General features: G+C 38.2%; 2 protein-coding genes across 6 annotated transcripts; both read left to right on the top strand.

The window, feature by feature from the left end:
* Positions 1–2,203: 2,203 nt before the first annotated feature.
* Positions 2,204–44,723, top strand: LOC131406990 (zinc finger protein 33B-like). Its single transcript, XM_058542943.1, is given in 6 exon segments — positions 2,204–2,301; positions 3,473–3,528; positions 19,169–19,313; positions 19,592–19,687; positions 39,269–41,340; positions 41,342–44,723. Coding segments are annotated over 5 exon segments (2,430 nt in total). The 5' UTR covers positions 2,204–2,301; positions 3,473–3,513; the 3' UTR covers positions 41,444–44,723.
* Positions 19,668–96,271, top strand: LOC131406991 (zinc finger protein 37A-like). 5 transcript variants are annotated; one of them, XM_058542948.1, is made up of 5 exons: positions 19,668–19,687; positions 67,153–67,209; positions 82,336–82,462; positions 83,011–83,106; positions 94,228–96,271. In XM_058542948.1, exons 2-5 carry the CDS (start codon positions 67,195–67,197, stop codon positions 95,673–95,675), a joined length of 1,686 nt encoding a protein of 561 aa, XP_058398931.1. In that variant the 5' UTR covers positions 19,668–19,687; positions 67,153–67,194; the 3' UTR covers positions 95,676–96,271. The 5 variants fall into 5 exon arrangements, with proteins under 5 accessions (XP_058398931.1, XP_058398930.1, XP_058398929.1 ...); XM_058542947.1 differs by lacking the exon at positions 19,668–19,687 and adding an exon at positions 39,355–39,373; XM_058542946.1 differs by lacking the exon at positions 19,668–19,687 and adding an exon at positions 64,651–64,712.
* The last annotated feature ends 47,908 nt before the right edge of the window (positions 96,272–144,179 follow it).

Consider the following 144,179-nt stretch of genomic DNA (forward strand, 5'->3'; position numbering starts at 1 on the left):
AGTTTACATGATTTAAATTCAGAGTAAAAGTGAGTGGGAATAAACATTTTCTCAAGCTCATACCATAGCTATACATTACTTTTCTATTTAATCTTTTTGAATCTTATATTTCAAAATGGTATTTTATTTATTCATAATTTCCCCAAACTGGAAATAACTCAGATGTTGCTCAACTGGGGAAAAGATAAGTGAACTGTGGTAAATCCATACCATGGAATAGGACTTGGCAATAGAACCCAACAAATTTATTCATACATGAAACAACATGGATGAATCTTAAATGTATTGTGCTAAGTAAAAGATATCAGATTCATAAGACTACATACTGTGTGATTCCATATATATGAATTTCTAGAAAAGGCAAACCTAGCGGCATGAAGAATAGATAGTGGCTGCCAGAGGTTAACAGTGGTGAGAGAGTTTGACTTCAAAAGGATAGCAGGAAGGAATTTTTTGATGAAACAGTCCTGTGTTTTGACCGGGGTGGTGGTTACACAGATCTATGCATTTATCAAATGCATCTATATGCACCATATAGAGTGAACTTTTGTGTATATAACTTTAAAAAATTTAAATCCCAATAAATGATATCTTACATGTTTTTACTTAAACATTTGCATTTCTTTCAATTCTCCCAATGGACTTTTCCATACATATATTATTCATTTGCATTTTCTTTTTTATTATATTATTGTAAAGTTCTGTAGCCCATTAAAATTTTTTCTTCCTATTGATTTAAAGATCTTCTTATTAATACATCTTTTCTTTCAAACAGTAAAAATATAATTTCCTGGTTTATTTGCTTTTAACATATTTTTAAAAACTAGAACTGAGTTGTTATTTTCTATAATAAAATGTATCAGGGGGCCAGGCGGGCAGCGCAGCGGTTAAGTGCACATACTCGGCTGTGCCGCCCAGGGTTCGCAGGTTTGGATTCCAGGCACGCACCGATGTACCGCTTGTCAAGCCATGCTGTGGCGGCATCCAATATAAAGTAGAGGAAGATGGGCACAGATGTTAGCCAAGGGCCAATCTTCCTCAGCAAAAAAGAGGAGGATTGGCATTGTATGTTAGCTCAGGGCTGATCTTCCTCAGAGAAAGAAAAAAAAGTTTCAGATATTAAATTTATGGTTTCTATCTTTGGTGTCACAAATTTTCATCTCAGTTTATTTTTTTTACTAACTTAGTTTACATTAAACATTTCAAGTCTTGAATCTATGTGAATTGTATCATGTATGATCTACGGATATAACCTTTATTCCAAATTGTTGGGAAGGATTTGCTGTTTGGAATACTCCATTCTTTCCCTCATTGTTTTGAAATGCTACATTTACTATAGTACATTTAAAAAATACTCTTAATCATGGCCATTGTGTTTCCATGTAGCAGATGCCAAACTATTATTAATAATAGAGCAATATTATACATATGGGTGTTTTTTAGGCATTTTTTCTCCTTTTTGAAATGTTTTCTGGCTGTTTAGATTTTTACTTATTCCAGAAAACTGGAGAATGCTTTTGTAAAGTGCACAACATATGTAAATTGAAGCGAAAAAGATATATACAAAAATCTTTTGAGATTCTTATTGGAATTTTGTCAAAGAGTACTGAATCTTTCTACCTATGAAAGGGTGTATCTCCATTTATTCACGTAATTTTAATGTCACAGAGGAAAGAGTATGTTTATGTAAATGAGTAAAGATATTTTCTTTTGGATTGCGTCTATTTTCGGATTTATCTACAATTTTCGTTTATTGCGTTCATGATTTTGATAAACTAGCTTTCTTGTCCTCCTCCCCGGCTTTTGTTTTTTCCTGAGAGGGTTGCTGATGGTGTCAGATATTCTTCTTTTATTGTATTGACGGGCTCTATTTCCCAGTATTTTAAAAAAGTGAAATTGACACGCAGGTTCCCTTTCCCTGACAGCTCTGTGTCTATGTACACTGGCTGCACACACAACTCAGCTGTAATCCACCACTTCTGCGGAGCCTCTGACAGGCTCTGAGCTGCGTGGGTCACTATCTCAGACGCCCCAAACTTCCCACGTGCTAGGTAAACCTGCACTCCCAGCCAATCCCGAACAGCTGGCCGCGGAGACTCGAGGGAAAGGTAGTTCTGACGTTCAGCACCGACTGCCCGGCCCTGCCAGCGGGTCTTCTGCGCATGCCTAGTTCCGCCTTCGGCCTCTGTGCACTTCCGCCTTTTCCTTCTGTTTCCCTCGGGCCTCGCGTAGGAGGCGCTTCCGCGGCGCCGAGTCCGACCGCTCTCCTGGGGCCAGTGCTGCGAGACGAGGGAGCGGCGGGTGAGTCCGGGAGAGTTGGACGAGGGCCGAGGACGGGCCACCACGGCCCGGAGGCGGTCGGTGCCGAGTGGTGGGGAGGAGCTCCGCGGACCCCCGGGATGGCGGGAAGGGGGCGTCTCCGTCAGGACGATGGGCCGAAATCCCCACGTGACCAACCTCTGCGTTGAGCGGGCGGTGCCATCTGTGAGGCCCCGTACTTGAGGCCGCAGGAGGGCATATGCGCATGCGTGACGGGTGCCCTGTGCCGGTGGGCAGGGGGCGATGCTACGGGGCGAACGTGTGCGCATGCGTGACGGGTGCTTGTGCGGCGTGATATTGGAAGAAGGGCTCGACAGCTAGGCTGATTGAGTTACCACGAATCTCTACGTGGTCCTCATTCCCTTGGTTCTTCCGTTATGCTTTCTGGGGTCTGAGCTGCTCTCCAATCATGTCCATTACTGCATCTTGCTCTTACTCTGTCCTGACTTGCCCTAGCATTTAGGAAGGATATTCAAGAATTATCTATTTTTGTTTCATTTGATAGAAAAAAACTATTTTTGTTCTTGAAGGTTAGTGACTTTTTCAGGATTACAGTTTGTTAGTGGCGAAGACTAAAAGTCATATCTCCTGATTCTTAAGACAGTACTGTCTACTTTTCCACATAAGTAAAAGTTTCTTATAAAAGAGCTTTTTGAGAAACAGCAACAAAGATAAACAAATTAAAACATAGACCTTTCCTTAAAGCACTGCTTTTTATAGCTTTCTGTGGAGTCACTAACCAAAATTTTAGTAACAGTAGTAGGAAGATTGAGAAACAGCTTAGCCCTAAGGTTTTTTTACAACAGTTTTGGTGAAGAGTTAATGTACATTAGGTGGAGTGTTATTTGTTTTAACCAATTTTGTCATTTAAAATTTTTTGTGAACGCCAAGGGAGATTTAAACGGTTAAAAAAAATCCTTAGGAAGCAAATATTTACATTTCCCCAGTGAAAAAGTTTATGCCCGAGAGCCACATGATTATATTAGAGTCAGATATGTTGTCTTTCAACATCCACCTCTTCCTTCTGAAGGTCAAAGGGACATTGGCGCTCTCCCTGTCTAGTGGGTGTGTGTAGCTTTAGAGGGCGGGAGAATTCAGCAGTTGCCAGCTGGGCCCGATTGGTCATGACTCCATTCCTCTTTTTCTAACCCAGCATCTTCAGAGTTATCTACATTTTTCCAGGAACCGCAGAAAATGAACAAATCCCAGGTGAGTTGTTTGTTTACTCCCTACTTTATTTTATAATGGACTTTGTGAGATTTGTAAGAGTCCATATGTTAAGATGGGAAATTAGTGATAGATAAAAAGCGAACTTCGCAGAAAATATTAAATAGCAGATCAACAGCAGGACTAAGTTGGCTTGTAGATGTATACTGATCGTTATATATCTTAGAGTTTCTAAGTTAACCTGCAAATGTGTCTCTGATGTTTCCGATAACCATGGCAGAAAGGGAGACACTATATTTTGGATCCAGACAAACTGATTCTTTTCAAGACACAGACTTCCTGGAAGATATCTTTTTTTTGTCTTAACATAGGGTCACATAGTGAAGAGCCTTCTAGTGACAGCCCTGAAATGAGTGCCTAAAACTCTTCCTCACTGAGAGTAAGAGAGTCCAAGATATGGTTCAAGCCCTTTGGTATCTGCTGGGAATGGTTCCAAGACCCCCCACCACCACCACCTGGATACCATAATCCCAGGATGCCCATCACTTAGTTGGCCCTCCGTATCCACAGGTTCTATATTCACAGGTACAGAGGGCTGACTGTAGTCAATTTTATGATGGTCTTATTTGATCCTGGTGTGAAACCTAGTATGTTTAGAGGAATGAATGGCCTGCATGCCTGTTAAAAAACTCTCTCTATTTTTTCTTAGCCAGGCTGTGTATACAAGTTGTCCAGCAGATGGTTCAAAGTTAAATTCTCTGGTAAATGTTTCTGAGCTTCTCAGTCAGATTTTATCTCATAGCATTCTGTGTGGGTTCTTCCCCTCCACTTTTCAGACTCTATCCAGGTAAAGATTGCCAATGACTTAATGGTAGTTGCCTTCTTGGGACAGCTGCTACATCACCCTACTGACTTCTCTCTTCTGGAAAGCTTCCTTTGTTGGCTTCTGATACCACTCTTCTCATGGTTCCCTCTTGGAGTCTTCGTTATCATTCCCCCTAGTTTACTTCCAAGTTTTCATCCTTTGTGTGTTAGTCTCGTTTTATCTCTATATGTACATTGAAAAAGTATGGAGATAGTTGAACAATACTGTTTATTGTTTTAGGTGCCTTTAAAAAATATGTAAATTATCTTAATGTATATATGATACACATTTTCCCCCCAATTCCTCAGTAATTTGAGATCTATCCATATGTAGTTTATTCCTTTTAATGTTATATTTTCCCATTGTATGGCTACACTATATTCTAAATACTATATTTTATTGGCAGACATTTAGGTAATTTCCATTTTTCAGTAACAGTGCTATGAATATCCTTGTTATTCTCTCTGCACAAATCCAAGTGTATCTCCAGACTCAAGTTCAGTGCTTCTCAGAGTGAGGTTCTTTGACCAGAAGCAGCAGCATCACCTAGAAACTTGTTTGAAATGCAGATTCTCATAGTCCATCCCAGACCTACTGGAAGAGAAATTCTGGGAGTGAGGCCCAGCAATGTGTGTTTTAAGCAGGTGTCCATGTGATACTGATATTCACTAAGTTTAAGAATCACTGCTCTAGGATCCTATGATTAATATTTTTGAGTTATAGGATATGATGATTTCTATTTGTTCTAGGTTCATTGTTATATATTAGAAAATGACTTTTCCTTCCTCCTCTCCAGATATAAAAATTACTTCTACACTAATGGGTGAAAAACTTGACTGTTCCCTTTTCTTCTGATTATTGAAATTGTGCAGTTTTCATAAATTTATGGCTTTTCAGGTTGTTTTCTTCTACTGAGTTATGAGAATTCCCTGTGTATTTTAAATGGTTATCTTTTGTTATAATTGTTACTAATTCTTCTCTCAGTAGATAGGCTTTTTGTCTTTTAGCTTAATTGTATCCTTTCTGAAACTTTTTATCTTGTGATACAACCCTTTTGTGTCTTCTATTTTTTTGTGTGGTGATGAAGATCAGCCCTGAGCTAACATCCAATACCAATCCTCCTCTTTTTGCTGAGGAAGATTGGCCCTGGGCTAACATCCGTGCCTATCTTGCTCTACTTTATATGGGTTGCCACCACAGCATGGCTCAACAAGCAGTGCGTTGGTGTGCGCCTGGGATCCGAACCTGCGAACCCTGGGCCATCAAAGGGGAGCACATGCACTTAACGGCTGCACCACTGGGCCATCCTCTGTGTCTTCTGTTTTTTATTCTTATTTTCTTTACCTGAGGGGCCTAATGAAATTTGTCTATATTTTGTCTAAAAATATCAAATTTGAAATTTTTTTTTAATATTTAATACCTTAATCTATTGGGAATTTTTTTAATATAATGTGGTGAAAGGATCTAATTTTATATTTGTCCATCTGTAAAAAATAAGCAGCACAATAAAAGGATAATACTTCATGACAAAGGACTAGCAAAGTATATCTGAGTGGGATGCCTGCCGTGTTTCTTCATTATGTGTGCTGCTGGCTTTGGACTGAAATAAATTTTGTCAGGGTCACAAAGTATCCATTGAGTCTTGTTTTGTTAAAAATGAGAGTTTAAGTTTTCCAAATGCCTACTTAACATTTTATGGGGATGATGATAGCATTTTTCTTTTTGGATCTATTGAATTATATTTCCACATTTCTTGATAACTAATCTTTATGTTCCGAAATAAGCCCTACTTGGTTAAAAAGTGTTATTCATTTAATGATCTACATAATTCTGTTTGTCAGTATTTTTTCCATAAACTTGTCCATAGTATTCTTATCATTTTAAAAATGTTTAATCTGTTGCTTTTTATCCCTAACAGTTTTTCATTTGTGCCTTTTTATTTTTTTGGACTAATTTTTATCACTGATACATATTAGTCTTTCAAGGAACCAGCTTTTGGTTTTATTAATTTTCACTATGATTTTCATTAACTTTTACTTTTGCCTTTATTCCTTCCTTCAACTGTTTTTGGTTAGAGGCTGTTTTTTTCTAATTTTTTGTTGAAGATGAGTTTATTTTAAAGCTTTTTAATATGTGCATTTAAGGATATAATATCCCTCTATGTGCCACTTTAGCTGCAAAATCCAAGTATCAATATATAGTGCTTTTTTTTTCTACACAGGTTTCATTTTTCTTTCTGATCCTTCTTTGATCAATAAATTAAAATTTATTTTAATTTTTAATAAATCTTGTTCTATGTGTATAGCAGATATAGAAAAATTCACCAATCTTAAGTATAGAGCTCAATGAATTTACTCCAAATCCACTGCCCATGTAACTAATACATAGGTCAAAACACACATTACTAGCACTCCCGAAGCTTCCCTGGTACCCCTCTCACAGTCCCTGATACCTCCCTGCTGATTCATTTTCATATCATCTGTGGCTTCAGGGGACGAGTTAAATACTGAAGTGGCAGAGACCATCTGGCTCTCAAAGCCTAAAATACTGTCTGGCTCTTTACAAGGAAAAGTTTGCCAATCCCTAGATTAGTTTATTAAATTTGTTAGTGTTCTGTTATTTGTGTCCTGTTTAAAATTAATTTTCCTACAAGGTCATGAAGATAATCTCCTTTGTTATTTTTTAAATATTTATTGTTTTGGCTTTCACATTTATGCCTAATTTATGGAACTGATCTTCACTTTTGTGTGAGGTAGACATCAGGTTACTTTTTTCCCATACAATTTATCTAGAATCATTTTTGAAAAATTATTTTCCCAACTGTTTTTCAGTGTGACAAATGTCGTAATAATGTACACATCTATGACTGGGTCTTTTTTGGACTCTATTCTGTTCCATTGGTTTCTTTTGTCTCTTATGCTAGTACCACATTTGATAAAAAGTATTTATTTTTAGTAGTGTATGTCCTTTCACATTTTTCGTGTTCAGCAGGATCCTGACTTTTCTTGGCCCTTTGCGTTCCCATATAAATGTTGTTAGTATTCGCAAAATAACCTGCTGGGACTTTCTTTGGGGTTGAATTGAATCTATAAATAAATTTGGGGAAAATTGCTAGTTTTTTGATATTGAAGCTTCTAATCCATGAACATGGTATGTTTCTTACATTTATGTAAGTCTTTAGTAATTTTAAAAGTTATTCTGTGTAATTTTTGCACACCTATTGTTAGTTATTTCAATGTATTTAGTGTTTTTATTAATATACGTATATCTTTAACTACACCTTCTAATAATTTTTTCCAATTCTTAAACCTTTTTTTTCTTTATTGCACTGCTAGGTCCTCTAATATATAATACTGAGTAGAAACAAGAGCAGACTTTCTTGTTTTGATTCTCTTCTCGAAGGGAAAGGTTTCCTTTCAATATGTGATTTTTAGCTGTATTTTTTTCTATTATCACATTGAGGATGTCCCCTGCTATTCCTAGTTATCTAAAGTGTTTTTTTTTTTTTTCACGAAGGCTTGTTAAATTTTATCAAATGGTTTTTGGCATCTATTGAAATCATCATATGATTTGTCTCTTTTATTTTCTTCATTGGTGAATTACGTTAATTTTCAAATGTAAAACTAAGTAGATATTCCCGAAATAGACCTAAATGGGTAATGTTATACTTTCTATATATTGCTGGCTTTAGTTGATATTTTATTTAGGATTTTTGCATCTGTGTCCATGAAAGAGATTGACCTATATGTTTTTGGGGGGATATGTTCTTGTTAGGTTTATTATCAAGGTTATGTTGAATTCATAATGTGAATTCTTGAGTATTTCCTCTTGTTGTCACTATCAGATTTTGTTTTTATTTTTGTTGCTATTTCTTCCTTAGGTATTCATTCACCTGTGAGGCCATCTGTGCCTGGAGTTTCCTTCATGGGAAGATTTTAAATTATAGATTAAATTTCCTTAATAAATATGGGACATTAGATTTTCTTTTTTTAAAAAATAAATTTTGATAAGTAGTTTTTTCCTATGAATTTGACCTTCCTAAATTTTCAAATGTATTGGCCCCTAATTTCTTCATTATATTTTCATACACTCTAAGACCTATATAGGAGTGTTCTTTCTTCATGCCAGATATTGGTGAATGGGCCTTTCTTCTTTATATCATCATCAGTCTTGCTATGGCATTGTCAAGTCTTTTTCAAAGAACAGACTTGGCTTTGTCTTTTCTCTCTTTATTGTATGTATATATTTTTTAATTCATATATGTCTGATCTGTAATATGTCCTTCCATGTCCTTACATAGGGTGTAATTTGCTTTTTCTGAAAAAGAAGATGGGTACTTACTGATTTTTTTTTTCTACTCTTCTTTTCTAATATATGCTATTAAGAATATATTTTTTTCTAAGCATGACTTTTTAGCTGTATCTCACAGGTTTTGGTAAGTTGTATTTTTGATAATTCATTTAAAAATATGCTCAAATCTCCGTTTAGAAATGTATCTCTTAATTTGTAAACATTGGGAAATTTTATGGTTAATCTTTTCATTGCTGATTGCTATCTTAAACACTGTGCAAAAAGAACATTCTCTGTGTGATATCAGATCTTTGAAGGTTGTTGAAATCTGCTTTGTGGCCCAGACTGTGGTCGATTTGGGTACAAAAGGTCTGTGTGAATTTGGAAAGTATATATATTCTGTAGTTTGGGCGTACATTTTGTCCTTTGAAGTGATGTTTCATTTATCTCTGGCTATTTTTAAGGTTTTCCATTTATCTTCAGTCTTTCTCACAGTATTCACTTTTCTCATTGAAATTCTCCATCTTGCCATCTTTTTTCCTTCTTCATTTTAATCACAGTTGTTAAATCTGAGTCAGATAATTCCAGTATCTGGAGCTCCCATTTGTCTAACCTAAGCTTGAATTTTTGGAAAAAATATACTTGGTCATTCATCAGCAAATATTTTTTGAACACCTGTTATGGACTGTTTTAAGTGTTTGGAGCACATAACTGTGAACAAAATAATTTACTTTTCTGGAACCTCTTTGGAACCTGGAGTGTTCCAGTTAGACATGCTGAGTTACTCTTTTAATAGATTGTTGTGAGTTGAGTTTGCCAATGTTTTATTTAGAATATTTGTATCAAAATGAAATATGAACTCTTCTTGAACAATATTTTGTTTTGGTATTAAGTTTATGATAGTTAACAAGTATTTTCTTGTGGTCTAGGGTATTTAAATTACATAGATTGTCATTTTATTAAATTACATGGATTGTCATTTTATTAAATTACATGGATTGTCATTTTATTAATGGTGGCTAGACTTCCAATTCTAAAAATATCTGGCACTGGTGATTTTTCCATGGTAGATCTTCAAGATCTTTAGTTAATTATTAAATCATATTTCTGGTTGTTGGTCTTTAGACCAATTTTCTGTCTCTTTCTGAATCAATTTTGATAGTTTCTTAAAGTTTCCAAAGAAAACATCTATTTCCTCTGGGATTTAATATAATATTCTCCTTTGTTTTCCTACCTCCTGTATTTTCATGGATATGTGAGTGTTTTAATCAAAGTGTCTTCATAATAGTAGTTTTTTCCTTATGTGATTGGCTTTTATGGTACTTGGTGCCAAGAAAGATAAATGAATTATTTCACTTCTTGGAGAATCCTCTTTGCTCATTTAATTCTTTTGGCTCTCAGTGCTACCTTATCTGATGTAAATATAGCCAGACCTACTTTTATTTTGCTTTTATTTTCCGTAGCTTATTTGATATTTGCCTATCATTTTGTTTTCAAATTTCTTGATCTTTTCTTGCAAATAACCTATGGCAGGTTTTGTTTTCAAATCAGCTATGTCTGTCATTGATAAGAAATTTAGCACATTCATATGCCATCTTATAGCTTAGGGTTTTTTTGTTTTTCGTTTTTTTAGAATTTACTCTATTATCTTGGGATAACATTGATATTTTGTATGTTCTACTTTATATTATAGTTTTTATCATACTGTTTCTTATTTTTTGCACTGCTGGTCAAATTTATTTTCTTTTTTTTCTAATTTGGTAGATTGCTGCTTTCCAGTTCTGATTACCAGCACATTACTAGCTGTAATAATTGAATCTGTATTTCTTTATTAACATATCTATGTTATAATGTTTTCTCATCAAGATCGTTCGATTGTCCATTTTTCCTCTTTCATCCAATCTAGAAGAGAACTTCAGAAAGATTTTGTATTTCCATGTCACTCCCAAACAAGCTCCTTGCTTTTGTTATGGTATTTTATAATCTTTTGTTTCAGTCTATTAGTTGCATGAACAGTATATGGATTCTATTTCAGGAACTTAGTCAACGTATATTATAAATTCCAAAAAATGTTTGTATTTTTTCTCAGTTCATTGAAGAAAAGTACACGTAACTCAAATGTCCAGCTTGATGAATATTTATGTATGTATATATCTAAGTAATTACCACTCAGTGTCCATAAGGTTCTCTGGTGCTCCAAGTTCATCATTATTCTAGCTTCTGTTATTGTTGATTAGTTTTGCTGGTATGTCTCACTTTCACTCAGTATTGTGTCTATGAGATTGATCCATTTTGCTGAGTGTATCAGTTTTTTTAATTGCTGTATAGTATTCCACTATATGACTATATTACAATTTATTTCTCATTGATGGGCATTTGGACTGTCTCCAGGTTTTGGCTATTGTAAATAAAATATTGTGAACATTTAGACAGGCCTTTTGGTTGACAAAAACACTCATCAATGTTGAGTATATAACTGGGAGAGGAATTACTGCACACAGTCATGCTTTGCTTAATGATGAGGATAAATTCTGAGAAATGCATCATTAGGCGATTTCATCATTGTGTGAACGTCATAGAGTGTACTTACGCAAACCTAGATGTAGGAGAGTAGTTACTCTACTACACACCTGGGCTATATGGTACTAATCTTATGGGACCACCGTGGTATGTGTGATCTATTGTATGTGCGAAACGTTATGTGGCGCATGACAGTATAGCTTTAGTAGAAATTCCCAAATATTTTTCCAAAGTGTATATATTTGCTTATACTTCCACTGGCAAGGTATGAAGGTTCCAGTTGCTTCATATATTTGCCAATATCTCTATTTGGTGTTTTATGACTTTTTCATTTTAGATATATCAGTGTGTATAGTGGTAGTCATTGTGAGAGTAGGATAGAAGGTAGCTGCTAGATAGGGGCATGAAGGAGCTTCTGGGTCTCAGGTAATGTTTTGTTTCTTGATCTGGATGCTGGTTAAATGAGTGTGCTCACTCTGTGAAATTTCATTGAGCCATTTGAGCACTTAAGTACTATGTGCATTGTTTTTTTATATATATCATACTTCAATAAAAATTACAAAAATCACAAAGAAAAAGGTGATGGCAAATTAAATTGTTTATCTGAAGAAGTCTCAAGAATATCATTAAGCTAAAGCCATGAGTCAGAATCAGATTATTTATTTCATACATGGAGATGAGAATTCTGCATGTTTCCTTCCTTAATTTTCTTATATCTGACACTCTTTTCAAACTTAGATAAATTGGTTGACCTTAATTTTTTAACTTTATTGAAAATAATCAACAGATATAATTGTATATATTTAAAATGTCCAGTGTAATGATATGATTTACATATACATTGTGGAATGATTACCAAGATCAAAATAATTGGTGAACTCTTTTTTTTTTTCTGTGATGGTGAGACTGCTTAAGATTTACTGTCAGCATCTTTCAAGTATACAGTAGTGTATTACTAACTGTAGCCACCATACTGTGCATTAGATCCTCAGAACTTATTCTTCTTATAACTAAAAATTTGTACCCTTTGATTTACATCACCTATTTCCCCCTCCTAGCCCCTGGCAACCCCCATTTTATTCTGTTTCTATGAAATTGACCTTTTTTTTTTTTTTTTTAAGATACCACATAGAAGTTATACCTTATAGTATTTGTCTTTCTTTATCTGACTTATTTCATTTAGCATAATGCCCTCAAGGTCCATCCATGTTGTGGCAAATGGCAGGATTGCCTTCATTTTTGTGGCCGAGTAATATTCCACTGTATATATACACACCAGATTTTCTTTATCTATTTATCTGATGAGGGCACTTAGGCTGTTTTCCATGTTGTGGCTATTGTAGATAATGCTGCAATGAACATGGGGGTGCAGATATCTCTTTGGGATAGTGATTTTGTTTCTTTTGGATTTATATACACAAGTGGAATTGCTGGATGATATAGTAGTTCTAGTTTTAATTTTTTGAGGAGCCTTCATAGTGTTTTCCATAGTTGCTGCACCAGTTTACATTCTGAGTTAGCAGTGCACAAGGGTCTCCATTTCTCCATACCTCATCAACACTTGTTCACTGTTGTCTTTTTGATAATATGCCTTCTAACAGGTGTGAGGTGATACCTCATTGTGGTTTTGATTTGCATTTCCCTGATGATTAGTGATGTTAGGCATCTTGTCATATACCTATTGGCCATCTGTTTGTCTTTGGAAAAATGTCTATTCAGATCCTTTGCCCATTTTTTAATTGGATTATTTACTTTTTTGCTTTTGAGTTATATGAGTTCTTTATATATTTTAACTATTAACCCCTTAATAGATATATGGTTTGTGAATATTTTCTCTCATTCTGTACGGTTTCCTTTTCAATTTATTGATTGTTTCCTTTGCTGTGCAGAAGTTCTTAAGTGTGATGTAGTCCTGCATGTTTATTTTAGCTTTTGTTGCCTGTGCTTTTGGTGTTTTAACCAAGAAGTCATTGCCAAGAGTGATATCAAAGAGCTACTTCTCTAGATTTTTTTCTAGGAGTTTTATGGTATCAGGTCTTTCATTTAAGTCTTTGTGCCATTTCGAGTTAATTTTTGTGAGTAGTGTAAAATAGGGGTACAGTTTCATTCTTTTGCATGTGGATATACAGTTTTCCCAGCACCATTTGTTGAAGAGACTATCCTTTCCCCATTGTGTGTTCTTGGTGTCTTGTCAAAAATCAGTTGACCATGTATGTGTGCATTTATGTCTGGCTATCTGTTCTGTTTCACTTGACTGCAACTATTTTTATCATTAAAGTAAGTCTCCCTTTCACTGCAATTGGTATTCTCTATAATGTAACTTAATTAGTCCTTCATTCATTCATTCAGCAACCATTTTTGAATATTATATAGCCTCTTGTGTGCCAGATGCTGAGGATTCTAAGAATGAGACATAGCTCCTGATAAGGAGAAACTCAGAATCGTCTAGGGCCTTCAAACAAACTCACATAATTTTGACATTATTATAAGTCTACAATAGAGATATAAGCATAGTCTTATTTTGTTTTCCTTATGATTTTTTCTGGTTAAAAAGCAGGAGTTTCAAGTTTAAAATAAGATAATTGTTTTTTATATTGCGTTATTTAACCTATGTTCATTTATTATTGTTTGATTTTAGTTCCTCCATCTCACAGTGTAGTTACTCACTATAGTTTTTCTTGTTGGTTGTTCATTCGTGTTTTGTTGGTTTATTTTGTTTTTTTTTTCTTTGATACTGAATCAGTTAACTTAGAATGCAATATTCTGTTGTAACATAAGATCCCTAAATTTATTTTTTGCTTATGTACGTGATCTTACTGGGTAAACTGTGGCTCTGTCCCGTGTACTCTTCATTCTGGGATCAAAGATGAGAGATGATGGCTTCAAAAACTTCTACTGAAGTGACACACTTTGCCTCTATCACCTTTGATTGGCCAAAGCAAGTTATGTGGCCCAGCTTGATGTCGCTGGGTGGGAATTATAGGGACAGGCTGGTGGGATGGGACCTGATTGAGAGGTGAAGCAAATATTTCGTCACTAATATAATTTACCAAGTGACTTTTGATGATTTGCTTTTTGTATTTACTCCTTCTAGTGGTTCAGTATTCTATTTTTGTTCTAGTATTAATTATAATTTAAATTTACACTCAGGTTTAAGCATATAATTTTCTATCAAAATATAAAAGGGTTTTTATTATTACTATAACTCTATATTTTCTTCACATTTACTTCAGTCATCTTCCACTATCCTGTGTTTTGTGGAAGTCATCTCAACTATTTTCTTTTCCTTAATGAAGACTATTTTTAATATTCTTTTAAAGACAGTTTCTTTAGAAATGAGAGCTACTGTGAATTGAATATATCTTTTTTGAGTGGTGAGTTCTAACTATGAGCGTGGGTACTATGTTAAGTAAATTTTCTGGATTAGCTAATGCAATCCTACACTAGCTTTATGTTTTAGGTACTGTTACTATACAACTTAATGAGAGTTTATACTTGGGATCTATATGGAATAGTTCATTTGAAGAATACATAGTTTGACAGTTGACAAATTTGAGATATTTTGAGCCTGAGTCTACTGGAAATTGCCTGTTCTTCTGAGTGAGGTAGAATCTGCTAAGTTGGTACTTGAAGTGTGAGAACTGCTTGCTAGAAATGATACTGGAAGTTTTCTTAGTTGGTCGTTAGGTGCCTACTGCTTTTGAAAATGACTCGAAAAGATCTTTGTGTTCTGTTGCTGATTTTATTATCTTGCTCCACCTAATCTCTTCATAAACTCATCTTACTTTACTTCTCAATCAGTGTATTCTCCCACTTCAGATATTTAAGGAACCTCAGTCTTAGTACTCATGATATGCAGCTGCATCAACAGATACTAAGGTTTTATTTACATGTTCTTTATTAGCAACTTAAGAAAATGTTACAATTTCAAACCTCTTTCCTTTTGGAAGCTATAAATTATCCTGTTGCAAACTCATATAGCTGCTGGCTGTGGATTTACTGGCAGCTAGTTATTGCTGCTTTCATATATTCATTCACTATTTTGTGTATGCCATTTTCCTCCTCATTTGGATTCTGGTTGTTGGTTTTTGTTTTTGCTTTTTTTATTTGCTATATCATACATACAGTAAAGTGTGTAAGGTGCATTCATCATGACTGTATACTGCTCTTTTTTTTTAAACACGCATATACATGCTAGTAACTTTTACCAGACCAAATGTGAGTCCTCTTCTTGACAAGTTAATCAGACTACACCAGAAGTAGTTGTCACACAAAGTGGAAATTTTATCTGCAGCATGCAGCAAATAAAATGGAGACCATAGGGAATAATTTCACAAAGCTATGGCTCCCTGAGCGTGGGGAGTGGGTGCCTTTTATTTGGGGTAGGGGATGAATATGTATAGAGGAGATTTTATCTTGGGGCATGTGCAGGTCTCCCTTCTTGTGTGCAGCATGTTCTGCACACGCCTTCTGTGCACAGCACCCCATCACTGTCTTGGATCTTTCTGATTTGGGCTGGTTTTGTGGTTTGGCCATCTGACAACATTCTGTCTCAATGTGCCACCTTAGTTTCTATAAGCATGCATAACTTCAAAACAAAGTGCTAGGTATGGCAAGTTGTTTTAAGGACTTCCCAGTTATTTTGAGGAGCTGCTAACTGCTGATGGGACTTTTCTTTTTTTTTTTTTTTTTTTGTGAGGAAGATCAGCCCTGATCTAACATCCGTGCTAATCCTCCTCTATTTGCTGAGGAAGACCGGCTCTGAGCTAACATCTATTGCCCATCCTCTTCCTTTTTTTCCCTTTTTCTCCCCAAAGCCCCAGTAGATAGTTGCATGTCATAGTTGCACATCCTTCTAGTTGCTGTATGTGGGACGTGGCCTCAGCATGCCGGAGAAGAGGTGTGTCCGTGCGTGCCCGGGATCTGAACCCGGGCCGCCAGTGGCGGAGCGCGCGCACCGCTAAGCCACAAGGCTGGCCCGGGACTTTTCTTTTTTAAGCAACTAAGCAACTCTTTAAGCCTAAGTAACTCTTTAAGCAACTTGGGCAGGTAGCTGGTGACAAAATCCCTCCTCTAGTTTTATCCTTCTCCTCATTCTTAAGGGGCATGGGGCGAAGTTCTGTCTTCTGTAGTTACTTCCTGCTGAGCATGGGCATTGTTATAGGGATTAGTAGAGGAGCAGAATTTTTCCCCAGCTAGTCAAAGATAGATTTGTGGATGACCAGGCCTGGCTCTGAGCTGTTCATATCCTTGTGTTACAGCCATATGTAATTTTATAGCTTCAGTGTGCTTAGTCATAAGTTGTATCAAACAATTAAGTATGCAGGGTCCAAACAGCAAAAGGAGGAGGATAGCTACCAAGGGACCTAAGAGCTGGAGGAACCAAGTTAGGCTGGGAGGGGCTTGTTTGACTCCATTCCAGATTTGTTCTGTAAGGTCTGGCTGACTCTTTTTTGTTGGCCAGGTGGCTCTTTCCAGTAACCTGTACTTTTTTCTGTAGTGCTTCTAGCATTAACATAGAACCAGTAAGATATATTTGCTAAGGCATAGATTTCACCCTGGTTTGTCAAAAGATCTAAAGAGGTAATGGGCTTTTGTAATATCTTAAAGTCTACACCTGATTTGCTAGCCACCGTGGCCACTGTGGCAGTGACTTCTTGGATAGTGACTGCATTATAAATGGTATCTCCTGCTAATGCACCAGTGACCAGGGCCATTATCCCTGTCATCATTAGGCCCATTGGAATCAGAGAATAGGGTAGCTGGGTTTAGGGTATGACAGAGTTTTAAAGAAATTTGAGTGAAGTATTTCTTCTGGCTTTATTTTTCTTCAAGATTGTCTTGTCTGTTTTTAGCCCTTCACATTTTCATGTATTTTAGAATTAGCTTGTCTAATATCCAAGAAAGTATCTGCTGGGATTTCGTTTGAGATTGCTATGAATTTGTACATCTGCATGGAGAAAATTGATATTTTTATAATATTGAGCCTTCCTATCCAGGAATTTATTATATCCCTTTATTTATTTGGGTCTTCTTTATTTTTCTTCATTATATTTTGTAATTTTATTTATAGGGATTTTCATATTATTCATGCTCTTGTTAATTGTACCTTAAAAAATTTATTTTCTGAAATTTGTTAAATTGAACTTGTATCTAATTTCTAAAACTTTTATTTTAGATACTTTTATTTAGATTTTCTGTGTATATGATTGTTTTCCCATATTACTCTAAGAACTTTCAAAAAATGTTGAATAAAATTGGAGATAGCAGGCATCCTTATTTTGGTCCTAGTTTTAGGTTGAACACTTTCCATGTTTCACCATTAACTGTGATATTTGCTGTGGGTATTTGTAAAAATCCTTTATCACATTGAGAAAATTCTTTTCTATTTCTAGTTTGCCAAGTTTTTTTTAATCATGCTTTTTTGTATCTATTGGGATGATCATATCATCTCTTAGTTTTTAAAACTATTCATTCTTATTTTGATATCCACCTTTCAGAAAATTCCTTCATGGTCTGCATGGCCCATTCCTTCTCTGTAAGCCAGTTAAAAAGTGGTTTTCTCTCAGCTTCCATTCTTGATTATTTTCAGTTTCTTAATTCTTTCAGAGTTTTCTTATTTCTTCTTGATGACTTTGAATACCACCAAATTATTAATGTCTACCGAATCCTTATTTTCATTCTAGACTTCCAGTATTATGCTTTAAGTTTATTATATATAAGACATATCTTGCTGAAATACAGTGCCCAATCTATTTTGTCCTAATTTTCCTGGCTAACTTTGTGACTCTAGTACCTGTACAGCTGTTTATGCATATATCCTGAGGAAACATTTCCTTTCTGCCAATGAATTGGTGACTACGTTCTGTTGCCGTCTATCTCCTTTCATCGGTGCCCTATTTGCATCCCAGTTTCTACTGTAATAGTTTATGTAAATGGTGTTGTTTTGTCCTTTAGCTTTCCCTCCCCTTTTTCAAGAGAATTGGTTCTAGAAACAAAAACTTGGTCCTATAACTTTAGTATATGCTCAAATCACTCCTTTGGCTTCCCTTTCTCCACAACAGTGATCCCTAAAGTAGAGGCATGCACTTTAGGTGATATCAAAAACAACCCAGTTGGATATCTTCTTGTAAATGTTCTACAGACATTTCAAGTACAACAGTTCCAAAATCTTTCCTTCTCATTTTCTATACATCCTAATTATTGTCTCGGAATCGAAAGGTTAGAACCTAGAACATGTATTGCAGTGAAATAAAATATTAGGCTATCTTTCTATGTTTTTAAGTCTAAGTAAGAGTAAAATTAAAGTTGTAATAAATGTATTGATTACTTCTATAATTTATAAATAAAAACTTCTGTAGTGCTAAAAAATATTCTTTAAGGTGGAAAATGATCACATACTATGGAGAATGTTGGTCTACAATTACTGTAATCCATTCCCTGAATACCTCCATGGCCCTGTCTCTTATCACAGCTCCAGGCGATATTCTCAACTCCTGTGCTATGTGCCCTTTTGCTCATTTCCTAAATGTGTTTGAGGCCGCCTGCCTTTGCTTGTGCCGTGGCTGTGTGTTCACGAAGAACACAGTATTACTTTTCATCCAATGATCATTCTTCTTCATTGAAGCTCAAAATAGAACTGATTTTGCTCCTCAGTTATGTTAGCCTGTGTTGTGTGTACTTTTACCATAGCGCTTGTGACATATTACTGCATATGTTTTCTTACCAGGTTGAAAGCTTGTTAAATACAAGAAGATTTTTGTTAATCTTAGTATTTCCAAGAACTAGAATAGTTCCAGATACATTGTGGGGACTTGATAATTTTTGCATGTGAATAATACCTTAATGCAATGGGGGAATATTTCTTTTATGATTTCTCTTTTTCCCCCAAAGTATAATGCAAAACAAACATTCTGCAAACCATTTTGGTAATCCGCAAATAATAATTATGGTGAAGATTAGTTCCCATACAGCTTTTTCCGTGTCACCTAATTCTGAACGTTTCAGATTGAAGAGAAATTCCAGGGATCAGTATCATTTATGGATGTGACTGTGGGCTTCACCCAGGAGGAGTGGCAGCACCTAGACTCAACTCAGAGGTCCCTGTATAGAGATGTGATGCTGGAGAACTACAACAACCTCGTCTCAGTGGGTAAGATCTGTTTATTATGTAATTCTAAATAGCATTTTTAAATTGTTTTAATTATGAAGCATATGGACGCTCTGTAAGAGTTCAAAGATATTTGAGATTGGAATTCAGGAGTCAGTGTTGGTAGATCACTTTTGGGCAGGAGGAAGATATTTTGTTTACCTCTCCAGTGAAATGTTCAATGGCACCTTCATTGAGCACCTCCAGATGCTTCCTGCTCTTTCAGAGGCCCTGAAGTCTAGGCCACCTGGTCCAAGTCCTAAATTATTTCACTTTGACAGGGTATTGTGTTACCAAACCAGAAGTGATCTTCAGGCTGGAGCAAGGAGAGGAGCCATGGATATTAGAGGAAGAATTCCCAAGCCAGACGTTCCCAGGTGAGTTAACGTGTACTGCACAGATGAACATCAGGGGATTTATTATTTTCCCGTGGTTAATCCAGAGGTTGACAACTTTGCAATGTCGTTTGCAAGAATATCTCTTTAGAAATCCTAATCCTTGGAAGTGACTGAGAATACTGATTTTTGAATCAAACCTCCAGATGCCACTCTCACAAAAAATGTTCTTTTTGATTCACTTTTTGAATATTTACCATTCTTACGTGTGTCAACAGTCAGGTCTTTGCACACCTCATCTTTACTGTTTTCTTTCTCGGTTACTCTGTGTTTCTCGAAGCAAGTTCAGTTGCCCACCTTAACTCCATGGCACTGCATTTTTGCTGTTCTGAGGCATTCCTTCATACACCCATTTTTTGATTCAAATAATTTTTTTTTTCTTTTTGTGAGGAGATCAGCCCTGTGCTAACATCTGCCAATCCTCCTCTTTTTTTGCTGAGGAAGACTGGCCCTGGGCTAACATCCATGCCCATCTTCCTCCACTTTATATGGGACGCCGCCACAGCATGGCCCGCCAAGCGGTGCATTGTTGCGCACCCGGGATCCAAACCGGTGAACCCCGGGCCGCCGCAGCGGAGCGCACACACTTAACCGCTTGCGCCACTGGGCTGGCCCCAATTCAAATAATTTTTGAGTACCTGTATATTCTAAGAGTTGAGAGTATTGTGATGAAAAAAATAATGTGTCTTAATGAGTTTATACAGGTAGCACTAATGACCAACCAGTATGTGAAAAGATACTCAGCATCACTAATCATCAGGGAAATGCAAATCAAAATGTAATGAGATATCACGTCACACCATTTAGAATGGCTAGCATCAAGAAGACCAGAGATAGCAAGTATTGGTAAGGATGGGGAGAAAAGGGAACACTTTTGCACTGTTGGTATTGATGTAAATTGGTTCAGCCACTGTGGAAAACAGTCTGGAGGTTCCTCAAAAATTTAAAAATAGAACTACCGTATGATCCATCAATTCCACGTGAGGGTATATACCCAAAATGAAGACAGGATATTGAAGAGATATACGCACTCCCATGTTTATCACAGCGTTGTTCACACTAGCCACGTACAGAAACAGCCTAAGAGCCCATCAATGGGTGAATGGATAAAGAAGATGTGTGTGTGTGTGTGTGTGTGTGTGTGTGTATATATATACATATATAACGTATATTATTCAGCCATGAGAAAGGAGGACACTCTGCCATTTGCAACAACATGGATGGACTTTAAGCACATGTGGAATGCTAAGTGAGATAAGTCAGACAAAGACAAGTACTATATTGTATCTCATATATGTGAAATCTAAAAAAGCCAAAGTCATAAAAACAGAAAGTAACATGGTAGTTAGCAGGGGCTGGTGGGTGAGGGAATAGGACAGTTGTCGTTTAAGCGTATAGACTTGTAGCAAGTAGGAAATAAGCTTTTGAGATCTAATGCTCAGTATAGTGAGTGTGGACAGCTATATGGTATTATAATCATCAAACTTGCTGAGAGACTAGAGCATAATTATTCCAACCACTAATAGGAAATGACAGTATGTATCATGATAGAGGTGTTAATGATCACTGATGGCAATCATAGTACAGTATATAAATGTATCAAATTAACATGCTGTATACCTTAAATTTACACAGTTATATGTCAAATATATTTTAATTTAAAAAGTAGCTAAAGACATAAACAGGTATATATGTGTATTAAATGCTCTGTAGTGGTAAAAACTATCAAAAAAATTAGAGCAGGGTTCAATTGATTGAGTGTGCTTCTTTAAGAGGAGTAGTCAGGGGAAACCTTAAGGAGATTACCATTAGAGTGGAATTTGAGTTCTGCCTCTTCTCAGCAAGAGTAATAGCAACTGCTAAGCCCATGGGTAGGAACGTGCTTGGCATTTTTTAGAAATAGTGAAAAAAAGTCACAGTGGCCAAAGGCGAATGGTTGATGGGAGGAGGGGCAGGAGGTTATGTCAGGCAGCTATGGTCCAAAAGATGAGAGTATTATAAGTCTTATTAAAGATTTCAATTTTATTCCTAATTTATTAGTATATTTTGGCAAATGAGTAACATCTGATTTATATTTGTATAAGATCTTTCTTATCTTTATAGAGAAGATATTGGGAAGAGTATAAGCACTTAGACAGCTCATTAGGGAACTGTTTTAGTTTTCTTTATGAGTGATTATGGTCGCTTAGACAAAATTGGAAGGCATGGAGGTAGCGTGAAGAGATTAAATTCTCTCTGTATTTGGAAAGTGGGGTAATAACAAAACAACTAACATTTGTATCATCAGAGTAACAGAAGGAGAGGAGAGTGGTACTTGAAGTATTTAAAGAAATAATGGTTGAAAACTTCCCAAATTTGGCAAAAGACTTAAAACTACTTATTCAAAAACCTGAGTGAACTCCAAATGAAATAAATCCAAATATATCCATGCTAGAGGCACATCTTAATTAAATTTCTGAAAACTAAATACAAAAAATCTTGAAAGTAGCCAGAGAGAAACAACACATTACCTTTGGGAATGACAGTGGGTTTCTCATCTGAAACCATGGAGACTAGAAGGAAATAGTACATTTTTTTCAAGTACTGAATGAAAAGAACTCTCAAACAAAAATTCTGTTTCTTGTGAAAATATATTCATGAGAGAAGGGAACTAAAGATAGTATACAAAGGAAAACTAAGAGAGAATGTTGTTATCAAACCTACCTTTAAAAAATGGCTAGAGAAAGTTCTCTCAATAGAAAGGAAGTAACACAAGAAAACTTCGAACTTCAGAAAAGAAACAAGATTGAAAGTGGCAAAAATAAAGGGAAATACAATGGAGTTTCCTTCTCATTAGTTTCTGAAATCCTATTTAATAGTTGGAGCAAAATTTATAATATCATGATTTAATGCTCTGTATGTAGAAGAAATACTTAATATAATTATATTTAAAAAGTAGGGACCATAAAAGGACTTAAGTGGGATTAAAATCTTACATTTCATGTGATGTGGTAAAATGTTGATCCTAGAAGACTGTGACAAGTTATATATGTGCACTTTACCTAGAAATGCACTAGAATACCTAGAACAACCACTAAAAAACTATAGAAAGTGGTACACTTAGAAACACTATAAGTAAATCAAGATGGAATCTTTAAAAGTGTTTAAGTAACCAATGGGAAAATAACAAATTAGGAACAGATGAATGAGAAACTGAGAAGACAAACAGAAAACAAATAAAATGGCGGAATATTAGCCTAACATAGTAATGTTTACCTTAAGTATAAATGATCTAAATACACCAATTAAAATGCACATTGGCAGAGTAGATAAAACCAAAAACATGATTCAAAAATATGTTATCTACAAAGAAACATAGGTTGATGAAGAATAGAAAAAGATATGCTGTACAAACATTAACCAAAACAAAAACAAGAGTGGCCCCATTAGTATTAAATAAAGTAGTCTCCAGAACAGAGAAAATTATTAGACAAAAAGAGGAACATTCCAACAAAAAGACAATGGTCCAAAATGTAACCCCACCAAACAACAGAACCTCCAAGTACACAAAGCAAAACTGATTGGTCTGAAAGGAGAAGTAAAGAAATCCTCAATTATACTTGGGGAATTCACCACCTCACTCTCAGCAGTTGGCGGAACTGCCAGACATTAATTCAGCAGCAGATATAGAAGGACTGAACAGCACCATCAACAGAAAGGACTGAAGTAACGTTAATCAAACACTGCCCAACAACAGCAGGTTACACATTCCTCTCAAGTGCTCACGGAACATTCAGAACGATGGAACATATCTTTGGCCATAAACAAACCTAAATAAATTTAACAAAATTGAAATAATGCTGAGTATGTTCTCTGAATATAATGAGATCAGACTATGAATAGATAACAGAAAAGCAATAGAAAAATATCAGAACACTTGGAAATTAAACAAGACATATCTAAGTAATGCATGTATTAAAGAAGAAGGCTTAAAGGAAATTTTAAAAATATATAGAACTAAATGAAGATGAGACCACACCATATCAATATATGTGGGAGACAGCTAAAGCAGTGCTGATAGGGAAATTTATAGTATTAACTGCTAACATTAGATAAGATGAGATGTCTCAAATGCATAATTATCTTTCTATCCCAAGAAACTGGAAAAGAGCAAAGTAAATCCCCAGCAAGTAGAAGGAAGAAAAGAAGTTAAGAGCAGAAGTCAGTGAGATTGAAAATAAGAAAACAATAGAAAAAAGTAATGAAACACAAGGGTGGTTCTTTGGGGAAAAAACCAATAAAATTGATAAACCTCTAGCAATATTGACAAAAATAAAAACGGTAACAAATTTCCAGTATCAGGAAAGAAACTGGGGATATCAGTCCTACATCCATTAACAGGATGATGAGAATGCTGTAAACAACTTTACACTCATAATTGGACAATTTAGAAAAAGTGGATCAATTCCTCAGAAACTCCAAACTACCAAAACTCAATCAAGATGACATAAATAATTTGAATTAAAGAAATTAAATTTTAAATAAAGAGCTCCAAAAAAAAAGGAAATCTGCCATAGATGTCTTCCCTGGAGAAGTCTACTAAACAGTTAAAGAAGCGTTAACAGTAATTTTACACCATATCTTCCAGAAAATAGAAGAGTAGAGAACACTCCTTAAGTTTTTTTATTATTCTGATAATAAATAACCAAAACCATACAAAGATAGTACAAAAAATAGTAATAAAACTACAGAATTTATCTCTCATAAATTTACTAGCAAAAATCCTTAATGAAATATTAGCAAATAGAAACCAGCCATGTATAAAAAGAATTATACACTGTGACCAAGTGGAATATCCAGGTATGCAAGGCTGCTTCAACATTCAAAAATAAATCAGTGTAATCCAGCGTAGGCTAAAGAAGATGCTGTTATACGTAAAATTACTTTCTTAATTTCTTTTTAGATTGCTTGTTGCAGGTATATAGAAACGCAGCTGATTTTTGGATGTTGATCTTGTACCCTGCATCTTTGCTAAATTCATTTATTAGCTATAGTAGCTTTCTTGTAGATTCCTTAGGATCTTCTGTATTTTGAGGGAATCTTCCTTACTTTTTCTTTAAGGCCAATATTTCCCTAATCCCAAAAGCAGATGGTGACTTTATAAGAAAGAAAAACTACAAGAGGAAGATGGGCACAGATGTTAGCTCAGGGCCAATCTTCCTCAGCAAAAAAAAAAAGGGGGGGGGTTTGCATTGGATGTTAGCTCAGGGCTGATCTTCCTCACAAAAAAAAAGAAAGAAAAACTACAGACAAATATCTCCCATGAACGTAGAGCAAAAATCCAAATAGATTCCAACAGCATGTATAAAGAATTATATACCATGACCAAAGAGGATTTATTCCAGACATGTAGGGCGGGTTCATCGTTCAAAAATCAATTAATGTAATCCACCCCATCAACAAACTGCAGAAAGAAAAATCATTTGATTGTATCAATTGATACAGAAGAAGCATTTGACAAAATGCTTTATAATGTTATTCTCATCTTCTTTTTTTTGTTGATATTCTGCCCAGTTGTTTTATCCATTACTGAAAGTTTTATCCTTTAGTTCAAGTTTCCAATTATTATCATTGATGTGTGTATTCTGCCTTTCAATTCTGTATTTGTGTCATCGACTTTGAGACTCTCTTCTTAGCATAGCTGCTTAGATTTATGTCTCCTTTACTGATTGTGTTTTTTCGTTATATAATATCCCTGTTTATCTCTGATAACTTTTTTTGTGTTAGAATGTATTTTGTCTGAGGTTAGTATGGCCACCCCAGCCTTCTTATGGATGCTATGTACTTGATATATCTTTTTCTATTTTAAAATTTTTTCACCTATATGCACGTTTGAATCTAGTATGTCTCTTGTAGGCAGAATGTGTTTGGATTTTGATTTTATACAACCTGAGAATTGCTACCTTTGGATTGGATTTTTAATCCATTCCCAATTTTCTGTTATAATTGATATAGTTGGATGTACACCTGCCATTTTACTTTTTGGTTATCTATCTATCTCATACCTTTTTGATCCTGTATTTCTTTTATTACTGCCTTCTTTTTCATTAGGTGAATATATTTTAGTATAACATTTTAATTCCTTTAATGGTTATTTCACTTAAAGAATTATGTTTCTGCTGGTTGCTACAGGATTTACCTAATAAATCTTACCTTACCAGAATCTACTTCACATTTATACCACCTTACCTTCAGTGAGATATAGAAATGTTACTCGTATATACTTCTATTTCTTCTTCTCTACTTTTGTAGTATTACTTTTGTACAGAATACATCTGTATATGTTGAATCCCAACAATACATTGTTTTAATTATTATTTTATATAATTTCATGTCTTTTAAAGAAACTGAGACAAAAAGGATAGCAAGTATCTATTTGTAGAGTTTGTTATATTAACTTTCTTAGTCACCATTTCTGCCTCATTTCATTTGTTCCTGTGGATTCAAATTACTGTTCATGGTTATTTCCTTATTTCAATGTAACTTTGTTCCTCTCCCTCGTTTTGCTTTATTGTCAAATGTGTTTTATTTCCATATGTTACAGGCCCAATAATGCAGTTTCATACATATTGATTTATGCATTGCCTTGGCAAAATACTTAGGAGAAGAAATATACCTTTATACTGTCTTTTAATATTACATAATTACTTTTACCCACAATCTTTGTGAATTTGAACTAGTGGCTGGGATCACTTGCCTTCAGTGTGAAAAATTTCTTTTATTTTTTGTAAGGTTGGTCTGCTAGCAATGGATTCTTGTTTTTTTGGCTTTCTTTTGGGTTTTTAATCTGTGGATTTATTTATTTTACCCTCAGTATTGAAAAATACTTCTGTTGTTTTGGTTGACGGTTTTTCTTTTTTTTTCCCAGCACACTGAATGTATCATCCCACCTCCTTGGCTTGATTGTTTTTAATGAGAAGTCAGGTGTTAATCTTACTGGAGTTCCCTTTTATATGATGAATTCTATTTCTCTTGATGCTTAAAAAGTTTTCTTAAGAAGTCTTTGTTTTTTAATATTTTTACCGTGATACATCTTTGTGTGGATCTCTGTGATTGTCCCACCTGGAGTTTATCTTTTTAATTTGCAGATTAATGTTTTTCTTTAAATTTGCAAGATTTTTGCCATCATTTCTTTGAATGTTTTTTCTGCTCCTTGCTCTTTCTCCTCTCCTTCTGTACCTGTCGTTATGAATAAGTTGGTGCAGTTAATGGTGTCCTTCATTTATTTGATGCTTTATTCAGTTTTCTCTTATTTCTCTCTGTTATTTAGATTGCATTATGTCTATTGATGTATTTTCAGGTTCACTAATTTTTTCTCCTACAAGCTGCAATCTACTGTTGAGCCTTTCTAATGAATTTCCATTGTAATTGTTGTAATTTTCAAATCTAGGATTTTTATTTCATTCTCTTCTTGCTCTTTATTGATATTCTCTATGTGATGAAGTGACATACCTCCCTTTACTTCCTTAAGCATAGTTTCCTTTTGAACATATTAATAGCTGTTTTGAGGTCTGCTAGGTCCAATATCTGGACCCACTCAAGGACAGTTTCTTTTGCCTGCTATTTCTCCTATATATGTGAAATTTTCCTGTTTCTTTGTATGTCTTGTAACTTTTTTTTGGACAATGGATATTTTAGATAATATTTTGTACGTCCCCTGATACTGATTCTTTTTCTCTCTCCAGGGCTTCTTGTTATTTTTGCTTGCTAATTTATTTGTTTGGTGACTTGGCTGGACTATTTGAGTGATGTCTTTTCCTCCCATAGTGTACTGTCTCTGATGTTGCTTCTCAGAGAGCTCTGCCTTGAGCATTCACACTGTTCTTAGAATGACAATTGTGTTAACAGGATGCTCTTTGAGTGTCTCTGTGATGGCTAATTTTATGTGTTAACTTGACTGGCATAAGGGATGCCCAGATAGCTGGTAAAATGTCATTTCTGGGTGTGTCTTGGGGGTGTTTGGATGTGATTAGCATTTGATTCAACAGACTGAGTAAAGTGATCCACCCTCACCAATGTGGGCGGGCATCATCCAATTTGTTGGGAGCCCGAATGGAACAGAAAAGTGAAGGAAGGGCAAATTCTCTCTGTTCTGGAGCTGGAATGTCCATTTTCTGCTCTCAGACATCAAAGCTCCTGGTTCTTCAGACTTCAAGACTTACCCCAGCAGCCCTCTGGTTTTCAGGCCTTTGACCATGACTAGGAGTTATACCATTGAATCTAGTTCTCAGGCCTTTGGAGTTGGACTGAATTATGCCACTGGCTTTCCTGGTTCTCTAGCTTGCACATGGCAGCTTATGGGACTTGGCCTCGATAACTGCATAAGGCAATTTCTTTAATAAATCTCTTTCTTGGACATATATAGGATATCTCTATATCCTGTTGGTTCTGTTTCTCTGGAGAGCCCTGATAAATACAATCTCTTTCTCTGATCTCTATGTTATCTGCCTCTGTTGCTATCACACTCTGCTTTTAGTCTCTACTAATTGATTGTCTGATTGTTTCCAACAGTGTACTGGGTCATATATTGCTCTACTGATTGGTCCAGTTAAATTTGAACCCCTTTCAGAGGGGTAGTCTTTGAGGCCAGTCTTTGGCATTGCCCCTCATGCTGCCATTTTGGAAATCGTCTGTTAGACATAATTTAAGAAAATCATTACTATAGAAAATCTGTGTCTTTGAGTGTATTTGAGTGAATGTTTCTGGCAGATAGGAACAAACTAATAGGCTAGGATGCCTCTTCTTACTTATTTCTTTCCTTTGTTCCTTCTTGTATATTTTTAGTTGGCCTGTGGTTTAGCTTGTTGTTCTCATGGAGCTACCAGCCTCTTCCTAATTGCTTATCACTGAAATTCCATTGTTTTTGAGGGTAACCTTACCCACACTCTGTTACACACAAAGTGGACTTTCTTGAGAAGAGCTTCAGAGCTCTCTGTTCTTATGACCTGCCTCTATCTCTGGGTAAAAGCACTGCACCATTGCTCTGGAGCCAGGAGCCAGAACAGTGTCCTGCTTCTCTCAAAGTGACACCATACATTATGCTCAGTAGGAAATGTGTGTGTTTCTGTCTGACTGTTTCTGATAGCTAGATATAAACATATGCAATACCTTTGTATAAGAAGTGTAAAACATTATTGAAAAACTTAAAAGAAGTTTTATATATATGAATAGATGTATCTTGTTGATCATTGGAAGGGCCAGCATCATAAAGATGCTTTCCTCCCTAAATTCACATGTAGATTCAATTCAATTAATTCTAATTAGACTTCCTACGAGCTTTGATGTTGTGTTTTTGTTTTCGAGAAGTTAAGTTACCCCTTAATAGCTTAAACCCAGAAAATGATGGAGATGTGTAAGCCTGTGGCAGTTAGGTTTGTTGGTTTAATTCAAGAAGAGGCTGGAGGATGACTTTTTTATGTATGGAAACTTGATATTTGGATAGATCTGCCACTGCAAATCACTGGCAAAAGATGAGAGTTTTCTGAATTGCACTTAATGCACATAACATTATTACTTATATGTATTTTTACTGTCTCTCTCCACTGGAATCCAAGCTCCATGAAAGCAGACATTTTGCCTGGTTCCTTTACTGTTGTATCTCCACTTCATAGAACAATGCTTGGCACATAGTAAATACTCAAAAATATGATGAATATTGGCCTCTCATAAATTAATACAAAAAACATAGCCCCATTAAAAAATGGTCAGAAGGCAAAAATGCAAAGTGTCATTGATAATAATGAAATGCATGATAAGATTAGAGTTAAATACCACTTTATACCTATTTAAATGAAAAGAACTAAGGAGCCCAGCACAACCAAATATTGGTTATAATGCAGAGCAATGGATATTTTTATACAATGCTATGGTCAAACCACTTTGGAAAATAGTTTTTTATTATCTTGTGTGGTCGAACATAATATCTTTGATCTAGTTTCATACCTTATATCTTTGAGATACACTTTTAAGTCTCAAACTGTGATGAGGAACTGGTTTTTTTGTTTTGCTTTAAATATTTTTTTTTTTTTTTTTTTTTTTTTTTTTTTTTTTTTTGTGAGGAGATCAGCCCTGTGCTAACATCCGCCAATCCTCCTCTTTTTTTGCTGAGGAAGACGGCCCTGGGCTAACATCTGTGCCCATCTTCCTCCACTTTATATGGGACGCCGCCACAGCATGGCTTGCCAAGCAGTGCGTCGGTGCGCGCCCGGGATCCGAACCAGCGAACCCCGGGCCGCCGCAGCGGAGCGCGCGCACTTAACCGCTTGCGCCACCGGACCGGCCCCTTTAAATATTTTTAATACATCATTGACAAATACTTTTATAAAATATAATAAAAAGATACAAAGCAAAGACATAGAAAATAGAAGCCTCACTTTTTTGTTATTATATTCAAAGGTAAAATTACACTTGAAAGTTTCTGTTAAAAAATCGTCTTCCACACCCAGCCAAGATGGACTAATAGGAGCTGGGTTTATCCTCTTTTCTGAAACAACCAAAACAATAAGACAAAATATATGGAACAGTGAATTGCAAGACAGTCGTCATTAGCCAACCAAGGACTGAAAGTACTTAGAGCCAAGAAACATAGGACTTGAGCCCTATGGTAGCCCTGCCAGAGCAGTGAACTCTGGTAGAGCCCTGCACACTCACTAAATTTAGGATTTGGAGTTGACAGTCCAGGGATATTAAGGCTGCTTACCATTCACAGGACAGAGTACCAGACAGGGGATTACTGCATAGAGAGAAAAGCTGGAAATCTGCAATGGGTCCTTCTTGAGTATTCAGCAGAATATTAATCAGCCCGTATGTGAGGAAATTAAAGACCTTTTGAAAATAATTAGAGGGAACAGTGTGCAGCACTCACAGATGGCCTGAAAAAGGACTGTTCCCACTAGCCAGAGTGGAAAAACTCATAATTCACAGAGTACTGGGTAGAATACTCAGAAAAGTCTTGTCTCAGTAGTGAGGAGTAATGCACCTTAGAGTGAATACTGCTCCAGATATGTGTAACAATTCATAAAAGCAAGACCTAAAAGTATCAAACTATTTTAAGTGACTTGAATGTATTATAGAACAAAGCACAAAAATACTTACAGGAATTCAAAAGTACCCAGCATCCGATAATGTAATATTCACAGTGGCATCCATCCATTGAAAGATTACCAGATATACAAACAAGTGGGAAAACATGGGCCTCATTGAGGAGACTAATGTGTAAATCAAAATGGACTCAGAATTGACATAGATGTTAGAATTATCCAACAAATTCATTAAAAGTTATTGTAATGGGATTCCATGTGTTCTAAAACTTAAGTAGAAACATGGAAGATAGAAAACCAACACAAATGAAAGTTCACTATTAAAAACAATCAAATTTCTGGAGATGTTTGAGATGAAAAATGAGAAGAATTATTGGCAGATTAGACATTGCAGAAGAAAAAAATTAGTAAACTTGAACACGTAGTGATGGAAGCCACACAAAATGAAACAGAGAAAAGGATTTTGAAAAGATGAAAAGAGCACCTGTGAGCTGTATGATAATTTCAGGTATTCTAATACGTGTGTTATTGGGGTCCTTGAACAGAAGGGAGCGGGGAACAAAAAATAATACTTACAGAATTAATGATTAAAAATTTCCAAATCTGGTCAGACCCACCAATCCAAGACACCCAACAAACTTCAAGCAAAGGTGCATGAGAAGAAAACTACACCAACACAATTACATCATAATCAGAATGCTGTAAAACCACTGTTGAAGAGAAAATCTTTAAAGCAGCTAGCAACAAAAGACATAAGGATGACAGCAAATTTTTCATTAAATGATGCAAGAGAGAATATAGTGGAGCATTAAGTTAATAGTTTAGAAAACAAAAAACTATGAAGTAGGAAATTTATACTCAGCAGTAATAGCTGTCAGAAACAGTGAAAATAAAAGGAAGTTTTCAGATACATGAAAGCTGAAAGAGTTCATCACCAGCTGACCTACACTACAAGAAATATTTTGATACCTCATGGGAATCTAGATCTACCCCAAAGAATGAAGACCAGGAAATGGTTACTACATGGATATATATATGACATTTTTCTTTAAGTCTCTGAAAATATATTTACTTTAAACAAAAACAATAACAAATGTATTGCGAGGTTTGTAACATCGTAGTAAAATATATGACAATTATAGCCTAAAGGCTTGGAGGAGAGAAGTGAAAGTAGACTATTGTAAGATTCTTATACTATATGTGATGTCAATAATATCACTTAAAGATACACTAATTAAAGAAGTGACCATATTGATTGATAATCACAGAAAATGTAAATGGTATAATACCCCTATATAAAAGGCAGAGATTGCCAGGTGAGATAAATAAAAAAAGATAAGATCCAATTTTATGCCGCCTATAAGAGAGACATATTAGATTCAAAGACTCAGATTGAACATAAAATGGATGGAAAAAGAAAGATACACAAAGGTAAAATTATTCAAAAGGCTGCAGTGTTGTGTCAATATCAGATGGAATTGATTTCAAAGCCAAGAATATTGCTAATGAAAGAGAAGATTTTTTCTTATTGATAGAGATAAATTTATAAAGAGAACTTAATAATCTAGACTTTTATGCTTGCTAATAACTGTTTTTCAAAGTATATAAAACAAAAACTGATAAACTTGAAGGAGAAATAGGCTCACAATTATAGTCAGGTGTTTCAGCATCCTTCTCCCAATAATTAATAGAAGAAAATGGAAAATGAGCAAAGATATAGTAGACTTGAATAACACTAAGTAACCAAATTGAGCTAATTGACATTTATAAAATACTCTGCTCCTCCCATCCCACTACTTCTCCCACATACTTACAAACCAGTGAAATATTTCAAAGCCATGTGAACATTTACCAAGATAGATCACATTCCTGGACATGAAAACAAGTCTCAATAAATTTAAAGGGATTCAGATCATGTACAATATTTTCTCTTACCACAATGGAGTTAAATTAAAAATCAGTAACAGGGGCTGGCCCGGTGGCATAGCGGGTAAGTGCGTGCACTCCTATTTCAATTGCCCTGGGTTCGCAGGTTTGGATCCCGGGCACAGACCTATGCGCTGCTTATCGAGCCATGCTGTTGAGGTGTCCCATATAAAGTAGAGGAAGATGGGCATCGATGTTAGCCCAGGGCCAATCTTCCTCAGCAAAAAGAGGAGGATTGGCAACAGATGTTAGTTCAGGGCTAATCTTCCTCACCAAAAAAAAAAATCAGTAACACAAAGGAATCTCTAAAATCCCTAAATAGTTAGGAATTTACTAACACACTTTTACATAACTTATATTTCAAAGAAGAATTCAAAGGGGAAATTATAAACTATTTTGAACTCAGTGTTAATGAAAACAGAATTTGTGGGAAATTTACATGTAGGAAATTTTTATGTAGGAAACGTATGTATAATACTTCATTCCTTTTATTATTTTCCATTTTGTTCTTTATTACTCCCTTTCTTCTGCTTGCTTTTGGATTAATTTGCTCTTTTCTAATTTTTTAAGGTGGAAGCATCTGAGGTAATTGATTTGCAACCATTCTTCATATGAAACACAAATAAGATACTGTGTGTGTGTGTATCTCCAACACACACAAATACATGTATGAAATTTATTATCTATGGAAATGTATAATATATAATATATACTTAATATATGATATATAAATATCATACATATGGGATTTCATATGTCTTTGTGTGTGCACACACATATATATCCAACACACATGTATGAAATTTGTGTTAGGTAAGAAGGAAAGTCAAATCAGTGGCTTTAGCTGCTTCCACCTTAGGAATCTAGAAAAAAAAGAGCAAATTACTACCCATAGTAAGTAGAAAAAAATGAAATAATAAAGAATAAAATGATAAACAGTGTAGTCAAAAACCGTTGAGATGGGCCGGCCCTGTGGGTTAGTGGTTAAGTACGCGCGCTCTGCTGCTGGCAGCCAGAGTTCGGATCCCAGGTGCGCACCGACGCACCGCTTCTCTGGCCATGCTGAGACCGCGTCCCACATACAGCAACTAGAAGGATGTGCAGCTATGACATACAACTATCTTCTGGGGCCTTGGGGAGAAAAAATAAATAAAATTATTTAAAAAAAAAAAAAATGGAGAAAATTAGTAAAACTGAAAGCTGGTTCTTCGAAAAGATCAATAAAATTGACAAACTTCTACATGAATCATTTTTGATAGTAAGAATAAGAATGTGATATCGCTAAAGATTCTACAGATGTTATAAGGAAAATAAAGGCATATTGTGCCTGTAACTTTATAAATTCAACAATTTAGATGAAATGGACAATTTCCTTCAAAGAAACAACTACCAAAGCTTATTCCAGAAGAAATAGATAACCTTTCCACAAAGAAGACCCTAGATCCAGATGGCTTCATTAATGAATTCTACCAAACACGAAATAATACGAATTCTACCCAAACTTCTTCTGGAAAACTCAAAAGGAAGAAATACTTCCTAATTCATTCTTTGAGGCCAGCATTGCCCTAATACCAAAACTAGACAAAGACATTATAAGAAAAGAAAGCTACAGACCAGTGTCCATCATGAATATGAATGCAAAAACTCTAAACAAAATTTTAGTGGTTAAAAACCAACAATATATAAACACTTGAGATTGCTCAAAAAATTAAGAATAGAACTACCATGTGTTCCAGTTATTCCACTTCTGTGTATTTATCCAAAGAACACAAAAACGCTAATTCGAAAAGAAATTTGCTCCCCTGTTTTATTGCAGCATTATTCACAATAGCGAAGACTTGGAAACAACCTAAGTGCCCATCAATGGATGAATGGATAAAGAAGATGTGGTGTACGTATATGCAATGGAATACTGCTCCTCCATAAAAAGATGAAATCTTGCCATTTGTGACAACCTGGATGGCCCTTGAGAATATTATGCTAAGCAAAATAAGTCAGAGAAAGCCAAATACCATATGAGTTCATTCATGTGGAAGATAAAAACAACAACAAATAAACCACATTGGCATAGAGATTAGGTTGGTGGTTACCAGAGGGGCAGAGGGAAAGGGGAAAGGGGAAAGGTGTAAAAGGGCACATGTGTACAGTGATGGATGGTTTTAATCTTTGGGCGGTGAACATGATGTAGTCTACACAGAAATCAAAATAAAATGGTATACAATGGAAATTTATATAATGTTATAAACCAGTGTTACCTCAATTAAAAAATAAACTTAAAAAAAAAGGCTAATATATCATGACCAAGTGGAGTTAATCCCAGAGAGGGCTTTCTCAACATTTGGAAAGCAATCAGTGTAATTCTCTGTTTCAGGGCCAGTTTCTTGGAAATGCAACCTGTGTAGTCACACAGTACCGTGTTCTCCGAAGGAGCCCTGGACTTGGTTTAACTCTCTACTGTTGCCATCTTGAAATTCCTAACAATTTTGCCTTTGAACTTGTGATTAATATAAGAAAAGTAAAGTCTGATGAGACCATGGAATATGTGTGTGAGCCCAACAGGATACATTGAGTGGCAGTGTGCTCACTAAGTTTTTCGTGTGGCTGCTTGGCACAATCTGGTGTCCTGTAGTCCTGAATAGGTGAGACTCATGTCTGTATGGTTTGCAGCAGCAGCAAAACCAGTGTCAGAAGCATGGTGGTTGCAGCCCCAAAAGAGAAGCAACAGTGGGAGGCTGGCTTGCTTGTCTCTCCTTTGAGCCTGTCCTTTTGGCACCTGCACAAAATATTAACTTTCTGGTCTGAGTACTGGGACAGTAACCTCCAGTACTCGGGCAGTAATCATAGTCAGTAAAGTATTACGTAATAAAAGTATACTCATTGACATTGTGTTAAGGCCTACCAGGCAGTTGCTAGAATTCTTCAGAGTGTAGCCTTTCTGGTCTTGAAAACTGCTACAGCATTGCCAAGCAGGTGTTCACAGGCTTAGAAAAAGAAATTAAACTTGATGGAAGAGAACATTATTTTCATATGTAATTCTGGGTGAACGAAGGAACCAAGGAAGTCAATTTTGAAATTAAGTTTTCCTTGTATTTGAAGATATAGCAATAGCTGCATAAATAGGCATTTTGAATTATATACATGATTATATACAAATGATATATTATCATATATATTCATGATTATATACAAATCATGAAGCCGTTTTTGGCCTCTTGTACAAGTTACAGGAAATGGCAGAGGAAACATTAAAATGCCATTGTATAAATTTACATTTGAAATTAAGATTTACACAAAACTATTTTATGAAAAGTTAGTTTTAGAAAAATGTTCCTCAAGAATAATCTCTAGGTATACTAAAATTTATGCTGTGAAATAATGTATCAGAAATTTAGCTCGTGTTGTCACAACCTATGAACAACTTTTAACATCTCCAGTAGCAGTTGTACCATCTGCAAAAGTACCTTCTCAAAATTAACAGAAAAAATTATCTTGCATTTGCCAAGAATAATTAATGTTACTTTCAATTACATCTATTGAAAATGAAGTTTCTAAAAGTATGAATTTTGATGACTTGTGTATTTGCAGAAGGAAATGCCAGAAAAACCTTATGATCAATCAAATCGTATGATCAATCAAGAGATTATATTAATAAAGTATTAGTAATTATTATATGAAATTTTTGTACCAGAAATATTGTCTTGCATTTGTAAGTTCATGCTGTTACTCATCTATCACTTTTATACCTAAGTTTTGTATGTATTCTTTTTTAAGGGAAAGCATAATTTTATTACCTTTAACTATACTTTTGGGTGTGATTTTTGAGTCAATGGCCCCACATTTTCGTTTTTCACTGGCCCCCATCAATTATGCATTCACCCCTGACCTGTATTTCAAAACAAAAGAAAAACCTATGTGATCATTTCAGTAGATGCAGGGAAAGCATTTGACAAAATCCAGCATCCATTCCTGATTAAAACTCTCAAATGAAGAATAGAAAGGGCCTTTCTTAACCTGATAAAGGGCATCTATAGAAAACCTGCAATTAATGTCATGCTTAATGGTAAAAAACTGAATAGTTTCTTTCCAATATCAGGAACAAGACAAGGATTCCACTAACACTCAGTAATGTAATATAATCTAGCTAGTGTAATCAGGAAAGAAAAAGGCAGAAAAGGAGATCAGAGTGGAAAAGAAGAAGTAGAACTGTCTTTATTCATAAAAAAATATGGTTATGTGCAAAATCCAGTAGAATCTCTGGACAAATGACTAGAGCTGTTAAGTAAGTGTAGGTTGGAGGACAAAAATCAATATACAAAAATCAATTTTATTTCTATATAGTTTCCAATGATAAATTGGAAATTAAAATTTTAAACAGCAATATTTGCAATAGCATGAAAAATATTTTTTGCAGATATTTCTGGCAAAAGATATGAAAGACCTCACTGAAAACTGTAAACCATTGTGGAGAGAAACTGAAGACTTAAATAAACGGAGAGAGAGAACCGTGTTCATGTATCAGAATGCTCAATATTGTTAACGTTTTACTCCTTAAAAGTTGGATCTATAAATTCAGAATAATCCCAATCTAATTCCCAGTAGGCTTTCTTATAGCAATTGACTAGCTCATTCTAAGCTTTACATTAAAGTGCAAACGAGCTAGAGTAATTAAAACAACTTGGAAATATAAAAGTTAAGTTGTAGGGGTAACACTAATTTGAAGACCTATTATAAAGTTACACTAAACAAGACAGTGTGGTGTTAACATCAAGACAGACACGTAGATCAGTGGATCAGAATACAGAGCCCAGAAGTAAATCCATTCATATAAATCATAATGTCAAAACTTATCAAATTATATGGTTTAAATATATTCAGTTGATTCATCAACTATACCTCACTGAAGCTATTTTGAAATTGCCATGGAAGTTTCCAAATAGTTGCTCTCAGTTTCTCTATTTATCTCGTCATATACCTGTTAAATACATTATGTTTATTGGCCGTGATATACGAACCCCACTTTTGAGTACCACTGCTTTAGGGACACTTTTCCAATTATTCACTGGGGATGTGTAGAGTTCACCTGTCTCTGTATTATTCATAATAACAGAAAACCAGAATCAACCAGACTGTCCATCAAATATAGGAATCAGTATGTACATTACAGTATCTTCTCTTAGTGGTCTTTTATATATATCTATGTGCAATGGTGTGGATGAATTTTGGAAACTTAGAGTGAAAAAAGCAAGTCAGAGAAATATTCTTATAGTATAATATATGAATAAATTTTAGAACGTGGAAAATTTTTAAAGAAAATAATTTTGATTAAATCCAGTTTCATTATAGCTATACTTCTAATGTTGGAGGATTTTGCAGTGAAGGGAAGGGATTTGTATGGTTGAAACGCACATGCATATTTTCAAAGATACTGCTCTTCTTGAATGGACTGTATGATGGATGATATAGTATCAGTGTACAATTTTCTTGAGTGGGATCATGCCTTTATTCTTAGGTTTCTGGTGAGGTCTCTCTCCTCAGTTTGTAGACAGCACCTGCTTGCTGTGTCCTCACATGGCCTTTTCTCTGTGCACACTTGGAAAGCAAGGAAGCTCTGGTGTCTCTTCCTCTTCTAATAACGATACCATTCCTATCAGATTAGCACTCCACCGGTTAATTACCTCCTTAAAGGCCCTGTCTCCAAATACAGTCACACTGGGGATTAGGGTTTCAACATATGAATTTGGGAGGGGACGCAATTCAGTCCCTCACAGGCTGTTTGTAATTTAAATCCTATTCTAAGAGCGCTTTGTTCTTTTTACAATTTTACTCTTCACTTTGATCAGCCCTTGCCTTCTTATTTCCCATATGCTACAAATCCCTTCTTTTGGATTTCCTGGTAGTTTGAGCTCTCATCTGTCAGAACTGAGACATCATCTCAGTATTTTCCCACTCAGAATGGGACTTTCCCTTCCTGGGAGTAATTTTATTTGTGTTTAAATATCTGTAAGTTCTCTGTCTCTTCTTTTACATGTGTTTGCTACAGTCTCCAGCTGACTCTTTCTATAGATGTGGGTTCTGTATCACTTTCTTTTATATTTGAATACTTATTTCCTTATTTAGTGGTGATTTGAAGTTAGTAGTATTCTGCATCTCCTAGTTATGCTAAAGTCATGGGTTGTTGTAGGTAATTTTATTTGCTTTCCTTATATTAATCCTCATAGTTTTTTCAAGGATGAGCAGAGAGATTCAGATTTAAATAGTTGCTATTATTCTTTAGACATGGAAACCAAATGTATGTGTCCAAATAGCCAATTTCCTCTCCCTTTTCCACTGTGCCAGGCTTTTTATTTCTTGTTTTTCTTTTTCTTTTTACCTCAAACCCTAGAAATAGAAAAAAATATACATTTGCAGTTATTTTCATCCTTGGAGACTAGACAAGAAATCAAAGTCAGCTACAACATAGGACATTTGTATATAGGTCACATTCCATTTGTATATAGGTCACATTCCATAAGAAATGTGTTAATATTTATATGGTAAGATTAATTTTTCTTATTTTTAGAAGTCTGGAAAACTGATCACATGAAAGAAATGAGCCAAGAAAACCAGCCTAAACATGTGTGGGAAGTTGTATTCATCAACAACAAATTGCTGTCTAAAGAACAAGGTAATGTAGTAGGAAAACCATTTAACTTGGACACAAATTCTTTTCCTTCCAGAAAAATACTATGTCAGTGTGACTCGTGTGGGATGAGTTTCAACTGTATTTCAGAATTGGTTATCAATAAGAAAAACTATTTAGGAAAGAAGACAGATGAATGTAATGCCTGTGGAAAATTGCTGCTCAATATTAAACATGAGAAAACTCATCCTAGAGAGAAAAGTGAATTTTTAAAAAATTGGAAGACTTTCAGTCATAATGAGGACCCTGTTCAGGATGAGAAGATACAAACCTTAGAGCAAAATTTTGAGTATAACATACATCATGAAACCTTCCTTGGAAAGACAGTATACAATACACACAAGAGAGAGATCACAGAAGGGACTGACTGTGGATATAATGAATACAAGAGAACTTTCTGTGATAACTCATCCTTCTTGTTCCATGAGATAACCCCCTCGAAGGAAGATCACTATGGATTTAGTGATTGTGGGAAATCTGTGTGTGTGAGGTCTACCCTTTTGAAACATCATGGAGCACATATGAAACACTATGAATGTAATGAAAGTGGGAATAATTTCAGGGGGAAGTTATACCTCTCACAACTTCATAAAACTCATAAAGGAGAGAAACACTTTGAATGTAATGAATGTGGGAAAGCTTTTTGGGAAAAGTCACACCTCACTCGACATCAGAGGATACACACAGGAGAGAAGCGCTTTCAATGTAATGAATGTGGAAAAACTTTCTGGGAGAAGTCAAACCTCACTAAACATCAGAGATCACACACAGGGGAAAAACCCTTTGAATGCAGTGAGTGTGGGAAAGCCTTCAGCCACAAGTCAGCCCTCACATTACACCAGAGAACACATACAGGTGAGAAACCCTATCAATGTAATGCATGTGGGAAAACTTTTTACCAGAAGTCAGACCTCACTAAACATCAGAGAACACACACAGGACTGAAGCCCTATGAATGTTATGAATGTGGGAAATCCTTCTGTATGAATTCACACCTTACAGTACATCAGAGAACTCATACAGGTGAGAAACCCTTTGAATGTCCTGAGTGTAGGAAATCTTTCTGTCAGAAGTCGCATCTTACACAACATCAGAGAACTCACATAGGGGATAAACCCTATGAGTGTAATGCATGTGGGAAAACTTTCTACCACAAGTCAGTACTCACCAGGCATCAGATAATTCATACAGGGTTGAAACCTTATGAATGTTACGAGTGTGGGAAAACTTTCTGCTTGAAGTCTGATCTCACAGTACATCAGAGAACTCACACAGGGGAGAAACCCTTTGCATGTCCTGAATGCGGAAAATTCTTCAGCCATAAGTCAACCCTCTCTCAACATTATAGAACACATACAGGGGAGAAACCCTATGAATGTCATGAATGTGGGAAAATCTTCTATAATAAATCCTACCTAACTAAACATAATAGAACACATACAGGGGAGAAACCCTATGAATGCAATGAATGTGGGAAAACCTTCTGCCAGAAGTCACAACTCACTCAGCACCAGAGAATTCACATAGGGGAGAAACCCTATGAATGTAATGAATGTGGAAAGGCGTTCTGCCATAAGTCAGCTCTAATTGTACACCAGAGAACTCATACAGAAGAAAAGCCCTACAAATGTAATGAATGTGGAAAATCTTTCTGCGTGAAGTCGGGACTTATTTTACATCAGAGAAAACACACAGGGGAAAAACCCTATGAATGTAATGAATGTGGGAAATCCTTCAGTCACAAATCATCCCTCACAGTGCATCACAGGGCTCACACAGGAGAGAAATCTTGTCAATGTAATGAATGTGGGAAAATTTTTTACCGTAAATCAGACCTTGCTAAACATCAGAGATCACACACAGGGGAGAAGCCCTATGAATGTAACATGTGTGGAAAAACCTTCTCTCAGAAGTCAAACCTCATTGTACATCAGAGGACGCACACAGGAGAGAAATCTTATGATTGAAGTGAATATTAGAAATGTTGAGCCACAGTTCAGCACCCACTACACTTTAGAGAATTCACACTGTGGAGAAAGCTGTATTGACACTTGAACGTTCAGTAACCTTCATCCACAAACTGGCCTTATATTACTCCAAACTAATGATAACGGGACAAATCCATGAACTACAACAAATATAGGAAGTCTTGTTAAGAAGTAACGTTTCATTGGGTGTCACGTAGCTAATACTAGTATAAAACCTTACAGATTTTTTGATTTTGTAAAAGTTTCTAGCAAAAAATACAAGCTAGGTTATGTCACAATTTATACTGAGAAGAAATCTGTCAATTTGAGACATGTAGCTTGAAGATTTTCTTTAGAAGTAATGTAACATTACAAGTTGTGTTTTGGTTTTGATGCCATAGTTACTTTTAGGAAACATAAGAAAGTGTAATTTATAGATGTGTATTGTGCAATGTAAAGCTTTAAAAACTAAAAGAAAAAATAGTAAAATGCAAAATTAGACTCAGAATAAATTACAGTAATAGTACATAGAATTCTCATATGCTCCTCACCAAGCTTCCCCTAATAATTATATGATACATAAGCATAATGTGTTCTCAAATACAAGAAATTGATGATACCTTACTACTAAGTCAGATACAGACCTTATTCAGATTTCACCAGTTTTTACATGCACTCTGTGTTTATGTGTGTATTTCTGTGAAATTTTATCATTTGTAGATTAGAGTAATCATCAACATAATCAGGTAACAAAATCAAAAAGGAATCTGGAATCTATATTGCATGAAGGTTACAAAGGAATCAGGGTTTCAACACAAGACATTCCTTGTGTTAATAATCACACCCTTTCTGCCACCCTAATCCTGGCAATCATTTGAATATGAAGCTTTTTAAAAGCAGAGATAAATTGAATAATCAGGGCCGTAGCATTGAATGCATAAGTGAAATATCCCTTAAGTTCACAGGACTTATTTGTGTACAAATGGTATGTTATATAAACTGTATGTGTTTCATATGCATAATGGAACTTATTATAATTGTGAATAGAAAATAAATACTCCTAGTTGAGCAGTTGTTACAATGTCATACACATCTCTCATGTCTGAAGGGCCTGGAGCAATAGTTTAAAAGGATGTCCACAAAACTAACATCTAACCATTTAAAACTTATAAATCAAAAGAACAAAATGTTAAATAAAATGTATTCTGTGCATGGGAATATCTAGGCCCTAGTCCCATTGCCCCCTTTCTCTTTTCACCCATGGTTCATCCCAAACCATGAGTTGCCTTGAGTGTATGTATGTGAATACTCTAGCCTTCAGCCTAAATTTTTTCCAAACCCTCTGAAAGCTACTGCCCTCCAAGGCAGGGTCCAGGAAAGAAGCCTCAGACAGACTAGATGACGCCCAGGGCTGTAAACTGGGCTGTAAATTCAGGGGTCCGACATACGCAGAGGGGCATCTGGGTCCTTAATTACTTTTGACTATATGAGAAGGAGAATTGAGGCTGGAGCAGGACCAGAGTAGAGCTAGAGTGGGGCTTTTATTGGCAGTGTAAAGGTGGTATACTAAATCACATGATCAGATTACATAAATAATTAGGTTACACATAATCTAAGATTACACAATCTAATAATCTTAGTTTACACAAGTAGTGTAAGCTTCTATCTTAGAAAACTAGAAAAAGAGGAGCAAATTAAATCCAAAGTAAGCAAAACAAAAAGAATAGTAAGAATTGGGGTGAAAATCAATGAAATTGAAAACGGAAAACAAATGGAGAAAATCAATAAAACCAAAAGCTGGTTCTTTGAAAAGGTCAATAAAATCAGTAAACTTCTAGCCAGGTTAACTAAGAAAAAGAGGGGGCAGAAACTGCTAGTATCAGAAATGAAAGAGAGCCACCACTACTGATCTCATGGACATCAAAAGGATTATAAAGGAATATTATGGACAACTCTCTACCAACAAATTTGGTAACCTAGATGAAATGAACCAATTCCCTGAAATACACAATCTGCCAAAACCTGCAGAAGGATAAATCTGAATAGACATATATCAAAGAAATTGAATCAATGCTTAATCTTCCAAATCAGAAAGCACTAGGCCAGATGTGTTGACTGGTGAATTCTACCAAACATTTAAGGAAGAAATGATAACAATCCTCTACAATCTCTTCCAGAAAGTAAAAGCAGAGAGAATACTTCTATCTCATTCTATGAGGCCATCATTACCCTAGTAGCAAAAAGGGGCAAAGACATTACAAGAAAGGAAAACTACAGACCAATATCTCTCAGAACATAGATGTAGAAATCCTCAAGAAAATATTAGTAAATTGAATCCAACAATGTATAAAAAGAATTATACGCTGTGACCAGGTGGTACTTATTCCAAGTATGGTTCAACATCCGATAACCAGTTAACGTAACCTATCACATCAACAGGCTAGAGAAGAAATATCATGATCATATCAATAAATGCCGGAAAGCATTTCAGAATATCTTAACACCGATTCATGATAAAAAAAAGTTTCTGCAAACTAGAAACTTCATTAACTTGGTAAAGAACATCTACAGAAAACCTACAGCTAGCATCATACTTAATGGTGAGAAACTAGTAAGATAAGGAGATCCTCTTTCACCACTTCTTTTCAGCATCCTTCTGGAAGTCCTAGCTAATGCAGTAAGACAAGTAAAGGAAATAAAAGTTATACAGATTTGGGAGGAAGAGAGAGAACTCTGTGTTCACAGATAACATATTGTCTGTGTAGAAAATTCCAAAGAATCAATAAAAAAAGCCCTCCTGACATTAGTAAGCAATTATAGCAGGGTTACAGGATACGATGGTTGGGCGGGTGATAAAAAGAAATGAGCTATCAAATAACAAAAGATATTGCTAAAAGAAAGAAGCCACTCTGAAAGTGCTTTATACCCTATGATTCCAAGTGTAATGCATTCTGATAAAGGCGAAACTGTGGAGACAGTAAAAAGATCAGTGGTTGCCAGGGGTTCAGAGCGAGGGAGGGAGGGAGGAATTAATAGGTGGATTACAGGATTTTTAGGGCAATGAAACTGTTCTGTAGGATACTGTAATGGTGAATATGTGTCATTATTCATTTGTCAAAACCCACAAAATGTAAAACACAAAGGGTAAACCCAAATGTAAACTATGGACTTGAGTTAATAATAATTTATCGCTATTGGCTCATCAGTTGTAACAAGTATACCACGTTAATGCAAGATGTTAACCATAGCAGAAATTATGGAGGCAGGTAGAGGTGAAGGGGGTGCATAGAACTCTCTGTACTTTTTGCTCAATTTTTCTGTAACCCTGAAACTACTCTAAAAAATAAAGTGTGTTAAATAACCCTTCCTGCATATAGCAATGTAGACAAGTCTGTGGAGATGTTTTCTTATATATTTATAAAATTAAAAACTCACATCGTTCAGTACCAATTTTCCCACGTTGGGGGTAAATGCATTCTCAGAAATCATATTGACAACCGCTAAAGCATATTTTCAGTTATAGCTTTCTGCTTTTCTAAGCCTTATTATCTTTTTTGGAATTATCTTAAATTCCTTATCTCTCTTTATATGTTGTTTCTGTACTGAAGTTTTTGTTAGTCATATGTTTTTGCGCTGCAACTACAATCACCACTAGTGAACATTTGAATTGTTTTTACAGTCTTCAAAATACTTTAAATTATAGTAACTGTGGCCTGAAATTAAGACCCATGTAATAGACTCTCTTGACGTCTGAAACCGAGAGGGCCTCTAATAGCCTAACTGCAAGTTTCCCTCCCCATTCTCCTCCCACAGATAAGGTCCTGTAGTCAGACAATATTGCCTCCTTCTTTATCAAGGGGACCAGGCATAGGTGGCGGTGTTGCTTATCCCTGAGTAGCAAGTTCCACTGCCCTATGAGCCGGAAGAATTACTCAAACAAGCTATTCACATCCTCTCACAGGAACCAGGGGTCACTGTACCCTCTTGATACTACAGAGCCACTTCCCGCAACCCCTAGTTGTTCCCTCATGTGATACCTCTGTGGCCTTGCATGGCATGTGGTGTCTTCCTCGCCTGGCCTCTCAGTGTGTATGACTGATAAACTTATGTAGATCTCATCTGTCCAGTGCCAGGTGTCTTGTGTTCAGCCATTCCATAACCCCAGGGCAGGAATCCTACCAACAGAGTGAATGGAGGCAGTTAATACAATTGGCATCATGAACAGGATGGTCCATCCAAGACCAAGGTCACCTAGTCATCGTTAGTTAATTACTCTTAGCTAACTGAATCCGTGATTTGGCAAAGGCCACTTGGGACAGAACCACCAGTTGCTGGCAGGCTTGCACTTTGGCCTGCACTGCACTGCATTCTTTTTTGAGTGTCACTATCTCTTCCCACCCCAAAAGGCTCTTGTCCTTAAAAGAATTGTTAATTGGCTCTACCCCTGTGTGACTTGCCATTGGGTTCAATCTGTTTGGCAGGTGGTCTCTGAGGCTTCCGCCTGTAAAGGTAGTGACAACAACCTACCCCACTGGTCAGCACTGAGCCCCACCTGCCAGGGGTCTGGTTAGAGCTCTCTGGTTACTGCATATAGCCAGGTGACCATCCCTGGCTGCTCGGGGTACCCGTACATACCATTGTTATTGTGCACCACTGGGATGGGCATATGGATACCCCTTTGTGGAAAGGTAGGAGACTACCACTCCTAGAGAATTAAGCATGGTACCCCAGTTGCCTAATGATCTATTGTTCAGGCAAGGGTCGCAGCCTTTCCTGTCTCTCTGCTGCTCTTGCCATTGCTGCGATGGCATACACTCGCCTGACGCCCAAGGATATTGAGATGCACATTCGTGGTGGCCTGTAGCCCAAACGCTGATGAGAAAAGAAAAGGGGACCAGTCCCTTTCAAATTACCAGACGAGGTAACTCATCTGTTCTTCCAACACAAAACTCCTATCCAATGTACCTGGGTTTTTCTTAGCCTTGCTGTTTACAAACACACCAAAGGACTAATCTTACAATCATGGGGCTTGATGGCTTTGACCCAGGCCATAGACAAAATGACCTTATTGTTGTGAACCCTGACTCCAGAGAGATTGACTGGCATTCTCTGAAGGAGGAGGCAGCTACCTATTAGGCTGGCTGCTGGGCTCTTGTACTTTCCCTTGTAACCATACAGAAGGTCTATGCCATGGGTATTTGGATGGAGATAATAACTGAAAGCCAAGACTTTACGTTGCTAGAAATCCAAAATAATCTGAGAGAATTTATACAGAGAGAAATGAGAGAGAGAAGGAAACCTGCATTGCAGGAAAAAAGAGGCAGCCATAACAGAGGATGTTGAAAGAACCAACCTCTGGATTATGGGCCTAGTATGCCTTTGCTGCACCATTCTGCTGCCTATTCCAGTGTTGCAAAAAGAAAGAGACTGAATGTTTGTGTCCTCCTGAGATTCACATATTGAACTCTAATTCCCAATGTGATGGTATTTGGAGTTGAGGCATTTTGGGGGGTGCATTTTAGGTTATGAGGATGGAGCCCTCGTGAATGGGGTTGGTGTCATTACAAAAGAGACTCCAGAGAACTCCCTTGACTCTTCTACCTTGTGAGGACATAGGGGAAAAAACAGCCATCTATGAACCCTGAAGTGGGTCCTCGCTAGAAACCGAATCTGCTGGTACCTTGATCTTGGACTTCTCAGCCTCCAGAACTGTGAGAAATAAAATTCTGTTGTTTATAAGCTGCACAGTCTTTGGTATTTTGTTATAGCAGCCCAAACAGACTGAGACATTTAGGACAAATAGGTAAGTTTCACCTTGACCAACAGAACTCTTGCCTAAGTTCCCCATGATCATAGCATCCATTGACTTAATTTTAGCACAGTTCCATAGAAGGCATGGCTGCTCTGATCCAATGAATGAAAAAATTAAATTTCTGGCACTTACAAATTGACAAGATGGGACGCCATGTACCGTATACCCTAGTTGAAACCATTGTAAAGACCTATTTAGAGAAGAGTGATTATCAGCACTGCATCTCCATTTAATAGTCCAGTTTAGCCTATTCTTAAGCCTTATGGTGCTTCACATTGAATTACCACCTTAATGCCATGGCCCATCTATTAAGGACTTAATACCCAATGTTATTGAAATTAGTGCCTCCATCCAAATAGCAACTAGTAAACATTTTGTTATTACAGGTTTGGCTAATATGTTCTGTTCAGTGCTCTTTTCAGCATCCTCTGAGCCCCAGTTTGCCTTCACCTCCAGCGTTTACCAAGCTACCCATGGGAACCTCACCATCTCTGCCATTGCACATGGTCTTTGCAGGCAGTGCCTTAACTACATCCAGATTTCTCCAGGAGCACAGATAGACATTACATTGATGACATTCTCCTCTGAGAAAATTCATTTCTCAGATTCATTAAGGATATACAAATACCCACAAAAGAACTCACAAAAAGGGGATAAGTCATTTTCCCACATATAACGCAGAAATCTGCCACCTCAGTTAAGTTCCTGAAAATTATTTGTAAACTGAGGGCTGCTCCATCTCTGACACTGTCAAGAAACAGCTGTTGACTTTTTTTTTTTTTATTGTGTTTGTAGTGCACACAGTGTTAATACAAACACATCTTTAGACCTTTTTGGGTTCTGAAGGCAACATATTCCCCACTTACAAATTTGACTTAATCTCACAGGTACCGTTACTTTCATATCGGCCCAGCTTGTATAGGGTCCCCTCCAAAGACAGGCTCAAGAATCAATGCAAATTGAAATCAATAAGTACTCCATGAGTGCCCCCAGAGACTCCTTAACTGTGGAGGCTGTAGCAACCTCCTCTCACGCCTCCTGGAGTACAAAACAAGGTTATAAGTAATATCATGGTGGTGGATGAGGCATTCTATAAATCCTTTGATGTTAGTTTTGACAGATGGATTGCAGGCAGGAAAGGCAAATCCACGTACAGAGTAAATATCTTTTCCAGTAGGTACAAAGTACTGTCCATTTCATGATGGAAATGGTCTAATGTAATCAACCTGATACCAAGTAGCCCCCTGGTCCATCCAGGGAATGATGCCAAGTTAGTTGTTAATTGTTGGTCTCTGCTGTTGGCGGATTAGACACTTAACAGTGACTTTTCCCAGACTAGCCTTGGTGAATTGGAGTCTATGTTGCTGATCCCATGTATAATTTTCACTGCTGCCATGGCCACTTAGTTCATGAGCCCACTTGGGCAGTGACAGAAGTGTCTGGGGAAAGGGGCTGACTGACAGAAGGAGATTGACATCCACAGAACATATCCTCTTATCCACTGAATTATTAAATCCTCCTCTGGTGAGTCACCCTTTGGTAAGCATTAACATGGGACACAAATACCTTCATACTGTGTGCCCACTTGGAAAGGGCTGTGCACACACCTCTTCCCCAGAACTCCTTTTCACAAATTTTCCAATATACTTCCAAGTCCTTGATATTCAGCCAAACCATTAGCCACGGTGCATGAATAAAGCGTAGTCCCATAATTTTGGCCAATCTCTCCTTCCAGGCAAAAGAAATAATTGCATGCACTGCTCAAATTTCTGCCCACTTGGATGATTTCCTTTTACCACTGGCTTTCAGGCCATCTCGGGGCAGGAGGGGTGGGAGTGGCAGCATGGTGCTGAATACCATGCAGAATTATCTAACCTGAGCCTGATTTTTTTTTTTTTTCCTTTTCAGTTAACGGGTCATAGGGAACTCCTCATGAGGCCATAGCTGTGGAGTGAGAGAGGAGAATGGAATATAGCACTAGTGGGGGTCATGGGCATATGTGTCCCTTCAGGACTTGCTGGAACCGAATCTTCTATATGTCATTTCTGTTTAATGTTGAAGTGCTGCTGTGAACACCTACCTATATGGCCTGATGGATCAGACAGCACTCAGTTCTTGATGGGCAGCTCAGGTTGCATGGTAAATTGTTCGCCCATGATTAAGCGTTCAGTCTCTGCTAAGACGTGTTAGCAAGCAAGCCAAAAGCTGTTTCTCAAAAAGGAGAATAGTTGTTCAGAGAGGATGGCATGGCTTTGCTTAAAGAATCCTACGGATATGCACTGAGACTCACATATTGGGGCCTGCCAAAGGCTCTAAACAGGATCCTCCACTACGATACTTCAGACAGCGTTGGATCTGCTGGATAATATACCCCAAATGGTACAGCAGTTTCCTTGGTGGCTTGGATCTGTTGTAGAACAGTCTCTTGTTCTGGACCCCACTCAAAATTGGTAGCTTTTTTCTGGTCGCTCAGCAAATGGCTTGGAGTAGCAGACCCAAATGTGGCATATGCTGTTTCCAAAATCCAAGGTGGTCCAATAGTTGTGCCCATTTCCTAGTGGTAGGAGGGGGCAGATATAGCACCTTGGAAGGAATATCTTGACATTCTCCACATCGTTTGACCCTTAGAAATCTTACCAAGGTGGCAGATCCCTGAGTTTTTGTGGGATTTATATCCCACCCTCAGGTACACAAGTGTCTTACCAGTGTGTCTTGAGTAGTTGCTACTTCCTGCACAGTAGCTTCAGTCAGCCTTGTATCCTCAATGTAATGGACCAGCAAGATGTGTGGTGGAAGAAAAAGACAATCTAGGTCTCTGTAGACTGGACTATGATGTAGGTCTGAAGAGTTGATAGACCCCTGAGGCAGGACAGTGAAGGTGTATTGCTGGCCTTGCCGGCAGCAAGCAAACTGTGTATGATGGTATTTACTAACAGGTATAGAGGAAAAAGAGCATTTTCCACTAAATAGCTGCACACCAGATGCCAAGGAAGATGTTCATTTGTTCCAGCAACAAAACCACATCTGGAAATGCAGCTACAAATGGAGTCACCACCTGCTTAAATTTATGATAATCTACTGTCATTATCTGAGATTCATATGTCTTCTGCACAGGCCAACTAGGTAAGCTGAATGGAGATGTGATTAGAATCACCACCTGGAGCTTTCCAGACCTTTATGGTGGCACCAATATCTGCAATTCCTCCAGGAATGCAGTATTGTCTTTTTTTTTTTTTTAAGATTTTATTTATTCATTTTTTCCCCCCAAAGCCCCAGTAGATAGTTGTATGTCATAGGTTCACATCCTTCTAGTTGCTGTACGTGGGATTCGGCCTCGTGTTAGACGGAGAAGTGGTGCCTTGGGGCGTGCCCGGGATCCGAACCCGGGCCGCCAGCATCAGAGCGCGCGCACTTAACGCTAAGCCACGGAGCCGGCCCTGCAGTATTGTCTTTGGTTTATCATCTTCATAGGTGGAGGCAGTTCTACTGACTTCCACATGGCCTTTCCTACCTAATAGCTCTCACTTGACAGGTCAAGGAACCAATGTGAGGATTCTGAACATTTCTGGTGTCTTTATTCCAATTATGCATTCCACAATTGAGGAAAGAACCACACTATGGGTTTGGGACCCACTGGGTCTACTGTGAGATAGACCTGAGCTAAAATTCCATTGATCACTTGACCTCCATGAGCCCTTACTCTGGTTTATTGCAGTAACTTTTGGAGTCAGTAGGAATTAGCATCAGTTCAGAGCCAGCATTTGGGAATCTCCCAAAAGTCTTGATTATTTACCCCTACCACATTGCACAGTCACACTGGTAAATGGATGTGGGTTCCTTTGCGGAACGCTGGGTGGAAGATTAACAGTATACATTTTTGGCTGTGTAATGGGTTTTTCCTCAAGAAGACCTGGATAATACTCTGTTCAAGGGGCGCTCTGGGTCCATAAACTGGCTCAAGGCTGGGAATTGATTGACTCTTTTGGTGATTCAAGTCATACTTCTGTTCATTATACCTAGAGGTTTTCCACTTAGATGGATGAAGACTTTGATGGGCTTCCCATCTATTTTAGTTCTAGTTATACCACGATCAACTAGTGAACACCAAATGTCTGCAAGCCAAACTATTCTGATTTGCTTTGGCTCTACTGTCCATTACAGTAACCATGTCCATGTTTTTGATGATTAAGTGCCATACTTGGCTCCTGCCACCCTGGGATGTCAGCATCCCCATTGGACTTACCTATCCGCATTTGAAGGTAGCAGTTCTCCCTGTAATTTCTGATTTATAGAGAAGAGCAACCACAAGACTCTTCAAGGATTCTGGGGCTTGCCTGACAAAAAGAATGTCCTCTGGGCCTTCTGAGGTTGGTGAGCAAGTTGTACATAAATATACTGTAACATTCCAATCTTCCTAAGCCTTTAGATACTTTTCTCTATAGTATACCAAGGAAGTTTTGGCATTTCGACTTCTTTACTGTAGGTCTATATTTTGATCAAGTGAACAATTAGAGCCATTACTAGCCCCTTGAGCTAAAATATTCAATCCAGAAGAGTAGCTTAGTGGGCCCATGTCAATGAATTCAGCCTCATCCAACTTTATATTCTTTCTACTCTGATCTCAAACATATTCCCAGGGGTTTGTGTTAATATCAAGTTGTAAAATTATACACTTCTTTTGATATATGTGACAACACTTTGTGGATCACAATTTGTACTTTTTGGCATCTATTGAGACTTATGTCTGGTTATAGCTCTAGAAGCAAGGAGAGGTAATGGAGGTAGGTCCTGAAGAGGATCAAAAGTTCTTTGCAAGCCAACTATGACAGGGAAGGCCATAATAGGTTCTTAAGGCCGAGGGAGGCTAAACTCCTAAGGTAGGAGTGGAAGAGTTGGTTCTACTGAAAACGAGGCTTAGCAAATACATTGGAAGTATTTATAGGCATTGAAGATCCTCAGCTCCATTGAAATCCACTCATGTTTCCCCATCCCAGTTTTCAGGATCCCATTCCTTCCCTATTAGTGCCCTAACTAATACGAGACCCCCGTAAGGTTGGGAATTCAATTTGCATTGTAATTAAGCCACCCAAAGGATTTGTCATTGGGTTTGGTTTTCTTAAATCTCAGCCCTGAGGCTTTAGTGGATAAGAGCTTCTTTCAGGGTAGTCACAGAAGCTTTAATGTCCCTTATGTGGATTTCAAGCTGGAAATTTAAACCCCCAAGCTTCTCATGTTCTTTCCCCAAGTTCTCTAGCACATTTAGAAGTAAACAACTAATCCCATGATATTCCTTAGGTTCACTAAAATAACTAGAGGAGCAAATACTTGATCCCTCGCAGAGCCTTGCTTTCTATAGGTACTTAATTACAGGTATCTAAAGATAATAATTTGAGTAGCTGTATTGCCACTGCCTACCATGAACTATCAGTGCCCTTTACCACTGAAACAGGGTCATTAATGGTTTTAAATCTAAATCTAATCAGATTACAGAATCTAATCCAGAAAATACAGATCCAATTGAGAAAAACCAGACCCAATTTGGTACAAGTTTATGATTCAGGTAGGGTTTAGTTAGAGACACAGAACCATTAGGAGAGTGTGTATGTGTAAAGGGATTTGTTACAGGGCTTTGAACTTAGCAATTGTGGGAACTGGTTAAGCAGACTCTAAGGTTGTCATCTTCATGGCTGATGAAAGCCCTTGAAGTCCACAGGACAGACAATAAGGAAAGGAAGATGGATGTGACATGGAAGAGAGCAAAAGCAAGCTAGAACCCGCAGCCAAGAGTGGAGCTCAGAGGACAGACTAAAACTTGAGTCAGTTCTCATTGCCTCTGACCTTGATGGTGTGGTGTCGTGCAGAAGCTGGGGCCCTTAGTCACAGAGGTAATCACACAGACCTGGTGCAGGCGTTGGAGAAGCTGAAGGATCCAGGTGAAACAGTCACAGACCTAGTGCTATCCCATGCCAATGAGGTGGTCAGAAGATCAGCATAGCATGTGTGAGCTGCAAAATGGGTGCTACATCACTTATGCCTGCCAGATCTTGCACAAGGATCTCTTTTCTGGTCCACTCCAATGGGAAACATACAAGAAAGGGAACTCTGGAAATGTAGTTCAGCCTAGCCAAAGTAACACATTACAAAGCAACCACATTGGCCTATTAAGGAACTGTGAAATCACTTCAGTGAATCAGGATTTATATATGTGTGTGTGTGTGTGAGGAAGACTGGCCCTGAGCTAACATCTGTTGCCAATCTTCCTCTTTTTGCTTGAGGAAGATTGTCCCTGAGCTAACATCTTTGCCAGTCTTCCTCTATTTCGCATATGGGATGCTGCCACAGCATGGCTTGATGAACAGTGTGTAGGTCCACGACTGGAATCTGAACCTGCGAATCCTGAGCCACCAAAGTAGTGTGTGTGAACTTAGCCACTATGCAACCAGGCTGGCCACAAGGGCTAATATTTTTAAAGAAATAGAATAAAATAGATATCAGGATTTATTATAGATATAGGTAAACATTGTTTCATGAAAAATATAATCAATTATATATTGTCATGGACTGAATTGTTTTCCCCCTCTAAATCCATATGTTGAAGCCCTAACCCCAATGTGACTGTATTTGGAGATAGGGCCTTTGAAGAGATAAATGAGGTCATAAGGATAGGGCCCTAATCCAACGTGGCTGATGTCCTTATAAGAAGAGGAAGAGACACTAGGGATGTGCATGCACAGAAAGAAGGACATGTGAGGACATAGCGAGAAGGCAGCCACCTGCAAGCAAAGGAGAGAGGCCTCGGGAGAAAACAAACCTACCAACACCTTGATCTTGGACTTCTAGCCTCCAGAACTGTGAGCAAATAAATTTCTATTGTTTAAGTCATCCAGTCTATGGTATTTTGTTATGGCAGCTGCCATGGTCTGAATGTTTATTTTCCCCGCAAAATTCATATGCTGAAATATAATCCCCAATGTGATGGTATTAGGAGATGGGGCCTTTGGGAGGTGATGCGGTCATGAGAGTGGAGACCTCATGAATGGGATCCCACAGAGCTCCCCAGCCCTTCCACCATGTGAGGACACAGTGAGAAGGTGCTGGCTATTAACCAGGAAGAGGGCTGTCACGAGAACTTGACCATGCTCGTGCATTGATCTTGGACTTCCCAGCCTCCAGAACTGTGAAAAGTAAATTTTTGTTGTTTATAAGCTATCCAGTCTGTAGTATGTTGTTATAGAAGCCTGAGCAGACTAAGACTGCAGCCTTAGCAGACTAATGCGTATGTGTATTAAAGATTGAATCAGTCTCTGACAATTTTTTTAAATTAAGACCATTTTTAATAGTTTTAGGTTCATAGCAAAATTGAGGGGAAGGTACAGAGATTTCCCATATATACCCTTTCACCACACATTCTTAACCACCCCCTTTATCAGCGTTTTCCACCGGAGTGGTGCATATGTTACAATTAATGAACCTACATTGACACATCATAATCACTTAAAGTCCATAGTTTACATTATAGTTCACTCTTGATATTGTACATTTTATTGGTTTGGACAAATGTATGATGACATGTATCCATCATTATGGTATCATACAGAGTATTTTCACTGCCATAAAATCCTATGTTCCACATATTCATCCTTCCTTCTCCACCCTAATCCCTGATATTTTTATTGTCTCCATAGTTTTGCCTTTTCTGGAAACTCATTATCCCACTTTCCTACTTTAATTTTTCACCAAGGTATCATTTAGCATACAAAATAGTTTACTTATTTTCTTTATTATTTTATATTTATAAACTCCATCAGAACTAGGATTTTTTTTTTCTTTTTTACTACTGTAAATCCAGTGCCTAGAACTGGCACATTGTAAACACTCAACATAAATACTCAATGAATGAATGTTGTGTTTATATTGTATCATGAATTAAAATGTATTTCTTGCTATAATTGAGATTAAACATACTTGCAAACTTTGGCAGTTTCTTACTAAGCTAAACATAGTTTTATCATACAATTCAGCCATTGGACTCCTAGGTAATTACTCAACTTATTTGAACGCTTACATTCACACTAAAGCCTGCGTATGAATATTTATAGCAGCTTTATTCATAATCTCCAAAACTGAAAGCAACCAAGATATCCTCCCATAGGTGAATGGATAGACAAACTGTGATACATCCATACAATGGAATATTATTCAATGATAAAATGAAATGAGATGTTAAACCACTAAAAGTCATGGAAGGATCTTAAATGTATATTGCTTAGTGAAAAAAGCCACTGAAAGGGCTATACAATGTATGATTCATATTATATGATGTTGAAAGAGGCAAAACTATACAGACAATAGAAGGATCACTATTTGTGAGGGCTTCAGAGGGAGGTTGGGAGTGTTGAATAGGTGAAGCACAGATGATTTCTTCTGGGTGGTGGAGCTCTTATTGTGTATGATACCATAATGATGGATATGTGACATTATGAATTTGTCCAAACTCATAGAATTTTACAGCACAAATAGGGAACCTTAATGTAGGCAAATTAAAAAAATCATTGAGGAGTTCCAGGGACACTAGGAAGGAATGCAAACTATGGCAAGAGAATCTAGGAAACAATCTCACTGAAGGAGATGGGAGGAAAAGGTACTGACTTGAGTAACTTTGGAAATAAGTGGAAACTGTAAGGCTCAAGACAAAAAGAACTTCATGTAAGCACTCTACTCTAGTTGATAAAGTAGTTTCCCATGGGGTACAGGTTAACAATTTTGATACAGCTGTACATTTATACTGGAATGGAACAAATAAGTAAATGGATGACAAGTCGGGGGAGGCTGGTTTATCACTATTGCATTGGAGGCTGGAATGATCCATTTGATATTGGATTAGAGTTGGAAACATCAGTATGAACTCATATTTATTTAACTTAATACAGATCCATATGATTACATATGGAATTATATATATACACACACACGTTAGTATACACGAAATATTTTCTTGCTCTGTCAGTGGAGAGAATATAAAAGCACCAACACCCTAGTTGCAGTATGTACACACAGCGGCCAGATCTTGGTTTCTAATACCATCTTCCAGTAAAAGAAACCAGGGCTTCTTGGAGAAATTGCTGATTCTAGGACTGGGGCAGGAAATATATACAAGGAGCCTGGAGCATCTTATAGTACCAGAGAGTAAGGCAGTGCTAAAAGACAAAAAACATTCATGAGGTTATATCAAAGGGCCGTAGGAGCCAACTGAAATAGCTCCCAGTGGCCAAACATAGAACAATTTGAGCAACAAAATATATATAGTATTATCTTATTACCCTATTATAAAATAAACATGAGTCCATACTGATATCAATAAATTATGGAATAAATAAGTGGAGGAGAAGAGACAGATCTCCTATGTAGAATTCCAAATAATTTATGTAGATTGCCACCCTCAAGGAGGGAGAGCATAACTCCCCACTCGCTAAGTGTAATTGTGCATGGTTACTTCCTTCCAAAGAGTACGGTATGGAAAGAAGGAAATAAAAATATAACTTGACCATGGAGCAACCTGACAAACACTACCTTAGCCAGGTGATCAAGGTCAATATCCACAGTGGTAAGTCATGTTTGTAGTATGTACCTTTGGTATGATGTGATGAAATGGCACTTTTCCTCACGCTCTGCCTCCCCAAATCCCCAAGCACAAGTTAATCTTGAGAAAAATATCAAATTCCATGTAAGAGGCATCCTGAAAAGTACCCGACCAGTACTTCTCGAAACTGTCAAAGTCATACAAAGCAATGAAAGTCTGAGAAATTGTCATAGACAAGAAATGCTTAAGTCGACACGACAAACAAAGGTAATGTGGTATTCTGGGTGGGGTCCTGCAACAGGAACAACATTAGGTGAAAACTAAGGACATCTGAAGTGTGGATTTTAGTTAATAATAATGTTCAATATTGGTTCACTAATTGTAACAAATGTATCATACTGATATAAAATGTTAATAATATGGGGGCCTGGATGGTGTGGGTTATATGGGAACTCCTGGTACTATCTTCTCAATTTTTCTATAAATCTAAAATTAATCTAAAAGTCTCTTTTAATAAAATATAATGATAGACTTAGAACATCACTGTTTTGCAGCCTCCAATGAATTAATGGCATCATCAGTTGCTGCATCACAAAGAGAGAGAGACTACCAGATAATTATATGCTTCTTGGTGAAAGAACACACGCTACATGTAGTCTTGCTAAGGTGATCACCCTGAGTGTGATGAGGCCTCTCAACCCAGCGGCCAGTTTGCTGCTGAAATACGGTGGCCAGAGGAGCATGGTCAACTGCACCACGAATAGGTAATCAGCAAAATCCAGACTGCACCATGTCAAATGCCCCAGGTTTTTCAAAGCCAAATTTCAAAGAACAGGAAGATATAGAAGACAATCTGTAGAAAGACATTGAAAGCCATTGTGAGTTTTTGCTTTTTTAAATGGGCAAGACTAAAATATAGTTCTAGAGATGCACACTCACTTAGACACAACATTAGTTATAAAGAAACACACAAAAAAGAATGGCTCTAAAATTCAAGATGGTATTACTCTGGGGAGAGGTAAGAGGTTGATATTGGGATTGGGCGTGGGGAAAGGCTTTTAGGGTGGCTGGTAAAGTTATATTTCTTGACCTAGTAGTGGTGATTAGTAGGATGTTTTCCTCATAACATTTATTTATGCTATATGTTTGTATTGTTTTCTACATACATGTTTTATTTAGTAATAAAAAAAATTTTTTTAATTGAATGTACAGGATGAATTGAAGGGCATTTAAGGGAGGGAAACCAGGCAGGAGTCCATTATAATAATTTATATGAGAATTGATGAATGCCCAGTATGAGAAAATGGTTCTGATGAGGCTCTAAATAAGAGACAAAGGCAAGAGGCATAATCAGCAAGAGTAAGTATATAACTGGGTGTTAAATGTGCGACGAGAGATCAGAGAGTGAATAAGCATCTTATATCGAGAAAGCTTGAACTTGAACTTTTATTCTTTTGAAAAAAGCAGGATGTAATAATAGTTTCCACAGGGAGCGCAGGGCAGAGTGTATGCTAAGCTGTGTTTTATGCATCTTCCTTGAAGCTTCCTTCGAAACTTTCTTCTTATCAGTCTGACACAGAAGAATTTTTTTTCATTTCCTTCAGTTCTGCCTCCTTCTACTGTCTAACTTCAATCCTTCAAGCTAAATTCACAGGTTCTGCCATCTATAAAATAGAGGCTAAGGAGACTGAGGTATCTTCAGTCCAGGAGGATTTCACTTGTAATTACAAGTGTGCATACATACATACACACATGTATTTAAAAGTTTCTTGGCTGTTATTGTTACCTTATAATTAAATTAATTATGCATAATTAAACTCCAGAGAGAGGGAGAGAGATTTACTTTAAGGAATCAGCTCACAAGAAGTGGAGGCTTGGCCAAATCCAAAACCTGCAGAGTAGGCAGGCAGGCTGAAGACCCAGGGAAGAGTTGCAGTTCTCACCAGGTAAAAGTGGCAGAGTTTCTTCTTCTTGGGGAAGTCAGTCTTTTTCTATTAAGGCCTTCAACTGATTGGATGAAGCCCACCCACATTATGAAGGATAATCTGCTTTCAAAGTCTACTGATTTAAATGCAAATCTCATATAAAAAATACCTTTACAGAAACATCTGTAATAATGTAAGCAAATATTTGGGTTTCATGGCCTAACCAAGTTGACACATAAAATTAATCATCACAAGTCCACCCTTTGTCAACTTGGCGTCCATACACATCTTAAACTGTACTTAATCTTCAAATAAAGGTGATAATGAAGTCATATTTCCACCTAACATGATACAACTATCCTGGATACAACCAAAAACACATTACCCTATCCCTAAAATGGATGCGAAGACCTTGGGTGATGTTTACTCTTCTTGATAACCCGCAACTTAAACAGTGTGACATAAAGTTAACAATACTTAAATACTATGATATAAAATCAGTACATCATTTGTTACTGGTAAGGGGATAGAGAAGGAAGACAAAGATATTTGCTATATATAAGTATATATGTATGTATTAAGCATATATACACACATATTATTAACACACATATTATTAACACACATGTATTAACAAAAGTAAGAAATACTCCTGACAATTACAGTCCTTATTTCTATAACTGGTCACAGTTTCACAGTTGGTATCTATAATGACCTTCTTTTACTACCCATTCTATATTCCCTTTGCCCTTAGCAAGCACCTCAGCTGGTCGTGGTTCTTTACCTGGTGGGGTAACCCAAACCTTCATTCCTTAAGGGTCTGTGAGTGGGCAGAATGCACCTTTTCCAGACCACTCATGGTGTGCTTCAATGGCTCTGCCATTGCATACAATCCTTCCAGAAAATATATTAAGTGCAGCAATATTCCTCCAGGTGGATGACATTACAGCACTGATATGACATTACATTGATGACGTCCTCCTACAAGGAGATTTTTTTGACACACTCATTTGAGACATACAAATCCAACATCTTTTAGTCTTTTTTAGGTTCTGGTGACAACATATTCCTCATTTGTAAATTTTGTGTAATCTCAGTGCTGCTGCTTCTTACAAATCAACTTACCTCAAATGGGACTCCTTCCAAAAAAAAACTCTAAAATCTATCCAAGTTAAAATAAACAGGCACTCCTGTTAATGCCCTCAGAGACTGCTTCACTAAAGAGACCTCAGCAATCTCTTCTCATGCCTCCTGGAGTCTCTGGACCACTTGGGATGGCCATAAATTGCCCAAGAACTTCTGATGCAAGAGAGTGCCCTCTTGGCCTCATGCTATATGCCATTAAAACAACAAACGACTGGCTATATCCTGGGATCTCCTGGAAATAGAGGCTCTCTCAGACTCTGAGCCTGTGGCCCTCCACACCCAGCTGCCCATTATACTTTGGGTCATGGAAACAAACCACATAGCTTGGCACAGCTCCCAAAGCCTTTTTAATACAGGATGGCGCCAAACCTGGGCTCTTTGGCATAATCCACCTGCAGGAAGGGGTGGCCTCCCCTGTCCTCAGTCCATTGCCAGATGCCATGGTGCTAGAGGAGCCTGCCCCTCCCCCAGAACCCTGAGCTACCTGGGTAGCCACTTGGGATTAACTGAGTAAACAGCAATAGGAAATTGTTGGCTATATGAATGGTACTGCCAACCATCATAAAAATGATAGAGCTCAGTGGAGTGATGCGGCTTTCCATCCCTTAGCCAGGATGTCTTTGATAAAGGACAGGATCCAAACATCCAGAAAATTAGCCAAACTTCAGGTACTCATCTTAGCACTGGATGCCCTCGCCAAATATGGTCCCATCTTCACATATATTAGGACTACTGGGACATTGCCTAAGAGTTGACCCCTTCAGGATAAAGAACTCTGGGAATCTCCTGCCTCACAGATACCCAAAATATAAATTTAAATTAATTATATATATCAAAATCACACACCTCTACATACACTAAGGCCACAATACAAAGTCTTGAAAGGACATTGCTTTTTCCCTTTGAAGTCATAGACATCACTAATAGTAAGCAAGGCATAGATTTTACTTCTCAAAATACACAATTTTTGGCTCCTGGAAAAGGCATTCAATAGAACGTTCATGTCCCTGATAGATTCCAGATAGTTGGTGTAACAGAGAGACATACAGTCGTCCCTTGGTATCCATGGGAGATTGGCTCCAGGACTCCTGCGGAGACCAAAATCCAAGGATGCTCATGTCCCTTATATAAAATAGTGTAGTATTTGCATATAACCTATGCACATCCTCCTGTATAGTTTAACTCATCTCTAGATTACTTATAATACCTAATACCAAGTAAATGTTATGCCTATAGTTGTTATACTGTATTATTTAGGGAACAATGACAAGAAAAAAAGTCTGTACATGTTCAGTACAGTTGCAACCATCGTAGGTCTTTAGATCCACGGTTGCTTGAATCTGTGGATGTGGAACCCGCAAGTACAGAGGGCTGACTGTGATTGTCTTCTCAAACAACTCCTTTTCAAATTTTGGTCCAGCAAATGGACACCTAAATGGATCTCTGAGTTACTCCTTGAGGAGCAATTGAGGTAGAAAAACAGTAGGGCATACAATAGGAGAGAAAACTGGGGCAATGACATTGTTAGCTGAGATTGAATATATCAGCAGAGTAAGCATTTTTAAGGTGGGGTACAGGTGATTGGAGACCAAATGTCAAGTCCAGTAATTTCTGATTCCCAATATGTGGATAGCCTTCTTAGCTGTCAGTTTAACCAGAATCCCCCACTCTCAATATCTGATCAGTCTGGATATCTGATCAGTTCCTCATCTTTCACCATCCTCCTGGTGATGTCTGATCACCCTGGCCTGTCTTTAGCAAGAATCCTATTAGGTTGGTTTAGCCATATTTCCCCTTAACCTTATGTTTCCTCTTAGTAGTTTCTATCCACTCACCCCCACCCTGCTCCTTGACTATAAATTTCTACTTACCCCTGCTGTATTTGGAATTGAGCCCAGTTCTCTACTGAGATCTCGTTTCCCCTTTTGCAATAGTTCTGAATAAAATCTGTTTTTACAGCTTTAACTAGTGTGTTGCTTTGGTTTTTCTTTGACAAAACAATGATTTAGCCATATTTCAGTGAGTCAGGGTTGTTCTTGCTAATCCCACTTCTGATGTCAATGTGTCAGGGGTCTCCAAGACCATCCTTGGGTTCAGTGATTTGCTAGGAGGTCTCACAGGACTCAGCATATAGTCATCCTGATGGCTAAGATCTATTCCAGCAAAATCAGCAAGGGGAAAGGCTCATGGGGCAATGTCCAGAGGAAACCAGTGTTGGGGAAAAGGGAGAATCTCCCCTCGGCCCTTTCCCTTAAGGTTCTTATTGCTGTCCAAATAATTAAAAAGGCAGGTTAGCAGGAGAAAATCAAACAAAGTTTAATAACATGTATACATGGGAGAAACTCAAAACTGAGCAACTCGTCATTCTATCTAAGCTGCTTGCTTAAGTATTTTAGCTAAAGGCGTGGAAGATGTTGGGGGGGTAGTGGTTTGGGATTTCAGAGGAGGAGAAGACAATTCACATAGAGATGGAAATGCAAATGTTTGTCTGACAACTCTTTTCAGAAGACAATTCACATAGAGATGGAAATGCAAATGTTTGTCTGACAACTCTTTTCAGGGCCACCTAGAGAATGTGGCCGAGGGGAGGCAGAATTTTTGATAAGATGGACTTGGTGCCTTTCCTATCTTTCCTATTGCAGCATCTTATTTTACCTTATACTACAGCCATCATATGGTAGTGGCTTCTTCCTGAAACAGATCTTCTATGTGAAATTCTTCAGGAGTTTGGGAGGGGAAACTCAAATGTTCTTCCTGAGTCTTCTGAGCCTTTATTGTCTTTAGCTCGAAATAATCCACATACCAGAGTGGCACATCGTGGGGTGGCCTGCCCGGAACACCATCAGTTCCCTCCTCTGAAACTCCCTAGAAGTTTCACGTATTAAAAGCTGAGCTGGTGACTGTGGAGAGAGGAATCGGGTTAGTATCCGAGTGATAAGAAATCTGCAAAGAAAGAAAATAACATAGATTAGAATGAGGATAAATAGGCAGAAAAGAACAAATAGGAGCACATTTCCCCACACTTCATTAAATCAGTCCCCCAATCCTGGAAATAAGTCAGTGCAATAAAATGTGTGAGCTTCGTTTATCTGATGGAAAATGTCAGTCTTCTCTTTTTAATAGACCTAAGTTAGATACTACTTGCCCTGTTTGATTCACATAAAAGCAACATTTTTCACCAATGATTGCACACATTCCTCCTTGCTGGGCAGTGAGTACATCCAGAGCATGTTGATTTTGAACACCATCACCAGGCATAAGCTTCCCAGCTCCTCCTCTAGTGAAGTCACATAAGACGTGCTTAATTCCTCCAGCAACAAATTGTGATAGCACATGTGGAATGTTTTCTACCATGGAAGCTTGAGACTCAGTGCCCAAGGTTTTTATGGGCACCCTCTGCCTGGCACATACTAAAATTCCAGATTCTCAGAAGGAAAATAGGTGTTCAGCAGAAACCATATTGTTTGCATAAAAAAGTTTAGACACAGTGAGCCACTTTTTTATTTTTATTTTTTTGCTGAGGAATATTCTCCCTGAGCTAACATCCACTGCCAATCTTCCTCTTTTTGGATGTGAGCCACCATCACAACACGGCCACTGACAGACAAGTGGTATAGGTCCGCACCTGGGAATGGAACCCCAGGCCAGCAAAGCAGAGCACGCTGAACTTAACCACTAGGCTACAGGGGCTGGCCCCCACAGTGAGCCACTCTTTATCAGTTATAATGGTAGGAATCCTTCAGAAATCCAAGTTCCCAAACCCTTTCAAAATCCATGTTCCCAGATACCAACCTTACAAGCAGGCCTTCTGTAGGAGAACAGTCTCAGTCCACTTACATCACAACACTATTCAATTTATTTTTAGTTTGTGAGTCTGCAATGCTTTCAGTGGTTCAACCCTTGTTTGTGGTTAGTTATGAGTTCAGACTTGTGAGTGACAGACACACAAATGCAGTCATGAGATTATCAAATTTAATCATCTCAATTTTTGCAGTGGTTGCTATTATCTATTTTTATTTGTGTATATTTCAACCCAAAAATGCCAAAATGCAAGTATAAACTTTGTGATGAATTTTCTGAAAAGTGGACATTTATTAAACAAAGAAAAATTTCCTTTGAAGCCTTTTGTGCAGTATGCAAAAACGGTAGTAAGGCAGATTTAAACCAGCATATACTATCAGCTAAGTGTAAGAGATGTATTTCCTCAGTACTATAGAAAGTGATAAAATAAATTTTTGATTAAGAGGAATTCAGATTGGGATATAGTAATTGCAGCAGAAGTTGTATATACCCTGCACGCTGGATATCACTATCAATCTTTCAGCTCAAATGACTGTTTGAATGTTCTGCTGCCAGAAGTATTTTCTGATTCCAAAGTTGCAATCAAAATTTCAAGTGCCAGGATGAAATCTACTGCAAGGACAACAAAAATAATAGCTCCACTTATGATCACAGAGATTATGAATGATCTAAATGCCCCACCTTTTTTCAGCATAGCCATGGGTACAAGCAATCACAATGCAGAAATAAATATTTTCCCCATGCTTCTACACTGGTTTGGTGGAGGTAATACAAATACAAATTTTGGTGGATGTTTGCATAAAGGTGCAGACACGTTTATTCCAAGTTCAAACAAGCATGCATGATTCTATGGAAGGTGTTGGCTGTCCTGCCCATATTCCGCATGCTTGCTGTTCAAATAGCTGCTGCTGTTCTGTTCACAATGAAGTAATTGTCATGAAATTGTTCTCTTACTTCAGCCTTTATAGTGTTTGAATTAACTGAAGGATTTTTGTTGACATTCAGTATTCTTCATTTCTCTTGCATTCAGAAACCCACTGGCTCTCTTGAACACAGTTGAGAGTACATAAGGGAAATATAATTAATGAAAGAGGTATGTAATTTAGATACTTATATTTACTTAAGATAACGAATAAAATTGTAGTATAAGTACGTCTCATGCTTGTACTTGATTTGTTAAATCTGCCAATTCTACCCAATATGCCCGAGATCGCAGACCCTTTTCTCACTGAGGCGGCGCGAGGGCTTACGGGAAACGTACTGCGCCTTTTCTGCCGCAGGACGCGGGAGCCGCTCCGGGCCTTTTGCGCATGTGTGCTGCCGCCCGCCCGCCCCCCGCCCCGGTCTGTTCTCGTTCGGCGGCGGCGGCCTCGCGAGGACAGGGTCCCGGAGCCTTCAGCGGCTAAGGACGAAGGCTCAGGCGAGGAGGCTGCGGCTGTTGAGCCCCCGAGGGTTGGGGTCGGTGGACCTGGGGGCTCCGCGCGGGAGGGGCAGGGGGAGGAGGAAGCGGCTTTGTCGCCTGGCCTGGCGTGAATCTCGCTCGGTTTTGGGCGCCCGATGAGAGCCAGCACGTCCCGGCGCTGTTGCCCAGTGAACTTACTTTTCTCATCCCCAGGGTGAAGGGTCGTCGGAGGCCTGGGTAAGACCGCGCGGAAGCCGTCCTCCCGGCGCTGCGTGAATGTGCGCTTCTTTCCCTGGGGGAATGCCTTTTCTTTCCACTCGGGGTCTCGCTTAATCCTTCCAGCCACCTGTGGTCTGTGTCGCGTCCCTCTTTTAACGGTGAAACAGGCTTGGAGAGGGGATAGAAATCCCAAGTGGCGAACGGAGCAGGGATAGATTCCATCCCTCCTTCTCCGCGCGCGTAAGACCTGGGCGTGAGTCAGGCACGGCACTTAGCGGCTCCATGACCCCAACTCCTCAAGGAATAATTTTGAAGTGAAGGTGGCATTCGATTTGGGAATTCCTGTTTCTAAAGACTGTGAATCTGGCACATAAATGGAGGCTTCCAGGTCTCGCTGACACCCTCCAGCCTTGCCTGTACCCTCGGTAGCAACAGTTTGCATTTACAGAAGCTCCAGATCCAAGAGCTTTAGATCTTGGATGAATATTCTGACTTAGGTAGATTTCTTGGAGTGAAGCAGGCTCTTGTGAGGTAAGAAAGGGAATTCCAGGAGCAGGAATCCCGCATAGCACGGTCCGTCAGTTGGCCTGAGATCCAGAGCGAGGTGGAAGGAGCGAAGACTCTTGCTCAGCCAGAAGAAATTCGGGTCCTCCTGCTAGAACCACTGTCGTATCCAGAGTCTCTCACAGACTGGGTGATGGTGGAAGCTTTGGGCTGACTTTCAGGAGAGATGTAAGCTGTAGCTGGGATAGGAGGGCAGGGCAAAAGGAACAGAAAATACTGCTGCTTGGAAGTAGTGAAGGCATCCTGGGGAAGGAAGAGCTTACCAGCCACAGGCAAGCACCTCCTTCATCCCTTCGGTCTTCACTCCACTCCTAGATTCTCAACTGCTCGCTCACTGCAGCGCAACTAGAGATATGCTGATACCTCCTCCATCCTGATCCTATGGAATCAGAGATGGTACTGCAGGAAAGGTCTTTAAGTCTTGTCTATTTCTGCTTTACTTAAAAGATGGAGGTGGGATGAGGTGGGCGTGAAGTGGATTTAAAATGTTAAGTGCTGGTTATGGTCACAGATTTTGTTGTGACAGAATCAAGAGCAGACGTTGAGTCTCTTGATGGCCCAGGCAGGTCTTGTCTTTGACAACAAATAAGTCAAAACCAGTTTTGTTTTGTTTTTTAATTCAAAAGATACTTTTGAGAATCTGAAACCAAGTTAGGGCAAATTCTTTTCTTCGTTCCAAAAAAGAACAGCCCATAAAACACCCAGCCTTTTTTTAAGAACCTTGTTGGGATTCTCTGGTTTATAATGAGCATTACAACCTGAGTATCTTTGCTCAGCATCAGTTTTAATGAAAGCATTATATTTCATTCCTTGGCTTTTCCTAATTTTCTTAATTAGTTTAATGTGTTGTTATATATTTCTGTTAGAGCATGCATTGTTAATAAGTAGAAAACAAATGTTTTTATATTTGAAAACTGGCAAGCACTACATAATCATACCAGAGCCATGCGTGGACATGGGATGCTCCCCCCTTCACTGTTATCCTTTCTGCCCCTTCTCAAGGCATCTCCCATTCAGAGGTATTTTGTTTTTTTTTTTAAGGCAGATTGGCCCTGTGCTAACATCTGTTGCCAATCGTCCTCTTTTTCTTTTTTCTCTCCAAAGCCCCACTGTGTTATAGTTGTAGAGTTGTAGCTCTTCTATGTGGGACACTGCCTCAGCATAGCTTGATAAGCGGTGAGTCAGTCCGCACCCAGGATCCGAACCAGTGAACCCCAGACCGCCAAAGCAGAGCGCATGAACTTAATTGATACGCCACTGGGCTGGCCCGTCAGAGTCAGAGGTGTTTTGCCGGTGGCTATATGGAGCTTTTTTGGCAGTGACGTCTTGTGATCTTTTCTTTTCTCAGCTGTACCCTACAGTTCTCTAGACTCTTTCAGGACCAGTAGAAATGATCACATCCCAGGTGAGTTGTTCATTTATTCAGTTTTGTTTAACAGTGATATGTGAGGTTTATAAAATGTCTATACACTCATATGAAATAGTAGAAATAAATATGTTAACATCAGGGAAAATATAGAGCAGAAGTCAGCAAATTACAGTCCATGGGCCAGATGCAGCCTGCTGCCTGCTTTTTTATGGTCCACAAACTCAAGAATTTTTAGGTGGTTGGGAAACTAATCAAGAGTACTATCGTGTGATGTGAAAATTGTATGAAATTCAAATTTAAGTGTCTGTAAAGTTTTATTGGGACACAGCCATGCTCATTCATTTATGGCTGTGGCTTCTTTCACATTACAAGGGCAGGGTTGAGTGGTTGTGGCAGAGACTGTATGGCTCACAAGCCTAAAATATTTACTATGTGGCCATTTGCCGAAAATGTTTGCTGACCTCTGCGACAGAGTAACATCAGTAGTACAGCAAAGATGCCATGTAGGTAAATGCGGATCTTGTGATCTTATTGAGTTGTGAAACTGGAACATAAAAATGTTTTTTGATAGGCTTCATAGGTGACATTGTGAACCTTCCAATGACAATCCTGCAATTACATAAAGAAGTGGTAGGAATAAAATGAATAATTCTTATCTAATACAGGGGAAAAGTTGAGATGTCAAAAGAAAGTATGTGATTCAATAATTCAAATGAATTCAGCCAGCATTAGGACTCATGGTTGTTCAAAGAAGGGACAAGTCTGGGTAGATCTAGGGTGGTTAGTAGAATGAGGCAGGCTTTGTGACAGCCCTGGGGACTGGGCAGAATCTAAATCTTTTCAGTGTCTCAAGGGATTCCACTCTTTTTTAATTGTGGTAAAATACACATAACATGAAATTCACATTTTAAGCATTTTAAAGTGTAGAATTCAGTGGCCTGTGGTACATTCACAATGTCGTGCAACCATAATCACCATCTATTTCTGGAATATTTTCCTCACGCCAAGGGGAAACCACATACCTTTAATAAGCAGTACTGTAATTTAATAAGCAGTTACTCCCTCTTCCCCTCAGCTCCTACCAATCACTCTGTTTTCTGTTTATGGATTTTCCTATTCTGGATATCTCATATAAATGGAGTCATACAATATGTGGCCTTTTGTATGTGGCTTCTTTCTTTTAGCGTAATGTTTTCAAGACCCATCCATGCTTTGTAGCATGTATCACTACTTCATCCCTTTTTATGACTGGATAATATTCCATTATAGGTATATACCACCTTTTATTTATCCATCAATTGATGGGCATTTGGGGTGATTCCATGTTTGGCTATTGAGCATAGTGCTGTTAAAGCATGAATGGGCCATGCTTTCCTGTTTCTTTGTATACCTTGTGATTTTTTTGGTGTGATTTTTTGGTGGAACACTGGACATTTGAATCTAATAATGTGGTAACTCTAGAAATCAGATTCTTCCCCTTCTGCAGGATTTTCTGTATTTTCTTACTGTTTTTGTTGATCATTTTTGTTTTTTGATTGTTATAGGCTGTCTCTATGCCAAGGATCAGCCTGACATGCAAACTAAATGTCTTTTTAGGTCTTTTCTGAGCCTTTCCTTGGGTATGCACAATCACTTTCTAATATTCTCAGTATATGCAATTGTTTTTGAATGTCCTAATCTTTAATGTCTGGTTCCTGAAAGGGGAAAAACAAAAAACGAAGGGGCTTGCAACAGAGGGGAGAAGTGCGACAACAATGGCTACATGCCTTTTTGCACCTCTGTGGTTAGAAGCATCAATCAGCGGTCAGAGCAGATTCCCAATATTTGGAGGACATGGTCCTTTCTAGCCACCCTAGCTCCCACAAGTTGTGTGCAGTAGCTGCTACCGTGGTATGAGCTGAAATTGACCAAAGTATGCCATCTAAGCCTTCCCCTGGAAGTTGCAAGCCTTCAACAGACTCCAGAGTTCCAAAATCTTACATCAGACAGATTCTGCCAGTGCAGTTGTTGTCTGTGTGGGGAGACATATCTGGTGCTCGTACTACCATCTTCCTAGAATTGTCTCACATTATTCCTTTTTATGGCCAAATAATATTCCACTGTATGTAAATACTACAGTTTGTTTATCTGTTCATTCATTGATGAACATTTGCAGTGTTTCCATCTTTTGGCTATTTTGAATAGTGTTGCTATGAACATGTGTGTGCATGTACTTCTTGTTTTCAGTTCTTTTGGAGAGAGAGAGAGAGAGAGAGAGAGAGAGAGAGAGAGAGATATATGGGAGTGGAATTGCTGGTATATATAACAATTCTGTGTTTAACTTTTTGAGGGCAGCCAAGCTATTTTTCACAACATCTTGAACCATTTTTCGTTTCCACCAGAAATGTATGATGGTTCTAGATTCTCTAATTTTGACAAACTTGTTTTCCACTTTTTGATTATAGCAATCCTAGTGTGTGTGAAGTGGTACCTCATTGTGATTTTGATATGCATTTCCCTAATGACTAATAATATTGAGCATCTTTTCACATGTTGGCCATTTTTTTTAATCTTTGGAGAAATGTCTATTCAAGTTCTTTGCCCATATTTTAATTGAGCTGTTTGTCTTTTTTGTTGAGTTGTAAGAGTTCTGTGTATATTCTGGATATCAGACCTTTGTCAGATACATGATTTGCAAATATTTTCACTCATTGTGGAGATAGTCTTTTCTCTTTCTTGATAAGGTCCTTTGGTGCACAGAATTTTTAAATTTTGATGAAGTCCAGTTTATCTATTTTTACTTCTATTGCTTATGCTTTTGGTATCATATCTAAGAATACATTACTAACTCCAAGATGATGAAGATTTACTCCTAGGTGTTTTTCTAAGAGTTTTATGGTTTTACCTCTTATATTTAGATCAATTTTGTGTTAATTTTTGAATATGGTGTTGAGATAGTTGTACAATATCATTCTTTCTCTGGGATATCCAGTTGTCCCAGGACCAGACTATTCTTTCCCCATTGAATGGTATCGGTCCCCTTATTGAAATTCAGTTGACTGTAGATGTATAGGTTTATTTCTGGACTCTATACTATTCCATTGGTCTTCATGTTTATTCTTAATGCCAGTACCACACTGTTTTGATTACTGTAGCTTTGTAGTAGGTTTTAAAATTGGGGAAGTGCGTCTCCTCCTAATTTGTGCTTTTTGTTTGTTTGTTTAAGATTGTTTGGGCTATTCAGGACTGCTTGCAATTCTATAATTTGGGGGATCAGCTTTTCCATTTCTGTAAAAAAGGCTGTTGGGATTTTGATAGGGATTGTATTGAATCTACAGATCACTTTGGGTAGTGTTGTCATTTTAACAATATAAGGTCCTTCAATCCACGGGCAAAGAATGTCTTTCCATTCATTTAGGTCTTCTTTAATTTCTTTTAGTGATGTTTTGTAGTTTTTTATATCATTGATGCAATTTATTACTAGGTATTTTATTCTACTGGATGGTATTGTAAATAGAATTGTTTTCTTAATTTCCTTTTCAGATTGTTCATTGCTAGTGTAGAAAAAACCTGATCATTGTGTGTTGATTTTGTACTCTGCAACTTTGGTGAATTCATTTATTGGCTCTTGTAGCTTTTTTTGGATTCTTTGGGATTTTCTGTGTATAGGATAATGTCGTATGCAAATAGAGATAGCTTTACTCCTGCTTTTCAAGTTTGGGTGTCTTTTGTTTCTTTTTTTTTTTTGCCTAATTTCTCTGGCTAGAACTTTTAGTACAGTGTTGAATAGCAGTGGTGAGAGTGGGCATCCTTGTCTTGTTCCTGATCTTAGTGAGGAAGCTTTCAGTCTTTCACCATTCAGTATGTTAGCTGTAGGTTTTTCATATATGCCCTTTATCATGTTGAGCAAGTTTGCCTCTGTTCTTTATTTTCTTAGTGTTTTTATCATCACATGGTGTTGGATTTTGTCATTTTTTTCGTGCATCTGTTGAGATGATCATGTGGTGCTTTTTCATTTGTTCTGCTGGTTTGGTGTATTACACTGATTGATTTTCTTATGTTGAACCACCTTTGTATTCCTGGGATACATCCCGCTTGGTCATGGTATATAATCCGTTTAGTATACTACTTAATTTGGTTTGCTAGTATTTTATTGAGGATTTCTGCCCCTATATTCTTAAGGGATGTTGGTTTATAATTTTCTTGTGAAGTCTTTATCTTGCTTTGGTATCAAGATAATGCTGGCCTCATAGAATAAGTTAGGAAGTATTCCCTCCTCTTCTATGTTTTGGAAGAATTTGAGAAGAGTTGGTGTTAATTCTTCCTTAATTGTTTGGTAGAATTCACCAATGAAGCCATCTTATCCTGGACTTTTCTTCTTTGGGAAATTCTTCATTACTGATCTCATCTCTTTACTTGTTATATGTCTGTTGAGATTTTGTATTTCTTCTTAAGTCAGTTTTGATAATTTGCATTTTTCTAGGAATTCATCCATTTCATCTAGTTATCTAGTTTATTGGTTTATAATTGTTTATAGTATTCTTTTATAGTCTTCTTTTCTTCCTGTAATGTTCCCACTTTCGTTTCTGGTTTTAGTTCCTTGTGGCTTCTCTCTTTTTCTTAGTCAGTATAGCTAAAGGCTTATTAATTTTGTGTTTTTATTTAATGAATCAACTTTGGGATTTACTCTGTCTGTGGTTTTCTATTCTCTGTTCATTTATCTTTGCTCTGATATTTATTTCCTTCTTTTTGCTAGTTTTGGGTTTCATTTGCTCCTTTTTTTATAGTTCCTGAAGGTGTAAAGTAATGCTGTTGATTTGAGATCATCCTTCGTTGTTAATATAGGCATTCACTACTATAAATTTTCCTATGAGCATGCCTTTGGCTGTATCCCGTAAGTTCTGATCTGTTGTATTTTCTTTTTCTTTTGTGTCTAAGTATTTCCTAATTTTCTTTGTGATTTCTTCTTTGACCTATTGGTTGTTTAAGATTACATTGTTTAATATCCACATATTTTAAAATTTTCCAGTTTTCACTTTATTATTGATTTCTAGCTTCATTTTATTATTGTCAGACAAGGTACGTATGATGATTTCAGTCTTTTTAAGTGTATTAAGACTTGTTTTGTGGTTGAACCTATGGTCTGTCCTATGCAGTGTTTCTTGTGTACCTGGGAAGAATGTATTTTCTGCTATTAGTAGGTGGAATGTTATACATACTTTTCTTATGTCTGGTTGCTTTATGGTGTTCTTTAAGTACTCTATTTTATTGTTGATCTTTTATGTAGATGTTCTATTATTAATTGAAGTGGAGTAGTGAAGTCTCCATCTATTATTGTAGAATTCCCTATTTCTCCCTTCTAATCTGTCAATGTTTGACCCGTATATTTTGTTTCTCTCCTCTTTGGTCAGTATATGATTTTGATTGATCTATTTTCTTCATGAATTAACCATTTTCCATATATGTAATGTCTTTCTTTGTCTCTTTTAACAGTTTTTGACTTAATGTGTATTTTTTTCTGATATTAGTGTAGCTCTCCAGTGCTCTTTTGGTTGCTACTTGCATGGATATCTTTTTCCATCCTTTTACTTTCAGCTTACTCTGTCTTTGGATCAAAAATGATTCTCTTTTAGACAGCATATAGTTGGATCATGTTTTTTTAATCCAGTCTGCCAATCTCTGCCTTTTGATTGGCAATTTTAATCCATCTACATTTAAAGTAATTATTCATAAGGGAAGACTTCTGCAGTTGTTTAGTAAGTCTAATAAAAAGACTTTTATTTCTTTTCTGTGTGTCTTATACCATTTTTGTCCCTTTTACGGTTAACACTGAAATTTATGACAATCTAATTTGAATTGATACCAGTGTAGTATCAATAACATGCAAAAACTGTGCTCCTGTACTGCTTTGTTTCTCCACTCCATGTTGTTACTTTCCCAAATTGCGCCTTCATAAATTTTGTGTCCAATAACGTAGACTTATAATTATTTCTTATGCATTTGTCTTTTAAACTGTGTAGGAAAAACAAAAGTCAAGTTACAAACCAAAAATACAATAATACTGGCTTTTATATTTACCTATATAGTTACCTTTACTGGAGATCTGTATTTCTTCTTTGGCTTTGAGTTGCTGTCTCATATCAGCCTGAGGACCTCTCTTTTGCGTTTCTTAAAGGGCAGGTCTACTGGTAACAAACTTCCTAAGACTTGTTTATCTGGGAATGTCTTAATTTCTCCATTTTTGAAGGATAGTTCACTGGAAATAGATTTTTTGGTTGGTGGTTTTTTATTTTAACGGTTTAAAGATGTCATACCACTGCTTTCTGGCATCCGTGGTTTCTAGTGAAAAATTGGCTTTTAATCTTATGAAGGATTCCTTGTATGTGATGAGTCACATTTCAACCTGAAGGACTCCCTGTAGCATTTCTTGCGAGGTAGGGCTGGTGGTAACCCTGGGCTTATATTTATCTGAAAATGCCCTAATTTTTAAAGACATTTTTTCTGGGTATAGAATTCTCAGTTGACAGGGTTTTTTTCCAGCACTTTGAATATATCAGCCCAGTGCCTTCTGACTTCCGAGGTTCCTTCTGAGAAACTGCTGCTAATCTTACTGAGGATCTTTGTATTTGATGAGTTGCTTTTCTGTTGCTGCTTTCAAGATTCTCTCTTTGTCTTTTTCTTTCTACAGTTTGATTATAATATGTTTCAGTGGATGTATTTGAGATTATCCTATTTGGTGTTCACAGAGTTTCTTGGATGTGTAGATTCATGTCTTTCATCAAATTTGGGACGTTTTGGGCCTTTATTTCTGCAAATATTCTTTCTACCCACCTCTCTCTCTCTCATTCTTCTACAGTTTGCATAATATTTGTGTTGGTCTGTTTGATGGTGTCCTATAGGTCCCTTAGGTTCTGTTTACGTCATTCTTTTTTAATTTGCCCCTCAGACTTTATAATTTCAATTGTCCTAATTTGAAGTTAGCTGATTCTTTTCTGCATGCTTAAATCTTCTGTTAAACCCCTCTAGTGAATTTTTCATTTCAGTTATTATACTTTTCAATTCCAGAATTTCTATTTGTTTCTTTTTTATAGTTTCTGTCTCTTTATTAATATTCTTATTTGGTTCATAAATTATTTTCCTGTTTTCGTTTAATTTTTTGTTATATGGTTTTCTTTAGCTTTTTGAGCATATTTGATACAGTTGATTTCAAGTCTTTGTTTAGAAAGTTCAATGTCTGTTCTTCTCCAGGGACATTTCTTTCAATGTATATTTTTCCTTTGATTGGGCCATACTTTCCTGTTTTTTGTATGTTTTGTGATTTTTTTGTTGTTGTTGAAACTGGACTTTTGTATATTATAATGTTGTTACTATATTATAATGTTGTTACTTTAGAAACAAGTAACAAATGAGAAACAAGTCTTTGGAAATTTGTTACCAAGTAACAAGAAACTTTCTTGCCCTTCTCCATGCTTTGCTGTTCTTGATTTCTTTTTTTTTTTAGCTTCAGTGCATGGTTGTGTATCCTAGTCATTAGTTTTTAGTTCTCTATGTGAGCTACTGCCACAGTATGACAGCTGACAGATGGGTGATGTGGTTCCATGACTGGCAAACAAACCTGGGCCGTGGCAGTGAGAGCACTAAATCTTAACCACTAGACCACCAGGACTGGCTTGAGCTCTTGATTGTTGAAGGCTGTATTTATCCATTTGTTTTTATGACTTTTCCAAACTGTGTTTTGGGAAAGCTGTATTTCTTGTCATGTGTGGTCACTGAATTCTCTCTTCTTTTAGCTTGTGTTCGGTTAGTGTTTTGACAGTCTTTTACTTGAAGACTAGGATAAAACAAAAAAAAACACCCAAACTCCTACTTTTCCCAGTCTTTGCAAATTGGCTTTGTGCTGGAGCACTTCTTTGGGACTTAGTGTGTTTATGTACAGCTCTGCCTTAGCTTTCACATCCTCCTCGCACTGAGTATTGAGATTAGCCAGAGGTGAAAACTTAGGATCTTTTGAGGTCTTTTCCAGGCATGCTCTTGTCCTGGGTGTGTGTATGGCTTTCTAAATTCCCCAGTGTACGCAGGTACTTTCGATTACTCTAATTTCCCAAGAAACTCTCCTCAACTTTTTTCCCCAGGCAATCTATTGTATGTCTCTACTATAATCTTTTGCCCCAGATAGCTATGGGTTTTTATTTTGCCTTGAAGTATTTTTGAGCAATGCCCACTGCTTTTCTGCTTTGAGTGTGTTCTGATTTATATGAAACAGAAGTATGTGCTTTGCATCAGTCTCCAGCTCCAGACAGATTAGAACAAACACAATAATTTGTGAATAAGATCTGCAAGCCTCAGGAAAAGGGACCAGGGTCCCACATGGGAACATGGGCTGCCATCTTCAAGACTGCCACCAAGCCAGGGAGGGAGTGTGTAACAACAAATAGACATGCCACAAAACTTTCCTACTGTTTTTAAGTTGCCTTTTTGTTGATTTGGTGTTTGCTCGGTTGCTGTAAACCTTTGACTGTTTTCTAGAGTTTGACAAAGTTGGTTCTGACTGTTTCTGCTTGTTTTTTGATATTTCTATGGAAGGATGAGCATTTGGTGCTGCCTACTCTACCGTTTTGCTGATGTCACTTCACTAATTATTTGGTTTCATTGCTGTTGCTTAATTTTTTCTTTTATGACTTTTCCTAATTGAAGACTTTTCTTCTCTTGTTTTTCTGGTAGTTTGGAAGTTTGGTATTCTCTAATTGATTTTCTTGACACAATTTTAAATGTATGTATTTCTGTATTAACATCAAATTTTTGTTGTCTGTAGCAGCCTTTAAACAAGATATGTTTTTTTATTGAAGTATAATTGACATAAAACATTATATTAGTTATTATATTAGTTTCAAGTGTACAACATAATGATTTGATGTTTGTATATATTGCAAAATGATAAACAAAATGTGGATTTTTTTGGAAGTGTTTATTCCTCTCCCCCATATCCTGTGTTTTATAGAAATCATCTTAGTAATTATTTTTACATGTTGAATATTAATATTTTTTATTCTTAATAATTGAAGTGCTAATGATTAGGCTTGACTGTAAGTGTTCAGGTTATTTTGTTGTCCCAGTAGGAAAGGTACTTTGTGAAAACAGTAGTTCTTGAGCTGTAGAAAAGCTGTAGTTTAAGAATGGCCGTGTGTGAGGCCCTTTAAGTGTCATCTGTTTATTAGCTCATGTAATTTCAACAGCTTTCAGAGTTAGCTTACACTTTCATGTAATTTTAGAGCTGATGAATGCCAGTGAATAAAGGTTTATATGTGGAAGGTAGATGGAATGATTTATTCAAAGGAACATTTTAAATAGTTGAGACATTTTACCTGAGTTTGAGTCCACTGCAAGCTGTTTGTCCTCCCTTAAGTCACCTGCTCATGTCTCAGGAAGATTATGAAATGCCAGAGCTCTTTGGAGAAAGTAGTTTGAAGTTCCCTTTGCTGTTTGTTGCAGACTGCTGAAAAAGAGGAGCTGGATGTTCTTTGTCTTTTATTGCAGATTTTATCAGCTCATTTTAGGTTGCCTGTTTGAGAACCTGTCTTTACAGCTACAGATTCTTAATTGATTGGTGGAGCAATGTCACTTTCCTTATTTCAGGACATCTCCATCTCTGAGTCCTCAGCATGTGGCAGTGTCCATAGTCATTATGGAGGGAGGCTTAAGGTACATGTACTCTCTCAGAAAGTTGACAGTCTTATGCCACCTGTTCACTAAATCACAGAACCACTTCCCTTCCATTTATAACTCTAGTAGCTGTCTTTTCCAACTTTACCAGAAACTAGTTAATGCTGGTCTCTTACATTCTCAGTTATTTCTTATATGTCATGTACAGTAGTCCCCCTTTATAGGCCATTTAGCTTTCTGCAGTTTCAGTTATCCATGGTCAGCTGTGGTGCAAAAATATTAAATGGAAAATTCCAGAAATAAACAATCCATAAGTTTTAAATTGTGTGCTATTCTGAGTAGCTTAATGAAATCTTGCGTCATCCCACTTTGTCCCACCAGGGACGTGAATCATCCCTCTGTCCAGCATATCGACACTGTATATGCTACCTGCCCGTTAGTCATTTAGTAGCTGTCTCAGTTATCAGATCGACTGTCGTGGTATCGCAGTGCTTGTGTTCAGGTAACCTTTATTTTACTTCATAATGGCCTCAAAGCACAAGAGTAGGGATGCTGGCAGTTCGGATATGCCAAGGAGAAGCTATAAAATGCTTCCTTTAAGTGAAAAGGTGAAAGTTCTCAACTTAATAAGGAAAGAAAAAAATCGTATGTTGACATTGCTAAGATCTTTTGTTATAGTATATAACAAAAGATGTGACTTTTGTGACTTTTATTATAGTATATTGTTATAATTCTATTTTATTATTAGTCATTGTTAATCTCTTACTGTGCCTAATTTGTGAGTTAAACTTGATCATAGGTATGTACGTATAGGAAAAAACATAGTATATGTAGGGTTTAGCATTATCTGTGGTTTCAGGCACCCACTGGGGGTCTTGAAACATATTCCCCATGAATAAGGGGGGAACTACTGTGTTCCTCTTCCTTGGGTTCTACTCTTTTGACAGAGTGCATTCTGGAATATTTTGAAAAATGGGTTCACGGATTTATAGTTTTTTTTATTTTTATCATATGTTTATTTTGCTTTGTTCTATGAATGGTTATTTGCCTGGATGATAATTCTGGGTGATAAAAAGCTACTGCCCTCAGAAAATTGTGGCTATCTCTGTCTCTCTCCATTTTCTTCTATTATTTATTTTTGCTGAGGATGAATCAAGTGTCAGTTTGATTCTCATTTCTTTGTAGCTGTGATATTGTGATTTATAAGAGAAATGTATATTTGGTCATTCAGATGACCAAAATATATTTCTGGTATGTATTATTTGCTCTTTGTTTATGGTTCCTGGCTCACAGCTCCCAAAACCCTTGGAATTTCCTAAACATTGAGAGTGATAAAAGTGTCTCTTATTATGTTAATAAGGTGACTTTTAGAAAACACCTAAGGATGGGGGCTGGTTACCAGTGGAGGCAGCCATGTGATTAGAGGGCTGGAACTTTCAGTCCCACCCCCTGAACTCTGGGGAGGGAAGAAGGGCTGGAGGGTTAATCAATCATGCCTATGTAATGAAACCTCCATAAAAACCCAAAAGGACAGGATTTGTAGAGCTTCCAGGTTAGTGAACACGTGGAGGTGCGGGGAGAGTGGCACATCTGGAAAAGGCCTGCAAGCTCCACACCCTTTCCCATACCTTGCCCTACACATTTCTTTCATCTGGATGTTCATCTGTATCCTTTATCATGTCCTTTTATAATAAATTGGTGATCTAGGAAGTAAAATGTTTCTCTGAGTTGGGTGAGCCAATCTAGCAAATTAATTGAACCTAAGGAAAGAGGGGGTCATGGGAACCTCTGATTTATAGCCAGTTGGTCAGAAGCACAGGTAACAACTTGGACTTGTGACTGGTATCTGAAGTGGTGGTGGGGACAGTATTGTAGGACTGAACGCTTAACCTTTGGATTCTGATGCTATCTCCAGGTAGCTAGTGTCAGAATTGAGTAGAATTCTTGGACACCCTGCTGGTGAATTGTTGGTGTGGGGGAAAACCCCTTCCACGTTGGAAATTGAATCTCAGAACACCCAATTTAGTAGCCAATCATTGCTTGTTTGCTTTCAGAGAAGTTTGAGAATTTTTACTTGGATTTCAGAAATTTCATCAGGTTGAGCTACACATTTTTACTTTTTTTCCAGAAATCCTCCTTGGCATTCAGTGTGTCTTTTAGATCTGAAGATTCATGTATCTCTTCAGGGACGTATTTTTTCTTTTTTTCTTCTCTTCTATCCTATGTGATATGTCCTGCAATTTCTTTTAGAATGGTTTTTATCTCCGGGATTTCTCCATATTTTATAAACTCTTCTTCATTATTTCTCTGATTTTTACTTTGTTATGAGAAATTTGTACAATTTTGTATTCTATATCCAATTTGTTTTCTAATAGCATTTTGAAAGCATTTGTTTTATGTTTTCACAATTAAGCAAATGTGAAAATTTCATTTGAGTACTCTCTTTTTCTCTCTAATGGATTCTTTTAGCCAGCTATGCTCACTTTATGAAATGGAAGCAGTATTCTCTTGAATATCTTTGAGGATTCTATTTAGAATATTTTAAAATTTTCCTCTATTTTTTGTGCTCTTTCCCCCTTACTGTTCAATCATTCTGTTCATTCTTGTGGCTTGCTTTTTATGCTTTGGTTTTCCCCAGCTGTTTGGTAAGTCTTCGTTTTCCTTTCATGTTTCTCCATGAAAGTCTATAGTTTGAGAAGCACAGGTAGCTGTGGCAAGTTGAGTTGGTAGATATGGATGCAGAAATGGATGTGTCTTACCACTCACTCACCAGAGGGTTCTGTAGGTGAATGGGTGGGGGATGGACATGTGAGGACCCTCCTTCAGGCCAGGCAGAAAGGAAACAGGCAAGCCAGCAGGAGGTCCCCCTTCAGCTTCTGAAATGGAGAATGCTATATCCTGAGATTAGAGCACTAAGGTGTGTTTCATTAAGCAAGTTTTTTTTTTTTTTTAAGAAAATACATGCTGTCATGGAGGATTGAAGTTTTGGGAGTCATATGTCTTAGTTGGATTTACAAAAAAGCCCCTGACTTTATATAGAATGGCTACTCATCATTTTTAGTCTTCACTGACTACTGGATGTCTGCAGAGTAGGGGGCCACCAAGGTGCCCTGGAAGTCAGTTATTTTGCCAGCAAGTTACTTTGCCACCTATGCTGACCCCTAGCCCTGGTTGGAAGGCTCAGAGCTTGGAGGTCTGTGGCTACAGTTGCAAGCCCCCTCTTCTGCCCACTTCTGTACTTGTATAAGTTGCAGGTACCAAGATTCTAGTTTCTCTTGTGTGATACTGTCTACTGATATTTTCCAGAAGTTATATAAAATTGTCTTCTTTGGTGTATTCTACTGTTGTCTGCACATTTATTGTTCGTTTTATGTTTCTTCTACTCATATTGTTGGAGGCATCAGAGGTAGACGTTTGTTTTAAGTCCACCATCTTTAATGGGAAGTGTCAGTTATTTGTGAAACTATCTCCTTTACTGTTTTCCGTTATTCTTGTCATCTAGTTCTGTTTTCACGTTTCAAAAAATCCCTTCTCGGTGCTGGCCCCATGGCCTAGTGGTTAAGTTCGGCATGCACCTCTTCAGCGGCCTGGGTTTGGTTCCCAGGTGTGGACCTATGCTGCTTGTCAGTGGCCATGTTGTGGTGGTGACCCACATACCAAAAAAAAAAAAAAAAAAGTACAGGAAGATTGGCAATAGATGTTAGCTCAGGGCTAATCTTCCTCAAGCAAAAAGAGAAGATGAGGGTGAATCTTCCTCAGCAAAAAATAAATAAATAAATAAATAATCCCTCTCAGCCTTCATAGCCTATTTTTCTTTTTTCTGACAGCCACTTAAATATTGGTGTTCCCTCAGATTCTATGCTGGTATTTTTCTTTCCTCAATCTTTGTCTCCTCTCTGAGTGTCTGATACACTCTGGTGACCCCAGTGACAGAGAATTGCTATTTTTACCCAAATCCTTATTTTCCTGCTATATCTCTCTCCTGAACTCCAGAGTCATCTATCCAGCCTTCAAGTGGACATTTCCACTTGCGTGTTCTGAAGACATTTAGAGTGCTGTATGTCTAGCATCTCTTTCATTGCTACTCTACATCTATTCTGTTCTTCCTCCTTTTCCCTGACTTGACAGAGGTTTCCAGAACCTCCAGGGCTGCTCATGCAGACCCTCTGGGAGTAACTCTTCCTCTCTTCCTTTGCTTAATGGGTTCCTTGTTTTGTATCTCCCCCACTGCCCCCTTAATATAGGTGATCTAGCTCCAATACTGCTGTCCAGCACAGTCTCCACCCTACTTTGGGTGTATTGCTTCCTTAGTGACAATTAGATTGTGTAACTGGGACTGAAGTGTGTATTTCCATTTTACCCTTGGCTTCCTGTTACAGTCATGCGTTGCTTGATGATGGGGATACATTCTGAGAAATGCGCCCTTAGGCGATTTCATCATTGTGCAAACATCGTAGAATGTACTTACACAAACCTAGATAGTACAGCCTACTGCACATCTGGGCTGTATGGTACTAATCTTATGGGCCCACTGCCACATATGTGGTCTGTCGTTGACCAAAACGTAGTTACGCATATTCACGGCAATGGCCTGGGACAGGTGGCGGTTGGGGGTAGGGAGGGAGGCTATGCCCCAAGGGAGTGTGGAAGATAATTTTGTGTATATAAAATACTGTCATTTCTTTAGGGCATGAGAAGAAAATATTAGCTTGTCTATTTACATTTGTATCTGAAGAATAACAAAATTAAGCTTTGTGAATTGACAGTATTTTATTTAATTTATGGATAAATATAAATAAAACTGGTGGTTGCTCAAGAATTTTACTGATTAGTTGAGTGATTAAATATTTGGAGATCACTAACAGGCTTAAAGCCAAATATATTTCCTAGTTCCCTCCCCCTCTCCCTCTCCCCTACCTCTGCAGCCTTTATCTCATCACAGGTTCAGACCTGCTCTCCTGTCCTGTTGCGCAGTTCCATTGACTTGCCACATGTTTTTTCAGGTCTTCTTAACTTTTCTTGCAGTTTTCCCATATATTTGTGAAGAAACTGCTTTTCATATTTAAGCACTGAAAGTTTTATCTGCTCAGTGAAATCCAAGGTGCTGGCACTCACATGAACTTGCACAGAATCCCTTTATGATCCCTGTCTGTGTTGCACATATTTATAGTGTGGGTTCTTTAAGTCCGGTGGTAGGTGTGTCTCTGTGTTCCCTTATGACAATAAGTTCTTTGAGACTAGGCAGAGTACTTTATTCAACTTGAGATTCTCATAAACTAGGACAGTTTCAGGCACATGTGGGCACTCAGATATTTTTGCATTAAGTAATAAATTAATTCACCAGAGGTATTTCTACTATGATTTCTTTTTTACTTACAAAATATAACACAAAAGAAGCTATATTGTAGAGGTCCTTTGTAACATTTTCTGGTCAATTTTCAACAGTAAAAATGGTAAGAATTAGTCTTTAAACACCTTTCTGAATCTGACCACTTCAGACTGAGCAGAAATGTGCTTTTCCAGGGATCATTGTCATTCAGGGATGTGACTGTGGGCTTCACTCAGGAGGAGTGGCAGCACCTGGACCCTGCTCAGAGGAGCCTGTACAGGGATGTGATGCTGGAGAACTACAGCCACCTCGTCTCAGTGGGTAGGTAGCACTTGTTTCCTATGTAGACCCCCAGTATGTGTGTCCTTTTTTTTTTTTTTTTTTTTGCTGAGGAAGATTAGCCTTGAGCTAACATCTGTTGTAAGTCTTCTTTGTTTTTTTCTTGAGGAAGATCAGCCCTGAGCTAACATCTGTGCCAGTCTTCCTCTACTTTATATGTGGGTTGCTGCCACAGTGTGGGTGATGAGTGGTGTAGGTCCATGCCTGGGATCCAAACCTGCGAACTCCGGGCCGCTGAAGTAGAGGCATTGAACTTAACCATTATGCCACGGAGCCAGCCCCTGTGTGTCCTTTTTTTATTTACAGAAACTTGTGGAATTTTTGTAGAATATAGTAATGTTTAGGTTTGGGATTTGGAGGTCAAGGACAGTTTGTCCCTTTTGGGTGCCAGAAAGAATGTTCTCCTCTGCCCCAGAGGAGGGGTAAATGAGCTTTTCTTATTGTACACTCTTTGAGGTGTGCTGTCCTCCTCCTTCAGAGGCCCTGAAACTCATCCGGTGTGTCCCAAGTCATACAGTTCTCATTCACAGGGCATTGCACCCCTAAACCAGAAGTGATCCTCAAGTTGGAGCAAGGAGAGGAGCCGTGGATATTAGAGGAAGAGTTTCCAAGCCAGAGTGACCCAGGTGAGTTAGTGAGTGTGAGCCAGGTGGAGTTTAGGAGGAAATCAGGTCACAAAGAGTTAGTTTAGAGATTGAAACCATAGAAATGGTCTTCAAGAATCACTCTTTAGAGGCTCCAAACCTTTGGAAGTAGAGTGTTGACATGGGTCAAATATCCAATGTCACTGAATTACCCAGTATCTCCCAGTGTCACTCTCATACAGAAACGGTTTCCTTTTTTGGGGGGGTTGGGGGGGGTATAAGTTATATAGAGTTAAGTGTACAGATCTTAAGTGTGTAACTAAATAAAATAATGTATATGTATGCACCCATGTATCTATCATCAAGATGAACATATAGAGCATTTTTCAGCACCCAAGAAGGCTCCCTAATATCCTCTTCACAGTAAATGACATCCCCCGTTCTATTACCATAGATGGTGTGCCTGTTTTTAACTTCAGATAAATGTAAACATATAGTATGTACTGTATGTCTATGTGCACTATGTTTTCTACTATACACACACACACACACACTATATATATGTGAATATATACTATATAGATAATGTATAGAGATGATGTCTGGCTTCTTTGGTTCAGCATTACGTCTGTGAGATACGTCTATGTTGTGTATATCAGTAGTCTATTGCTATATATTGCTGTGTAGCATTCCATTGTGACTAACACAGAATTTATCTGTCCATTCTATTATTGAAACATATTTGGGGTACATATCTGAAGTGTATTTGTTTTAAAACATTTTGGATTTTGGGTTATTTGAAAAAGTTGTTATAAATATTCTTGTGTGTATCTTTTAGAGGATGCAGACTCATATTTTGTTAGATATATAGCCGGGAATGGACTTGCTGGGTGTAGAGTAATCACATATTTAGCTTTAGTAATGTTTAGTTTAAACTTTTTTCCAAAGTGATTGTACTAAATTGTATTGCCACCAACAGTGTCTAAGAGTTCCAACTGCAGTACATCCTTGTGAGCACTTGGTATTGTCAGTTTAATTAATTTTAGCCATTCTAGTCATTGTGTTGTGGTATCGCAGTAGGTTTTAATTTCCATTTCTTTGATGACTGATGATGTTGAGCATCTTTTCGTATGTTTGTTGGCTATTTAGATCTCTCTTTTTGGGAAGTGACTATTCAGGTCTTTTGCCTATATTATTTTATTGAGTTATTGGTCTTTTTGAGTTCTAGAAATTTTAAAATATATTCTGGATATGAATCTTTTGTCAGATGTATGTATCTTTTTCTGAATTATGTCATGTCTTACCACTCTCTTAATGATGTCTTCTGATGAACAGAAGCTTTTTAAAAAGACCATCCTTTCTCCTGCTGAATTGTAGTTTTCTCTTTGTTATTTATCAGGTGACCATATATGTGTGGTTATGTTTCTGGGCTTTCTGTTCTTTTCCACTGGGAAATTTATCCATCTTTATGACAATACCACTGTCTTTTATTATTATAACTTAATTATTAAGTCTTGACATCTGGCAGTGTTAGCCTTCTAGCTTTGCTGTTTTCTTCAAGACTGCATGGCTATTCTATAGCATAAATACAGAATGTTGCCAAGAACATCTTTAACCTACAAAATATATGAGAATAATATCTATGTTTCCAGACGATATGGACAATGCTATAGTGCTGTAAGTCTTTTGCATTTTCGTATAAATTTTGGAATCAGCTTGTCAGTTTCCACAAATACGCACAGCCACCTCCTAGGACTTTTACTGGGATTGCATTGATCATTTTGGAGAGGATTTACATCTTAAGGATAATGAGTTTTCCAATCCATGTCCATGGTACAACTGTACTTAGGTCTTCTTTAATTTCTCCCTTGTCCTGTAGTTTTCTGTTTAGCTATTTCCATTTTTCATTAAATATATTCCTATTTTATGTTTTTTATACTATTTTCATTTTTTACTCTATAATATTTATAGTATTTTATTCTTCAATTGTTTAATGCTAGTATATAGAAAAACAGTTGATATTTGTACATTGGCCTTGTATCCTGCAACATTGTAAATTCACTTATTCTGGTAGTTGTTTTATAGATTTCTTAAAATTTTCTATATAAACAATTGTGTCATCTGTGAATAAAGTCAAGTTTACTTCACTTTCCCAATCTTTGTACTTTTTTTTTTTCTTTTTCTTGCCTATTGTACTGGCCAGGAATGCCAATAAAATGTTGTACAGAAGTAGTGAGAGTGGACATCCTTGTCTTGTTCCTGACCTCAGGGAGAAACTGTTCAGTATTTTACCATTAATTTTGATGTTACGGAAAGGATTTCTATAAATGCCCTCTATCATTTTGAAGAAGTTCTCTTCTATTCCTAGTTTGCTAAGAGTTGTTTTGTTTTGTTTTTTTAATTATGAATGAGTATTGAGGTTTTTCAAATGCTTTTTCTCCATATGTGGAGATAATTATATGATTTTTCTTATATATTTCTTATTTATATTATTTATATTAAGAATATAATTTCTTCTATTTCTTATTTATATTAAGAATATAAACTCTTATTATTTATAAGAATAAATAAATATTCTTATTTATTCTGTTAATATCATGAGTAATCTTGGTTGATTTTCAAATGTTCAACCAACCTGATATTTCTGAAATATATCCTCCTTGATCATAATGTATTTTGCTGTTTTTATAATGACTGAATTTGGTGTTGCACTATTTTGTGTGGGATTTGTGTGTGTGTGTTCATGAAAGAGATTATCCTTTAATTGTCCTTTGTTGTAATCTTTTCAGATTTGGGGTTGAACACTGTACTACTTTCTTAAGATGAGTTGGGTAGTGTTTCATAATTTTCTTTTTTTTTTCTTTTTCTTATTTTTTTATTGCAGTAACGTTGGTTTATAACATTATATAAACTTCAGGTGTACATCATTATACGTTGGTTTCTATGTAGGTTACATCATATTCACCACCCAAAGACTAATTATAATCCATCACCACACACATGTGCCTAATCATCCCTTTCGCCCTCCTTCATCGCCCTGTCCCCTCTGGTAACCACCCATCCAATCTCTGTCTCTATGTGATTGTTTTTTGTTGTTTTTATCTTCTACTTATGAATGAGATCATATGGTATTTGACCTTCTCCCTCTGACTTATTTTTCTTAGCATAATACCCTCAAGGTCCATCCATGTTGTCACAAATGGCTGGATTTCATCATTTCTTAAGGCTGAGTAGTATTCCATTGTGTATATATACCACATTTTCTTTATCCTTTTGTCTCTTGATGGGCACTTAGGTTGCTTCCCAGTCTTGGCTATTGTGAATAATGCTGCAGTGAACACAGGGGTGCATGTATCTTTACACATGGGTGTTTGCATGTTCTTTGGATAAACACCCAGCAGTGGAATAGCTGGGTGGTATGGTAGTTCTATCCTTAATTTTTTGAAGAATGTCCACACTGTTTTCCATAGTGGCTGCACCAGTTTGCACTCCCACCAGCAGTGTATGAGAGTTCCCTTCTCTCCACATCCTCTCCAACAGTTGTTTCCTGTCTTGTTAATTGTAGCCATTCTGATGGGAGTGAGGTGATATCTCATTGTAGTTTTGGTTTGCATTTCTCTGATAGTTAATAATGTTGAACATCTTTTCATGTGTCTGTTGGCCATCTGTATATCTTCTTTGGAGAAATGTCTGTTCAGGTCTTTTGCCCATTTTTTAATTGGGTTGTTAGTTTTTTTGGTTGTTGAGATGTATGAGTTCTTTATATATTTTGGATATTAACCCCTTATCAGATATATATGGTTTGCAAGTACCTTCTCCCAGGTGTTAGGTTGTCTTTTCATTTTGTTGATGGTTTCCTGTGCTGTGCAGAAGCTTTTTAGTTTGGTGTAGTCCCATTTGTTTATTTTTGCTGTTGTTTCTCTTGCCTGGTCAGACATGGTACTTGAAAATATGTTGCTAAGACCGATGTTGAAGAGCGTACTGCCTACGTTTTCTTCTAGAAGTTTCATAGTTTGAGGTCTTACATTCAAGTCTTTAATCCATTTTGAGTTAATTTTTGTATGGTGTAAGATAATGTCTACTTTCATTTTTCTGCATGTGGCTGTCCAGTTTTCCGAACACCATTTATTGAGAGACTTTCTCCATTGTATGTTTTTGGCTCCTTTGTTGAAAATTAACTGTCCCTAGATGTGTGAGTTTATTTCTGGGCTGTCGCTTCTGTTCCATTGATCTATGTGTCTATTTTTGTGTGAGTACCATGCTGTTTTGGTTACTATAGGTTTGTAGTGTATTTTGAAATCAGAGAGTGTGATACCTCCAGCTTTGTTCTTTTTTCTCAGGATTCTTTTGGCTATTCGAGGTCTTTTGTTCCATATAGAATTTATGATTCTTTGTTCTATTTCTATGAAAAATGTTGTTGGAACTTTGATAGGGATTGCGTTGAATCTATAGATTGCTTTAGGAAGTATGGACACTTTAACTATGTTAATTCTTTCAATCCAAGAGCACAGAATATCTTTCCATTTCTTTGTGTCATCTTCAGTTTCTTTCAACATTGTTTTATAGTTTTCAGTGTACACATCTTTCACCTCTTTGGTTAAGTTTATTCCTAGGTATTTTATTATTTTTGTTGCAATTGTAAATGGGATTGTATTCTTAATTTCTCTTTCTGCTACTTCATTGTAGTGTATAGAAATGGAACTGATTTTTCTGTGTTGATTTTGTATCCTGCAACTTGGCCCTATTCATTTATTTCTGAAAGTTTTTTGTGGATTCTTTAGAGTTTTCTATATATAAAATCATGTCATCTGCAAATAGTGACAGTTTCACTTCTTCCTTTCCAATTTGGATCCCTTTTATTTCTTTTTCTTGCCTGATTGCACTGGTTAGGACTATGTTAAATAGGAGTGGGGACCAAGTGGGCATCCTTGTCTGGTTCCTGTTCTTAGAGGGATAGCTTTCAGTTTTTCACAATTGAGAATGATATTAGCTGTGAGTTTGTTATATATGGCCTTTGTTATGTTGAGATACTTTCCTTCTATACCCATTTTATTCAGAGTTTTTATCATAAATGGATGCTATATCTTGTCAAGTGCTTTCTCTGCATCTACTGAGATGATCATGTGATTTTTATTCTTCATTTTCTTAATGTGGTGTATCACGTTGATTGATTTGTGGATGTTGAACCATCCCTGCATCCCTGTTATAAATCCCACTTGATCATGGATGCTCTTTTTAATGTATTGTTGTATTTGATTTGCTTGTATTTTGTGAAGGATGTTTGCGTCAATGTTCATCAGTGATATTGGCCTATAAGTTTCTTTTTTCCTGTTGTCCTTGTCTGGCTTTGGTATCAGGGTAATGTTGGCTTCATAGAATGAGTTAGGAAGCTTCCCCTACTCTTCAATTTTTTGGAAGAATTTGAAAAGGATAGGCATTAAGTCTTCTTTGAATGTTTGGTAGAATTCACTAGGGAAGCTGTCTGGTCCTGGACTTTTATTTTTAGGGAGGTTTTTGATTACTGTTTCAACCTGCTTGCTGGTGATTGGTTTATTCAAATTCTCTATTTCTTCTTGATTCAGTTTTGAAAGGTTATATGATTCTAAGAATTTATCCGTTTCTTCTAGATTATCCAATTTGTTGGCATATAGCTTTTCGTAGTATTCTCTTATAATCTTTTGTGTTTCTGAGGCGTCTGTTGTAATTTCTCCTCTTTCATTTCTCATTTTATTTATTTGAGTCTTCTCTCTTTTTTTCTTGGTGAGGCTAGCTAAAGGTTTGTCAATTTTGTTTATCTTTTCAAAGAACCAGCTCTTGGTTTCATTGATTTTTTTCTTTTTTTTTTTTAGTCCTATTTCATTTACTTCTGCTCTGATTTTTATTATTTCCCTCCTTCTAATGATTTTGGGCTTTGTTTGTTCTTCTTTCTCCAGTTCCTTTAGGTGCACTGTTGGATTATTTGAGATTTTTCTTGTTTGTTGAGGTAGGCCTTTATTACTATAAACTTTCCTTTTAGAGCTACTTTTGCTGTATCCCATAAATTCTGGCATGTTGTATTTTCATTTTCATTTGTCTCCAAACCTCTGTGACTCCAGGCATTGGATAGATAGCCAGCAAGGCCTTTCTTGCCGGGTCTACTTTTTAAAAGTTTTTTTCACCTTGTCAGTGGTAGCTTCCAAGTTGGTCCACCCCAAGATGGGTGCAACAGGCTAGAGACTCATTATTAGTCTCTAATGGGTCAGGCATCGGGCTTTAGGAAGAGTTCATTAGCAAGCTCAATGTTACTTTTCCGGAAGTCAACTCCCAAAGTGTATCGCTCTCTGGAGACTGCCTCCCTTGTCATGCTGTCTCCTTTGCATACTGCCTTCCGTTAGGCAAAAATAATTTTTAAGCCTCTTTTAGGCCCCCATAGGCAAAAATCGTCAATCATGGAGGCTTGTTCTGTCTCCAGTGCTTTAAGATTCTCGACATGGACACTAAATCCTTGTCCATAAACACTTAGTTCCCTGATTGGGATGCCATCTCTAGGACTTAGGTCAAATTAATTTATGCCACATATTCAGATGTAGTAGCCACAAAACAATACAAAGATGTTTTTAAATATCCCCCCTTTTTTTTTCTTAGTGCAAATTTTGCAGAAACTCCAGCAGCTGAATTCAGCATTGACAGGGTCACAATCTCAGCTGTCTGGATCCTGGCTGGGCCAGAGCTGGGGCTGCAAGGCTGCCATGGAGAGTTTTTTCAAAAAAGTCTCCCCTTTTGAGATGTCTTCTTTGACTCATGGATTGTTTAGAAGTGAGTTGCTTCAAAAATCATTTTTTTTCTGCTTATCCTTCAGTTCTTGAGTTTTAGTTTAATACAAAGAAGATTCTTTGTATGATTTCAATTATTTGAAATTTGTTGCTTTGTCTCTTTTCTTAAATGTTCCATGTGCACTTGAGGAGAATATGTATTCTGTAATTGTTTTGTGTAGTGTTCTGTAATAATATTGTTCAGGTCTTCTGTATCCTGACTTTCTGTATTTCATCTGCTGTTCTCTCAGTTACTGAGAGAGGTGTTTTGAAATCTCCAATTATGATAATTCTTGAGACTATATTAATTAGGCAAATAGAAATTTAGGATTGTTACATCTCACTTTTTAATGGACTGTTTAGTCGTTATGAAATGCCTGTCTTGATATGTGTAGTGATACTTTTGCCTTTAGATCTACTTCTTCTGATATTAACATAGCTACACCAGCTTTCTTTTCCATCCTTTTCCATCCTTTACTTTACCTAGTGCTTATATTTAAAGTGTGTCTCTTATAAACTGAATATAGTTGTTTTTTTAAATCTAGTCTGACATTTTTTATCTTTTATTTAGTTTGGTTAGTCCATTTATGTTTACTGGTATAATTAGGTTTAAGCCTATAGTCTTGCTATTTCTTTTCTTTATGTACCATTTCTTTATTCTCTTATTCCTCCTTTCAAATCTCTTTTTGGATTTTTTAAAAGTTTTGCCTCTATTAGCTTTTAGTGAGTTATGTATTCTTTTTTAAAATTATTACTTTTTAAGAGGTTACACTACATATAACAATATGCATTCCATTAGAGCAGAACTAAAGAGATAAGTGTGGATGCCAGCAATGTGAAGATGTTCAGAATTATGGAAACTACATGAGATCTTCTTGTACATCAGTGTACATATATGAGAGATGTGGTCTTTTGGCTGAATCCTGGGGCACTACAAGGTTTAGAAGTGATGATAAGGAGGAGTGAGCAGTGGAGACTGTAGGAAGAATCTGAGAGGATGGAGTAAAATTGAGAGTATGTGATGTTCTGGAGGCCAAGAGAAGAATGTATTTCAAGGAGAGGCAAATGGACCTCAGATTTGAAGTTGGTATTTTAACCTTGACTTTTTTGAAACAAGAATACAGCAAGGAATAAGAGATACAAACAAATAAAACCCCACTTTTGAATGAACTAGCAGATGATTTAACTCTGAACCTCAGGACAAGTGGAAGGGTTGCCAATAGCCGTGAAAAGTGAAGTAGGGGTGTTTGCAGAGCTGCAGAATGCAGAGACGTTGCTTTTAGATGGAACCTCAAATTGTCAAACCTAATCTTTTAGAACATCAGGAAGGACTTTTAGGATGGTGGTAGCTCCTTGTACAGGGTTTCTTTCTGAGATGCAGAGGGATGGGGTTAAATGAGGACTTATACACACAAGCTATATTAGAAAGATGCAGTCTATCTCTAAGGCAGTAGAAAATGAAAAAGACTTGATACTTGAAAAAAATAGAAAGACTTGTCTTAGTTGTTTGGAGAGTAGTAAAGACTGAGCAGAATTGCATGCAGTGCCCTTGTCATAAGAAATATTCCTGCCAGCTTTCAATATAGCCCTTGGTTTAACCCGTGGGAAAGTCTTGCAAATAGCTGCATCATGAAAGACTCACCTCCTTCAATGCTGAGTAGTTAAAAAGAAGCTAACACAAGATGCATTCAAAGTTATTACGAGAAACAGGAGAAGACAGGAAAAGCAAGTGGCAGGGGAAAAATAATTCACCTGAAAAATGTTACCATGGAATACCTGAATATTTACTAATTTTTAATATAAGTTAACTGAATGAAATAATGGCTTCTGGTGTACAAGAACATAAAATAGGAAAATAAGAGGTTTTTTTGTTTTTGCTTTTTTTTAATTTTTTGTTTATTGCAGTAACATTGGTTTATAAAATTGTATAAATTTCAGGTGTACATCATTTACTTTCTGAAAGAGATAGTAAGACCACAACAAGATGCGTTATGAGCTGTGGTATATCACAGGAAATAATTGGAAAAAAAAGAATAAAATCACTCTAGTAATCAAAGTACAATTTGAAGAAACAGAGGTAGAAAAGACTTTCTGAAAATATAATAGGGAATATGGAGGTTAGAAATGAGAAACGTAAGCAAAAGGTAAAGAATTTGGAAATAGTACCTGACATAAAGTAATGACTTCTCGTTTTTATTACATATGTTTTACAATTTTTAGCCCAAATTTCCTTTGCCAAGAAAAGCTCATAGAACACTTCAGCTCAATTCTCCTTCCATATCTCTTCATCAAGAAATTCATTCCTAGTCATATAATTAGAGTACTTGGTAGTTTACTGATACTTCACTTCCCACCAGGATTTTGACCCCCAAAGAGAAAGATCTTGGTTTCACTCTCTCATAACCAAGTATTACGTATTATTAATGATTTTGCTTAATCATGGAGCCAGATGTAGAGAGTTCTTTCATAATAATTCAGAAAGTGTTACCACAAATTCTTTCTGAATATATGTGCTGAGTCATCAAAGAGTAGATTCTCATTTGTCAAGTATACATTGACATACAGACTGAAAAATCTTCTTGTCTGTATCTTAACAGAAGTAACACATGCCTGTGTTAAAAGTTATCATGTCATCCCCCTCATAAACACACATGAAGCCCTAAGATAAACAGGAAACTTATGGTGGGCTTTATATAGATTTGTTAATAACATTTAAACATTTATTTTCATAATAAACCAACATTTATTATTAATATCACTATAAAGTGTTAAATACCTTATTCTATACATGCTTTTTTAAAATTGTTCATTCATTAGCATTTTACCATATTTGCTTTTTTTTTTACAGAAGTATTTTTTCCTAAGTACAGACATTTAGGGGCTGGCCTGGTGGCTCAGCGGTTAAGTGTGTGCGCTCTACTTCGGCGGCCTGGGGTTCATGGGTTCGGATCCCAGGCGCACCCTAGCGCACCGCTTATCAAGCCGTGCTGTGGCGGCATCTCATATAAAGTCGAGGAAGATGGGCACAGAGCTTAGCCCAGAGCCAATCTTACTCAGCAAAAAAGAGGAGGATTGGCATTGGGTGTTAGCTCAGGGCTAATCTTCCTCACAAAAAAAGAAAGAAAGAAAGAAAGAAAGAAAAAAGTACAGACATTTAGTGGTTCACTAGATCTTTTCAGTATGAAGGCTAAAAATTTGTGTTTGGTAAAGCTCTCCAGATAATTCTAATAAACATCATTTGTTAAATACCATTGATTTAATATCTGTTTAGAGTGTTGAAAGAAAATCATAGAGTTATAGCTGCCAGGAACATAGTCGATGAATGAAAACCAGAGCTGACTGAAATATTTTAAAATTCAGTGTTTAACAACGATTATTAATGTTATAGCAATGCAGCTCATATTTCTGTTAAAATAAATTATACAAACAGTCCTTTCAATTTTTTTAGTAAATGAAGCTGAAAGTGGTGGGGAGATTTTGGAAGGCAGCTTTTTAAAAACATTGTTGGACTGTAAGCCAACAGAATGAAAAAACATGTTTAAGATTGTGGATCAGAATGAGCAATTTATTAGGGACAAACAGCTGGGCTTGCCCAGAGCAAAATATAATCATTCTAGATTTTTAAAATGATTATTTGATTCTAATCTGAATCCAGATGTAATGATATGTTTGCCTCATTGATACTGTTCTAAAAAATGTCGGTTCTTAGGACATTAGACTCAGGGAAATATAGTATTGTAGATAGGAGGGGAGTAAAAACAGGCATGCATAACCAAAACTATCTTAAGATAAATGAAAGTTCTAGGACCAGGTTTAGAATTGTATTCCTTAAGGTTTTCATGGTGTAGATGCAGAAACATATATATAAAAGCAGGATTGAAGACTAATATTAAGATGATATTTGTTTGCAGGAAAGCCAGAAAACATTGGAACAGGGTTTGATGGTCAGGAGAGGTCCACTGTTGAACAACTCTGATGGAATAAAGAGAAAGTACCATAACCAGAATAGAGCTATAAATCCGATCCTATGGCAAGGATAGCTTGACCACTCATTGATTTTTTTGCATATTTTTATGCAAAATATGCTCTTTTGTTGCATATTTTTATTCCTAGTGAATCAGAGCTAGAAATAGAATTAGAGCTTTGGTTATAGTACTGTTCCTTTATGAATTAGAGCTCTCAGAAATTTGATTTGTTGTTGCTCTGTAGAATGGAAAAGAGAGGTGAAATTGCAAGTGTGTACATTGTTGTCATAATCTAGGCATGAAGAGATGATGACCTAAACTGATCCACTCCCCTGAATCTAATGCTAACTCTATTTCTCCTAAATATTCTTGTCAACTAATTTTCCTTGTCGCTATTTATATTTCAGAATTAATTAATAGCAGTAGAAGCTATTCAAGAAAGTTCAATGAGTTTAACAAAGGTGGAAAACAGCTCCATGATGATAAGCATGAAAGAATTCATTCTGAAGAGAAACCTTATGAATATAATAAAAATAGGAATGGCCTCTGTCTCGATGCAGACTTTGTTCAGCATCAGGATATTCAAATTTTGGAGCAGCCTTTTGAATACAATGAATGTGAGAAAGCTTTTTGTGAGAATTCACTCTTTGTTATACATAAGAAAGCTTACACAGGACAGAACACTTGTGAATACACTGAATATGGGAAAACCTTTTGTGATTTATCATCTCTCATTGCTCATCAGAGAACATATCCAAGAGAGAATCACTGTGAATTTAATGAATGTGGAGAAAATTTCTTTGAGGAATCCATTCTCTTTGAACATCAGAGTGTTCACCTTTTCAGCCAGAAGTCAAACCTCATTCCAGTTCAGAGAACCCACTCAATTGACAATATAATTGAATATAATGAATGTGGAACCTTTTTCAGTGAAAAGTTAGTCTTTGGTGTACAACAGAGAACACACACAGAAAAGCCCTATGAGTGTCATGAATGTGGAAAATCCTTCAACCAGAAGTCATCACACACAAGACATCAGAGAACACACACAGGGGAAAAGTCCTGTGAATGTCATGAATGTGGGAAAACTTTCTACAAGAATTCAGACCTCATTAAACATCAGAGAATTCATACAGGGGAGAAACCTTATGAGTGTCAGGAATGTGGGAAATCCTTCAGTGAAAAGTCAACCCTCACTCAACATCAGAGAACACACACAGGGGAGAAACCATATGAATGTCATGAATGTGGAAAAGCCTTCTCATTTAAGTCAGTCCTTACTGTACATCAGAAGACACACACAGGGGAGAAGCCCTATGAATGTTATGAATGTGGGAAAGCCTTTCTCAGAAAATCAGACCTCATTAAACATCAAAGAACTCACACAGGGGAAAAGCCTTACGAATGTAATGAATGTGGGAAATCCTTCTCTGAGAAGTCAACCCTCACTAAACATCTGAGAACTCATACAGGTGAGAAACCCTATGAATGTATTGAATGTGGAAAATTTTTCTGCTACTACTCGGGTTTCATAGAACATCAAAGAAGACACACAGGGGAGAAACCTTTTGGATGTAACGAATGTGGGAAAAACTTCCGTCAGAAGTCAGCCCTAATTGTTCATCAGAGAACTCACATAAGACAGAAACCCTATGAATGTAATGAATGTGGAAAATCATTCTGTGTGAAGTCAAAACTCATTGCACATCATAGAACACACACAGGGGAGAAACCCTATGAATGTAATGTTTGTGGAAAATCATTCTATGTGAAGTCAAAACTCACGGTACATCAGAGAACACATTTGGGGAGAAACCCTATGAATGTAATAAATGAGGGAAATCACTGTGGGTGAAGTCAAGAGTTTATAGATCAAAGAACACAAAAGGGGAGAAACATCAATTAATATAATTTTGAGAGTACCTTTAGTCTAATGTCAGTTCTCACAATACAGTAGACAACTTTCAGAGGGAAGAAAATAATATGAAGATATTAAATATAGGAAGTTTTTCTACTGGAATTTGGATATATCAGAAAACTCAGAGTGGAGAAAACCTATTGGTAAATGAATATAGGGAACTTTTTGCTCAAAGCCGCACATCACTAAACATCAGAGAAATCACACAGGGTAGAAACCTCTGTCAGCTCCATGGGGTAGAGAAGACTTCATCCACAAGTCAGCGAAAATGCACAAGCTATAAGAAATTGTTTACTATGAAGTGGTATTTTATGGGACTTGTGTGAAATGCTTGAAGTAGCATCTCAGTAGGCATCAGATAGTTACTGGAGAAAATACTTTTAATTTTTTAAAATGTGTGGAAGCTTTAAGTTAAAATTTATCATATATCAGATTTTGAATTGAAGGGTATCTAGCAGTTTAGGAAATGTGGAGAATGTTTTTCATTTAGAAATAGCATTTTGCTTTGTTAAAATACAATATGGTTCATTGCTGGGTCTGCTGTTCCCTTCTGTTTAAGATATTGGATGTGAAAACACACCACACTCCAACCAGTGGTTGCAAGCAGTTCAGAGATTTCTTGCTCAGGCATATGCAAAACAAGAGAATATTTTTAGCAAGAGGACCTGCTGACAAGAAAACTTTATGATGGCCAGATGGAGAGAGAGAGAGATCCTGGTCTGGTGACATACCTGCTAGCAGGATTTTTGAATAATTCTGGGGCAGACTAATTTTGAGGAGCCTGTTCCTGGAATGGTGAATCAAAGGGGCAAGGTGGGTCGCCTTGCATGCAACTTATTGGGTGTAGTAGAAGTGAGTGAGTATGTAACGTAGGTGGTTTCTGCCCTGGCAGATGTTTAACAGTTTGGCCAAATGTCATCCTGCTGTTTGTGACTTATTGCACCTAACTCTATTTCTCCACATACCCAACACATTTCAGATGTGATGTAATAATTTTTAGAAAAACCAAAACATTTGTATACAGACATATACACAGTTAAATATGGAGCTTTAGAAGAGCACAAATAGATTGAGCCACTGAGTAGGATACAGTAGCTTGCAGCAGACCAGTGCACTCACTGGGAACAGCTAACAAAAGCAAATCACAAAAAGCATCTATTTAAATGCAACCTATTGCTGCAGAAACAAAGAAGACTAGAGTGGTAAAATTCAGGAGAGGAGGGAAACACAGAAAGTACCTGGGCAATATGCAGCTCTTTTACCTGGGAGCACTTGCCAGTTCTGGCTACAAGGAGTAACCTGAGTATTGAGCTTGGCTCGAGTAGAGGGCTATAGCTTGTTGGGCAGGAGGGCACAGGGAGACCAGAAGCCAGAAAACAGCAGAACTTTGGCAGTCAACCTGGAGTGAAAGTTTTTGAAACATTAGAGTCTTCAAACAGATAGCCAGTTTCTCAAGAAATTTTCAGAAGACTGACTCAGCATAGGGCAAGAGCCTGGAAAACTAAGCTGAAAAACACAAGTAGATTTTTATTGGTACCGAGAAAAAAAATGATTTGTATTCAAGAACTGCCAGTAGGATGGGCCCTTGGTGAACACAGCACACTGTCAATAAAAGCACAAGGTCATAGCCGAGGTAGGTTGTACCTTATCAAAGCTGCAAACAATACCTGAAAGGTATTTTAGAAACCTGCACAGAAAAAAAATTCTAAGAACAGATGGCTTCACTACATTTATTCCAAATATTTAAGAAAGAAAGAATACCAAGCTTTTGTAAACTTTTCCAGAGAAAGGAAAATAGAACTTTTCCAATTTATTTTATGATGCCAGTACAACCTTGATACCAAAACCTGTAAAAGACATTTCAGGAAAGTAAAGTTACAGACCAATATCTTATGAATTTAGATACACAACCCTAAAATAAAAAAAAAAATCTAGTCATATCCACGGGTGATATGTCATGACTAAGTGATGTTTATTAGAGGAATCAAAGGATGATTATTTAAAATTCAGTCAATTTGGCCTTCTATTCCTCTTCTCACATTCCCCTTTCTCCCTGGCTCTTTATGTTTCTCTCCTGCCTTCCCTTCCTAGAGTGGGTGAGTCGGAGCAGACCTGCCATGGGGGACGAGAAAGGTGTGATGGTGTGGCCACTTGCATCAGGAGTGCTGAGGGCAGATGGAAGAGGTGGTCAGCATGGCTGAGATAGTGGTAACATTGAGCAAATAATAAAATGTGTTGAGCATGATGAGAGCCAGGTATCTCACTTTTGGTGAGGGAATTTATAAAAATAGAAAGAGGGAAAGTTAGAAAACCTTGAATTGTTGGATTGGAGTGTAACTCATATCTTCTAAATACACAGAAATAGTTATAGTAGTGAGTGTGTGTGTGTGTATTTTATGGATCTGTCTGCTGAGATGGCCTAAACACAATGGCGTCCCAGTAGCAGTGAGTACACCAAGTGTCAGATTATTAATTTGTAAACACTATCCACCAAAAAAGGGACCAGATCTCTGGAGTGATGGCTGATTCTAGGTCAGATATGGGGAGAAATACAAGATGAACCCAAATCATCTTATCTGCCAGACAGTAAGAAAATGTTCAAAGAAATATGGAGAATTCAAAAGGACAAAAGAACCACCTTGGTTCCACTAGCCAAATTTGAGACAGTTTGAACATCAAAATAAATAATGATAGCATCAGAATAAAAGAAACTTAATAAAATGGGAATCCAATAATTTATACTGATACAAATAAATGAACAAATAACGAGGAAGAGAAGAGAAAGCTTTTCTTTACAGTAGAATGCCAACTAATAAATGTAGGAGGAATGGGAGTAGAAAAACGTCATTTGGCAGCCATCAGAGTGGTGGTTGATTTGAGAGGTAGTTGACAACATAGGCTATAGTTTGTGGGTGGAGGTTTGATGAAGAATGGGATATTGGCATAATCTCAAACTATCTCCCCACAAAATACTAATCAACTACAAAGGCAAAAGTGGTGATTTTATGATAAACCTGGCAAACACAAACATGATCAGGTGACCAAAGTTCACCTTACTAATAGTAGAACAGGTCAACATGATGTACCCTCTGATGAGATGCACCGAGAACAGCCAGCATCATTTGTGTGGTCTTCTTGCCAAGAAAGTATGACTGGAGTTTGCTTATGAGGAGACATCAGATGAACCCATTTGAAAGTTTATTTTACAGAATGTAAAGCCTGTATTCTTTAAAACTGTCAAGAACCTAAAAGGAAAAGACTGAGAGACTGTTCCAGATTGGAGGAGACTGAAGATAGTTAAAAATAAAAAGGAAAAACAGACATTGTTAGAACAGTTTGCAAAATTCAGAGTGTATAGATTGTACGGTAGTGTTTATCAATGTTTATTTCCTGACTTGGATAATTGTTGGGTGGTTCTGTAGGTTAGTGCCTTTGTTTGGGGAAAATATATACTTCAGTATGTAGGGGTGATGGAGTGTCATGTCTGCAGCTTCTCTTCAAATGCTTTAGAAAAAGGCTAGTAATAATTGTGTGTGTGTGTGTGTGTGTGTGTGTGTGTATAGAGATTGCAAGCAAGTGCCCAAGTGATGGGCAGAGGAAATGCAGTGCACAGTTGGGAGAATACGAGTGAGGGGGATATGGGAGTTTTTTGGTACTAGTGACATTTTTAGAAGCTTGAAATCATTTCAGAATAAATATTCAAAAGTTTAAGTAAATTGACATAAGCTACCATATTAGTAGAAAAAATAAGTGAAGCCATATGGTTATTGCAATACTTGCAGAAAATGTATTTGATGAAACTTTAGGCCCATTCCTAATTAAAAAACTAAACTAAACTAGGAGTAGAATGAAACTTCATCACAAACAAAAGAAAACCAACATACAACAAACATAATACTAAATAGATAAACATTGAAATATCTTGTCCTGATGTTAATAATGAGACAAGAATGCTTGTTACCACCTCTTCTATTTAACATTGGACTGAAGGCTCTAGCTAGGTCAGTAAGGCAAAAAAAAAAAAAAAAAGTTAAAGAGAAAAAAATGTTTAAGGCACAAAAACTGGGAAGATTGAAGTACAACTCATTATTTGCAAGTGATATTGTATACATAGAAAAGTAAAAAAATATATAGAAAACTTATTAGAAATAAATAAAAAAACTCACTATAGAAAAATTGTATTTTTATATATAAACAACAAATAGAAAACAAAATTAAATGATATGAGGACAGTTGTATCCATCCAGCATAGGATAGCAGAGACCAGATTTACCCTCCTGCCTGAAAAAAACAGGGAAAAAGAAAACAGACAAAATATAGGAAATGATTGTTTTCAAGTCACTGGACATCAGGCAGTAAAGGGCAGTGATCCCTGTAAGTGATGGATAGGGTCACTATCTTTATTGTGATGATGGTTACACAGGTATATTTATCAAGATGTACACTTTAAATACTGTGGTAAATTGCTGTTAAATTTACAGCAGCACTAAAACAGTAAGTTCTAGAGGTCCTAAAACTATATCACAAAATTAAGAGACATTAAAAACCAAAATAAAGGAAAGGAGATACTTAACTGTGTTGATGATTTTGAAGCCTCTTTTCTCCCCAAATTGAATGATAGATTCAGTGCAACCCTAATCTATCCAGCAGCAAGTTTTGTTATTGGAGGTTTACAAGTCTGAATTTAAAATGTATATGCAGATACAGTGACCATAGCTAAGGCAATCTGAAAATAGAAAAATAAAGCTACAAGACTTAGATTGCTAGATATCAAGACTGTGGTTTTGGTACAAGGATACACAATGTCCAGAAACAGGCCAAAACATATTGATAGATGACCAAGGTGACACTGTAATATTGTGGTGAAAAGATGGTTTTCTTGATAGATGATGCTGGATTAATTGGTCCTCTATGCAAAAGAGAACATATTTTGACTGTAACCACCCACCATACACAAAAATCATTGCATATGGATTGTACATCTAAATGTGAATGGTCTTACAATAACACTTTTAGAATAAAGTATAGATGAACATCATGACTTTGGCTAAGACATCTTAAACAAGAAACAAAAACAAACCATAGAGAAATTTTACTGCATTAGAATTAAGAACTGCTGTTTGTTCAAAAAACAAAAAAAAACTACAAAAGTTAAAAGTCAGCCACAGACTGGGGGAATGCAATTGCAGTGCATGTGTCTAACCAAGGACTCATACTGAATTTATGAAGACCTACAAATCAATAAGAAAAAGTCAGATAGAAAAATAAGCAGAGGATTTGAACATAATTCACATGGAGTATATTTAAATGGCAAGTAAATGTATGAAAAAGTTGCTCAACTTCATTAGTCATCAAGGAAAGGCAAATTATAACAGATAAAATACCACTACACACCACAATGTCTAAAATGATTAAAGTACCAACTGATGAAGATATGAAGCAACTGGAACTCAATACGCGTTTGCTGGGAATGTAAATTGTATGGTTTGGAAAAGAAACTCTTCTAAAGCTGAACACACATGTAAATTTTGGCTGTAATTCTAGGCATATGTCCAACGGAAATACAAATATACGTTTACTGAAAGAATACTCATGGTAGTACTCTTTTCACTAGCCTAGGAGTAGAAACACCATGAATGTCTACCAACACTAGAATGAATACATAAATTGTGCTCTATTCATTCAGTGGTATACTCTACAGCAGTGGGAATGAATGAACCACAATTACATGCAATGCATGCAAAAGAAACGTGCGATATGATTATTCAAAAGCAGGCTAATATAAGGGGTTAGAAATTGGGATGGTAGTTGCCTGGATGGTGGCAGGTTGCAGGGATTGACTTGAGGCGACTTCTCTGGTGCTAATAGTGTTTTCTTTCTTGATCTTGGTATTGATTGTAGGTGGCTTCGCTTTGCAAAAGTTATTACTTGTGAATTTTTATTATGTTCATGTTTTAGTATAAGTGTTCCTTAATAAAAAGCAGAAATTCTGAACGTGTTGGCTGTCTGCTTAGATCCCTCCAGTAGCTTCTCATCTTACTTAAAAACACACAACACAAGTAAGCTGAATAATTAGGACAACAGTATATAAGAATCCCTGTGTGATAAGTGCTTACACAAGTAAGCTGAATAATTAGGACAACAGTATATAAGAATCCCTGTGTGATAAGTGCTTATATATGCGAGTATACTACATATTTTATTCTCTTAGCTATGTGACAAATAACAAAGATTTCCCACCTCAAATGCTAACCAGTTTCTCAAATTATTCAATATACGTTTTAAGGGAAATAATGTTTCACAATTTTACCATACCTCATATATGTTCTCTCACAGTTTCCTGGCGTATATAAGTGGATATAGCCAGCGTTTTGTATTAACTCTTCAATAAAGATTTCAAACATTGTGTTTATAAAGTTTTCACCTGCCTCAGGATCCACCAGTGAGTGTAATAAAAATACTAATTACACAAAATAAGTAATATCACATTAATTAAACAGATGTGAACAGTACTACTTGAATTCAGCACAGTATTGCTTTCCATTATGTGAAGAAAATATCATCCTGCTGAAACGTTCAGATGAGAAATCGACTTAGGTGTGAGTTGCATGACCCAAGCATAACAGAAACTATCTACATTTCTTTTATGATGTTGTATATATATATATTGTCCCATTCCTTTCTTGTTAGTAATAGGGGAGGCTGTTGAATTAGATATCAGATTGCCTGGGTTCGTATACTGTCTGGATCTGTCACTTAATAGATTTGCGGCAGATTACTGTCTGTACTCAGACCCTCATCTGTAAAATAGGGACATTAATAATGCCTAATTCATAGAGGTGCTCAGAATTTATTAACTATGAGCTACATAATATGGGCTATGTGTGTGTTAGCTATTTTTTCTTGAATTAACTTGCAAACAATTGATAGGTTCTTACAGACTCTTTGTACCCAACACTCATTCTTTCCTTGATGGCAGAGCCTTAATTATTTAATTATCTTTATATTTTTCACCTTACCCTTGGAAGGTTCAGAGGTAAAGCTTGATTAGATTCAGCCAGTCATGGAAGACATTCTGCTTAGGGATTTGTTTGGGATTAGCACATGTCCTAGTTCTGGCCAGAGTTGTTTGCAGAAGTGTTCTGAAAACTGGGAAAAGTTTCTTTCTTATGCAGCTGAAATGTTTCATGTCTGGACTTGACACTTAGTTGTATCTTGCAACTCTGCGGAATAGGCAGTGGCTGAGGTTGGTAGAGCAGAGAGTGAAACAGATTTGGGTTTATGAGGATGTCATTGAGCTGCCCACTCTTTAACTGTTCTGTAGTGAGGATAGTGGAGGTTGTATTTAGCAGTGGGAAGAGCTATGGAGTAGCTTCCCTGCCCAAGCAGGGCCATAGAACCAGCCCCAAGGCTTGCAAAACTCTTTTTGGGGAGCTAATCAAGCAGAACTGTGCCCCAAGTTCCCTGGCCAGATGGAGCCAGTGTCCTGGCTCTGCGGATGTGCAGTGCTGCTGGCCATGATCTCCACTCAAGTGCTGTTGTGTTAAGTAGCTTCCCAGATGCTCAAGTAAGTCTTCCTGGTTGGCTGGGGCCAGCAGCTACACTCAGCAGTGGATTGGGCTATGTATTAGCTCCCCTACCTGGATGGAGCAGTGGAATCAGCTCCAAGCCCAACAAAGGTCATTTTTGTGGTTTTAACACAAGCCTGTTCTGTGGTCCCACCTGGGCAGAGAAGCTGCTCTGGATAGCTCTGCCCACTGCCAAATACAACCTCCAACCCTGCCAACCAGGAAACCTAACTAGAACTCCCAGGCATTTTAGTAGCCCACCCTGAAGCCCTGATTACAGTGGCACTTAGGGTGGAGAGCCTGGCCAGCAGCTCTGCATCTGCAGAGCCAATCCTATGTGTCCAGAGAGCTTAGTGCACATTTCTGTCTGACTTGATCCCCAAACAAAGAGCCTTGCCAACCTTGGGGCCTGTTCTGCAGCCCCAACTGGGCAGGGAAGCTAAGTTATAGTGCCACCCAAGGCTGAATACAGCCTTCAGTCTGGCCTGACCAGAACACCAAATCAGAGCTCCTGGGAATCTGTGTAGCCCATCCTGCAACTCCCATTACAGCAACACTATAGCAGAGAGCTGGCTGGTGGCCCTGCCCATCTGCAGAGCAAGAACAGTGGCCCATCAGACCAGAGAACTTGGTGCACAGTTCTACCTGATTTGATCCCCAAGCAAGAGCTTTGCCAGCCTTCCCTGCTAGGGACCCTTGTTGGGCAGGGAAACTAATTCATAGTCCATCCCATAGCTGAATTCAGCCTTCAGCCCACCTGATTAGGGAACCTAACCAGAGCACAAGAGGAGCTGCATAGCCCATCCAGCAGCCCTGCTTAAAGTAGCACTTGAACAGAGAGCACAGCCCATGGCTTTCCCCACCTGCAGAGCAAGACTGATGGCTCTGTCTAGCCAGGGAATTCAGTGTACAGTCTTGCCTTATTTGGGTCCCCAGAAAATGAGCTGTGTAGGCCTTGGGATCTGTTCTTCTGACCCGCTGGAGAAGAGAAGCTAACTCATAGCCCCACCTATGCTGAGTAAAGTACTTAGTCCTGACCATCTAGGAAGCCTGACCAGAGAACCCAGGCAACAGTGGAGCCCATCCTACATCCTTGCTTGGGCAGGGAACTGAGCAATTCCTATCCAAATGTTCTCAGCCAAAGGTGCCCCCTCCCTGATTTCAGAGCTTGGGCAGTGGCCTTGCCCCAAAATAGACCCTGATAGCAAGCCCCAGCTGCCAAAGGATGCTACTAGCTGACACGTCCAGAAACCCAAACTGAGCTGACTGGTGAGAACTGTCTCTACCAAGGCAAACCTGTAAAGGCTGGAAGAGGACACTGCTTACTCAAATGTGCAAAAACCAACATAAGGAATTAAGGACTATGAAAAATCAAGTAAACATGACACCACCAAAGGAAATGGATAAAGCTCCAATATCTCACCCTAAAGAATGGAGATCTGTGATCTGTCAGGCAAAGAATTCAGAATAATCCTTTTCAAGAGGTTTAATGAACTACAAGAACACACAGACAACTATTAGTGAAATTAGGAAAAAAATGCATGAACAAAATGAGACTTTCAACAAAGAAATAGAAATCATACCAAAAAAACCCGTAGACATCTGAGAGCTGAAAAATATGACTGCACTGAAGAATTCAGTGGAGAGCTTCAAAAGCAGACTCAACCATGTAGAAGAAAGAATCAGTGACCTAGAAGACAGGACTATTGAAATTATCCAATCAGAGGAACAAAAAGAGTAAAGAATGAAAAAGAGTAAGAAAGCCTATGGGCTTACTGGGACACCATCAGAAGAAACAATATCTGCATTATGGGAATTCCAAAAGGAGAAGAGAAAGGGACAGAAAGTATATTTAAAGCAACAGTGGCTGAAAACTTCCCGAACCTTGGGAGAGAAATGGACATCCATATCCATGAGGCCTAAAGGACCCCAAGTAGGTTAAACATTATAATTAAATTGTCAACAAAATCAAAGAAAGAATTTTCAAAGCAGCAAGTGAATGGAGACAAGTTACATATGAGGGAACTCCCATAATACTATGGGTGGATTTCTCAACAGAAACTTTTCAGGCCAGGAGAGAAAGGAAGGATAAATTCAAAATATTAAAAGAAAAAATACTGTCAACCAAGAATTCTACACCCAGTAAAGCTCTCTTTCAGAAATGAGGGAGAGATGAAGACTTTCCCAAACAAACAAAAAGTGAGGGAGTTCATCACCACTAGACCTGCCTTGTAAGAAATGCTAAAAGAAGTTATTTGAGTGGAAGTAAAAGGATGCTAATTAACACCATAAAAACATAAGATGGTAGGATAAAACTCACTGGTATGGTAAATATATGTTCAAAGTTAGATTCTATAATATGGTAACAGTGGTGCCTAATTTCCTAACAACTCTAGTTTAAAAGTTAAAAAACAGGGCTGGCCCTGTGGCATAGCAGTTAAGTGTGCACGCTCCACTGCTGGCAGCCTGCCTTCGGATCCCAGGTGCACACTACTGCACCACTTGTCAGGCCATGCTATGGCAGCGTCCCACATAAAAGTGGGGGAAGATCAGCATGGACGTTAGCTCAGGGCCAGTCTTCCTCAGCAAAAAGAGGAGGATTGGCATGGATGTTAGATCAGGGCTGATCTTCCTCGCGAAAAAAAAAAGTTAACTAACAAACTAAGTAAAAATAGCCATAACTGCAATAATCTGTTATTGGATACATAACATTAAAAAAATATGTAAACTGGAACATCAAAACCTGAAATGTAAGGGAGAGAAGTAAAAGTGTAAAGCTTAGGAATGCTATTGAATTTAAATTATCAGTTTAAAATAGGGTGTTATAATTTTAAGATATTTTATGTAAGCCTCATGGTAAACACAGAGAAAAACCTGTAGTTTTTACACAACAGAACATGGTAAAGAAGTCAAAGCTAACTGATTCCAAAAGACATCAAAACACAAACAGAAGGATAAGAAGCAAGGAATAATGGATCTAAAAAACAGTCAGAAAACAATTAACAAATGGCAATAGTAGGTCCTTACCTATCAATAATTACTTTAAACATAAATGGATTTAAATTCTCCAATTGAATAACATAGAATGGCTGAATGGATAAAACAACAAGATCCAATGAAATGCTGCCTACAGGAGACTCACTTTAGCCTTAAGACAAACATAGACTGAGAGTGAGAGGATGGAAAAAGATATTTCATGCAAACGTAACCAAAAATAGCAGAGGTAGTTATATCAGGCAAAATAGACTTTAAAACTGGTAAAAAGAGAAAAAAATCATTGTATAATGGTAAAGGGATCAATCCATCAAGAAGAAATAACATTTTTATATATTTATGTACCCAACATTGAAGTAACTAAATATATGAACTAAAATTTAACAGAGCTCAAAGGAGAAATAAACAGCAATACAATAACAGTTGGGGACTTTAATACCACACTCTCAAAAAGGACAGATCATCCATAAAAACAGCAGTTTTGAAGAATACTATAGGCCAAATGGACCTAATGGACGTATGCAGAACATTCTATCCAACTACAGCAGAATACACATTCTTCTCAAGGGCACGTGGAACATTTTCTAGGGTAGGCTCTATGTTAGGGCACAAAACAAGTCTTAGCAAATTTAAGAAAATTGAAATCATGCCAAATATCTTCTCTGACCACAATGGTATGAAACTAAAAGTAACAGGAGAATAACTGGAAAACTCATGAATACATGGAAATTAAACAACATTCCCTGAACAACTAATGTGTCAAAGAAGATATTATGGGGAGAGTAAAAAAGTATCTTGAGAAAAATGAAAATGGGAAGACAAAATACCAGAACTTAAGGGATGCAGCAAAAGCAGTTCTAGGAGGAAAGTTCATAGCAATAAATGCTTACATTAAGAAACAAGGAAGATGTCAAATAACCTAACTCTATGCCTCATGGAAGTAGAAAAAGGACAAATTGAGTCCAAAGTTAGCAGAAAGAAGGAGACAATAAAGATTAGAGCAGAATTAAATGAAATAGAGAACAGGAAAACAGTAGAAAAGACTAACAAAACTAAGAGTGGGTTCTTTGAAAAGATAAACAAAATTGATAAACATTTAGGTAGACTAATCAAGGAAAAAAGAGAGAAGACCCGAATGAATGAAATGGGAGATATTACAACTGATACCACAGAAATACAAAAAATCATAAGAAGCTATATGAAAAAGTATATGCCAACAAACTGGACAACCTAGAAGAAATGGAAAAATTCTTACAAATGTACAATCTACCAAGACTGAATCAGGAAGAAATAGAAAATCTGAACAGACCAATTTCTAGTAAGGAGATTGAGTCAGTAACCAAAATCTCCCAATGAAGGAAAGGCCAGGACCAGATGGCTTCACTGGTGAATTTTGCCAAACATTTAAAGAAGAATTAATGCAAATCCTTCTCAAACTCTTCCAAAGATTGAAGAGGAGGGAACACACCAAAACTCATTTTATGAAGCCAGCATTACCCTGATACCAAAGCCAGAAAAGGACAGAGTAAGAAAAGAAAACTACAGGCTAATATCCTTGATAAATATAGATGCAAAATTTTCAATAAAACACTAGCAAACTGAATTCAGCAGCACATTAAAAGGATCATTCACCATGATCAAGTGGGATTTATCCCTAGAATGCAAGGATGGGTCAACATATGGAAATCAATAAATATGATACATTAATGGAATAAAATTTAAAAATCATATAATCCTCTCAATAGATGCAGAAAAAGCATTTGACAAAATTCAACATCTATTCATGATAAAAACTCATAACAAATTAGGTGCAGAAGGAAAATATGTCAACATAATAAAGGCTGTATATGACAAGCCCACAGCTAACATACTCAATGGTGATAGGTTGAAAGATTTTCCCCTAAGATCAGAAACATGACAAGGGTGCCCATTCTCACCACTACTATTCAACATAGTACTGGAAGTCCTAGCCGGAGCATTCAGGCAAGAAAAAGAAGTAAAAAGTATCAGAATGGGAAAAGAAGAAGTAAAATTGTCTTTATTTGAAGATGGCATGATTTTATATATAGAAAATCCTAAAGATTTCACCAAAAAACTGTTAAGTGTAAGGAACTTCAGGAAAGTTGCAGGATACAAAATTAACATGCAAAAATTAATAGAATTTTTACAACAATGAATTTTCAAAAAAGAAATAAAACTGTCCCATTCACAGTACATCAAAAACAGTAAAATACCTAGGTTAAATTTAGCCAAGGAGGTGAAAGATCCCTACGTTGAAAACTACAAGACATTGATGAAAGAAATCTAAGAAAATAGACATAAATGGAAAGGTATTTCATGTTCACAGAGTGGAAGAATTAATATTGTTAAAACATGCTCGTAATTACCAAAGTCATCTATAGATTCAATGGAATTCCTATCAAGAATCCAATGGTATTTTTTACAGAAGTAGAAAAAAAACATCCTAAAATTTATATGGAACAACCAAAGACCCTGAATGGCCAAAGCAATCCTGAGGAAGAACAACAAAGTCACACTTCCTGATATCAAGCTATATTATAAAGCTAAAGTAATCAAAACAGTATGATTCTGGCATAAAACAGATGCATAGACCAATGTAAAGAATTGAGAGCCCAGAAATAAACCCATGTATATATGGTCAACTAATATTTGACGAGGGAACCAAGAATACTCAGTGAAGAAAAGACAGACTCTTCAATAAATAATGCTGGGGAATTGGATATTCACATGTAAAAGAATGAAACTAGACCCCTATGTTACAGCACTCACAAATATTAACTTGAAATGGATTAAAGACTTTAATGTAAGACTGGAAACCATAAAACTAGAAAAAAATGTAGGAAAAATGTTCCTTGACATGAGTCTTGGTAGTGGTTTTTTTGGATATAACACCTAAAGCACAAGCAACAAAATAAAAAATAAACAAGTGGGACCACCTCAAACTAAAAACTCTGCAGAGCAAAAGAGACAATCAACAAAATGAACAGACAGCCTACGGAAGGGAAAAAGTATTTGTAAACCATGTATTTGATAAAGCGTTAATATCCAAAATATATAAAGAACTGATACAACTCAGTAGCCAAAAAAAAAGATCCAATTAAAAAATGGGCAAAGGATCTGAATAGACATTTTTCCAAAGAAGATATTAAAATGGCCATAAGTATGTGAAAAGGTGCTCAATAACACCAATCATTAGAGAAATGCAAATCAAAAACACAAGACATCTCTCACCTCTCATTCTTATCTATCATGAAAAAGACAAGAGATAAGTGCTAGTAAAGATGTGGAGAAAAGGGAACCCTTGTGCACTGTTGGTAGGATTGTAACTTGGTACAACCATTATGGAAAATAGTATGGAGTTTCCTCAAAAATAAAAATAGAACTACCATATGATCCTGTAATTCCAGTTCTGGGAATATATCTGAAGGAAATGAAAACACTATGTTGAAGAGATATCTGCACCCCCATGTTCATAGTAGCATTATCTATAATAGGTAAGACATGGAAACAACTGCAGTGTCCATCTAGATGAATGGAAGAAGAAGGTGTGGTATATATATACAATGGAATATTCAGCCATAAAAAGAAGGAAATCCTGCCATTTGAAACAGCGTGGATAGAACTTGATGGCATTATGCTGAGTAAAATAAGTCAGAGAGAGAAAGACAAATACTGTATGATCTTACTTATAGGTGGAATCTAAAAACAATGACGACAAAAAACCCAAACAAACAAAAACCATAAGCAAAAAAAACCAAACTTATAGAAAAAAGAGTTCAGATTTGTGGTTACCAGAGGTGGTAGATGGGAGGTGGTGGGGGAATTGGATGAAGGTGGTCAAAATGTATAAAATTCCAGTTATATGATAAATAAATACTGAGTATATAATGTACACCATGATTACTGTAATTAGCTCTGCTGTGTGATCTGTTTGAAAGTTGTTCAGTGTAGATCGTAAGAGTTCTCATCACAAGGAAAGTATTTTTTCTTTGTTTTTAATCTATATGAGATGATAGATGTTAACTAAACTGATTGTGGTAATCATTTCACAATATATGTAAATCAAGTTATTATGCTGTACACCTTGAACTTATAAAGTGCTATGTGTCAATTATAATTCAATAAAACTGATGAAAAAACCCACATGGAGTACAGATGTTTATAAAAGTAGAACCTGTATTCTACCATAGAAGAATATTATTTAATGGAAAGGATGTGATAGACATTCTGTAATGCATTTGAGAAGTGCTTAAAACACATGTAATGATGGTTATATGAGTGCACATGCAGGCTACATTGACAAGAGGTATTAAGAGAATAAGTGTGGTAGCTATTCTGCAATGCAGTAAGAGAAGTTTTTAAAAACAAATGTAATAAAAATGGTTATAGTGCTATTTGCATGTTACTTTGAGAAGAATGATATTTCATGGAATGGATGTGATAGCCTTTCAGTAATGCATCTAGAGAAGTAATTAAAAACACATGGAATACTGATGGTTATAGAGTGCAACCCACTTGCTACATAAAGCACAATGTTATGTAAGGGAATGGTGGTGATATCCATTCTGTAGTGGACTTTGAGCAGTGTTTAAAAACAAGTGATAAAGATGGTTATTGTTGCTACATACAAATTTTTCCGACAAGACTGTTATTTCAGAGATTGCCTATGATAGACATTCTATAACACATGCAGAGAAATGTTTAAATGTAGTGAGATGGTTATAACAGTGCTTACATGCATGCTACCTAGAGAAGAGCGTAATTTCAAGGAATGGATGTAATAGATATTTTGTAATGCATTTATAGAAATCATGTAGGAAGATGGTTCTAAGAGTACTGTGTGCAAGCTACTTTGACAAGAGTGTTATAACAAGGAATGGATAATATAGATATTCTATAATGGATTTAGAAAAGTGTTTAAAAACACTTGTAATAAGAATGTTTAAAAGAGTTGTAACATGACTGTGACAACAACGTTATTTAATGGAATGGATGTGATATCCATTCTGTAGTGCATTTAGAGAAATATTTAAAATCACATGTAATAATGATGGTTATAATAATAATGCTTGCTATGTGGCGAAGAGAGTTCAAGGGAATGAATATGATAGACATTCTGTAATGAATTTAGAGGAATACCTCAAAATACAAGTAATAAGATGGTTATGACTGCAAGCTACCTTGACAAGAGTGTTAATTAAGAGAATGGATGTTATAGATGTTCTGTAATGCATTTAGAGAAGTGTTTGGAAACACATGGAATAAAGATTGTTACAATCATGCAACTTGTTTTGTACGTAGGATAGAATGTTATGTAAGTGAATGGTTGTGATAGCCATTCTGCAATACATTTAGAGAAATGCTTAAACCACATGTAATAAAATGGTTATCTAAGTCCTATGGGCAAGCTACTTTGATGCAGTGTTATCTTAGGGAATGAAGGTTATAGCTATTATGTAATGCATTTAGAGGATTGTTTATAAACACATGTAATAGAAATGGTTATGAGTGCTATGTAATGTGACTTTGAGTACAATGTTATATTAGGAAATGGATATTTTAGCCATTCTGTAAATTATATAGAGAAGTGTTTAAAAAGATATGTTGTAAAATGATTATTAGAGTAATACGTGAATGCTACCTTGAGAAGATTGTTATTTCAGTGGTTGGATATAATATCCATTCTGTAAGGCATTTAGAGGAGTTTAAAACCAAATGTAATAAAGATGGCTCTGAGAGTGCTACTTGCTTCCTACTTTGAGAGGAGTTGTTTTAGGGAATGGATGTGATGTCCATTCTGTAATGAATTTAGAGAAGTGTTTAAAATCATATGTAATAAAGATGGATATAAGAGTGCTTGTAGTGTAAGCCCTGATAGCTGGGTTTTCTCTTTTTTGTAGTGCAAGTGCCTGACTTAAGCTTTGATTGCCAAGGCATCCACTTCAAAGAAGGTTATCTCAAATAAACAATGCCAGCCACACGACTAAAGATCCAGGCCTCACCCCACAAGCCTCCTTTGTTTTAGAGATCTTGGTTGGTTTTGATAACTGACCATTTGGGCTTCTTTTTTTTCTCTTCCTACACTTTAAATGTCCACTCTTATGTCTTAAATTCACCAGTAAAGAGTGAGCCCACGAAACCTTAGGCCCCCACCCTCGACCACAATAAAAGTGGAACCCCGGGCCCACTCTCTTTCTTTACCTGTGACCTTGCTGTGTGGTGTAGGTGTGCCCTGTAATTTCCAGGGCCTGTAAGTAATAAACCTTTTTTTCCCCAAAGTTTCCTGATAATTATTGCTGAGGGTGTCTTGCAGTCTTATTAGGAACCACAAGGGGGGCTGGCCCCGTGGCTTAGTGGTTAAGTGCGCGCTCTGCTACTGATGGCCTGGGTTTGGATCCCGGGCGTGCACCAACTCACCACTTGTCAGGCCATGCTGAGGCGGTGTCCCACATACAGCAACTAGAAGGATGGCAACTATGACATACGACTATCTAGTGGGGCTTTAGGGAGAAAAAGGAGGGAAAAAGGAGGAAGATTGGCAATAGGTGTTAGCTCAGAGCCAGTCTTCCTCAGCAAAAAGAGGAGGATTGGCATGGATGTTAGCTCAGGGCTGATCTTCCTCACCTAAAAAAAAAAAAAAAGAACCGCAAGGGCTGGTCCAGCCACAGCGTTGGTTATTGATAGGCTGAGACCAGCACACAAAACAGTACTACTTTCAAGCTACCTTGACGAGAGTGTTATTACAGGGAATGTATATTATAGACATTCTGTAAAACGTTTGGAAAAGAGTTTAAAAACATATAATAAATACGGTTATATGAATATTATGTGGAAGCTACTTCGACAAGAGTGTTATTTCAGGGAATGGATGTGATTGCTCTTCTGTAATGCATTTAGAGAAGTGTTTAAAAACATATTAAATAATGGTGGTTATATGGGTACTATGAACCAGCTACCTTGACAATAATATTATTTAAGGGAATGGCTTGATAGACATTCTCTAATGCATGTAGAGAAGTGTTTAAGAACACATGGAAGAAAGATGTTTATAAGAGTCAACGCGCTTTCAACATATAGACAAGTGTTATTTGCTGAAGGATAAGATCAACATTGTGTAATGCATTTAGAGAAATGTTTAAAAACACATGTAATAACAGTGTTTATAAGCATGCTACCTGCTTGCTACGAAGAGAACAGTGTCATCTAAGTTAATGGTTGTGATGCCATTATATAATGTGTTTAGAGAAGCATTTAAAAACACATATAGGGCCGGCCCAGTGGCTTAGCGGTTAAGTGCGCACTCTGCTACTGGCGGCCCGGGTTTGGATCCCAGGCGCGCACCGATGCACCGCTTCGCCGGCCAAGCTGAGGCCGCGTCCCACATACAGCAACTAGAAGGATGTGCAGCTATGACATACAACTATCTACTGGGGCTTTGGGGGGAAAAAAAGGAGGAGGATTGGCAATAGATGTTAGCTCAGAGCCGGTCTTCCTCAGCAAAAAGAGGAGGATTAGCACGGATGTTAGCTCAGGGCTGATCTCCCTCACAATAAATAAATAAATAAATAAATAAATAAATAAATAAATAAATACATACATACATACATACATAAATAAATACATAAATAAAAACACGTATATATTTACATTTGTTATATGAGTGTTCTGTACAAGCTACTTTGACAAGGGTATTATTTCAGGGCATAGGTGTGATAGCTCTTCTGTAATGCTTTAGAGAAGTGTGTAAAAACACACGTAATAGAGATGATTATAAGAGTGCTACATGCATGCTATCTTGAGAAGAGTTTTATTTCAGGAATGGATGTGATAGCAATTCTGTAATGCATTTAGAAAGGTTTTTAAAAACCAGGGAATAACGATGATTATAATTGTGCTACTTGCCTGCTACAAAGAGAAATTTATTATTAAGTGAATGGATGTGATTGTCATTCTGAACTGCATTTAGAGAAGTATTTAAAAACACATGTAAAAAAATGGTTATATGAGTGCAACATAGAAGCTTCTTTAACAGTAGTGTCGTTTTAGTGAACGTATGTGATAGTTCTTTTTTCCCCCAGTTTAATTGTGATATAATTGACCTATAACATTGTATAAGTTTTAGGTGTGCAACATAATGATTTTGTATATGTATGTATTGAAAAATGGTTACCACATAAGATTAGTTAACCTCCATCAATGCACATTGTTACAATTATTTTCCTTGTGATGAAATAAAGATCTACTCTCTTAGCAACTTACAAATATACAAGTATCGTTAATTACAATCATCATTTTTTCCATTTCACCTCTGGAACTTATCTATCTTATAACTGGATGTTTGTAGCTTTGGACCACCTTCACCTAGTTTCCTCACCCTCAATCCTTGCCTCTGGTAACCACAAATATGATCTCTTTCTATTAGTTGGGTTATTTTAGATTCCACATATAAGTGAGGTCATAGAGTATTTGTCTTCCTCTGCCTGACTTACTTCACTTAGCATAATGCCCTTAGGACCATCAGTGTTGTCACAAATGGCATGATTTCCTTTTTTCGTGACTGAGTAGTATTCTGCTATATATATGTACCCTGATTTCTTTAACCGTTCATCTCTTGATTGATGTGAAGTTTCCATATGTTGGCTTTTGTAGATAATGCTACAGCGAATTTGTGGGTGCGGATATCTCTTTGGAACAATGATTTCATTTCTTTCAGATATATACCAAGATTTTAAATTGCAAGATCATATGGTAGTTCTATTTTTAATTTTTTGAGCAATCTCTATTCTTTTTTCCTTAGTGACTGTACCAATATATATTCCCACCAAAAGTGCATGTAAGATTCCCTTTTCTCCACATCCTCGCCAGCATTTATTACCTCTTGTCTTTTTGGTGATAGCCAGTCTAGCAGGTTTGGGGTGATAACTCATTGGGGTTTTTGATTTGCATTTCTCTAATAATTAGTGAGATTGAGCAGCTTTTTATATATCTATTGACCATTTTAACATCTTTTTTTTTTTAGTAAAAATGTCTATTCAGGTTCTTTGTCAATTTTTATATTGGATTATTTGGTTTTTTTGCTATTGAGTTGTATGTGTTCCTTACATATTTTAGATATTAATGCCTTATCAGATATGTGGTTTGCAAATATTTTCTACCATTCTGCAGATTTCCTTTCCATTTATTTGATCATTTCTTTTGCTGTTCAGAAGGTTTTTAGTTTTAGTTCTACTTGTTTGTGTTTTATTTTGTTGCTTGTGACATAGGTGTTGTATAAAAAGTATCATTGCCAAGACCCATGGCAAGAAGCTTTTACCCTATATTTTCTTCTAGGAGTTTTATAGCTTCAGGCTTACATTTAATTTTTCTTTAATTCATTTCGAGTTAATTTTTGTGAGTAGTTTAAGATAGTGATCTGGTTTTATTCTTGTGCATGTGAGTATCTAATTTTCCCAGCACCATTAAATGAAGAGACTGTCTTTTCTCTATTGAGTATTCTTGGTTCTGTTGTGAAATATTAGTTGCCTGCACATATGGGGGTTTATTTCTGGGCTCTCTGTTCTATTTCATTGGTCTATGTGTCTGTTGTTATGCCAGTACCATTGTTTTGACTATTATATCTTTGTAATATAGTTTGAAATCAGGAAATGTAATGCCTCCAGCTTTGTTTTTCTTTCTTAAGACTTTTTTGGCTATTGGGGTCTTTTGTGGTGCCATATGAAATCTAGGATTGCTTTTTCTACATCTGTAACAAAATGCCATTGGAATCTTGATAGAGATTACATTGAAACTGTAGATGGCTTTAGATAGTATGGACGTTTTTAACAATATTAATTATTCCAATCCATGTACATGGAATATCTTTCCATTTATTTGTGTCTTCTTATATTTATTTTATCAATGTCTTGAGTTTTCTATGTAGAGATCTTTCACCTCCTTGCTTAAATTTATTCCTAAGTATTTTATTGTTTTTGATGCTACTGTAAATAGTCATCTTTATTTCTCTTTCAGATAATTCATTGTCAGTGGATAGAAACACTACTGATTTTTATATGTCGATTTTGTATCCTGCAACTTTCCTGAGTTTATTGTTTAGATTTAACAGTTTCTTGGTGGGATATTTAGGCTTTTACATTACAAAATCATGTTATTTGAGAAGAGACAATTTTACTTCTTCCTCTCTAATTCTGATGCCTTAATTTCTTTTATGCTTGATTGCTCTGGATAGGACTTCTTGTACTATGTTGAACAGGATTGGTGAGAGTGCCTACCCTTATCTTGTTCCTGATCTTAGAGGAAAAGCTTTTGACCTTTCACCATTGAGTATGATGTTAGCTATGGGCTTGTCATATATGGCCTTTATCATGTTGAGATATGTTCCTTCTATATATAATTTGTTGAGAGTTTTTATCATGAAAGATGTTGAATTTTTATCAAATGCTATTTAATGATTCATATGATTTTTAACTTTCATCTGTTAATGTTATATATCATATTGATTGATTTGTGTATGTTGAACCATCCTTGCATTTAAGGGATGAATCTTACTTGAATGTGGTGTTTGATCTCTTTAATGTGCTGCTGAATTCAGTTTGCTAGTGTTTTATTGAGAATTTTTGCATCTATATTCATCAAGGATATTGGCCTGTACTTTTATTTTTTTGTAGTGTCCTTACCTGGCCTTGGTATAAGGATAATGCTAGCCTAGTAAAATGAGTTTGGAAATATTCCATCTTCAATTTTTTAGAAGATTTTAGAGAAAGTCTGATATTAATTCTTATTTAAACTTTTGGGAGCATTCACTAGTGAAGCCATCTGGTCCTGGACTTTTCTTTTTGGGGAGTTTTTTGATTACTAACTCAATTTCCTTCCTTGTTATTGGTCTCTTTGGATTTTCTATTTCTTCCTGATTTTTTCTTGTTAGATGTATATTTCTATGAATTTATCCATTTCTTCTAGGTGTCCAGTTTGTTGGCATTTAGTTGTTTATAGTAGTTCCTTTAGATTTTTTGTATTTCTGTTTTATTAGTTGTAATGTCTCCTCTTTTGTTTTTAATTTTATTGATTTGGGTCCTCTCTTTTTTTCTTGGTTAGTCTAGCTAAAGATTTGTCAATTTTTTTAAATCTATTTAAAGAATCATCTCTTTCTATTGTCAATCTTTTCTATTGTTTCCTGTTCTGTATTTTTATTTATTTTTGCTCTAATATTTATTGTTTTCTTCCTTCTGCTAACTTTGGCCTCATTTTGTACTTATTTTTTTTACTTCTTTGAGGTATAAAATTACTTTGTTTATTTGTGATATTTCTGTTTTATTCACATATGTATTTATAGCTATAAACTTCCCTCTTAGACCTGCTTTTGCTGCATTCCATAAGTTTTGGTATATTGTGTTTCCATTTCCATTTGTCTCAAGATATTTTTTTATTTCTCTTTAATTTCTTCTTTGATCCATTTTTTGTTCAGGATAGTGTTGTGTGATTTACATGTATTTGTGAAATTTCTGGTTTTCCTCCTGTTATTCATTTCTAGTTTCATACCGTTGTGGTCAGAAAATATACTTGTTATTTTTCAGTCTTCTTGAATTTGCTAAGACGTGTTTTTTTTGCCTAACGTATGATCTATCCTGCAAAATGTACCGGGTACACTTGAGAAGTAAGTGTATTCTGTTGTTGTTGGGTGGAATATTCTATGTATGACTGTTAGGTCCATTTGGTTGATAGAGTTGTTCAAATCCTCTGTCTCCTTATTGATTCTCTGTCTGGCTGATCTATCCATTGTTGAGAATGGGGTATTAAATCCCTGACTATTATTGTATTGCTCTTTATTTATCCTTTTAGATTGTTAGTCTTTGCTTTATATATTTAGGTGCTCCTATGTTGGGTGCATAAATATTTGCAATTTTTATATCTTCTTGATGGATTTACACCTTTATCATTATATGATGACCTTCTTTGTAGCTTTTTACTACTTTCAGTTTAAAATATATTTTAGCCTATATAAGTATAGCTACCCCTGATTTTTTAGGGGTTACCATTTGTTTGAAATATCGTTTTCAATCCCTTTACTCACAGTCTATGTGTGTCTTTAAAGCTAAAGTGAGTCTCTTGTAGGCAGCATATCATTGGATCTTGTTTTTTTCTCCATTCTTTCTCTGTATTTTGATTGAAGAACTCTATTTATGTTTAGAGTAATTATTGATAGGTAAGGACTTATTTTTGTCATTTTGTTAATTGTTTTTTGACTGTTTCGCAGATCCGTTGTTCCTTGCTTCTTATCTTGCAGTCTTCTCTTATGATTTGATGACTTTTTGTAGTGGTATACTTTGACATTTCATCATAATTTTTGTCTAGCTACTGCAGGCTTTTCTTTGTTGTTACCATGATTCCTACATAAAATATTTTATGTATAAAATACTATATTTTATGCTGATAACAATTTAATTTTGGTAGCATTTCTAAACTTTCTACTTTTACAGCTCCCCACCTCACACAAACATTTTAGGTTATCGATGTTACAGGTGACATATTTTTTATATGGTTTATCCAATAACAAATTATTTAGTTATGTTTATTTTTAATACATTTGTTTTTAACTTTTAAACCAGAGTTATAAGTGAATTATGTACCATGATTACAATATTGGAGAATATGACTTTAATTATATATTTACTCTTTAACAGTGAATTTTATACCTACATTCGTATGTTTTTACAATGTTAATTTGCATCCTTTTATTTCCACTTGAAGAACTCCTTTCATCTTTTCTTGTAAGGCAGGTGTAATGGCAATGAATTCCTTCAGCTTTTGTTTGTTTGGGAAAGACTTTATCTCTTTTTTATTTTTGAAGGACAGGTTTGCCAGGTATAGAGTTCTTGGTTGACAGGTTTTTTTCTTTACTATTTTGAATATATTATCTCATTCTCTCCTGTCATGAAACAATTCTTTAGAGATGTGCACCAAATATCTTCTGTGAGTATCCTTTGTATGTGATGTGTTGCTTTTCCTTGCTGCTTTCAAAATTCTCTTTGTCTTCAACTTTTGACAATTTAATTATAATGTCTTGGTGTAGCCTTTTTCAGATCAATCTATTTGAAGTTCTTTGGGCTTATGAATCTAGATGTCCATTTCTCTCCAAAAGCTTGGGAAGTTTTCACTCATTATTGCTTTAAATATACTTTATTACTTTCTTTTTCTCTTCTTCTGGGATCTTGTAATGCGTGTATTGTTTTCTTTTATGGAATCCCTGATGTCCTGTTGGCTTTCTTCACTCCTTTTCCTTCTCTTTTTTTTGCTCCTCTGATTGTATAACTTTAAATGACCTATCTTTTAGTTTACTGATTCTTTCTTTTGCTTGGTCGAGACTACTGTTGAAGCTCTCTATTGAATTCTTTAGTCCAGTCATTGTAGTCTTGAGCTCTAAGATTTTTTGATGGTTTCTATTTTTTTGTTGAACTCATTTTGTTTATGCATTGTTTTCTTAATTTCATTTAGTTGTCTGTCTGAGTGTTCTTGTAGCTCACTAAACTTCCTTTAAAAGATTATTCTGAATTCTTTTTCAGATAGTTCATAGATCTCCATTTCTTTAGGGTCAGTTATTGGAGCTTTATTAGGTTCCTTTGATGATATCATGTTTCCCTGAATTTTTTGTGTTCCTTGATTCCTTATGTTGCTAGCTGCATATTTGGGTAAGTGGTCTCCTCTTCCAGACTTCACATATTTGCTTTGACAGAGATAGTTATTCACCAGTCGACTTAGGTGGGGGTTTGCTGTTGGATGAGAATAGTTGGATAGGAAAGCTGGCTTGGTTCCTTGTCCAAGAACAGGTGTAGAATGGGCTCTGCCGTCACCTGGGTTCTCCAGTCAGGCTTCTTTGTCAGGTGGGACTGGGTACTGTACTCAACTGTAGGCAGGACTATGAATTAACTTCACTGCCTGGGCTGGGCAGCAGAATGGGCCCCAAGGCTGGCACGCTTGTTTTTTGGAGATCTGAAGCTGTAAAACTGCTTACTGAGTTCCCTCACCAGTCATGGTCACTGGCTTTGCTCTGCAGACAGGCAGAGATGGTGGCTGCCCTCTGCTCACATACCACTATAAGCATGGCTGTAGAATGGGCTACACAGCTTCCTGAGTGCTCTGGTTAGGTTTTCTGATCAGGCAGGGCTGAAGGCTGTATTCAGCAGTGAGTAGCGCTATGAATTAGCTTCCTTTCCTGGGAGGGGTGGCAGAACTGGCTCCAAGACCAACAAGGCTTGTTGTTTGGGGTTCTGAGTCAGGCAGAACTGTGCACCAAGCTCCCTGGCCAGATGGTGCCACCAGCTTGGCTTGACAGAATGGCAGCCAGGTTCTCCTGCTCAAGTCCTGCAGGTTTATGCACCTTTCTGGGTGTTCTGGTTAGAGTTCCTGGTTGGGAAGATCTGGGGGCAACACTCAGCAGTAGGCAGGGCTATGAATTAGCTTCCCTATCCGGGTCAGGTGGCATTACAGTGTCGACGACTGGCAAAGCTTATTTTTGGGGGTCCTGAATCATACAGAACGGTGAGCCAAGCTCCCTGTCCAGATGAGGCCACTAGCTTGGATCTGCAGAAGGGCACAGCCAGGGGCCAGGCTGTCTGCTTGAGTGCTTCTGGGCCACATAGCTTTCCAGGTGCTCTGGTCAAGTTTGCTTGTTGTGCAAGGCTGAGGGCTGCACTAAACAGTTGGTGGTGCTGTGAGTTAACTTCCTGCTTGGGTGAGGCAGCAGAACTCAGTCTCCAAGGTTAGCAAGGCTCATTGTTTGGGGTCTTGAATCAGGTGGAACAGCTCACTGACTTACCTGCCCATATGGGGCCAAATCCCTTGCTCTTCCTCCAAGCAAAGCTGCTGGCCAGGCTCCTTGCTCAAGTGCAGCTGGACTACACAGGTCTCCAGGTGCCCCAGCCAGGCTTACTGGTCAGGTGGTGCCGTGGGATATACTCAGCAGTAGATGGGCTGTAATAGCTTCCCTGCCCTGGAGAGGCAGCAGAACACTCTTCAAGGCCACCAGAGTTTGTAGTTTGGGGTCTTGAATCAGGCAGAATTGCACACCACATTCCCTGGCCAAATGGGGCCACCATGACAGCTTTTCCTATGGGCAGAGCTACTGGCTGAGCTCTTTGCTCACGTGATGTTGGGCTATGTGGTTTTCTAGGTACTCTGGCCAGGCTTCCTAGTTGGTGCAACACGATGTCAAGCAGCTTACCACCTATGTTTTCTTCTAGGAGTTTCATGGCTTCAGGTTTTACATTCAAGTCTTTAGTCCCTTTTGAGTTAATTTTTGTGCATGATGTAAGATGGTGGTCCAGTTTCATTCCTTTGCATGTGGCTGGACAGTTATCCCAGCACTGTTTATTGAAGAGACCGTCCTTTCCCTGTTGCATATTCTTGAGCCTGGCCACTTCATAACAGTATTAGAAAAATAGTGTTGAGAAAGTATTTTCCAGATCAAATTTCAATAAGATATTTTAATTCCTTGACCTACTTTAGAAATAGAGCATAGTAAACTGTTTATGGTTTATCCACATTTAATTTTAATTTACTGAAAGTGCTTTAATTGGGATCAATTTTTTAAAAAATAAATGGCAGAATTCTTTTCCACATGATAATTTCATGACTATAGATTCTGCCTTTGTAAGTTTTCTTTAGTGGTCATTATTTGTACCTATTCAACTGCCCTGAGTCAAATAATACATATCAAAATTTTTCAAAATTACCTTTTTCTTCCATTAGTTATCAGTCAATAATACATTTTACCATGTGCAGTTTTATTTGGTGTGGACTATTTTTATTAATAGTATTCACCATGATGGTCCCAGTGTCCTTAAGGTCAAAATGCTGGTGTCCTATCTGTCACCTTGTTTGACTGACAGAGATTCAATTTTGAGCCCACTTTTGGAACATGCTGCTTGCCCAAAAGGCTCCACCACCCTCCACTTCTGCCCATCTCATTAGGGAACAGAAGAGGATTTTCTCAGGGCTACATACAAGATACAGGCAGATGAAGCTACATAGTGGTTCCAATCGCTTCTTTAGGAATTGAAAGAACCTTTCCTCCTCAAATATCCTGGTTGGGAGCCAAGATTCTAATTTCTCTGGGAATGAAGGAACACCAGGGAAAGAGAGTGTGTGGTAGGTAAATGAATGTCCAATTCATCTGAAAATTACTCCATCTCCTCCTCCTCATCCTGGTGTTTAGTGTAGGGAAAGAGCCTGGTCATCACCATGTGATTTTCATTCTTTTTTCCTTAAGAGAAACTCAGTTTTATTGCGGACAGCAATTCACCAAATAAGTGCTCTAATTCCTAATCTCTCTTGTAGCTAAAAGTGGTGAGATGAACTTCAGGCTAATTAGATGTGAGCAGAAGGATTGTGTGGAGCTTTGGGGAGGCTGCTCAGATGGAGCAGACACAGCTGTATGCCCTTCATCTTTCTTCCTTCCTGTCTCAGAAATGAAGACATGGTGGCTGGTCCAGGCAGGGGCTCCTGCAGCCATCTGGGCCGAGAGACAGCCTTGAGGATGGACATCAGCTACTAGCATGCTGGGTCAGAAAGACAGATGATGGCTGACCACAGTGGGGTGCAGTTGAGGGTCAGCATGGACTGTCCACCTCCATAGTTCCTTTACATGAGAAAGGAAGAAATCTCCCTCTTGTCTGTGCCTGTATTATTCTGGGTTTTCTGCTCTATTAGGGAAATCTAATCTTAAGGGAAGTACTAGCTTTGCGTTGAATCACTGTGTGAACGCTGACAAGACACTTCCCATCTCAGGGAAACACCCTGTATGTACCAGGACAGACACAGGGGTGCAGTTCATCCATATATTCTGAAGATCCCAATCATTGGTCTGCTCTACATCTGTGTCATCTTCTAGGAGTTACAGTGCCTCAGTTTCTCTTTGGGGATCTACCCCTCCTCCTCAGTCCACAGGTTAGGCTGAAACCCCTTCCTGGCTGCAGGGCAGAGGGGCCCACAGAGCCATTGGGCTGCCTCCACCCTGTGAGGGAGGCCAGAGGGTGCTCCTGTTGTCCCTGCAATGCCCCACCCAGGGAGGTGGGGGCCTGGGACGTGTCCAGACTGGGTGCAGTTTTCAGCAGTTCCTTGTTCAACCTATCATTGCACAATTGGGAAACTGAGGCACACAAGGGGATGGGAAGACCCAGGTCACTGGGGGGCAGAGTCCGGAGGTAAAGGGAAAGTTTGGGCCTCCTAGGCCAGGAGTCATCCCACTCCTGGGGTTTGCTTTGAGAATTAAAGCTCCCAGCTTTAATTCCCAGCTCCCAACCCACCCGACTCATGTAGAGTCGCTTCCTCTGGGTATCCACACAGGTGCACTTACACACACACTGACATCCAAGGAGGGGACCATAGACAACGAGGTCAGAGGAGGAGAGGACTTTGGGGAAAGAATGAAGAGGATGGCAGCACAGTGGATCACTCAGCCTTGGCCCTGGGCAGAGACCCTCTTGTCAGAGCCTCAGAGTCCTCATTTGGAATTGGGGCCAGAATCCTTGCACTGGCTGTTGTCAGGATTCCTTCTGAATGAACTAAACACCCCAGGGCCAGAGCAGACAGGAGGCAGACAAGGGAAACTTCTGACATCCCTGTCAAAGCACCCAGATCCTACAGATCCTGTGCCTTTGCCCCCCTTGGGACCAGGAGAGCTGATGCCTTGAAGTCTCTAACGGAGGTGTGTTTGGTATTGGGGTTTCCTTGCTTAGGGTGCAGTGCTAGTGATTCCCACCAGAGGGCGTCATGTATCCAATGTGCTCTATGGAGCAACTAGAGCCAGGAGGGTGTCGCCGGACTCATTCTGCACATTCCCTGCCCTCTACCCGACGTGCACCTCCTATTATTAGCGTCCAGCTCTAATATCTAAGCTTGTCAGAGGCGGGAGGGATTCTCTTATCTGTTATTCAGAATCTGTGCCCTGAGCACTCAAATTTTTACACAGCTAAAAATAGCCCACAGGAACCCAGCCCTCAAGCAGCTCGCAGTCTAGAGGGGAAAACGGACAAAACCACGAACAGAAAAACAAATGAAAGAAAGAGCAAGTGCTTTATCGGAAAACAGCAGGATGCTGCAAGGGAGTGCTGGGCTCCACCAGGGGAGGGCTCAGAAAAGGCTACATTTATATTTCCAGCAGCCTGACAAGAAGGAGCCAACCCTTCACAGTCTGGGGATATTTAGCCAAGAAGAAGGCACAGCTGTGCAGAGAGACAGAGAGAGGGTGCACAGGTCAGAGCGAGCGGGAGCTCAAGCACTGACTGTTTAAAACCAAATCTTGGAGGTGACGTTGCATCACTTTGCCACCTTCTATGGAATAAACTGAGTCACTAAGTCCAGTCCACGCTCGGGGGAGGGGATGACACAAGGACGTGTGCCCCAGGAGGTGGGGATCGTGGGGAGCCGCTGAGGGAGGAGGGGGAGGCCCCGAGAGGTTCATGCCTTGCTCAGAAGCACAGACTGATAACAGGCGGAGGCAGGTCTGAGCCCAGCTCTGTGGCCTCAGTGTTGGGGCCCTGGCTGCACCCAGCCTTCTCAGGGGCTCTGGGAGAGGCTGTGCTGGTGTAACTGGTACAGATATGGGGATGGCATGGGGGTGACGGTGAGCACCAGGCAGCCCATGGCAAGTTCTTGTCTAAGGAGGACCCCAGGTCAGGGGAACCCCTGAGTGCACTCCTGTCCACACGCCACCCAGGGTGGAGGGACCCATGTCCACATCCATGCGGAACTCATGCTTATGCAGCTCTGAATCTATCTCTCATTGGATGGTTGGGAAACTGAGGCCCATAAAGGGGCAGGGACTGTCCCAGGGCACACAACAGGCAGAGTCCAGGGTGAGGGTGTGTTCTGACCTTCTGGGCAAGGCTCGAACCCCTCCCATAGCGTTTGTTTGGAAATTAGAAACCCTGAGATCTTAGGAAGCTCTTGTCCACCCCTCACTATATGAGAGGTGCTATCTTCTGGGCATCCAGAATGTGAGCACCGGCATGTACACACACACACACACACACGCACATGCACTGACATTAGATAAGGACTATGGGTGGAGTCAGAGGGAGCAGACACAGGGGAGGTGACAAGGGGGAGAAAAAAGAAGTTGGAGGCACTACCCACATGTGACACCACACCTCCAATTTCATAGGAATTATCCCACATACACCTGAGGACATACCTAGGAAGTCCATGCTAGAATAATCCCTATTGTGCAGGTGGGGAGACAGACAGCCCCTGAGAGACACAGTGACTTATCCAGGACCAAGAACAGGGAAGAATGAGGAGTTGAGTCTGAAGCCAGGTCTGCCTCCACAAAGCTGGGACCCTGACTGCACCCAGACCTTCCCAGGGGTCTGTGGTGAGGAGTGTGTTGGTGTAACTGTGGACAGATATGGTATTGCATGGAGAAGGGGGCTGAGCAGTCAGCAGAGCAGACAGCTGTTGGGATAGATGTTGTCCAAGAAGGGGACTCAGGTAAGGGGACTACAGGAAGTGAAGTCACTTCTTTGACAATAGACCCCAACAGAACTTGGAACCTCCGTAACCAGGCACCTACATTCTAGTGCCCATACCCAGCTCACTTGGCCACAGACACTTCATATAGAGAGATGTTCTCCTATAGTGTCCCCACTTAATAGGGCTCTTATTCAGGAAACCCTGGAATGAGAGCCTTTTCAGACTTTATGGACATTGGTTCAGCCCTCAACCCAGACACCTCTGGCCATTTTCCAGGAGGTCCCTAAGGTAACACAGGGCAGTCTAGGGCAGGCCAGTCCAGGCCAGGCCACCTCTGTGAGCCCTCCCTGGGCAGCCCCACCTCCCCTCCTCTTCAGTTTGGGGGGAAGAGGGACATGAGGGGAGGCTGTGCCCTGGGCAGGAACTGGTTGCTGGGTGGTGGATAACCTGGTGGTCCTGAGTGGTCACACCCCGGGACAGGGTTGGCAGGATGGGAAGGGCATTCCTGAGGCTCCTCTTATCTGTGCCAATGTGAATCCAAGGCCCTCAGGCTGTCATGTTTTTCCATCCTTGGGAGAGGTCTGTGCAGACAGTGGTGTGTGTGTGTCTGGAGCAGAGAAGTCTTGTGGGTCTGAGAACCAGCAAAGGCTGTCGGACAAGGTCTGAGGCTTCTGCCTGGCTGCCAGGCACTGTCTTTCCAGAGCTCCACACAGGAGATGGGACAGGAGCTGACCAATGGGGTCCTCTACTCCATCTCCCTGCAGGAGGGGCAGGTGTCCTACACCATCCACAGAGTCTAGCTCTGGCTCACGGTGAGAGCAGGCGAGGAGGAGACTCCACACCCAGGACCCGATACAGCCAAAGGGGGCCCTGGGTCCCAGAAGCCACCCTGCTCCTCCCCTGGGCTCGCTTCTAGAGTCCTGCCCCCAAGGGAATCTGGGTCCCCATCTCCTCCCCCAACCCACCCTCACTGCCTAGATCCGCCTTGGCCACATGCAAACTCACTGTCCACATATTAGTAGGAATATCAGAAAAGAGACTTTTATAGGGTTTCACTTCACATGAAGTCAAGAGTGTTTGCATTTTTCTACAGATTTTCCTGTGTTAACTCCCATCCGCAGGTGTCCATGTTGGCCTGACAGTCCCTCCACACCTTCTCCCGTCTCCCACATCATCAGGATTACTAGGGATATCTTCACCCAAAACAACATGGGGCTCATGGTACTATGTCTGTTTCTCTGCAACTTGTTATCTCAAGGAACTCATCCCCATGGCCCCTCCAGCTCAGAGGCTGGGGCCTCACTGGGCTGCACAACATTCCCGAAGGGAGACCAGGTACCACAAGGATTCAGCCATTCACTGATGTGAGACCTTGACCTGATTGTCATCTCTTGTCATTTCAACATGCTGCACTGAACATCCTACATGTCTTAACACCCTGGTCCCTCCCACCCTAGGATAAGCATCTGTGTTCTCATCTCCAGAATGGGAGGTCATGTCAGGAATCACAGGGATGATGCAGTTGATACAGGGAGGTGCTGTCGTTACTCTGCTCACAAATTTACCTAAGATACAAATATATTTAATCATTCCCCATCTCAAATTCTACTTTAATGCCAAGAACCTTTTTTCTGCTGAGGACACTCGTGTCCCACTTCCTGCCACAGGAGGTCTTGGGGTGTTCAGTCTGAGCTCTCGCCCCAATCTTCCTCGTATCCATGGTGTTATTCTGAATGCATGTCCCTCCTTTGTCTACCCCAGGAGGAAAATGTGTCAACAGTGAACAGGCATGAGACCTGCATGGCATGGACCATCCATGGTGGTGGGCTGGAAAATCTGAGGGAGCACCTGGTGCCCACCTTCCTCGGCAGCGACTCTCCTCTGTCCCCTCCTTCCTGTGCACCTGCGGAGATTTTTCTACCACTCCACAACACTGGACCCTCTGTTCAAAGGTGAGCTCTCTACCCCTCCACAGTACAGTGGTGACTTGGCCACCTACTGGCTGTCAGCCCTCAGAAGGTCACTGCACCTCTCTGAGCCTCAATTTGCTCCTCTGAACAGTAGGGTAAATAGAAGATCAACCTCACAGGGTTATTGTCAGGACTAAATGGGGTCCTCCATGGAAAGCGCTGTCTGGGTGGCTGGCCCTGTGGAAATGTCTGCTGCAGGGGCTGTGGTGGTGCTAATTATCATTTTCCTCATCCCTATGAGGAAGCCTCTGCCTCATCCCTCACTGCGCCCATAGCCTTGGGCTGAGCTGTTTTCCCATGTGAAAAGGTGATTGAGATTCCATTAGGGCATCCCTCACAAATTCTGTAAGAGTCAATGTTTTGGGGGTGCCTCCTAGTGGAAGTCATTGTTTTCTCATTTTACACTGTGAAAACATAGAGCTCTTTCCCAGGGCAGTGTCTCAGGGAGTGTTTATGGAGTACCTGGTCAGGCCCTGGTTCCAGAGCAGAAAACAGAGAGGAGGTCACTGCCTCCCAGGACCTGCAGGGGGTTTGGTGGGAATGAGTTGGGAATAAGTGGTCTACCTCACTGCTCTGTGTAGCTGGTCTTAAGAAAATAGTACATCACAACAAAGCATATTTATGTATCCTTCTGATTATCTAAAGAGTAAATCATTTTAGAAAATAGGAAAACTATCATTAACATATCTGGATACTTTAATCCAAATTTAGTTTTCCCAAAAATGGGATCACCCTATATTCCCAGTCACTTTTTCATTTAATATGAGTAAATATCCCTGCCCTTTAATATTTTTGAAAATATGATGTTAATCATTGCATAGCATTTCTTATGATATCTTGTATAAATGACTGGCTTTTAAAATTTTTTTTTTGTTTAGGTCACATTGGTTTATAACATTATATAAATTTCAGGTATACATCATTATATTTCGACCTCTGTATAGACTGCATTGTGTTCAGCTCCAAAAGTCTACTTACCATCTATCACCATACACATGTACCCCTTTTCCCCTTTCACCCTCTCCCCACCCCCATCCCCTCTGGTAACCACCAATCTGTTCTCCATATCTATGTGTTTGTTTGTTTATCTTTCATATATGAGTGAAATCATATGGTATTTGTCTTTCTGCATCTGACTATTTCGCTTAGCATAATACCCTCAAGGTCCATGCATGTTGTCACAATTGGCAAGATTTCATCTTTTTTATGGCTGAGTGGTATTCCATTGTGTAAATATACTACATCTTCTTGATCCATTCATCTATTGATGGGCACTTACGTTGCTTCCAAGTCTTAGCTATTGTGAATAATTCTGCAGTGAACATAAGGGTGCATATATCTTCTTGATTTAGTGTTTTTGTGTTCTTGGGATAAATACTCAGAAGTGGAATTGCTGGATTATATGGTAGCTCTATTTTTAATTTTTTGAGGAGTCTCCATACTATTTTCTATAGTGACTGCACCAATTTACATTCCCACAAGCAGTGTACAGGGGTTCCCATTAATCCACATGCTCTCCAACGCTTGATATATCTTGTCTTTTTAACAATAGCCATTTTGACGGGCATGAGGTGTTATCTCATTGTAATTTGATTTGCATTTCCCTAATGATTAGTGATGTTGAAATCTTTTCATGTGCCTGTTGGCTATCTGTATATCTTCTTTGGAAAAAAATTGTGTTCAGATCCTCTGCCCATTTTTTGATGGGGTTTTTTTGTTGTTGTTGAGTTGTATGTGTTCTTTATATATTTTGGATATTAACCCCTTATCAGATATATGGTTTGCAAATATCTTCTCCCAATTGCTAGGTTGTCTTTTCATGTTGTTGATGGTTTCCTTTGCCGTGTAGTAGCTTATTTTTCTGTAGTCCCATTTGTTTATTTTTTCTTTTGTTTTCCTTGCCTGAGGTGACATGATATTCAAAAAGATACTGCTAAGATCGATGAAAAAGAGCATACTGTAAATGTTTTATTCTAGGAATTATATGGTTTCAGGTCTTATATTCAAATCTTTTAATCCATTTTGAGTTAATTTTTGTGTATAGTATAAGATAACAGTCTACTTTCATTCTTTTGCATGTGACTGTCCAGTTTTCTCAACACTATTTATTGAAGAAACTATCCTTTCTCCATTGTATATTCTTGGCTCCCTTGTTGAAAATTAGCTGTCTATAGGTGTGTGGTTTTATATCTGGGCTCTCAATTCAGTTTCATTGATCTGTGTGTCTCTTTTTTCTGCCAGTGCCATGATATTCTGATTACTATAGTTGTAGTATATTTTGAAATCGGAGAATGTGATACCTCCAGCTTTGTTCTTTTTTCTCAGGATTCCTTTGGCTATTTGAGGTCTTTTGTTGTTCCATATAAACTGTTGGATTCCTTGTTCTATTTCCATGAAAAGTATCTTTGAGATTCTGATTGGAATTGCTTTGAATCTGTTGATTGCTTTAGGTGATATGGACATTTCAACTATGTTAATTCTTCCAATCCATGAGCACAGAGTATCTTTCCATTTCTTTATGTCGTCTTTGATTTCTTTCAACAATGTCTTATTGTTTTCAGTGTACAGGTTTTTCACCTCCTTGGTTCAATTTATTCCTTGGTATTTTATTCTCTTTATTGTCATTGAAAATGGGATTGTGTTCTTTATTTCTCTTTCTGCTAGTTCATTATTGGTGTATAGAAACACAACTGATTTTTGTATGTTGATTTTGTACCCTGCCTCTTCACTGTATTCATTAATTATTTCTAATAGTTTTTTGGTGGATTCTTTAGGGTTTTCTATATATAAAATCATGTCATCTGCCAATGGTGACAGTTTTACCTCTAGATTTCCAATATGGCTCCCTTTTGTTTCTTTTTCTTGCCTAATTGCCCTGGCTAGGACTTTCAATCCTATGTTGAATAAGAATGGTGAGAGTGGGCCTCCTTGTCTTGTTCCTATTCTTAGAGGGATAACTTTCAGTTTTTCCCCATTGAGTATGATGTTGGCTTTGGGTTTGTCATATATGGCCTTTATTATGTTGAAGTACTTTCCTTCTATACCCATTTTATTGAGAGTTTTTATCATAAATGAAATCTGAATCTCGTTGAATGCTTTCTCTGCATCTATTGAGATGATCGTGTTGTTTTATTCTTCATTTTGTTAATGTGGTGTATCACATTGATTGATTTGCAAATGTTGAACCATCGTTGCATCTCTGGAATAAATCCCACTTGATCATGGTGTATGGTCCTTTTAATGTATTGTTGTATTCTATTTGCTAATATATTTTGTTGTGGATTTTTGTATCTATGTTCGTCAGTGATATTGGCCTGTAATTTTCCTTTTTTGTGTTGTCCTTGTCTCGTTTTGGTAATGTTGGCCTCGTAAAATGAATTAGGAAGTATCTCATCCTCTTCAAGTTTTTTGAAGATTTGGAGAAAAATAGGTATTAAATCTTCTTTGAATGTTTGGTAGAATTCACTGGAGAAGCTGTTTTTTGGGAGGTTTTTCATGACAGTTTCAATCTCTTTACTTGTGATTGGTCTATTAATATTCTCTAATTCTTTTTGATTCAGTTTTGGGAGGTTGTATGATTCTAAGAATTTATCCATTTCTTCTAGGTTATCCGATTTCTTGGCGTATAGCTTTTTGTAGTATTCTGTTATATTCCTTCTTATTTCTGTAGTATCCATTATAATTTTTCCTCTTTCATTTCTGATATTATTTATTTGAGCCTCCTCTCTTTTGTTCTTCGTGAGTCTAGCAAAGAGTTTTTCAATTTGTTGATAAAGATTGTTTATCTTTTCACAGAACCAGCTCCTAAGTTTCATTGACCTTTTCTCTTGTCTTTTTTGTCTCTGTTTCATTTATTTCTGCTTTGATTTTTATTATTTCCTGCCTTCTCCTGACTTTGGGCTTCAGTTCTTCTTTTTTCTTGTTCTTTTAGATGTAGTGTTAGATTGTTTATTTGAGATTTTTCTTGTTTCTTGATGTAGGCCTGTATTGCTATACTTCCCTTTTAGTACCACTTTTGATGCATCCCATAGTTTTGGTATGTTGTGTTTTTATTTTCGTTTGTATCCAGGTATTTTTTGTTATTTCTCTTTTGATTTCTTCATTGATCCAATAGTTGTTCAGTAGCATGTTGTTTAGTCTCCACCTGTCTGTGACTTTTCCAGCTTTCTTCTTGTAGTTGGTTTCTAGTTTCACACCATTGTGGTTAGAAAAGATTCTTGATATGATTTCAATCTTCTTAAATTTATTGAGGCTTGTTTTGTTTCTCAACATATGGTCTATCTTTGAGAATGTTCCATGTGCACTTGAGAAGAATGTGTATTCTGCTGCTTTTAAATGGAGTGTTCTATATATATCTAAGCCCATCTGGTCTAGTGTTTCATTTACAGCTAATGTTTCCTTGTCGACTTTCTGTCTGGATGATCTATCCATTGATGTAAGTGAGGTGTTGAGGTCATGCTTGCTTTATACACTTTGGTGCTCCTATATTAGGTGCATATATATTAATCAGTGTTATGTCTTCTTGGTGGAATGTTCCTTCTATCATTATATAATGTCCATCTTTGTCTCTTCTCATCTTTTTCTGGCTTGAAGTCTATTTTGTCTGATATAAGTATAGCTACACCACATTCTTTTGGCTGCCATTTGCTTGGAGTATCATCTTCATCCCTTCATTCTGAGCCTATGTTTTTCTTTAGAGCTGAGATGTGTTTCCTGGAGGCAGCAAATTTTTGGGTCTTGTTTTTTAATCCATATAGCCAGTCTGTGTCTTTGGACTGGTGAATTCAATCCATTTACATTTAGGGTGATTTTTGGTATATGAAGGCTTAATACTGCCATTTTATCCTTTGTTGTATGGTTGTTGTATATTTTCATTGTTTCTCCTTCCTTGTGTTTCTCTCTGCCATTTCAGTGTGGTGATTTTCTGTGATATATTTCTCAGTTTCCTCTTTTATGTTTTGTGACTCTGCTCTGAATTTTTGTTTTACGGTTACTACGAGGTTAATATAAAATATCTCATAGATGAGATCATCCTTTTTCTGCTGATAGCATCTTAGCTCCATTTACCTATGATGGTTCTGTCCTTTTCCTCTTCCCCTTCTATGTTTTTATTGTCCCAAATTATCCCTTTTTGTATTATGAGTTTGTTACCAAATTGAAGTGGCTATAGTTATTTTTGATGCTTTCTTTCCCTTTAGCCTTTCTGTTATAATTAAGTGTTTACTAACCTATTCTGATATAGTGTTGCAATTTTCTGATTCTGTCTATCACCTTGCTCAAATCTTTGTATACTTTTGCATTTTTGTTTCAGGTAGGAGGGCTCCTTTCAACATTTCTTGTAAGACAGGTCTAGTAGTGATGAACTGATTCAGATTTTGTATGTCTGGGAAAACCTTTATGTATCCTTAAAACCTGAGGGATAACTTTTCTAGATAGTGTATTCTTGGCTGATAGCTTTTGTCTTTCAATATTTTGAATATATCATTCCACTCTCTCCTAGCCTGAAGAGTTTCTGCTGATAAATCCACCGATGGCCTAGTGGGGGTCATTCGTAAGTTATTTTCCTCTCTCTCGCCACCCTTAATGTTCTTTCTTTGTCCCTAACTTGACAGTTTTAATATAATGTGCCTTGGAGAAGGTCTTTTTGCCTTGAGATAATTAGGTGTTCTATTAGGTTCATGTACTTGTATAGCCAGTTCCTTCCTCTAGGTTGGGAAGTTCTCAGCTATTATTTCTTTAAATAAGCTCTCTACTCCTTTCTCTCTCTTCTCCTTCTGGGATACCCATTTTCCTTATGTTACTTTTCCTAGTTGAGTTGGATATTTCTCATAGAATTTCTCCATTTAAAAAAAATCTTAGTTGTGCCTCTTCTTCCACCTGAATCATTTCTAGATTTCTATCTTTGAGCTTGCTAATTCTTTCTTCCATATTGTCTACTTTATTTCTAATGCTTTCTAATTTATTCTTTATATCATTTATTGTGTTCGTCAGCTCCAGAATTTGTTTTTTTTTTTTTGAGTTTCAATCTCTTTCATGAAGTACTCCTTCTCTTCATTAATTTTATTCCTAAGTTCATTGAACTGTCTTTCTGAGTTTTCTTGTAACTAGTTGAGTTTCTTCATGATAGCCAGTTTGAATTTTCTGTCAGTTAGATTGCAATCTTTTGAGAGTTCAAGTCTGGTTTCTGGAAAGTTGTCATTTTCTTCATGTGTTACCGTGTTACTATAGGTCTTCATGGTGCTTGATGAGTTATTCCTCTGCCAGCACATTTGTGGTAGCAAACACCTTTCTTATTTAGGTAAAGCTGTGTTTACTTTGATTCTGAGCTGTTTCTGGTTGTATTTGAGAGCCTTCACTTTCCATCCTCCACTACCTCTGCCAGAGGTTTCACCAATGCCATCTGTCTACTGCTTGTACCTCCAAGGTTGCTGGTGCCTTGCTGCTTACAGTGTCACTGTAGTCATGGGTATCGCCACCAGGGTCACTGGGCTGCTAGCACCTCTGCTGCTTCTGGGATCACCTGGGTCCCATGTTCCCCCACTGTGGCAAGGGGGAGGGGAAGACTGGAGTGGGAGCTGGCATCATGGGCACATCCACCATGTTTTGGTTTCTTGAGTCTACAGGTGCTGCTGCTACCAGTGGTAGGGGGTGACTTTCTGGGCACCTCTGCAGCGGGGGGGGGGGGGGACCAGGATTGTGGGCTCTCCTGTTGCTGTTACCTATCTATGGGCAGGCTCTTCCTGGACTCGGGTGCTGCTGCTGAGTGTGCTGCTTGCATTGCAGCTCCTGGGATATTAGGGTGTGCCGGCAATGTCACTGTGGGGGGCACCAGGTTTGCAGCTGTTGCCAACACTGCCAGGTGGGCCAGGGTTGTGGGCCACACCACCACTGCCATGGGGGGAGGGGTACCTGTGTCTCAAACACCACCAGGTCTCCTGAAGCCTCTGATCTCTGGCACCTGCATGGTTCTTGGAACCTCAGGTCATGGGCACTGCTGCTGCTCTTGGGGGTATCTGGGTCTTGGATACAGCCCCCGCTGCTGGAAGGGCCAGTGTTGGAGGTGCCACTGCTGGGGAAGGGAGAGGGGCTGGGTCACAGTTATTGTCGGGGTTCCCAGAGTCTCTGGCCGCAGACGCAAAGTGATTCCTGGGACCTCCCGGAGTGTGGGCTGCCTGGATTCCTGGGGCCTTTGTGCATGGGTGTTACCTCAGTTCCTGGAACCTCTGGTCTTAGGAGCTGCCGCTCCTGCTCCTCTGGTTCCACTGCCTCCGGGAGGTACAGTCCACCCAGCTTCAGATGTGTAGATGTTTGGATCTCTCAGGCATTCTGGTGTGCTGTGCAGAGAATCCTTTGTTGGTCAATGGATGTTCGACTGGTTGTAACTTAGAGGAGAGGGACAAAGGGAGCAACTCACTCTGCCATGATGCTGACGTCACTCCCAGTGTGCTATATTTTTAAAAAGGATCAAGGAGTTAAAATGTCTTATTGAAGTTTGCTCTGGAAAATACATTCTAAAGAAAATTTAAAATATTGTTATAACTCTGATTTTAATGTTTATTAAGCGCAGAATAAAAATATTTTGAGGAATGAAGTTCTCCAAGGTTAAATGACTGAGACAGAGTATCAGGTTCAAACTGGAGGGGTAAAACTGTCAGGCCAAATTGACTTTTGTCATTTTAAACGTACCAGAGAGATATTCATTTAACTTAATCCTGTGTTTAAGTTTTTAAACAGATACATTACTGAGGTTATGCTGAATTACCAATTAACCTCAGTGGCAGATCACTGTATATTTGCCCACATAACAGTCCTGGATGGGTGTTCAGGTTGGGGAGGCAACACTTCTGCATGTGGTTGTTCAGGATCCCCGAGTTCTTCCATCATGTGCCTTCACCATCTCTACGTCTGTATCCCCATCTGCATCCATCAACAGAAGGGGAAAGAGCAAGAAGAAATCCCTGTGGGACGATTTTATTGCCAGGTCTGGAAAGGCACACAGCACTTTCACTTCTTTTCCATTGGCAGTAATGAGTCACTTGGCCACACCTAATGCAAAGGGAGCTGGGAAATGTAGTTCAGTGTTGTCCAAAGAAGGGGAGAATGGATTTTGATGGACAACTGAAGCTCTCTGCGACAGTGAGTAATTCATTTGGATTTATTGTGTTTCTCAAATCCTTACTGAGTGGCTACCATAGGCCAAGCACTGTTCTAAGAGCTTGAAGAGGGACACAGATTTGATTCAGCAGAGTCCCGGCCTGGGGGAAGTTCCCAGTCTAAAGAAGGAGGTAAGACATGGTATGAAGTGCCTGCCATTCTAAGAGAGAAAAGGATAAAGTAGGAAGTGCTCTGGAAGTTCAGTGAATTATCTTAGAATGGGAAGATGCTTGAAGATGGCATCAGCTGATCTTCATTTTCAGAGATAAACAAGATATTGTTGGTGGAGGAAAATGGCAACAGGAACTACAGAAGCAGGTAATTTATGTATAAGGTATTTTTAGAAATACTGTGCAGCCATTAAATTGATATTTTCAAAAGTATTTAATGATATGGACAAGTAATCATATTAAGAAAAAATAACTGGGAATGTATGAAAATCCCATTTTTGGAAAATATCTAAATTTAAATGACAGTATGTTGAGCGATAGTTTTCAAATTTCCTAAAATGTTTTATTGTTTAAATAATCAAAAGCATTCCAAAAATATGCTCTGATTTGATATACTATTTTCTTTAAACCTGACATACAGAGTGGTGTAGACTGCTCCAACGCTTTTCCACCCCACCACCTGCTGGTCCTGTGAGGCAGTGAACTTGACTCTGTTTTCTGCCGTTCAACCCAGGGCCTGACTGGGGTGCTCAATAAATACTCTCTAAACTACTGCCCTGGGGGAAAGACCTGTTTTTTCATAATGTGAAATGACAAGTCAATGACTTACGCTGAAGGGCACCTCCAAAGCATTGAATCTTACATAATTTGTTTTTTTACTGACAGCAAGCCTGTGCAGGAGTCTAAGTTTGAATGTCGGTTTTTGTTGCAGTGAAAACCAAGGAGCCCTCAGCACTCGTGCAGTTTCTCATGTGTCCACCAGCCAGCAGTGTGGGCCTGCTTATGACACTGACACTGCCCCACTTCAGAAATTTTACTTCACAGGTTAGCCTGCTTCAGAACACGTCTTATAACTTAAGAGAAGTTCTTTAAAGAATGTGTATTTGCTTTTATTCTTCCACTTCTTTGGAATATAATGAAAATTCCCTACAAACAACAAGTATAAGGTAATCCACTAACTGGAAGATGTCCCTCTTTATACATTCAGATAGGTAATATTATGAATGCCTGAATGAATTTGGGTCCTTGCCTAACACCATATAAAAAATTAACTCAAATGGGATCAAAGACCTAAACTTGAGAGCTAAAACTATGAAAATGTTGAGGAATCCTTAGGGGCAAATCTCCATGACCTTGGATTTGGCATTGGTTTCTTTAAAATGACACCAAAAGCAATAAAAGAAAAACAGATACATTGGACACCCTCAAGATGAAAATCTTTTGTTCATCAAAGGATACTCTTAAGAAAGTGAAAAAACAACCCACAGAATGGTGGAAATTATTTGCAAATAATAAATCTGACAAGGGTCTTGTACCTAGAATATCTAACACAAATAAACCAACTAAAATGGGCAAAGGACTTGAATAGACACTTCTCCAAAGAGGATATACAAATGGCCAACAAGCACATGAAAAGATGATCAACATCCTCAGATATCAGGGAAACGTATATCAAAACCACAGTGAGATACCATTCCACACTCACTACGATGGCTATAATTAACACACACACACATGCACAGAGAAATTAGCAACTGTTGGCAAAGAAGTGCAGAAATTGTAAGCCTCATTGCTGGGGGGAATATAAAATAGTACAATCACTGTAGAAAATAGTTCGGCAGTTCCTCAAAAAGTTAAGCAAAAAGTTCCCAGTAAACCCATCAATTCCACTACTAGACATAATCCCAAAGAATTGAATAGAAGTATTCAAACAATTGCCTGTACACTAATATTCCTAGAAGTACTCTTCACAGTAGCCAAAAGGTATAAACAACCCTGTTTGGAGAAAATTCAGTTTCCCTACTCCTGTGTAGGGAAAAACGCAGATCTTCCCTACTGTGGGTCTTTATCCTGAGAGTCTCCTTTACTACTTACTTTTACTTACTACTAAGAATATTTTGCTTCTGACACTTCTGGTCATCAAATGTGTGGAGGTTTTTCCCTACACCAAGCAACTCTCTATAACACCAGTTGGGTGTCCTACAATTTAAATCAATTCTACCACTACCTACCTGGAGATAGTGTCAGATCCCCCAGGTTAAGGGCTCAGTCCCACAAGACTGCCCCCGACCTCTCTTCAGATGCCAGTCGCAATCCCAAGTTATTACCTATTCTTCTTACCAACCGGCTATAGATCAGCGAGCGGTTCCAGCAACCCCCTCCTTGGGTTAGATTAATTTGCTAGAGTGGATCACAGCACTCAGGGAAACACTTACTTACACTTACCAGTTTATTAAAGGATATGATAAAGGATACAGATGAACAGCCAGGTGAAGAGATTCATAGGGTGAGATCTGGGAGGGTCCCAAGTGCAGGAGCTTCTGTCCCTGTGGAGTTGGGCTGTGTCACTCTCCTGGTGTGTATGTGTTCACCTGCCTGGAAGGTCCTCGAACCCTGTACTGTTGGGATTTTATAGAGGCTTCCTCACATAGCCACGATCAATTATTTATGCCATTTCCAGCCCCTCTCCCCTCTTTGGAGGATGAGGGGTTAGGCTGAAAATTCCAAGCTTCTAATCATGACTTGATCTTTCTGGTGATCAGCCCCCTTCCAGGAGCCATCCTGGAGCCCACCCAGAGTTGCCTCATTAGAACAAAAGATGTTCCTAGTGCTCTTATCACTAGGGAATTTACAAGGATTTTAGAAGCCCTGTGTCAGGGACAGGGTCAAAGACAAATATTAGAACAATAGATGCTACTAGTGTTCTTATCACTTAGGAATTTATAAGGGTTTTAGGAGCTCTCTGCCAGAATCCAGGGGCAGAGAAGAATATTTATATTTTCTATTATCTCACAAACTCAAATGTCCATCAACAGATAAATGGAGAAACAAAGTGTGGCATAGTCAAACAAAAGAATGCTATTCATCATGAAAAGGAATGAGGTATTGATACATCTACAACGTGGATGAGCATCAAAAACATTATGCTAAGTGAAGGATAACAGAGAAAAAAAGGCCAATATTGTATGATTTCGCTTGTATGAAAAATCTAGAATAGATAAGTAAATAGAGATAGAAAACAGATTAGTGGTTTTCAGGAGCTAGGGGTAGTGGGAATTAGGGAGTAATTGCTTAATGGGTATGGAGTTCCTGATGGGGTTGATGAAAATGTTCTGGATGTACATAATGGTGGTGGTGCACAGCATAGTGAATGTAGTTAATGCCACTGATGTGCACAATTTAAAATGTTTTAAAAGGTAAACTTCAGTTTATATGAATTTTACTCATAAAATGTAGATAACCATAAAGCAAATGAAAACAAATAAAGCAAATGAAAAGAGCTACCAAAAAAGAAAAAAGAATGTCATCACAGGCAAGGGACAGAAAGGCTCTGGTGCTAGAGATGGTACTGGCTATATCTCAAGAGCTGGCCCTGGAGGCGGAGCTGGAGCTTGCTTCAGCACTGGAGCTAGTAAAAATGCTGGCTCTAGCTGTGCATCTGTCTCTGAAACATCTCTAGCTCTTTGTCTGGCTCTAAATCTGGGGCTGGAGCTGGTGCTAGAGCTGACAGTGGAGTTGGTTCTAGCTCTATAGATGGTGCTATTCCTGGTGGTGAGCTAGTTCTACCTCTGGCTCTTGTGGCTCTAACTCAGGAATTGGTGTTGGAGGTGATTCTATATCTAAAACTATTGTCCAAATTCTCAAGTTGGCAAGGGAGCTGGCACAGGAGTTACTTACTGATAAGAGATACTTTTGTCTCTGGAGTTGGTAGTAGTGATGGTTCTTGAGATATCTATCTTTTGTTTTGAAAAGTGGTGTTGCTGAAGCTATTTCTAGTTCTGAAGCTGGTGCTGGAGTTGGAACTGGCATGATCTCTATCTCTGGAGCTGGTACTAGAGCTGGTATTGGAGTTGGCTCTTCTTCTGAGCCTGGAGCTAGTTCTGGACTTGGCACTGGCTCTATCTCTGAAATGGGTTTTGGAGCTGATTCCAGCCCTGTAGCTGGTGCAAATTCTACTGGTGGAGCTGGTACAGTAGTTAATGATGGAAATGCCTCCATATCTGCTATTGGTGCCAGTGCTGGTGCTAAAGCTGATTTTAGCTCTGGAGCTGGTGCTGGATCTAGCTCTGCAGCTAGTACCAGAGCCAATGATAGCTCTGGAGTGGTGCAGGAACTGGCAATAGTGTGGCCTTTATTTCTATAGCTGATTCTTGAGTTGGCTCTAGATCAAGAGCTGGTGCTGGCCCTGTCTCTAGAATTGGCATGGAACTGGAACAGGAAATGGTTCTACCTCTGGAACCAATGAAAGACCTTGTCCTGGAGTTGGCTCTTGCTCTGTATCTGGCACTAACTCTAGATATGGAAAAGGTTCCCTGGCTTGCTCTACATTTAGAGATAGCATGACAGTGAATTCTGGAATTGGATTTAGCTCTAGAGAGGGCTCTATACTTGGAGCTGGAGCTGGTACTAAAGATGCTGCTATAGCTGGCTCTGGAGCTGGTGTTGGCTCTAGGTCTGGAGCTGGCACTGGAGTAGACTCTAGCCCTGGAGTGGATACTAATTCTGGCCATAGATGTTTATTTGGCACTGGAGATGGCTATAGCCGTGGAGCTGGTGCTAGAGCTAGTGCTGGGTATAGCTGTGCAACTGGTCCAGGAACTAGCACCTGAGGTGACTCGAGCTCTGGAGATGGTATTACAGCTGGTGAAGGATGTAGCTCTAGCTCAGGAGCTGGCTCTAACTCTGATGTTGAGGTTAAATACAACTCTTGCAACTATTATAGTTGTATAGCTTTCACTAACTCTAGTTCTATAGCTGGTGCTAGAGTTTGTTCTAATTCTGGACTTATCAGGGGCTCTATTTCCATAATTGGTGTTAGAGCAGATTCTTGCTCTAGAGCTGGTGCTAGATCAGGCACAGGAGTTGGTGGTAGAGCTGAGACTGGAGCTGGTTCTAGCTCTAGTTTTGGTATTAGGAATGGTGCTGCAGCTGATTTTGGTTCTGGAGCTGATGCAGGTTATAGCTCTATAGCTGGCACTAGAATTGGCTACAGCTCCAAAATTTGTAAGAGATCTGGTACTGGAGCTGTCTCTAGCTTTGAAGGTGCCACTGGCTCTATCTCTGGTGCTAGCGCCCAGACAGGCTTTAAATCTGGAGCTGGTGCTATAGCTGCTGCTGTGCTGGTTCTTCCTCCAACCCAGGTGCTGTCCTTAGTTCTAGAATTGGTTTTGGAGCCGGCTCATGCTATGAAGATAATTCTAGAGTTATTGCTGGAACTGGGACAGGAGTTGGTGAGAGAGCTACCTCTATCTCTGGAGTTGATGCTAGATATCATGATGGAGCTGGCTCTAACTCAGGGTATGGTGCTGGTTCAGACCCTGGAAGTGGCATTGGAGCTAGACTGATAGCTGGTCTATCTCAGGTTCTGATGCAGGAATTGATTCTGGAATTGGCTCTAACTCTTTATCTGGTACTAGCTGCAGTTCTGGACAATGTGCCAGAGATGTATCTAGCTCCAGAGATAGGGTTAGAGCTGGTTCTGAAGCTGACTCTAGCTCTAGAACTTGCTCTAACTCTGGTGCAAGAGCTTTTGCTAGAACTGGTGCTGGAACTGCCACTGGAGATTGCTCTAGCCAGGTGGTGGTGCTACAGCTATCTGTGGTGCTGGTGCTAGCTGTGGAGTTAGTTCTAATTCTGGAGCTGCCTGTAGCTCTACTTCTGTTGCCAGAGTTGGTACTGGAGCTGGTTCTAGCTCTAGATGTGTCATTACCTATAATTCTGCAATTCATGGGAGAACTAATTCTAGTTCTACAGCTGGTGCTAGAGCCGGTATAGGAGCTGGCACACAAGTTGATGATAGAGCTGCCTCTGTCTCTGGAGTTGGTGTAGAGCTGCTGCTGGAGCTTGTTGTAGCTCTGGAACTTATGCTAAAGCTTGTATTGGAACTGGTTGTAGCACTGATTTTGATGCTAGAGCTGGCGCTAGAGCTCACTCTAGCTCTGTAAATGGCACTAACAAAATCTAGAGGTGATACTGGAGCTGGAGTGCGCATTGGACCCAGCTCTGGAACTGTTGCAAGAGCTGGTGCTAGAGTTTGCTAAGCTCTGTCCTGACACTAAATATACCCCTTGTGCTGATGTCAGAAATAGTTGTGACTCTGGAGCTGGTGCAGGAGCTGATGATAGGGCTAGGTATGGAGCTCCTGTCTTTGGAGCTGGTGGTGGAGATGTTACTAGGGCTGGCACCAGATATGGAGCGGGTTATATAACTGACACTGAAACTAACATTGAAGAGTATAAATGGTCACCCACGTGACAGCCTTTCTATGTGCCTGTCAAAGACAGAGAATCCCACTGCCTTTAAGAGAATACCCATTCCAAGAACCACCACCATGAAGTCTTCCCTGACTGCAGTCTACCAGACGAGTGTGTGCTGGTACACAGCAAGAACCAATGAATATTTGATGAATAAATGAATGTAGGAAAATGCAGAATGAATGAAAGCCCAGGAGCAGGAGGCTGTACACAATGATGAACTCTTATTTGAGATGGGTTCAGTGGGCATCACAGTATAGGCCCTGGATGAGGGCACTAAGTGCTTCTAGCTGTCCTTATAGCACTGAGCCTCCTTCACTTGAAATGTATTGTTGTTGTGGATCTTCTTCAACTCCTCCTAAAATAATACTAAATGTATCTTGGAGCAGGGCTACAGGAGCAGCCCCCTGAGAAAGGCCTTCATGGACACTGGACCCTAGGGAGTGACTGCGACCAGCTGGCAGGAGTCTTTATGTGTTCCAGGCACCAGGCAAGAATTCTACGAGTCAGTTCTCGGGTAATTCTCCCAATAACCCACTAGACAGAGCCAGTTATTTTCTCCACTTTAGAGATGGGGAAATCGAGGCTCAGAGCCTTGCCTGGGGTCACCAGCTGAAATAAAGCTGAGCAAGGACTAGAACCCCTGTCTCCCTGGCTTTGGATTCTGTGCTCGTTCATAATGTCCTCTCTATACTGAACCTCCCTGGTGCTCAGGGGTCCTGAATTCCTCCAGAGGTCAGCCCCCACCCCAGGTCAGGAGAGCTCATTGAACTCTGGGGTCATAGCCCCCTGCTCTGCCTGGGATTTGGGCTGGCAGCCAGGGAAGGAGCAGCCCTGGGCATGGGGGTCTCTCCCAGTGCCAATATGAGCCTATCTCCAGGCAGGACAAGGTTTCTCTCTGGGCACCAGAACAAAAGTTTATGGAACTTCAGAGGTGAGAGGCCCCTCTCATGACATCTGGGTGCTGTCTCCTTGTCAGGTTGGCCCCTGGGGAGCTAATAGGCACTGGGTTCAAAATCCTGGCTCTGCTATTCTGTAGGGCATAGGAGGCAGTTCCTCACCAGTAAAAGGGGGATGGTATATCTAACTACCTCATGGAGTTCTTATGAGGATTCAATAAGATGATTTATGTCCATAAAAGAGGCCCTGGTAAGTACTCAATAGCCCATAACTATAATCACTAATGTTACTCCCACTCTGAGCTCACTGCTGCCACTGGCTTCCTACCCCTGCCTGCTCTGTTCTCTCTGCCTGGCAGATCCGACTGGCTTCCACTCAGTTGTTCCTCCATAAAGTCTTTCTTCCCCCTCCAGTCTGGGTGGGGTGTCCTTCCCTGGGCTCCAGCAACACCGGAGCTCATGCCTCACCCAGGCTAGCCCTGGGACTGGACATAACCCACAGCTCACATCTTAATGTCTGCAGACATTGACATCCTGTGTTTTGAGACCTCATTCCCTGACATGCATCTTCAGCTCCAATGACAGGGTACCCTTTTTGCCAAGGCAGCCAATGGAGCTGTCCTGGGACATGCATTCCTCATCCCTCCTCTCTGCTCACAAGGTAGACAGCATCTTGTCCTTCCACGGCCGCCAGGTGGCCCACAGTCATTCGGGTGGTCAGAATTGAAGATGTTTTCTGGAGGAGAATTTGGTTTTGGATGGAAACTTTGGTCCGATGATTCCTGGCCCCTTCCTACAGTCCAGCATAGAGACCATGCCCCTATTCATTAGTGCAATGTCACAGCCCATGGCAACCCTTCCCCTAAGTTCTCGCTAATCTCTGCTCTCACTGCCCCCATTGAGTCAGGGATTTCTCTTTCTCTTCCTCTAGGGACAGTTCTGGTTTC

This window comes from Diceros bicornis, chromosome 6, assembly GCF_020826845.1.
Source record: "Diceros bicornis minor isolate mBicDic1 chromosome 6, mDicBic1.mat.cur, whole genome shotgun sequence".
Lineage (NCBI taxonomy): Eukaryota > Metazoa > Chordata > Mammalia > Perissodactyla > Rhinocerotidae > Diceros > Diceros bicornis.

Coding starts and splice junctions, on each gene's coding strand:
- LOC131406991 (XM_058542948.1), top strand. Junction 82,463..83,010: donor CAGCCACCTCGTCTCAGTGG/GTAGGTAGCACT, acceptor TCTCATTCACAG/GGCATTGCACCCCTAAACCA. Junction 83,107..94,227: donor TCCAAGCCAGAGTGACCCAG/GTGAGTTAGTGA, acceptor TTTATATTTCAG/AATTAATTAATAGCAGTAGA.